At 38.7% G+C, this 139,650-nt stretch overlaps 1 protein-coding gene across 1 annotated transcript; it reads right to left on the minus strand.

The window, feature by feature from the left end:
* Positions 1–15,308: 15,308 nt before the first annotated feature.
* Positions 15,309–73,858, minus strand: RTKN2 (rhotekin 2). The gene is made up of 12 exons (XM_040975823.1): positions 73,665–73,858; positions 67,332–67,528; positions 55,944–56,002; positions 51,975–52,028; positions 50,449–50,566; positions 48,079–48,276; positions 43,882–43,976; positions 35,166–35,272; positions 34,116–34,247; positions 25,283–25,448; positions 20,802–20,909; positions 15,309–19,637 (listed from the first exon to the last, which is right to left on the minus strand). The coding sequence occupies exons 1-12, from the start codon at positions 73,710–73,712 to the stop codon at positions 19,105–19,107; spliced, it is 1,815 nt and encodes a 604-aa protein (XP_040831757.1). The 5' UTR covers positions 73,713–73,858; the 3' UTR covers positions 15,309–19,104.
* Positions 73,859–139,650: the final 65,792 nt, after the last annotated feature.

Genomic DNA, 139,650 nt, shown 5'->3' on the forward strand with positions numbered 1-139,650 from the left:
AAGCTTTGGCTTCTGACAGCATTACATTTTTTAGTAGCAAAAAGAAGCTAATTACATATTAAAAGATAGAGATTTCAAAGAGCATCTGGGTGGCGAGAGAATCACTTATGTATTGGATATATTATATTTGGGTTTAGATAATTCACAGAGAAAGTCAAGTGGCACTATCACCGAGGTCAAGGCTAAGGTTAGAGTGCAAAACACACTAAATGCATTTATTTGTTTCTTGGACACTTTAAACTCTATTTTTAGCTTGATGAAAGCCAGGAAAATTTGTAAATGCATTTGCTTTCTTTTTATGATTATATCAGAGATTTTTTTCTCTCTTTTGTCAAAATAAACTGCAGGATCCAGATTCATTTGAAAATTTATGAACTGAAATCTACACTCATATCACCACGTACTCAATAATACAATGAAAGTAGTTCCAAAATCTTTGCTGCTGGCCTTCAGCCTCTTGATCTTGAGCTTAAAAATACATTTTAAAACAGAAAATGAAGGCAATATCCGTTTGGAATCATCAACTGGAAGGATTATGCATTAGAATGTTGAGAAACATGACTTTGTATTCTGAATCCTCCCATTACTAACTGTTTCCATTTGTAAATTTCATGAGAAAGATAAGTGATATAATGCACGTATATTTGAAGTACTCTGAGCTCCCTAGAACTTAATAATTCAAAGTATTACAGTAAATTCCCATTTATTCTGAATCCAAACTACCAGAAAGCTGAATAATGAGATTTTTTGTGCAATTTATAAAACGATAATGTCCCTGGGGCATCACAAGATTCTAAATTCTTTTGAACAGTCACAAAAAGATTAAATTTTGTTCAGCATAATTTTGTGGTAAGAATATTTTATAGAGTTCTAATTCTTTGAAGATAGTAATTAATCCATGTGTAGCCTATGGTGATTGTTCTTTTTTTTAACTTCAATATAGAAAGAGTATTTCTGCATTTCCTGGAAGTTTTAGCTTTGTATTTCCAGCTTAATCAGACCTTAAAATGTATAGCACATCATAAACCTTGTAAAGCTTGATAACGAATCACACGTGTCCTACTTTACTAACTATAAATGATTCAGTGCGGTTGCAAGCAGGGAGTATACACTCCCGCTGGTTGAAGTAACAGCCCGAGCACTGATGTCTGGCACAATCCTTAGGCATACACTCGAACCAAGAAATGGAAGCCTTTGCTTCTCTCCCCATTAATTGGAGAATTGTACCATTCATGGTGACTGATACCATATATTATGGGGGTAGGTATTGGAGCAATGTCAATATTCATTTGGCCTCAAATGAGAATATGAAATATCTCAAAGTATGTTCCTATAATCTGTCCACCTCTCTAGCCATCAATACACTGACCAGGAGGGAGGGGAAGGATCAGAACCCAGGAAAATCAAATCAATCACCCTTACAGATTGCAGGTGGGGCAGTTATCAGAGAAAGGGGCTCATAAGAACATTTTTGAAACTTCTGAATGTCTTCATGGACTCTGAAATTATTGAGGGGGGCAGGAGTTTGGTGCAGTGACTAAGATGCTGTTTGGGATGCCACATCCTATACCAGAGTGCCTGGGTTTGAGTTGTCACTCCACTTCTGATTCCAGCTTCCCAATAAGATGCACCCTGGAGGGAGCAGGTGATGGCTAACTCCCTGGGTTTCTGCGATCCACAAGGGAGACCAGGATTGGATTCTGACTTCCTGCCTTTAGATTTCTGCAGCCCTGGCTCTCTCAGGCACTTAGCAAGTAAACCAATAGATGGGAGGTTGCTGTCTGTGACTCTTACTCAAATAATAAAAACAAATATATCAGAATTTTACCAAAAAAAAGTTACTAAGGATCCTAAATGCCATTTGTTTATGTCGTTTATAACTGTCAATATTTATCATGAAAGAAAAGCTGTGACTTAAAAACTTTTAAATTTGCAGAAGCAGCTGGGTTCTGCTCTGGTTTTCCATGCAGTCTGTTTTGGTATAAGATTTGCTTGGTTATACGCAGGAAGGTGATATCACAAAGACTCATGTTTAAGAAAGGGAGGAGTGTATTAGCATACTTTTCACATAAACATGGATATTGTGTTTTGAAATTATACTAAAATCTGACCATGTAAAATTTGAAATTATATCAATGAACATTTTTTTTGTATTGTTACAACAGTATTCATCGGTTTATCTTGATCTTGTACTTGTGTGTGATTTTGTAACATCATACATAACCTTTTGGAACATACTGGTTGACTGATTTAAACTGATTTTCCAAATGTTGATACATTTCACTGTGCAAATGTAAAAAAAAAACTTCCCTAATATTTTCAATTCATCCGCATAATTTTTAAGTATTGGGAAGTTGTCATACTCATGTTATAATTTTTAACTTTAAAAGCTTAAAATTTAGCACAGGCAACAAATACTGTCCATTGCAGCGGCAGGCTGATTTTGTTCATCTTTCAGAAAATGCCTGCTAACTATCCAAGCCTAAAGAACCATCATTTGTCTGAGTGTTGTTCTTTCAAGTAAAAGGGACATTGCATTTTAAAAAGGAGGCTGGCTGCACTTGTGCCCCAAGCAAAGGTGGAGGAGTATCTCCTCAAGACAACCCACTCTGGCACCCAGAAGTGCTTGACATGTGACTGCTGTTATCAGGCAGAATCCTAAAGCCACATGCAGTAAAGGCTCCCTGCTTAAGACCTGTTAACTGCTTCATAAAGGACAGTCAATGAAAAAGTACAATGACTGTTAGTATAGCCTGCTGTTTATGCTAAACCCCCAGCAGTTTCATCCATCATACCCTCTTTAAGTCCTAATGTTTTACAACACAAAAGGAAGACTAGAGCACACAATAATTTATTGTCTATAAAGAGCTAGAATAGAGAAGGTTTGAAGATTCTCAACACCAAGAAATGACAAATATCTAAGGAGCTGGAAATGTTTCCCTGATTTTGGTCATCATACACTGTATACAGGTACTGACTTCTCATATTGTACCCCATAAATACACACAATTATTCTATGTTAATAAATAAATACAAATTATAATTTTTTCTTTTTTTTTGTTAATCAGTTCTGGAGAGGACTTTAAAAGGAGGCTGGTGAAGTCAATAAAGGATCTCAAAGATGATGGAGTTCAACATGACAAAGTGGAAGATTTATGCTGACGGATGCTGTGGCTCCTGCTGGCTGACTTACTTCACAGGGGCTGGACAGCCATGTAATGAGCCATGTGGTATGGCAATTTTCCAAATCACATAAAATCAGAAACACAAGGAAATCCTTAATGCTTAAGCTACCACAAATAGTCTTTTGAGTTAAAACAATAAAAATAAAAACAGTAACACAAAAGTAAATGTTTAAGGGCGTCAGGTACCACATAAAACACTGATTCAAGCTGACTGGTAAGGATTTACTAAGACACAGAGATACAGGGATATAGAATGAGCAGTTTGATCCAGAATCACCCATGTACTAGGAGTAGTGTAACTTTGAGGAAAAATTTCCCTACGTGTTTTTCATGTTTTTACACATGTACAATGAGAGTAATAGTCCATACTTCCCAGTACTGTTGTATTAAATGAAATTAACATTAAAACTGCTAGAAATCATCTAGTGTATTCACAAAATGTGATTACTATAAAGGCTTAGAACAAAGAAATCTATTGCTTATCTAACAAATGACTCCCACCAAACACTCTACAAATCACTAAAATAACAAAGAGTTACAGCTAAAAAGCCAACTTAGGGGTTGGCATTGTGGTGTAGTGGGTTTAGCAGTGGATTGTGGCATGCCACATGAGCACCAGCTCCCAGCTTCTACCTGGCTCAGCCCTGGATGTTGGGGGTACTTGGAAAGTGAATCAACACACTTTCTCTCTCTCTCTAATTTTTAACTAAAAATATTAAAAAGGCAGAACTAAAAAGGATTTGACAAATAGAAGATAGATAATAGACGTAAAGCTAATAATATCAATATTCACATTAAACATAAATGAGCTAAACACCCCAGTTAAAAAGAAGGGACTGTCAGGATAGAAAGCAAGATCTTGAATATGTAATGCCTATTTGTTTTTAAAAAAAAAACAAATGAGGTTAACACAAAAACAAAAACAAAACAAAAAACACAAATGAGGTTAAACACAAAAGGTTGAAAAGGAAGATGCCATGCTAATACTCATTAAAAAAATCTGTTAAGACGATGCTGATACCATGTGAAGCAAGTTTCAAAGCAAGGAATAGTGAATCAACTCTCCCAACATAATGACAGGATAATGACCAAGTGGTCATTGGCCTAGGGATGTATGTTTTGTCTAACATTTTAAAAAATTACTGTCTGTAAATCACTCTATTAGCAAGCCAATAGAGAAGCAAAGACATGAATATTTCAGTGGAGTAGAAAAAACGTTTTGTTAAAATCACACATCATTTCAAATAAAAACTCTCAAAAAATGAGGCATGCATGATAATTTTTTTTTATCCTAAGAGGAAGCTTCTGTGAAAGATCTGCAGGTAATACCCCACTTATTGTAGTTAGATGTTCCCCCTTTAAGGTAAAAAATTTAATGCAAGGATATTTGCCATTACCATTTCCATCCAAGATTGTACATAAGATTCTCTTACGACCAACAATGTAAAACAAAAAGGAAGAAAAAGAATTTGAAATTATCAAATTAAACAAAAAAACTATCTTTACTGAAAGATGATATAATCATCTATCTCAAAATGGGTTTTATTTTAAAAAGCTACTGGAAATAATAAGCTTAGGAAGGCCAACATATAAATTATAAAAAAGTCTATTGTATTTACATATGCTAGCAATGATATAAAATACTAAAATTAAAATACAATTTCTAATAGTCTTACAAAAGCAAATTTGTTTGGGATAAGTCTTACCAAAGTCACACAAAACTTGTACACTGAAAACTTCACAACATTTCACAATAAAGTTAAGAAAGATGTAAGTAAATGGAAGAGTGGGTATATTCCTGGGCAGAAAACAGTTAAGATATCAATTTCTTCCAGATTCATCCATAGCTCAAACATGAACCCAATCAAAATGTTGGCAAGAAATTTATAGAAATTAACAAGCTGATTATGGAATTCATATGGAAATGAATTGTTGGTGTCAAACAGCCAAATAATTTTGAATAACACTAAAGTTGTAGAGCTAACAATTTGATTTTAAGATGGAAACCTGGAATAATCAAGAGAGTGCAGCATCGGTATAAAGATAGAACAACAGCGGTGGGCTTTGTGGTGTACCACAGATACACTGATGATAAAAAGTGCATGAGAAGATGTCTTTGATCCTGAATTACTAGGGAAATAGGCATTGAAAACACAGATATTACTATTAACCTAATGCAAGAAAAAAATATTAAAAATGGGACTTGGTTTAGTTTTTAAGTCACCAATGAAGATCCACCCCCTACCCTCCGCCCATCTTATATTCGAATACCTGGGTTTGATACTCAGCTATGGCTCTTGCTGCCAGCATTCTGCTAACACAGACCCCAGGAAGTGGCTGAGATGGCTCACTCACCTGCTTGGATTCCTACTACCCGTATGGAAGACTTGGATTGAGTTCCCTGCTCCTGGTATTGGCTCAGCTCACATCTCATTGTTGTGGGAGTTTGTGGGGTGAACCAGCAGCAAAGAACCCTTTCTTTGTGTCTGTCTCTCAAAAACAAAAACCTACACAGCCATGATTACATGAAATAGAATAGCTCAATAAAATGAATGGTGGATGGCAGGAGTCAGGTTTCTCATGTTTCAGAGTTTACAGATAATCAAGAGAAGGTGGCTAGAATGAGCTACATGGTAATGGTTTACAGTTGGAGACATCAGTTTAAACTTGCGTTTTGCTTAAAATAATTACAGTAGAAATATTTATAGATATGGATATGTACACATATTAGTGTACACACATTTTTTTTCTTTATCCTGTGAGAAGTAATGAAACCCCAACAGCAACAAGTACACTGAGATACAAGATGTTGGTTTTTAATACTATTCTCCAAAGTGAATACCAGGGCTCTTGGAAGAGATGATTGATTCTATTTTAAAATCAAGGATCCAGGCAGGAAACATTTAAGATGGGCCTGGAGCACCTTACTGTACCAAGAAATAAGGAAACGCTCAAACAAACCTCTATAATAGTCTAGCAGAAACACAGTAGCCAGTGGAACGAGCTCCTGTGGCTGATGGAGTGTTTGTCAGGGTTCTCTGAAGTTACCCTTTCCTTCCCCCTTTGCATGCTGTTTTGAAAGGAAACAGCTTCAGCTTACCAAGTGAGGAGCTGTAATGCATCTCCTTGGAAGCAGCTACATAATCTACCTGGGATTCTCCTCCCCCAGCACTTATTTTTTTAATCAATTATGTACAGCACTGGATAATTATTTTAGACTCTTAGAATCCAATACCACTGTTTCTCAGTTGGTTCCAGCTTTGGCTATTGGTGCTATATTCTAACAGGGAAAGTAGAGGAAGGCAGTCAATAATTGAGTTTGACTCAATTTATTTCCAGAGTGTTTATTTGAAGGCCAATTATGCTATCCTTTCAAGCCTCAGCACCCAGACCAGTAAAATGGGAATACCAGTGACACCTAACTTACTGGGCTGTTGTGATGACATGGGGGCTATTTAAGCTTGTTAAATGGTTGGTTGGATACAGAACATGAAAAGTATGAAGATGAGATCAGTGAAACCAGCTCTCCTGAGCAGCGCTGAGTAGAGTTCTCTGCATCTTGGCCAGGTTGGGAGGTGCACACCACAGCACTCTATCCATGGCAACCAATTCTTCTTTCTGCTGCCATCATTCGGTTTGTTCCTGTTTTTCATTGTTCCTCCTTCTCATGCACACATTGAATAGCTGAGGGGAAGAGCCAAAGATGACTTCAAGGTTTTTGTTGCAGTTGGTATTTACTAGATTCAGAAGACTATGAGAAGATCAGGATTGATAAAGCGCAGAAAGTTATGTTCAACTTCAAACGACTATTAGACTTCCAAGGACAGCTATTTAATCAGAGCTGAAACACTCTTATATGCATTGATCTATCTCAAGAGTGCTTACCCCTGCATCATGGAAATCTTTGAAAAGTGGCTTTGGGGTGTGAGGCGAGGGAGTAACATGTATATGTTTGACTTAAGACCCTTTTGTATTATTCCTGTTATCACTATCAACAACTAAAATGTTGTGTGCTTGGAGAAACGAACCAAGTGCAGAAATAAAAGACTTTATTAAGAAAGCCCCTGTTGGACCAGCGGTTCACCAGGCCCTGTGAAGTTCAGACGCTTCATTTCTATTGACTAAAAGCTGCTAATTCTTACCCTTATTTCCTCCATAGGCTCTTGTGAAACTGGCAGTGTGTGAACAGCCTAAGTCACTTGCTTCATCTTGAAAATAGCACCAAGGGTTCTCAGCGCCTCCCTCCCTCGCAGGAAATTTGAGGTCGAATGAGATACAGTGTTAAATGCTCGGCGTTACCACAAGGGCAGTTGCTTGTATAGGTAGAATATGAGTCTGGGAATATCAAAAGACACAGTAAAAAGAAGCTGTTTCTGTCTTTTGATCACGTAAGTATTTTGATACTTTTGAACTATTACTCTTCGTTTAGTCTGATGTGGAATGAATGCTTTTCCCCAAACAGTATTAATTTAACATTTCTGTTCATGCCTTCTGTCAAACAAGATTTCCTCAGCCTTTGATTTTTATCAAGATTTACTTGACTTTTGTCTTCAAAGTACGTCATTCAAAGTTCATTCTATCTGTGGGTGGATTTGTTGAGTAACTGAAATACCAGCATTGAATTGTCATAATAGTTTGTTACATTTCTCTTTACAGATTATTTTTAATGGAGTCACATAGTAATGAACAATGAAGTGGCTGTCAAATAGTGGACAACTTCGAAAGAAATAAGCACTGACAAGCAAATAAAAAATGGCTCTCTGGAAAGTGTTATTTCAACACCTCTTGGATACTCCTCTGAAATCATTATTATGTAGCAGGATTGTCTTGAGTACTGAGAATTCCCTCATGACGCGTATATTCTCCAGAGAAAGGCCACAATGAACTTTAAATTTTACATAAACATTTGAATGAAGTATTTAGAAGTGAAGAGAATTTTGAAGGCTGCTGGCAGTGTGAGTTTAGGGGGATTATGGCATTGATTATTATTACTGTAGAATTCTGAAAAAAACAAAATCGCCTCTCCCACACAGAAAACCAGAAGATCGCCACCAATCAGAATCACAAAAGGTTGCCAACGGAAAAAGATGCAAGATTCAGGAAAATGAATTGTCTGAATTTGTAAGGAAATCTCTCTTATGAGAAACTGGGCTGAAGTTTAGAAAAACAATTTTTCAAGAAAAGTCAATTAGAGGGTGACAATTCATGGATATTACAGGTTGGAGGAGGGGGCGGGTTTTCACCTACAGAACGATATTGGAATAAATGACCTCTGGGGTTCCTCCTTAGTCTGAGGAACTTATAATAAGAACTGCAATTATGAAATTATATTTTCTCTAGAGAAAGATTTCTCAACAACCAAATACACCCAAGATACTACTATGCTATTTATATTTTATAATTATTTAACAATGATCTCAAAAAAGAGATGAATAAAGAAAACAGGCCTTGCTAATTACTGAGCAGAAAATAAAATTATAGCTTTTAGCAGATATTCTTTTGCGTGAAGCTTAATTAGGAATCTCTCCATGTTGTGGTAAAATATCTGACTTCACAGGTAAACCACTCATGGGGAAGTGGTTACTCAAAGCTCTTCACCATCAATTCCCCAACCCCTAATTCCCAATCGTTCTCACTGCTCTTGCCTCCCTGTCCTGTTCTAACGAAACAATAACCCAAGTTTCTGATTTCCATATCTACTTCAGATGATCTCCTCTCATCTTCTGAGAGCTTGTCTTGCCTCTCCTTGCTTCTATAATTGAGCTCAAAATAAGATGTCCATGGTAAAAAAAAAAAAAAAGCAAAACAAAATCCACCCAACTAAATGAAACCCTTACAAGTTTTGACTGGGAGCCTGGGCTGGTACTTGGGCGTTGAGTGAGTCTTAAGCTAATGACCATGTGACTGTATTAGTTCCTCCAGCCTGGATTCAAAGAATGTTTTTGGCAAAGACATGGACTACAGTGAGGCATCAACGCACAAGTTCTTAGTTTGGTTCTTGGGAGTCTTGCAGTGTCAGACAGGCTGAAGCCTAGTCAGTGAAGGTAGGACTCAAACCCAGGGCAGTGTGTTTTCAGCTTTACACAGAAGACTAAAAGCTGTGGTGGACTAAATGGGGACAACTGCTTCCTCCCTCCTTCACCCTTCTTCACTGCCCCACCTCGAGGCTTCTTCTCTTGCTTCGACACTTTGATGTCATCTTGCTTTGCTTTTCATTTAGGCACCCTTGCTATCATTTCATCTAAAGTTTCTAGTTAATGCATTCAGATGGACAGAAGTTCAAACAAAAGTTTTATCTATAGTTACATGTTGCTAAAAAGGACTGGTTGTGCAACAACTTCACTAGAAATGGTATTGATGAGTGAAACTTCTGTTGATTTGAGAGATAAATGAGATGTTGCAATCATTGCAGTAATCAGAGCACAGTGAACATCTTAGACCTAACTGAAGGGAGTTGGAGCAATAGCTGTCAACATCTCAAGGGAAGCGGGTTGTTCAGTTTAAGAAGACATGTTCTCTTCCTAATTTGTGGTCCCAGAAATCAGCAGAGCCAAGACTTTGTGAGACCCTAGGCACCAAAGATTTTGGTGACTTCCTACCATATACCATGATAGCTCAAAAAACAATATAAAACCAACCCACAAAGCATAGTTCTTATATGTGCTTGTTTTCATACAGAAAAATCGAATCTCTTTGTCAAGTATGTGTGTGTGTGTTTTGTTAAATACAACACTGCTTAGTTTTGCCCACTGAATAATACAGTACTAGCAAAGTGTAAAGGTTCTAGGAGGCCAGTTAACTGCAGCAAGGAAGTGAGTTTAAAGCTCATCTGCTTTAAATGGAATAACCAACAATACTTCATGAAAACTAGGCAGGAAAACTAGCCTGGTGGTTTCTGCACTGTTCTGGCCCACGCTTAGGTCCTACAGAGCAGCTGCTGGGAGTTCATGCTGTTCCTGTCTTACAGCAGCTCGGTTCTGACCTGTGCATGAGAGGCCCACCTAAGACTCAGTTTGGAAACATAGTTCTGCTAAAATACAAGAAGATCACATCATCAATAGCCATTTTACTGATGGTTATAGGTCAGGAAAACATTTTTTTCCTGGCATCAGGATTAACCCCATGAATCAATCTGATTGATTTGCAGTCTGTACAAGCATGGAGAAAAGACTTCATCCTCTGCATGCCCAGGCAGCTAGTGACGTAGTCCTACTTATAATGAGATTGGTAAACTGCTAGCTTTCCTTCTTAGTAGTACAAGTTATCTATTCCTTCATAGGAAGTTTGTGGCAGAAAATTAAACATCAGACAATACTCGCTTGGTGTTGATAAGACTTCTGGCATGTTCACTTCAACACACTCTGGGTTCTTTAAACTTATTTTACTTGTTTGTTCGAATTGAAACCAGCATAAAGTGAGATTAGATCTCCAAAGCTTCATTCAGTTTAGTTTTGCTGCATGACACCAGCCCTAAAAGTTGCTGTCATTTAGGAAGTGAATTAATGCTAGATGATCTCTGTCAACCTCTGTTTTTCAGAGACAGAGAAAGACGAGGGAGGAGAGGGAAGAGGACGGCAGAAGGGAGGAAGAGGGGACAAAAAAGACACAATTTTGGCATCACAAATTTCTCTCTCTCTCTCAAACACACATACACACACAGGTGCAGAAGTTCTTGCCAAGGGAAATGGATCCAATGGACTCTATTCCAAGCCCTTGGACACATATGAATAAGGATCGCCCCAGGCCCCTAGAGTGTTCTCTCTTCAATCTGTTCACCTTCTTTCACAATCCTCAGGCCTCTCCTTCCCTCTTGCTTATTGAGGAGAGATTTTTGATAAACTCAGTCATGCTAACATTCACAGGTGGATGTAATCTGATGTGTCACACTCCCCTTCCACCTTGCAAAAAGACTGGAAGGTAAAACAAAAACAAAAACAAAAAACCAATACATCAGAGAACTGGATATAGATAAAAAATGTTTTGAAAAATTTTAACTTACTTACTTGAGAGGCAGAGAGAGACTGAAAGAAAGAGACAGACGGGCAGACAGAGGAAACACATTGGTGTCAGTTGACTCCCTGAAATGCCTGTAACCTAAAGAAATGTAATTAAAGAAGAACAACTCATCCTTTGAGGCCTGGCTCAAATAGCACACCTTTCAGTTCACTCAAATATTCTCAGGTGTCCTACCACTTCTTTATATTCCTACTAATTCCTTCTGCAGCTTGGCAGCAAAATCAAGTTCACCTACCCCAAAGTGCCCTCCACCAAGAGCCAGACATGATGCTCAGAGCAGGCCAATTTAATTGTGAGTGCATTTCCTTTTGGGATGCATTTTAAAAATAGTTCTGTCTTCACTTTTTTTTTTAAAGGCAGAGAGAGAGAGAGAGAGACTGAGACTCTTTTATCAAATGCTTACTACAATCAGGTCTGAGTGGAAATTTCATTCAGGTCTCCCACATGGTTGACAGGGTCCCAAGTGGTTGAGCCATCATTTTCTGCTTCCCACAATGCACATTAGCAGGAAGCCAGATTGGAGGTGGGACAGCTGGAACTTGGGTGTCCCAAGCAAAGGCTGTGCCACAATGTCCACCTCATTTAGAACTTTAATGCAAAGGGATATTCCAACTGACCACAGCATCAAAGACAAAGAGATGGGACTCGACACTGGCAACACCTTCCCTCAATGCTTCCCTGCCACTTCACACTCCATTACAGGGTATTACATCTGATGGAGAAGGACAGAATTCACTCTGGATAATGACTGAATGGATTCAAATCTTGTCTTTGTCACTTACTGTGAGCACTGGGCAAGTTACTTGTTTGTTCTGATTCAAGCTGCTTACCTGTAAAATGAGGACTGTTGTAGTCGTGCTATGATAAAACATAGATGAACTCAGAGCTACTTTAGCAAAATAAGGAGACTGAAGGCCCACCCACTTAGTATCACTATTGGGTGCCTCCTTTAGGGTACCAAACCAGGAGCAGAGAGTTCTCTACCTCACTTTAAGCTACTGATAAAGGAAGTTGCCCAAACCAACAAAACTAAATCATGGTATCCAGGGGCTCGAATCCAGCCTCCCCAATTCATCAACTAAGTGTTCGTTCCACTAACTCTGCCAACTCTAGCTTTGAGGACAACTATTCCAACTTGCCCTACGCTTACTTCCACAGGCTGGCATTCCAAGTCCTGAAAGTGGTCCTCTCTCCTTTCCCCATGTTTGCTGTCCTGACAAGCTGTCTTGCCTCGTGTTAATCCTCACCATTGCAATAAGCTCACCCCATTCCTGCTTAGCCAACTGTCCTATCCAAGCCACTTCCTCCCACAGCTTCCATGACTACTTATCTCCCTTTAGAGTTAAACTCCTCTAGAAACTTCACTGGATAAATTGTCCAATTCGATTTTCATTCTTACATTTGAAAAATCCCATTATAATTAGTACTTACATCTTTGCAAGGCATTTAGAATACACAATATTATAATGTTTAGCTTTCTTGAAAAGGTACAAAGGCCTTTTGCCTTTTGCCTTTTGCATTTATGGAAACATTGCTTTGTAAGAGTTCCCATATTCCTCACTGATCTTTCATAGCACTTGAATGCACTCTTTTAAATTACTCAAAATTATTTTACATATTCTTTAGTCTTTTTTAACATGAATTTCCTAGTGGTGGTGATCATTTAAAATGTATGTCTGCAGACAAACGTGGGCAGGTCAAACAGTAATTCATTTTAACATTTTCTAACAGGGATGGTCCTACCCATTTGAATATGAGCTTCTCAAGAACAGGTATTCTTTTATAGACAGGGCTAAAAATAAATCTTTGGCAAGCTAGAACCCATTATTCAGTATCACTTTTAATACACGTAAAAAGGAATATTAGGATAAAAAAGAACAGGCATTCTTTTGATTTCTAAGCCCCAGCAGGGTCAAATATGGAGTACTAGTCAGAAAGGACAAGAAATATTTAGACACACTCTAGATATTTTCTAGCTTTGTATGCACTGTAAACCCAATATGTTTACACTGAAAAAAAAATTAAAATGGGGAAGGAGTTGTAAGTGATCTTAAGTCACCATAATTAGTCACAAGAATAGAAATATTCTCTCCCCTTTTTCACACATGACATATTGTAAAGATAAGACAAGACTTAAGTGCCAGGCCCTGGAACAAAGGTGTTACATGCTTTATCTTACTTAATAATCACAACTATTCTATTATGTAAGTACCATTTCTATTTTACAAGTTAAAAAAGCAACAAACAAAAACAAAAACAAAAACAAAGGATGTGAGCTTTAAAAAAATTCATAATGCCAGCCCCAACTCATGGCAGAGACAGAATTTAATTCAGATCTAATTACAGAAATCATCCTCAATTATGATACAGCATGACACCAGGCATGCCTTCTGCTTCTCTACAAAAGTTAAATGGGGCTAATCAGAGGTATGACAATGATTAAATAACATGTGACACAATATATTATATATATTATATATCCAAGGATCTGTATTCACTCTTATTACCATATACCATATACTGCGACACCAACCTTTCTGGCCGTACAAATATGATGGGATAATACATCTGTGATTATACTGAATACAAAAGGTTTTTTTTTTTCCACATGCAGTTAAGGCTAGAAATCAATGGACCTCCAAATCAATTGAAATGAAGATTATACTGGGGCATAATCTCATGAGCCCTATAAAAGCAAAACAACAGGTACCAAAGAGAAAAAGCACATTTGCAGCCCTGAGCTTAGATGCACTACTGTTGGCTCTGTAGACTGGAGGGGAGAACACAGACAAGGCCTTGAAGTGCAGTCCCTAGAAGTTAGAATGACCATCAGCCAACAGTTAGTCCTACACGCAGAAGACACCAGCTTCTGCCAACAGCCAGAATCCTCAGCAGCAAACTCAACCAAGCCTGCTCAGACTTCTCATCTGATGAAATGTGTGATGATAAAGAAAGGCAGTTTTAAGTTGCAGAAGTCATTGTGATTTGTGGGGAAAGGGACAAATTCACAAAATTAATATATAAGGGAATCTAAGAATACACAGGCTGAGGATATTCAAAGAGAAATATAGAGAAGGTGCAAAAGATGGAATGTGCTGTGCCTAGGTGGGGAAGGGTTGAGGTCTTGGTGAACTCAGAGATGCTGCGACTAAGAAGCCAACCACAGCCGGCTGCCTGTGGTTCAAAGCAGGAAGTGCAGTGAGGCAGGAAAGGCAGTTGAGGCACAGGGAGCATAACAAGAAAAAACCAAACACCCATTCCCAGCCCAACAATGAATGGCGATGTCCTGAAGCATGCTTGTGACATAGCGTCATTATACATGTGCAAGATCTTTTCAAGCTAGCCTCTCCTTTACATCAAAAGACACCCATATCTCTCAAAAGCAAATGGTTGCAATATAAAACCTAACTTGCAGTACGATTTGAAATGATCCTGCCTTATTATCAAACATGTCAGGATTTGTATTCAGTCCGATACTTGGATAAAGAAAAATGTTTATTAATAGGCCTGCAATAATTTTTTGCTATATCATTAATTAAACCATAAGAACCTTTGATTATCTTAGAAAACTGATTAGTAGACCTCTCAGAGAGGAGACGTCTTTTCCTCAAAGGAAACATTAAGCACTTCTGGCTATATTGTAGATTTAGAAATAAAATACTGAAATAGGCATACTGGAGGCAGAACTGTTCCTCTCCCCTCCCCCAAGGTGCTCCATGGGAATAAAGTAAGTACTAAAGGAGGTGAATTAAAATCAGAAGTCTCCTTACAGCTAACACTGAATATCCTAGGTACCTAATTTATCATCAGAGCAAATTAAACTCGAGGGAAATTCTGGATCACTCAACTAAACATAAAGTTACATCAATGATATTTTTTTTCCAGAGAGCATCTATATATACCTCAAGAAGTAGTACTATATGAAAACATTTTAGTAAATGCTAAATAAATCAGGGCAACCAGAATATTGGTCTTATACTGAGTACCAGTTATGTCTTTCTGATTCAAGCTCCTCTGACTCAACTCATTCAACTACACTATGTACTTCTGTCAGTCTAATGTAGGGAGGAATTGGAACTAAGGAAAATATCAGACAGTGTCTTCAGGAATCACATCTTTTAATAAAGAAGTTTTAATCACATGACTTGAGTTTCCTTAGAAAATATCCTTGATACTTTAAAAAAATGTGTCTGCGGAAAATAATTGATACTTTTTAATCCAGAGTTTTGACCCATATTTAACCAAAAATAAAATTACAAATAATTCCAATTATACAAGCACATCCAAGAAAGTAATACACTCCACTATATTTTTCAGGGTGAAATCAGGTGTTTTTAAAAACTCAAAGCTTACATCTTTCCTGGAGTTTAACTAAGAAACTACATGATTCAGAGAAAAGAGTTGTTATATGACAATCACTAGCAGTGAACCAGGATTATGTGAGCAAGCAAACATTTAAAAACAGTGCTGCTTCTGAACTGGAGGTCTGTAAAGTCACCTCAATCTCTATTACAGCTTAAGACTCCATGGCCAGTGAAGATAACCAGCAGATGACAGACAGGCCTCAAAGTTTAATTCATGTTCAATAATTTAGTTTTCAAAGGCAACAGGTTTTGATAAATTCTGACCTGAGGGACCGATATTTTCCCAGCAAAAGCTTTTCTTTCCTGTTCATAACACAGAGTAGTCTCTCTCTAGCATGGTTGTTCTTCATTTTGAGTAACACAGGTGATTACATTCAAATGGCATTTAACATGAATTGCACCAAACTGCCTTATAACTTGGTTCTGGACTGAATTAATTAACTTCTCAGTAGGTGGCTGAGGTAGCGAATATGAGCCTACAGAAACACTTGACTGCTTAGCCTATCTTATATGAGCTGTCTCTAAGTCAGGGCAGCTTCCATTTCTAACAAATAGGACAAGGTAAAATAAATTTAGTAGGATCCTAAAGGGTGAAGATAAGGCATTTATAATAAATGGATTCGGTTTCCCATGTACATTCACATCCATTTAAAAAGAAGTCAGGGGGCACTGTAGACAGCAAAGGTGGATTTAACAAAACTCAGCAAGAGCTGGCATGTCTGATAGATACTTCTGGAAGACTGTTTACTTTGGGAGGTACACATTTGTAATGAAGGAAATGCTTCTCTGCCCTTCTACCATAAAAAGACCATCTTGTAGCCATGACAAATATTATTATCATAGTGCTGTTATAAGAAATTTATATCCCAGAATTTGATGTGTAACTGCAATTGTCTTTGAATATTATCTTTAGCTCATCAAAATGATAAGATATCTAGACTTTTATGCTATGTATTCCAGTGATCACTATGAAGATCTGACAGTTAATTCTTCAAGTTTTGGTGTCTTAATACAAAAGAAAACAAAAGGGACAAAAGGGAAATGTGAAAAACCAGCTCATGATGAGCTGAAATGCCTTTCACATCACAAGGCATATTTCTGAATTACAAACTTCTGGGTTAGGAACCGAGAAACACTTCCTTTGATGAACTCTTTGACGATGTTTAGCTCGGTATTCTTAGATTATTTTCTCAACCGTGATGGAAGGAATGTAGAGGACAAGGAGAGGGAAGGTAGAAAGGGACTGAAGAAACAAACAAACAAAAACAACAATGCTTATGTCTCTCTATGGGGGATTGTGGAGGGTCAAGCCCAGAAGGAACCACAGGGTCCCAGGAAGCACATCTGAGGACTCCAGATGGACTTGAGGGGTTCCGTAACACACACTGGGACAGGCCTCTGGAAGTCAGGGCAACGGTGTGGTGCGGGAGGATTGGGCTGGTGCCCCCGAAGGCCTCCCCTAAGGGCTCCAGCAAGAAGCCTTCATTCCTCTTCAAAGTCCCCCTCGGAGGGCACAGCTGTTAGGCAGCATCTCTGTGAATATATTCTCTTTCTTGTACAACTTCCATGAAAAGAAATGACAAGAATACAATTTGGAAATGTTAATATTGGTTTGTCACAAAGCAAGGCATCAATTTAGGTGCTGGTGGGGAAGAATGCTTAAATTCCAGCTTCAGGAACAATTTGGCCGGCAGCATCATCTGCGTCCATAATTTAGTGGTAAAGACATCACAAACATTAAAGGTAACAGTGGGATTTAAAAAAATAAATAACTCAAAAATACCCTTTAGATTTTTTTTTTGTATATCATATATTGAAATGGCAAGCCTGACAGAAATGTATGAGTCTTCTATTTAGGAAAAAAAAAAATCAATCTTATTTTGGTTTGTTTTGCTTTGGTGTTGAGGTTTTTGTACACGGGACTGCTTCTAAATTCCATCAGGCGAGCATATAGTGTTTTCTTTTTACCAAACACTATGTCTGTCATGGTGTGGCCAATCACAAGAGACCTTTTGTACTGTTGCTCCCTAGAGTTCCAATTCTTCCTAGGAGCACTGGGCAAGCACAAAAGTAACCTGGCAGTTACATCACTCTCTACAAATGAAAAAAGACTCTGCTATCTAAAAATAACAAAGACTCCATTTAAATGAATGCTTCTTTTTTTTTTTTTTCGGTCGGTCAAGTGTTCATTTTATTTTGTAATAACGTAGGTTCTGATCCAAGTAGAGTTCTCACTAGCTTTTAAAAAGATCTCTGGAGATTAGATTCTGGATAGTAATTTAATTCTTATATTTTTATTTCTTGCAATGAGGTTTGAGGGTACACTGTGATTGGAGATTTTTAATGCTATTACTGACACCTTATGGAAACTGTCTTACGGTTTTATTTGAAAATTCAGCTTTTCTGTTCTCGTTTATAAGAAGCATTATTATTTTTTAAAAAATTGATTTTTTTTAAAAAGAAATTAACTCATTTTGTACTTGATTTCATAATTCTATTTGGGTCACTATGATTAACTGTATGAAAGTTACCTCTTATGGAAATGATTCCAATGTCATTATTGTAAAAATATAACTTTTAATGAGGAATGTCAACAGCAGACATCGACCCTTATTACTAGCAAAAGGAAAACTGATTAAAATTTCTAAAAGGATTAATTCTGAATATTTTTACGGGGCAAATTTTCCGGATATTTTTGAATCTGCCATCTGCTTTTTAAATAAACCTTAGATAAATTTTAAAGTGCTAATGAGCTACTCACTTCCCTGAATTCCAAAGTCATAGTGGAGATTAGCGCCGCATACTGAAAAGTAGATTTTAAGGCCATTTCAATACCGTTTGTCTAAACTAATGGATGTTATGCTTCACTTATGAGAGTTCATGTCAATAGGATTTCAGGGCTCATCAAGGGAACAACTATGAATAGCACATTACAAGTTCCCTTTAAAGATGAAGAATTTAATATTCCAAAATTTATCCCAGGAATTTAAAAGGTCAGGCCTATAAACTAGTGAGTTAAACAATAGAAGAGAGCCAGTGAACCATGAGATGACAAATCCAGAATGCTAAGAAGAAAATTTTCTTGGGCGGATTCTATAATTTGTGGTTTGAATAAAACCTTTGAAACATTCCATTAGTATTAAAATTCTCACAATGAGAATATGGCTCACATTTAACACATTTTAAATTACTAGACAATCTCTTCCCCCAAAGAAATTTTAATGCTTTCTTCTGCCTAGTGCTTATTCACTGCCTGGTACTAATTTAGGAATAAATTAACCCTTCCAACAATTAGATTATTGTCTACAAACTGCCTCTTGCCCTCTGCAGGGAAAATCACTCATATTCTGAAATCAGAAGAAAAGAAAAAGTCTTTTCTTCAATATAAAATGCCTTTCAACACCTAAGAGCTTATTAATTATTTATGTGAATCACTATCATATTTACCTCTACCTTCACACAATACTACGTTTGTAATATCCCTGAATTAAACCTCACAGTTAGAGATGTTTTTAGACGCTATGTGCATGAAAGGTTTTCTATACTGGCAACCATGATCTGGGGTCCAAAATGTCTTTGATGGATTTCTGCCGTGGGGCTGGCACTGGCTTGGCTTCACAGCTGGTCTGAGTGTCTGCTTGCTCACTGTCAGGAAGGCTATTTCTCCCGGCAGGAAGCAGTTTTCGAGGTGCAGCCATGGGTTTCTGTATGTGGTGCATCAGGGTTGACAGTTTGGTATCTAAAGGTGAAGTCCGAGATACGTCTGTTTTTCCCCAGTTGTCCTCCAGTGTTTGTTGCTCTGAATTGCTCTGTGCTTTTAAGCTGAATGGAGGTTTATCAGAAGGAGGAAGAGGAGCTCGTCTCTTTTTCCTTTTCCCGTCAGGTGGCTGTTCGCTTGCAGGAGACAGTATCTTTTTCTCGATGACCATTTTGTGGTCACCATCAAAAAGTGCGGCCCAAGGAGGTGGGGCCGTTTCTACATGTTGACCAATAAGGAATTGTCCATTTGTCTCCTCAATTTTTTTTTGTATTATATCAGTTAAACTTTCAATTTTCATGGGTGAATCAATGCCTGTAATAATTTTTAGAAAAAAATACATAGGGAAAAAATTCTAAAATAATATGCATAAGTTGCTATTTTCCAAACTTATCAAAAACTTAAGATTTCAGCAAGCAATACCTACTTATAAAAATAGCCATACTAACTGATCCAAAAACCAAGATCGTTCTCCACACTACAGGTTATGCACATGCACACACAATACATAAGCTATTATACATATACAAGATACATATATTATAGATATTGTAAAGATACAAACCATATACCTGTGTATAATAGACACACATACAAACATTTATAAGTAAAATGATGCTACAAGAGCACTTATAAAAATTCTATGGATTAAATACTAGAGACCATTTCACTTTCAGGTAAGATTCCTTTCAATAAGCTTTGATACATATATCAGGGTTTCTATAATGGGATCAGAATTCTTTTCCTCAGCCCAGCAAAGTCTGTATTGAAAGGGGAAGGGCAAAAGGGAGAGGGGAAAAACAAAACCAAAAATCCTGGGAAATGAAGTGAAATCTTAATTTCACTCTGGTGATAAAGTTGCTGTGTCAAGCTTTCCTTGAGAAAATGTGTCAACCCAAATGAGCCATTTTTCAAAAATCTAACATCTTACAGCACGTGAAAGTAATGTGATCCCACCAAGATAAATAAACACGGTTCAGAGCGAGAGAAAATGGAATAATACCAAGTACAGAAATCTTGAATTTTCCAAAGTATGAAAACTTAACTAATTTTCTTTGGACCCAAAATGAAGGCTTCCACTCACTAATATTCATCTAAGTAACATTGCTTAAAAGTAAACTTAATAAAACACAGAAAAATTACTGAACACAATTACATTTTAGAATCTGTAGGGTTGTATTTTCAAAAGTTTCATCAGCTACTCAGCTAATATTTATTTTCAGAATACCTTTATTTCATGCGAAGCCTTAAAATCATTTGAGCTTGAACATTTAAACTATGAAATATGCATATTCATCAATTTTGTATTATTTCATCTATTAAGCATGAATTTCGTAGTCTATAATCATAGTCTGTTTTCATTCATTTTGATTAGGCTCTGAAAATTTTAGCATTTTAATGCCAGCAGAATAAGCTGCTTGAGTATGGACAATGTTGTTTTTGTTACCCTGCAGCTTAGAAAACACAAGCCCCACTTACTCATATCATAGTAGACCGAGGTCGCCTCTTTTGTCAAGAACAAAGGTGGTTTCCGTGGTGACATAATCTCAATTTTCATAAGTTCTTCACAACAGTGCTTCCACTGGCCTAAGTAAGACAGGAAAAAAAAAAAAAGAAAGGCTGCCTGGCTTAAAACATAAAATGTAAAGATATATTTGATTTTCAATAGCTATCAACACATTTCTTCTCTTTGAAAAAAAATCGCAGTGAATTAAAGCACTGCCTAGAGGAAGCTTGCACAAAAACCTAGAACTACCCAGAGTCTAATTCCGGACATAAAGCTAACCTATTTAAAAAAATGAAGTCTATATACAGCTTCTAAGTTAAGACTTCTAGGCTACTATATACTGCATTAGTTCAACAAATAGTGATGTGGTACTTGAAAATTTGTAACATGGAAAAAATTTATAGAGGTTCTCTTCTTTTAAACATTAAATGAAATATTCAGTATTCAAGACAGTGCAAAGCAAAACTGATCTCAAGTTTAGTTACCTACAAGGTGGCAGGAGAAGCCATGCACGGAAGGGTGTTTCTTAAAAATGGCTTTAACTCAAAGTTTTATTTGAGAAATCAAGGACTGTTTATTTAACAATTCCATGCCTTTCAAAATCATCTAATTCTAGAAAAAAACACTCATTTTAAGTTAAAAGCAGAAAGGTCAGTAACCATAAAGACACATCACTCAACATGCAGAGTTTAATTTGTCTCAGGTAAGAAACTTTAAAGTCATTACTCATTTGGAGTAAGACAAAAGACTGTTTCGAATAAATTGCTGCAAATGTCGTTAAAATCTAAAAGTATGAACTTGTAATTTTATTACTTAAATATTAAAATAAAATTTTAAGCCCTCTTCTTCCAGTATAGTTTCAAAAAATTTAATCCTTCCATATTTATTGTTCACCAGCATGTCTGCTGTGCTAGACAGTGAGTCAACCAATTAATATTATAAATGTAAGTTGTAGAGGTTCGTCAGTCATAACATCCCATCTCACATCAGCAGACAAGTAACTGTAGTACACCTTTGTGTCTTTCATGGTTGCTTTATGATCCACATACATTCTCAGTGCCCACATTCAATATCCAACCTGGTTGTTTTCCATGGTAAAAAAATTCTGTATTTCATATTTAGTCAAATTATCATTCATTATTACTGTTTCTGATAGAAAGTAATATCATTGTAAAATAGCAATGTATGCATACCTTCTAAATGTATCACTTTAAATGGTTTAGGAACACACATACCTTTTGGTATGCTTTAGTATGCTGCTACACAAAATACAATAAACATTTCAAACTAATCCACATGACAGCTCATTAAGTGGAATGAATTCCCAAGCACAAGGCTTCAAAGGCTACTCTCCAGCTTGTACATCTAGAAGGATCTGACATGAGATAACTTATCCTTCTTTTTTTAAGATAAATGTATAATAGTAAGTTCCCCCCACTGCAACCTCACCCCTTGGAAGCTGAAAATAAAACAATCCTTATCGAATGGAAAAATCATGAAACACTTAAAAATGGCAAACTTTTCCCTGGCATATTCTCAGAAAAATTGCTATGGAGTACAATATTTTCTCTAAATTGATGGATGAAAATAGTTGCTTGTTAAATGAATAGCGGAATTCTAATCATGTTGAAAACTGAAATACAGTGTCACAGTATCTTGTGAGTTACTGAAGGCAGAAGTGCAAATGTGGTATGTTCACTGGTCAAGACTTCATAACTGAGACATTTATTTTGCCACTGAATAAATGATATACATGATGCCCAATATGCTTACATGAACCAATATGAACTACTCTTCTCTATATGCAAAAGAGTATTAAAGATCAAGAAGTCAGACTGCAGAACCATATTGTCATCCCTTTCTTATCTATTTGAAAATAAATTATATTATCATCCTTCAATTCCTCACTATAACTCTATAACATTTCACACAATCTAGAAAATGAAGACACAATAGCATCTAATAGTAGTTGATACACACACTATAAAGTTCTACCATTATTATCTCATTGACCTCTTCTTATTTTTAAGCACATAAGAATTATAAAATACCAAAATAATTTCTAAAAATTAGAAGTCTCTGGGAAGCTGGTATTGTGCTGCGGGTTGTATAGCCACGGCTTGAGGTACCTGTGAGCCCTATGAGGACCAGCTTGAATCCTGGCTGTTCCACTTTGATCCAGCTTCCTGTTAACATAATGGACTGGGAGAGCATCAGAAGATGACCCAAGGGCCCATGTCCCTAGAGCCACACGACAGACATAGATGGAGTTCCAGGCTCCTGTCTTCAGCCCAGCATAGCCCTAGCTCATGCAGCTATTACGGAGAATGAACCAGTGGATGGAAGATCCTTCTCTGGCTGTCTCTTCCATTCTCTTACTTTAACTCTGCTTTTCAAATAAATAAGTCTTAAACACAGTCTGTTGTAAGGAGGAATCAAAACCATAGCATTTAGGAATGCAGTTAAACATAAAGAAAAGGGAAACTGTATGTAAGTGGACATTGTGACCTCAGAAGGTCAGTGAGCACAGGATTACTGATTGGTAGGATAATATTTGTGTGAAAAACAACTGAGTGTATCATTTGTACGAGAACAGCTGAGTGGACAGCATGTGAATGAGAACGTTTGGTGGCATATATGAAACAAAAGAGTTCCAAACAAAAGTCTAGAAACAGTTGATGGGTTTTGTTGATAAGCTCAATACCTCCTCCCTTATTTCATATGACCCTCAGTGTATAAAGTCTGATGCCACTGATAAACTTCGGCTTTCGACCATCAGTCAGAGTCCACGCATGTTATTATCGGCTCTGTGCACCAAGTCCATCTCTGCAGAACAGCGACAACTGCTGTCTTTTAAGTTACACACCTAAATTTTATTTATTTTTCAGGATTTATTTGTTTATTTGAAAGGCATAGTGACAGAAGAGACAGAGACATCCAGAATGAATGGCAGATCCTCCACTTGCTGGTTCATTCTTCAATGCTGCCGATAATCAGATATTCCACTTGCGTTTCCCACACGGGTGCTTGGAACACGACTGCTGCCTCCCAGGCACACCCACAGGAAGCTGGATTGGAAACAGGTCAGTTGGATGATCCACCGTGCCCCAGAGTACGGGATGTGATGGAGTGACAGCTTAACCCTCTGCATCACTAAGCGACCTCCACTGAAAGTTTAAACTAAAGAACTACAACACGTGCTGATAATCATGGGGCAGAGATTTAAACATGTATTGAGTGTGTGGAGATGGCAGTTAAGGAAAACAAGTTCTTACAAAAAAAAAAATACCAGAGGACCATAAAAGGAATCATCTAGTTTAACGCCATAAACCAGAACTTCTTCAAGTCCCAGTTTTCTCATCTGTAGAGCAGAAGGAAATAACTTCTATGTCCAGGGATGTTACGAGGAATCAACAAAGCCATCTGGTACATGAGAAGGAATCAGTACATTTGGCTCCCTTTATGCCTCCTTTCTGACTTTGACTGTAATCCTTGAGGACACGTGGATCTGAGCAGGGCTGTAAAAATTAGCCCGAGCACTGAGGGCATTAATTCTTCATGGTGTTCCAGGAAACAGCATTCTTAAAATATTTTCTAGGATTATTAGTAGGAGATGCAGAAATAACTTTCCATTGTTTAGAAACGGCACTACTTTATAATTCTACACATTGGCATTCTACAGAGAGAAGATACAGGTTAAATGTGACAGTAGGCCTACTTTGATCAGAAATGTCCTTCATCAAACTTCTCCATCATAAAACTGCAGATAGTAAATACAGTGTAAATTTATCACTAATGAAGAAAAAAAAACTGCTACCATTTTTGTATTTTTCAGGCTGATTAAATGCTTTAAATTGAGAATTAAATATTAAAATCCTATGTTTTACACACTGGAATCAAATTGAATTACTATCATACTGTTTTCAGAATCCACATCATTGGACAGTATTATTGAAACAGGAAAATCATATATGTATTTAAAAACAAAAACACCTCTTTGAATGATGTGCAAGTTGATTTTATAACAAATATGATGAAGTTAACAGAAGGCTAAATAAAAATGAGGCTCCTTCTGAATAATTCAGTATTTCTGGAACATCATTATCCTGGAAGTTTTTTGTTCCTCAAATGGCTTCATATCCCTTCAATCAAAGACACTGCCTGAAGCAGCCAAAAATCTATTATTTGAAAGAATGTGGTCTGATTGTTTTAGGGATGAATGGAACTTAAGAGTATGAGGAAGGGAAGCTGGGAATTCAAAGGCACACGATAGGACAGGCAGTGGGAAGGGTGAGAGAACAAAGCACCGGGCACTGATGATTCACAACCATTTTCTCAAGCATATAAAAATTGCTGCTATAAACTGTAAGATTACAGGTTTGATACTGTAGTATTGTGTGCCACCTCTCAGGTTATGTGAATACACAATGAAAAGATCTAAATATCTGCTTACTAAAGTCAAAGAAATGCTGCCAGAAGGCTTCCATCCACTTCTGAAGATCTTCTCTATCGTCAACTGTAAAAATCTGAGTGACAGCTTGTCCAGAAACCGGGTTGATCACAGAGAAACTATGCATTCTTTTCTTGGCATCTTTATCCATGACTCGAATTCTGGTTTCCTAAAAAGTGAGACAAAAAAAATTGGTACGTTTCAAGAGCCTGTTTCTATAATGATCCAGCAATTTCTTTTTGCCTAGCTACTATATTTATACCAAATGTAATTACAATGTTATCCCTGATCATTTGAAAATTTAAAAGATCCAATTCTGAGAATTTTTCAATATTCAAACCCAAGCATAGGTATTTTTAAAAAGTGAAAGCCATATATTAAAAGACCAAATAATATTTCAAAGCATGTAACATTTAGTACTTACACTAAATTACAGGAGATTAAAACATAACCTGTTTTGATTTATCTCAGTTTAAGCGAGTTTGCTATCTTTTATAAGCATCTTAAAATTTGCAATAAAATAAATATGGCATATCATAACCATAATGTTGATCATATGTTAGCTGTATTTTGAAGAGTAATATAACAGGGGAATCAGTAAAGTGATTCTTACTCCAATATTCATGCGTACTATATGATGTTATCAGCTAACACAGTAAAACTATAAGTTAGTGTTTACTGCACTAAAACAGTTAGCTTTTCCTCATTAACATTTATTTCACATGCTATATTCATTTACAAAGCTCACAGCTAAAGATCCATAAAGTAATATAACCCTCACAATGTCAAAATTATTTCATTTTAAATGCTGAATACAGCCCTGTACAGCCAAGACAACGATGCCATTTATACTGACAATCTAACCGTTTTTCTGAGTGGTTGTGGGTGTGACACCTGATGACACACATTGTGCCTGCATGTAGATCAAAAAACAGAAGCAACACACAGCTCCTACCATGCTACGTGGCAAGCTAGCAACTACATGTTTTGTAGACCAAGAAATTTACGCTCGAATTCAAATAATGGCTCGGATAGAACTATTATACAAAGATAGGGATTTGGCTGTCTGTATAACGATTAGTTTCACATTATTTTTAAGCACTACTGCTCAGTAGAAATACAATTTGAGCCACATATGTAATTTACAATTTTTCAGAAACCACATTTCAGAATGTAAAAAAGAAACTGGTGAAATTAATTTTAATAATGTGTTTTATGTAAACCAACATAACCAAGACATCACTTTAGCATATTATTGATGTAAAAAATTGAGATATTTTATATTCTTTTTTCAGATTAGGTCTTGAAATTTCCATTTATGTTTTCTACTATGACATGCTTACATGTCACTTTAAATGAGCCACATTTTAAGTTCTTACTAGCTACTAGGAGCTAGTGGTCACTGTAGTGTACAAATATTTTGGCTAGCAGAAAGCTGGTTAACAGCAGGAGGAGAATTCTTCATTGAGTACAGAGGGAAGACAGTAAAACCTGCAGATAGTATTACAGATATAAACAGGAAGTAGAGCTACATGTTCCTGAAAAATGGGTGAATACAGACAAGTACATAACCAAACAAAGGTATTTAAGAAAAAAACTTCAGAATTAAAGACAGCTTATTTTGGTGCACAATATTTTGAAATACATGGTGTCTTTAAAAAAATGTGCGGAAAATAGTTTGTTGGGACAGAATACTTATGCAAAAGGCACAGAGGAAAACATCTTTGTCACCTGACACAGTAAGTTAGCTAGGAACAACTAGACCACCACTAAGCTCAGGACTGGTAACCTTTTCTTACAGTTTATTCTGTGATTGTAGAAATCTAGAAATGTTGAATGTCTGGAGAATTCTAATGGGACTATGGCCAGCAAATCCATTTATACGTTTTTTTTTTTAAATAAAATTATTAAAAGAAATTATTTAAATATAAAAATAAGCTGTCCTAGATGGCTGAAAGATGCATCTAATGAACCTATTTAAACAAGGAGCTTATTACCACCAGCAGTCAATGATTCAGCTCTCAAAACTCCTGTGTCTGCTGGAGGGAAAGGGGAAAAGGATGGGACCTCTTCATGCTGTCAAACTACATTAGCACATGGAGATGAGCAACAGTCATTGGATGATGCCTTAGAGACACTAACGAGGGGAAGAGTGTTCTGAGGGTGTCACTTGATTGGTTTTGATAGTGCTGAGACATGGCATCAGCTTTGTTGCATCAGAGTTGAGATCTTTCCAAGGTGCACTTCACTGTGCATCCATAGACTCAAACACTTGCTGCAAAGCTTGACTGGGAGAGTGGTCCAACCTGTTCTGCTTTCCATCTTCTTATAAGGCACTCGGATCTACTTTCTTTAATAGATAATTTGCATGTGTGAGAAGAAGAGAGGGAGAGAAGAAAGGGGGGAAGAGAACCTGTGAAAGAGACAGTGAGAGACAAAGCTGTAAATGCCAAAAGATCAATAGTCTGAAAAAAACTTCCAGGCTGAAATGCCTGGCTCTTATTTTGGAACCTAAAAAATGAAGAGACTGAGAACTGTGAACAGGGCTTGGATTTCTGATGATCTACTCATTGCATACAACTACAAATAAGTAAAATCATAATTTTTCTTACGTGACAACTGAAATATTTACAAGTGAAATGAAAATGATCTCCAGGATTTCCTTCAAAATAATTACAGGTGGAAGCAGTGAGGATAGAAACAGGTTCACACTATTGTCTGCATTAATCATCCTGAAAATTTCCTCCCAAACTACATGTATATACAAACAATAAAAAAAGAGACTATGACTACCTCTTTCTTATCTAACACAGATCATTTATTTATACATTCTTCATAATCACAGTGTAAAAATGAATGAGTTCTGAGGCAGGGTTTTAGCCTAATAGCTAGCAGATACCATAATCTCCATCACAGCACTGGGGTAGACACCTGCCTGTGGCTCCTGACCCCAGCTTCCCAGTGATGCTAAAATAACTGCATCCCTTGTTATGCAGACCTGAATTGAGTTTCAGACTCCTTGTTTTAGTCCAGTTCAGTTCTGCCTATTGCTGGTATTTGGATTGGACCAAGATGGGAGCATTTTCTCTCTCTCAAATAAAGAAACTTTAAAGAAGAGTTAAGTGAGTTTGTGGAAAAACACTTGTTCTACAGCTGCTGTTAAAGACTGGCTTTTTTAATGCTTTTCCCGGGCCACAAGCAGGGAAAAGAACCCAAGCTCTCACAATACATGGTATAGGATGTTTGAAATGTATAATGCATACTCACAAATAAGGCCACGCATCAGGAATGATTAGTATCAGTTTGCTATAATTATTTTCCATTTATATCAATGAATGTCAGATATGTCAGATCTAAACTCCAAAAGAAAAAAAAATCTGTTTTAAAAAGTTTAACATAATCAGAAAAAAATTATTTGTGCTTCATAATAATTCTGTTTCCTATGGTCCATGATAAATAATGGTCAAAAGTAACTTTGAGATAATTTAACAAAGGTTTGTCACACCAAGTAGAGTGTGTTGACTTGCTTAGTATAGATTTTATTATTAAAATAATAGAGTGCATATAAATCAAGAAAAGACTACTATTGATCTTAAAAACTCCCATTTCTTTTCTTTCTCCCCCTCCCTGTACTGTCAATACAGAAAGTTTTGGCTAGCAAATTGCCTTCAACAATGTATAGGATATTCTTCTAAGTAGCCCTTATTGAGAATGCGTTGCTCAACAACAATCATAGTGAAGTTTTTTGAAGTTGAAGCAATCACTTTGAAGTAAATTACCCTTTCAAATTTGGATTGAAAAGGGGAGGGCAATAGCTTTTAGGCTTTTCTTTCCTTAATGTGACTACTTCCACAGATGGCTCCCTCTGAAAATTAATGAACTGACTTAGCCTTCCAGGAAATGCCACTTAGAAGGACATGAATTATAGTCAGGGAACAGATCCCATGATCAAAATAACAGTTTATTTATAGACCCTAGCAAAGGTGAAACAAAATTATTATTTTTCTAGGTCAGGAGAGACAAGAGACAATCAAAAGAAGAGGAACTCTGATTTCTATTTAATGTTTGACATTACTGAGCTTAAAAATATCTTGGAGACCTAGCATTGGATAAAAATGGAAAACACTATTCCTTCAAGTTTTACTTGGTCTTACTTGCTGTTACCACAAGATTCCAAACTAGGGTTCACAAAAAACTCTTCTCCTATGTAAAGAACATAATAATAGCAGGTGTCCTTCTGAAAGTTACAAAGCAATCCAGCTTCTATTTAAAAGCCAATTTGAAACATAAAAGAGATGTTAATTCTTTTTACTTATTTATTATAATTTTATTTGAAAACTAGGGACACAAAGAAACCTCTTCCTTCTCCTGGTTAACTTGCAAAGGCTGATAACATCCAAGGTTGGGTCAGGTCAGACCTAAGTCAAAAGCGTGGAACTCAGTGTGGGTCTCCCACACAGGTGGCAGGAACCGAGTTACTTGAGCCATCACTGCAGCTTCCTGTGCAACGGCAGGAAGCTACAACTGAAAGAAGAGCTGAGACCCAAACCCAGACATTCGGATCCAGGATGCAGGTACCCCAAGGGACATCTTCCCACTACAGGAAAGGCACCGGCCTTGAAGAGGTCTTCAAAAGCCTATGAATTTACCATGAAATGAATGAAAGTTTGGGAAGGGAAGAGAGGGAGAGGGTAACACCAACTCAAATACCAATACAGTACTGAATACTGGTTCTTAACCTTAATTTTTTTTTTAATTTGAAAAACTTATAATTAAGAAATTAAGCATTTGTTCTATTTTTTTTTCAGGAGGGGCTTATGTAATTTGTCTCCAGCCAATAAGAAATTGTTCCTTTAAAAATGAACCCCAGACAGTGTAACGATAAAAAAGGACAATAGCAAACAGAAAAAAAAAAATCATGTAGAACCTTTAATTTCATTTTCAATGCATGTGAGGAGAATCAAAGTTTATTAAAACATTTATGTAAAAGATAGACTTTAAAAATACGCACACAGTGGGAAGGTTATCAATTCACTGACCATGGCTAACTGAAGGTAAGAGCTTGCATGCAACACCAACAACCTGACAATCCAATGTCACGTGCCTCCTAACTGTCATAATTCCTGAAATATACTAGCACAATGCATTTAAAATAGATTTTACCAAATCTTCAGGGTTCAGAGCAACAATAGAAGATACATCATCTTGAATAGCTTTAAACTGAAAACACAACTAAAAGAAAATTTAGAGAATGGGGAAATTTGAAAGTGGATTGTATGTTAGATGACAGAGGGGAAATTTTCTTAGTTGTGATAATAATATAATTATGTATATACATTATGTAAATATAAAATATATGATTTCACTTTTGTTAGAGTTAATATGTTGAATTATTTGAGAATGAAATGACATAATTTGGAGTCTTACGTTGAAATGATTAAGCAAAAAAAATTTAGACAAGCTGACAAAGTAAAGCAAAATGACAAAAAGCTAATTCTCGGATTTAGAAGGTATGAGTAATCACAATAACATTTTTTCTATGCCTCTGAATTATTTTATACATTCAGCCAAAAATATTATAACTGGAGAAATAATTACAGCATGCTAATGCTTTAAAAAAAACCAGAGACTGGCATCATGGCACAGCAGGCTCAGTTGCACTAGCAATACCAGCAACCCACATGAATGTTCACTTGAGTCCTGGCTGCTCCACTTCCAGTCCAGCTCCCTGATAATGGCCTGGGAGAGCAGCTGGAAGACAGCCCCTTGCCTGGGTTTTTCCACTCAGGTAGGAGACCCAGATGGAGTTCCTGGTTCCTTCATGATTTTCTACCTGTGCCAGTTTCAGCCACGGTGGCCAGCACAAGAGTAAGTGAGTGAATGGAAGGTCTCTCTATAACTTTACCATTCAAATAGTATTTCTTTTTTTGCAATACCATCTGGCATATATGAATCAGATTAGTGACATTTACTAATAAGCCGGATGTTTTCAGAAGAAGAGAAGTGTTCAAAGGGAACATGAGGTAGAGATAGGAAAGAAAAAATTTCTACTAGGAAAAGGACAGAGGAACTAGAGGTGGAGAAAATTAAGATGGCAAAAGTTCCAACTCTGAAATTAACATCCAAATTGTATTGATTAACTTTAAAATTCTTCTTTGTACTTTAAACAAAAGTCATATGTAACAGAAGAGATACTTAAGTCATCAATCCTTAGGGCAAACATAGCCCACAGTGTTCCCAAGTCTATATGAATAGCAAGATTGGAAACTTTCCTGTGCATATATACTGCTCAGTGATGGAAGCACTGCTGGACTACCTACAGGTGCTGCCTGAGACATCTGAATGATGGCACAGACTTCCTACAAAACCCAACTGCTGCCTCCCAGCCAGCCTTTATGACCACCAGGAAAATAAATCAATCAAAACAGGCCATCTCAGGTCATGGAAACACTGTCGCCAATTGCCTAAAAGAGGATTCTTGTCATCGCACAGGACAACACAGATGCACTGGCTAGCACGACAGAACCAACTGATCATGATTGTCCTCTGGAGGCAGTGCTGTGGCTCCCTGAGCTAAGCTGCTGCTTGTGATGCGGGCATGCTGTACTGGAGCACAGGCTTGCTCCACCTCTGCTGTGGCTCCGTGCAAATGCTTCTGCAAAGGCAGTGGAAAATGATGCAAGTACTTGGACTCCTGCGACCCGCACGGGAGATCTGGGTGGACCTCCTGGCTCCCAACACAGGCTTGCCTCAGGTCAGATTCTGATGGCAGTTTCAGGCTTGAATTAGCAGATGGAAGATGTCTGTCTCCTTCTCCCTCTGTCTCTCTGAAGCTCTGCCTTTCAAATCAACAGACAAATCCCTGGAATTTCCACGGTAAAGAGTCAGCATTTACTATCACCTACAGGTCTACTCTGCCTTCAAATTCAGGAAGTCATTAAGAGCTTTTTATTTCATTTCTTACATTCAAAATGTACTCAGAGCAGTTATGAAACCATACAATTTTCCTTTCTAGTCTGGCAAGTTATACCTGATTGCTGAGCCATTTCTTCACATATAGAACAGAAAGCGTATACTTACAAAACAGGGTTGTGACATCTGTCTTGCCTACCTTAAAGGTTAAGAGAAAAAGTGAGAGCATCTCCAGGATTGTCTTCAAGCAAAAGAAATGATGATGTTTAAAATATCACTTGCTTGAATTGCATTTTAATTGTTTATGATTATCCATATTTTATGCTGTGACATTTAAGGAAAAATAATTGATAGTCCCATTCTAGCTATGTAGTAAAATATACATTAGACAAAATCTTCTATTTGGATCTCTCGTTAAACATATTTATCCTCAAGCTAATGAGAATTATTCATACAGATTTCAGATCCGTCTAAGAAGGGAACTGGTCTGAACTTCTCACAACTGTCAATGAAATGAAAGGCCAAAAGAAAAAAACAAAAAAGAGCAGAGGTTAAAGGGCACATTGTGGTGAAAGCAAACAAAACTCACAATGGCCAAGCACCATTCTGGTACTTGATGGTATCTTGGATCAAACAACAAATAAAAACCAGAACATGTTGGGAATTGTTAGGGCAACCTGGTCTTAATATTATTAGAGCAACAATAAATTTGAGTGTATGAACAACATGGTTATAAATAAAAATGCGATTGGTTTTAAGAAAAACATGCTGAAATATTCAGAGAAGAAATGTTTTGCTGTGTGAAACTGATTTTCAAATGGTTTAGAAAGAGAACGTTCTGAATAAAAAGAAAGCAAATGTGGCATGATGTTAATAACAATGTGTGAGCCTGGAAGAAGGGGATGTGATATTTACTGTTCTACTCCCAACTCCTTCGTGCTTTTAAGATTTTATAATGACTGCTTGAGGTGCAGAAAAGGAGAAGGATAACATTGCATTAGCAGAATATAAAAGAAGATACTTAAAACAGTAATTAACAAAGCTAAGTTAGTTTTTAGAGTTTTTACAATGTTATAAAAGTAATGAAAAAAGTATGTTAGTTTTTAACAAAGTGATAGATTTCATAAACCTAATTTTCTAAACCAAAATAAATTCACTCTGCAATAATATTAAATCCTTATTTGTACATTATTTAAGAGTAATACTAATTTTCTAATTACAAATTCTAGAATGCCATAAAAATTCTAATAAACACTTGATTTTGGTAACAGTTGAAGAGAATTTGACAGTTGGATAAAAGAAGCCATATCTGCCTTATTTCTTATAGAAGTTTAGATGAAAAATTGTAACTAAACGTGAACAATCGCTTTTGATTCAAACCAGTATATAAATCCCCAGGTATACGGCAGGTTCTCAGAGGTGTAAGATTACTTTATTCATGCAGCACAAATACTCAACCACTCCAACCACAGGCAGGTTTTTCTCTCCTGACAGAAGATTGGCCAACGGCCCATAAACACCAAAAGAAACCAGAAAGTATAAACAGGAAAGTCTGTTTATGGGTTCATTTGAATATTAACTAGAAAGACCATCAGTGTAACATGAGCTAACAACTGATGTGTATAAAATCTTATAAATCAATATATTCATGAGAAATTTAAATATCCTGTTAGTGTAGTGACATCCTTTGCTTTAAGTTTTATTCACTGACATAGATTTCCATTCTAATGTCTTCTTAGGAAAGACACAGGCTTTTCCTTAATGGGCAAGCTCTAACAGATTAAATAAATGTCTTTCATACTTACTTCTTTTTAGCAGTCTTTCCCATTTTTTTTTTTAATGATAGGACAACGATATGAATTGTGTGACTAGGAATAAATGTTATAAAATGACATACTTCATTTCAAAATAGCAACTCATTTACCTTGTTAATAGGCACTATCAAAGTTGGTTCCACTTTAGCTTCGATTTCTTCTGGACTGTAAAAGCAGCGCAGCTTTCCACCTCTCAAAACACAATATAACCTTCTCCAACGAGCCAGACCTTCTACCACTTGCTGAAAAACAGACAGACATTTCAACTTCCAATCATAATTTCCCTAACTTTAAATTCACCAAGACACTTAAGTTATCAAAATTAAACTAGACTTTTAGAACCTCTAAAATGCAACAGAATTACATATGAATTTGTTGTACAATAATTCTAACTGTCCCAAATCAAAGAGGAAGTTAATATCAGAAGTTTGGAATTCTAAAAAGCATTAAGCAGAATGAAGGCAATGATTACCACATAACTCTTACACGCATACAATCATAAATCAATGCAGTTTTTAAAAAGCTAGCCTGTTAAAAATTAGTGCTTAGAATCCTGCAGCAATTTATCAAATGACTCAGAAAAACTATAAAAATAACTCAAATGTTCAAAATACAATTTTTCCCTTTACTGTTCTCAGAACATTAGAAACTGTTGACAAGTGTAAGAATGCAAATTTTTCTTTCCTCCTAATGGAATCTCTTAGAAAAAGCTATTGATTCATTGAAGCCACAATTAATTATTTACTGAATATAAATAACTCGGGTTATAAATAAGTCAGGAGTAGGTGGCACAGAGGCAGCTTTGCAAGCCCAGAGGCCTAAGCTGTGCCAGGAGAAGTTCTGGCAGCAGGACCTTGACGTGAGAGGTGCTGGGCAGCCCTCATCGGTTCTACAAGCAGCCTCCCCACTGCTGATCTCCGTCTTCCTGCTATTAACCAAGAGCTGGTTCCAGGGCACAGACATGGCCTGCGACTCCTTCCCTTGCCATCCTTCCCACCCCTGCAACCTCTGCCTCAGCTTATGTCAGATAATAGTCAGGAAAATAACATTTAGAAAAGGACTTCACAAAACTACTTTTCAATATGAGGTCAAACAAGTGCTACTGAGTTAAGATTGAAAGCAGAACTACAGTTGTTGCAGGGTAGTGGCAGTCCTCTAACCTGCTGATTAAGAAATCCTGTAAAGGCATCTTGGGCCATACACGCTGGCTGGGCGACTAATCGGCAGCACATGTTGCCATAGAGCGGAAGCCAGAATGAGGACTCCTCTATGGAAAGGAGAGAAAAAAATCAGTTACAAATACATGTTTATGTAAGTCACCACACATTGTGCATCCCTTTTACAATATTTTTATTTATGCATGAATATACTTTAAAATGTGTACATATATCTTCCAGTATAATATTTAATGACAAAATCAAACACGAGAGCAGTGACAACAACATGATATTAAACTGATAGTTTATAGCATGCTATTACCTGGAATAAACATGGACCTTCTAGTGTCTTGATCTTACTTGAACTTAAAAATAATTACCCAGTGGAGATAATTAAGGTTACTTACATTTTCTGAACTAACACTAAAGCATTCTAATAAAATGATTTATGTCTGTCATATTTCATATCTTGCCCTGATTTTCACTATAATACTTAGCAAGCTAATCCTCTGAATAATGCATTATTTCAGAAAACTTCAGATTATAAAGCAAATTTTTTCATCTCTCTTGTTCACCTCACCTTTCTGAAGAATTCACCCTTAAGCCCCAGGTGTAATCCCCAAAATGTACACCTGTACAGAGCTAGGGAGAGAATCATGCTGTGGTGGGCAGGTGCTGAGGCCACACAGGACAAGGAGAGGTAAGAGTGGGCCTGGAGGACATCTGGCAGAGGCACAGCTGAGCCTGGGGCGTCTGTCCTGGGCAGCTGTAGCAAGGATGGTGTGTGGGTAGGGCAACTTCAGAGCTGGGTATTATAGCCCCAGGGAAGGAGAGCGCTCAGCAAGCTGTCCACACAGGAGGCAACTCGGCAGGGTATTTGAGCCCAAGATTAGGAACGGAATCCAGGCTTCCAGGAAAGAACGGCAGAGTCCATGAGCTGGAATGTCCTGGCATGCTACCCATCAAACAAGCACTCAAAGAATGATGTCAAAACGTCATCTCAAATGGGTTCCCATTGGCCAAGATGGGGAGAAACTGAACCTCAAAACAAGCAATGATATTCATAGATGACTATACACCTCGTAACAGAGGACTGCCGGAATCCACACTGATGTAAACAGATCAGGGAACAGACTGAACGTCCAGGGAAAAACAGCACACTGGCACTGTTTTAAAGTTGACTCCCAATCCCCAGAAATAAGAATTACAAAAACGAAGAATAGAAAGGGCGACTGTGCAGCAGAGAAGTGTGAGCAAATAGCATCTGAATCAAGTGATCAAAGTGAACATCACTAGGATTGGAGCAACTAAACTACACGCCACACGACAGGACACCCTGAGGGTGTGGCACCACTTGTGCGGGATCTCTGCCAGGAACAAGTACTCTGAATCTCACTTGGGGAGAACATCCAACAGGTCTAAAGTAAGGGACTTGTAGACAAAACCATCAAGTATAATCATTAACAATGTGAAGCTCATCCGAGTCAAAGGACAGACACAGGAACTGGTCTGAACAGAGGGAAACTAAGACACACAATGATAGGCAAAGTAAGATTCAACCTTGGGTCCTTCAGCCGCAGGACATCATCGCGACCATGGGTAACATATGAATGGAGTCTGAGGCCCAGATGGTAGTATCACATTAATAGTCATTTCCTAATGTGGATTGTGCAGTGATACAGCCAAAACACACATGAACACATGTGAGGTTAAAGAAGGACCATGTAAGTAACTTGTTCACATGCATTTTTTTTTTGGAGTAGGGTGTTGGCAGGGTGGGCCTTGACATTTAACTTGCAACTCTTCTACAAACAGATGGTTTTGCAAAATTCTTGCAAAAAACACTGAGATACCCCTTTAATGTAATATACATAAATTCCATGTAAGTAGGTATTAACTCCATATTTGCATGGAAAGAAAGTATATGCACCAGGGCATAGTAAAATTCATGAATCAGAAAAATATTACAGTTTTCACTTTACCCCTCTTACTAGTGCCTAATGGTTACCCACTGACTAATAATTGCTTATTTAAAAGCTTTAGTAACTCTGGAAGGAATACTGTTTTGCTTAGAAAAAAAGTCATTTTAGTATGAACATGATGAACATAAACTGTAGCCAAGGACTGGCGTCACAGTCAAAGGAAAAAGAACAGGCTAAATGAAGAGCACAAACAAAAACAAGGGGTATTGTTTGGTTGTAAACACCATAGCACCAAATTCTACTATACGACACTACATAACAAATCCTGGGGGTATTTCCATCTCTTAAATTAATATCGCGTTGAAGCTAGCATTATTGCATAGTGGTTATGGTCCCAGCTATTCCGCCTCTGCTCCAGCTCCCTGCTAACTAACGTGCCTGGGAAAGCAATGAAAGATGGACCAAGCACTTGGGCCCTAGCCATCCACGTGGGAGACCTACATGGAATTCAAGGCTCCTGACTTCATCCTGGCCCAGACCAACTCTTGGAGGCATTTAGGAAATAAATCAACAGATGGAAGCTCTCTCTAATATCTATAAAATCTATCTAATATCTATAAAAATAAATACCTTGTTAAATCTCTTTGAAATAAAAGGGTTGAGCTGATAGAAATAAAGGCATAAAGTCAAGGCATCCAATGATTCCAATGATTCCTGATGCAAAAATACAAATAAACAAAGATGCAAGAAATGCCATTGGTGGATTATGAATGTAAAGCTGGAAATCAAATTTCTTTATGTAGGTCATTCCAGAATGATGAATGGCTTATATTTTAAATATCTGTAAGTTAGTTGCTTTTTAAGTTGGAATGCACTTCTTAAAGAAACAGAATCAGACAATGTTTGGATTCTCAGACAGTACCTATTGTACAATCCAGTAGTGTGTCTGGGACCTAGACATCACATCTAATTGTGCCTCTCTGGTGAAAGAGTTTGGATTACATTGCATGCAAGAGAAAAACAAAATTCCTTTGTGACTATAGTCCTTGAAGAGGGACAGTGAGTGCAGATTCCTTACCACATACCCTACAATCACCAGCTGCCTCTAATCCAGGTTTCTTTCCAGCCTGGGACCACTGTGCAATACAACAGAGTCACAGCTTATCTATACTCCAGAGAAGAAATACGCCATCTAGGCTGGTCATTTAACCTGAGTATCAGTTACCCAGGTTTAAAAAAACAGAATCTCTCTTAGGTAAGCGACTGTTAGAACAGCTTCCCCTATGTCTGGCCAAAGAGCCTCTCCTAACTTCTACCCAAGGCAGTCTCACTCCCCAAAACAAACACCCCCATTTCTCACCACTGCCTCTCAGTGCTTGTACAGTAATCAAAAATATTTCATTCCTTTCTAGCCAAGGGAAGTGTTAGGACAAGATGAAATGAAACAGGAAATGAAACAGTAGTTTGTTTTTTCATTACACTTAAAGATTTCATATAACTCATCCATAGTTTCAAATGGGGGAACAAAAAAGCTGAAAAACGACAACAGAAAACAAAACACGGGCTAGAGGAAGAACACAGATAACATCTCAGTTCCGCTCAAGTCAATCCTCACGTCACTTGACTATCTTCTAAGAAGTGTAAGAATGTCTTGGTGATAAATATAAACCTAAGACACTGTTTTGTTTTTCCTTCAATTAGCAAAAAACAAAAAAACAAACAAACAAACAAAAAAAACCAAAAAAAACCCAAATTGTTACAATTTTGAGAAATCTGGTATTACCTCTTAATTTATAGGAGATACTGGCATAACTTTACTTAGAAAAATGATGCTACCATATGCATTAATTATATTAACATGTTAATGACTGAATTAGAGGATAACTTTTTTTTTCTACACAAAATTTTCTGAAGAGTTCTTTTTCAAACTTAAACATTTAAATGTATGAAGATTTCTAGGAATATAATATTATCTACAAGAGATAAATATTTTCCTGTTGCTTAAATTTGTTCCGTGGAATCTACATGTTCCAATGCCAAGTTTTAGGATGTTACTGCCCTAAACACAGGTCCTTTCCCGATGTTGATACCTACATACTGTCTCTCTCACAGAGAGAGAGCTGTACTCTCAGAGTATTGAGCTGAAGGAGAGACCAGCAATATCTCATGGGACCCTGAGGATGACTGAGGCATCTGTGGCAACACTGACACTTCCTCAGGCAATCGCATTGCTTCCTACTATTTCTCACCTGAGTGGTCAAAAAACAGAGTGGCCGATCCTCAAGCCTATTCTCTTCACACAGTGTAATTTTTGGCTTTGGGTATTATAACGGTGATCATGCTTGACAGTGGAAGTACGGCACACAGACTACAGTCTGTCTGCATTGTTTGAAGTCTCGCTAGGCCACCTGCTAGCTACTTGATCTGGCAGGTTACTTACCATCCATAAAATATGAAGCATAATGAGATGAGGAACTTGTAAGTATCACAGAGCCTGCCGGTGTTAGGGCTACAGTCTGAACACAAGACTGATGACTCCAGAGTCTCCACTGGTGATCACCTGATCCTATTCCTTCCTTACGAGTACATCTCATAGAGATTAGTAGTAAAAACTACTTTAAGGGTGTTTAGGACAGTTCCTGACACATCTCAGACAAGCACAAAGAGTGGAGATCATTAGTAATTCCAGAGAACGCACACAAAGGGAATAGCAACAAACGTTACCAGGTTTCTTGATAAAACTGATAATGCAAATACTGTTGAAGACTTCAGGATTTGGGTGATCGCAGGCTAGACTGTTCATTGTAATCCTCTGACTGAAAAATTATAAAACACCATGAATAAGATATAGTGTAAAAAATTTTCACCAAAAAAACAGAAGTTAACACCTCTAAAAAGAAACTACCAGGGCAGGAGCTGGCACAGTGGCTTTACAGACCAATCCTCCACCTTCAAGAAGTGTCATCCCACACGGGTACTGGTTCATGTCCAGGCTGCTCCATTTCCCATTCAGCTCCCTGCTTGTGACTAGGGAAAGTAGTGGGGGATGGCTCAAGGCCTGAGGACCCTGCACCTGTCTGGGAGACTTAAAAGAAGCTCCTGGTTCCTGGCTTTACGTTAGTTCAGCTCCAGCCATTGTGACCATTTGGGGAGTGAACCAGTGGATGGAAGTTCTTTCTATCTCTCCTTCTCTCTGTTAATCTTTGTTTCCAACAAAAAAATTTCTTTAAAAAAAAAAAAAAACACCCCAAATTCTCAGGACGAACCTGAAGAGAAACAAGCACCAGCAGGTTAAGTGAGCACAGGAGCTGTGTTTGTACCCAGAGTATTTACAAACATCAACAAGCCTGAGTTTATATTTGTTAAACCTTCAAGAAGAGGGAAGCAGGAGAGAATCTGAAACCCAGGAAAGTAAACCACACAAAGAGAGTGGTTTAACTGGACAGCCTTCCTATTAATCTAACATCCTGAAGGGGCCAGCCATAGCACAGTGAACGGGTGATTAAGTAAATCAACGCTGTCACTGGATTGTCCCCGCCTGAGGGTAGGTGGCGAAGGGGCCCGAGCAACAGGCCTGGACTGCCAGACTTCCAGGTCCCTGCCAGGAGCAAACAGAGATACCGCACGTCAACATATCCCTCCACTAACAGGGACAGAAAAAACAACTAGAAATGCAAGAAACCAAGACATTATGAGTGAGGCCTAGTTTAAGAACTAGTAATTTCAGATACCTGAATTATTAGATTCAGACTAAAAACAATTTTGTTTACTCTTGCAAAAAAATAAATAATATCAACAGCATATGCATCTAATAAAAAGCGCTATACAAAGTGAAAAAACACATGAAATAGAACCACATAGAATAAGAAACACAGTAACTGACACGAAGAACGCCGACAGGCAGGTTTAGCAGCATATCAGGCAGACTTGGAGAGAGAATGGAGAAAACGGAAAACAGGTGATAACACACAGAAAAGTACCAAAGACGGAATAAAGGACAGAAAGTACATCATAAGTGTTAGAGCACAGAGGGGAAAAACGAACACAGGAGCACTACACATGCTGGAAGCAACAAGAACACGGGGAGGACGGTTTCTGAAAAGATTCTGTCCTTCCTGAAACACATCAACAACAATTCCAAAAAGCTCAGAGTCCCAAGCACTATAAATAAATTCTATTCCTATTATGTTATAGTGAAACAAACATATCACAGACAAAAAGAAAATAAACAGATGACTTTCACACAGGTGACACACTGACAAAGAATTCTCAACCATCCAAAATAGAAGCCAAAGGACACTGGGATTTAATATTCAAAAATGAAAAAAAAAAAACCTGAATCCTATTTTTAAAATACCTTTGAAAAATAAAGCAAAGCAAACTTACCTCTTGACAAACAAAAAGAACCAAGAAATTTGACACCAGTAAAATATACTAACAGAAATTCTAGGGGTTTTATATTCCTAGCTAGAAGAAAATCATTTGATATAAATTGTAAGGTGCAAGAATTGCACAGAAACTTCTAAAGATGCACTTATCTTGTGGAATTAGAAAACACTGAGAATGACAGCACATAGGTCAGGGACATGGAGAATTACTGTCCTGGCGGCCTTGAGTCCTTTGAGAAAAGATTAAACCATCATTTAATTGTAGATTTTGGTGGGTATGACTAATGAAATGTTTAGAGATAATTCCCAAAAGACGAGAAAAAGAACATGCAGTTTTTTTTAAAAAAAAGATTTTTATTTATTTGAAAGTGAAAACAGAGAGGGAGAGGGAGAAAGGAAGAGAGGGAGAGAGAGAGAGAGACAACAGACAGACAGACAAAGGGATGTCTTCTCTGGTAACTTCCCAAATACTATCAATGGCTTGGACTGCGCATTCAAAGACTCTTTTGGGTTTCCCTTGTGGATGCAGGGGCCCAAGCACTTGTGCCATCCACACCTGCTTTTCAAGGCACATCAGCAAGGAGCTAGATCAGAAGTGGTGCAGCTGGGCCAGGAAAGGGGTACCCATCAGGAATACTGTCTTTGCAGGTGTCAGCTTAACGCACTTATGCCACAACACGAATCCCAAAAATGTGAAAGTCAAATTAGGATAGTGAAAAATTAAAACAAATTAACCACCAATCATGGAATAGGTAGAAAGACAGAAAAAATAGGTATCACAGTAAATTTAAACCAAAATGCACAATTATTTGATATTATATACATAAGGAATATAAAGTGAAGTAAAAAAAAAATACTTAGGAGCCAAAATTAGATAAAAATTATTACCCAATATAATGCTGTTTGAAAAAGAATGCCTCTAACATAAAAAAAAGGACAATTTGAGGTAAAGGTAGAAAGGAACGCATAATTTAAAAAACTATATGCTTCAATAACAAAGGCTCCAATCATGTACAGGAAATGCAGACATAACTATGAGAACTAGAACAATCCACAATCATAGCAGAGAATTTTATTAAACTCTTACACTAATATGGAATATGTAGAGTATTAGCGACATACAGAACATACTAGTCAATGTTAGTCACCGCAGAAAGAAGACCAGAAGACACCAAGGGCCAGTACCAGTAATGGAAAGGTGGGAGCAATGCCACAGAAAATCAATAGAGATGAGCCACTTCAGAGAATCTAATGCTTGCTTACTTCAAATTTCAGATCAAATGGATATACGTCTGTGAACCTATAGCTGAAACTGACTCAGGAACAGAAAAACTGAAGAACTCTAAAACTGTTAAAACAATAGTTGAATCAGTATAACAAGCCAAAGCACAGTTATTGTATTGTTATTGTTACTGAATTGTACAGTTATTGTATCTGGGTTTTGGTTATAACCAAAATAATATAAGCAGTGGAATGTACACATATTAATAAATGAATAAAGAACACATTCTTAAGAAGACATGCTATGATTCCATCCACGTAAGTTTAAACCAGGCAAAACAAAATTACATTATTTAGGGAAGTATAAAGGTAGAAAGTCATAAAGAAAAGCAATGAAACCAGCACCAAGCAATTGAGAAACATTTACAACGTAGGATAAATGAAAGAAAGTAGTGTTGGTAACGTGCTAGATCTTGACAAGGAGGTGATTATACATTTCATTATTTTTTGTTAAACTGTGTATTTAGATCTTATGAACTTCTATCATTGGCATAATTCTATGGTGAAACTTAAATATTGGCATAATTCATGTATTATATAACTAATATTTTGCCTCAGGAAATGGGACAAAGCCAATCATCCAAATCGTTGTTTCAAACTGTTTTATCCTTAGTGCTTTAAACTTTTCATCACGTCTAAAATAAACTGGCGAGTGGAGAGTCCCGAGGCTACCTTTTGCAAACCTTCCTCATCCTTGCTTTCTTGGTTTGCCCCACACATCAATACCATCCAGGTAGGAAAGGGTTAAGATTAATTTACCTCTGTTTCTACCAACAGTAGGCCCCACGTCCTAGATTTCAAATTTAAAAAGAAGACAAGCCTTTGATTTCCAGTTACAAGAGTGGGGAAGTCATCAATTTCAAGTCAAAGATAAGGAGTCAGCATCCTGGAAACCTTCCTGCTCTCAGTCAGCTAACTTCACACACACAACAAAGCAGAGAGAACGCCAAGTGAAGTTCTCTGTTTTAAGGAAAGGGAACAGACAATCGGAAGAACCTCCAAAATCATTTCATTTCTGTATTATTAAAGCCAATATACCCTGCGGGAGACTACAGTCCATTAGAAATTCTATTGTATTATATGTACAGACATAACACATATAATTAGTACAAGAGATAATGTACTTACCGTTGCCATTAATAGACAGATTATGAGTCTTGAAGCTGTGCTCTGCGCTTTCCAATGTTAGAGTAGTATGGGCTAGCAAATTATACTTTGTGCCACTAGGGAGAAGACAAGTTTTGAGTATTTTCATGTTTTCTATTACATAAAATACTTAGGGGCTCAACAACATTTAAAAGTTAGGCAAAGAGTTTGGACACATTTTAGATGCATATAAATTGAAGCAGCAAACCAATAAAAATTGAGTAAAGGGGAGGAAGTATTTAGCCTATCAGTAAAGCTGATCATGCTCCACTCTACATTTAATTCCAGGCCTGGACCCCAGCTTCTGGTAACCTGCTAAAGGTCAGGTTCCTATTCAAAGTTCAGATCTTTGTTTTACTCAATAGTAAACAAGATTCAACACAAAATTCAGATGCAGTCAAGAGGGGAAAAAAATAAGAAGAATAACACAAGTATTGTTGTTTACAAGTTATAATACAACTTTTAAGAAAAAAATCAAAGGAAGTAAGAAAAACGGGATAGATAAACTGGAGAAATTCTCTAAGGAGTAACAGGTGTGTAGTCATACAGCAACGCAGTCAGGCCAAGAACACGGGCACACATTCCAGGCAGAGTGGCAGTACATACAAAGGAAGGATAGAAGACAATGGTGTGGTTGGTACACAGTAAGCAAACAGGAAGCACGGTGCAACACAGGGTTGGACATACGGGCACCAGACCTCCTAACTTTCACAGCACTGCTCTTAAAAACATAAATAATCATGGCCAGGCACGATAGCCTTGCTGCTAAAGTCCTCGCCTTCATGTGCCTGGATCCCATATGGGCACCGGTTCTAATCCAAGTGGCCCCGCTTCCCATCCAGCTCCCTGCTTGTGGCCTGGAAAAACAGTTGAGGATGGCCCAAAGCCTTGGGACCCTGCACCTGCATGGGAGACCCAGAAAAGGCTCTGGGCTCCTGGTTTTGGATTGGCATAGCTCTGGCCATTGCAGCCACTTAAGGAGTGAATCAACAGATGGAAAATCTTCCTCTCTCTCTCTCTTTCTCTTTGTATATCTGACTTTCCAATATAAAATGAAAAACAAATCTTAAAAAAAAAATAATCTACTCTGAGTAAGTGTTAGGACACATGATTTATAATTGCAATCCAATATAAAATGTAGTATGGTATTTTTTTTAAACACATCCCTTTTTTTTAGTATATAATCACTCTCAATTTTGCCAGTTTTTATGAGTGGTTGTTTAAAATCATGTATATTTACACAACAAAGAATAATATACTAAACAGTTATCAAGGAGCATAAAATCAGCTTAGAGGCACAGGCAAATTCCAGCCAAAGGAATTTCAGTAGGCTGACTGCCACAAATAAAATGAATCACATCAAAAAGTGCTCTACATATTACCAAAAATGTTCACTGTCTTCTTTCAGATCCAACAATGCTTTATGATATTTCAAGTTACTTCATTTTTAAACCATGACTAATTACAATGCCAATGCTTCCAAAAGCAACAATGACCTCACTTGTAAAACATTCTTGACAGGGTAACATTTTCTTTCTAAAACATTACACTCATTCCTTTTAGCCAATCTTAATATCGAGTTCCCCAACGTTTAATCAGCTACATTCCTCTATCAAATAGGCTGATTGTTACAACATTTTGGAGGTATTGGTGGTAAAAATTTATGAAAATAAATGACTAGTTAGGGCCCGGCCCAATAATGTAGTGGTTAAAGTCCTCGCCTTGCACGTGCCGACATCCCATATGGTTGCTGGTTCTAACCCAAGTGGCCCTGCTTCCCATCCAGCTCCTTGCTTGTGGCCTGGGAAAGCAGTCGAGGATGGCCCAATGCCTTGGGACCCTGCACCTGCGTGGGAGACCTAGAGGAAGCTGGCTTCTGGCTTCAGATTGGCTCAGCTCCAGCCATTGTGGCCACTTGGGGAATAAACCATTGGATGGAAGATCTTCCTCTCTGTTTCTCCTCCTCTCTGTATATCTGCCTATTCAATAAAAATAAATAAGTCTTGCAAAAAAAATAACTAGTTAAAGAGTTAGTCTGAAAAAAATGCACTGTTGTCAAAAAGGTCTTATTACTGGAGAACATGTGTATTGTTTTATATATGCCTATTTTGACTGAAAACTCAATGCTATGCAAAACCTTCTCATTATTAAAGATGAAATTGATACTCTTATGTACGTGTCCTAGTATTATTTTCAAATTCCAACTACAGCAAAAGAGTGAGTCATAGAGTTATGTTTCAACCTGGAAATAGAATAGTTTACTTAAATACTAAAAACAAAAGGCCACACTACCTTTTGGTTTAATGAAACAACTTTTCAGTATATCTTTCCCATACCCTGAATGTACAGTGGTTTTTCACATGGTCTCATATCTAATGGAGGAAAAATGAAAGGTTCCTTACTTCCTTTTAAAGGACATTCACTAATATTTTGGGAAGTTGTATCTTTCATGGCTATCTTTTAGACTGTAGATTGAGATCTATTCATAAGCCATAAAATCAATTAAATGATTTCCAAACAATCGCTTTAAAGAATGGAAAGCAAAAACTAATTATGCCACAGATAGCAAGGGTTAAGTGTTGCCCGATGAAAGCTATCTGCTCACGTCGCCGTGTACTCACCATGGTGTCAAGCATAATTCCTAGCATGAGTCTCAATCAAAACAAGACGGAAAGCCGCTGCGCTAGAGTGTCAACATGTATTTCACAAATCATGGATCTGACGTGGAAAGTTAATGGCATTCTCATGACTGACACTTCCTGGATCTCTATCTCAAATATTTCCCTTTTTATAATTATAGTAATGACATGCTGAACAGCTAGCACTCCTGAAATGGACAGACATTCTAGGAAAGCAGTCTGATCAAAGGTCTTCTGAAGAAACATACATATAAACTATTTGTGAAGAAACAAACAAAACGTTTGGACAAAGCACCTGGGAGAAACCAGGGCTTCCTAGAGAAACGGTCATTCTAATCGGGGCAGAAAAACAAATACAAGATGAGCAGAGAACAATGTACTGTGTGAAGCAGCAAAGACATTACCAAAGCGCAGATTGGGCCAAACAAAAAGTGCACGTTAGATTAAAGCTAACCCCTGACCACAGACTGGACAATTTGGGCATCACAGGGAGGAACTGACAGACTGAAACACAAACATATCTTGGTTGTATCCAGAGGATTAGTGAGGATAAGTTCTTTTCAAGAATTCTAGTTCATAAGAAACACACAGGACAAATTTAGAAAGTCACCAAGTTATAACTCCTAATGAAAGAAAAAAATGATCAACAACAGCTATTAAAAAAGATAAAAGCTTGACAGGAAAGTTTATAATGGAGAAATCAGGATCGTAACCCCTGAATTCATTAATTTTAACTTTACTAAAAGTGAGGCAAGGCATCCAAATAGGAAATAGCAAGAAAGAAATTCAACAATGGCAGGTGCGATTGTCCTAAGAGAGAACCTGTATCGAACCAGTTTTCTAGATCCAAGCACCAGGCTATGGGAGACACGGGCCAGGAAAGGATGGTTACAACATGACAAAGATGCAGTCAGCTGAATTCAAACTATGGGAAAGTATATAAGATTGGGGTTCTTCAATAAATCATGGTAAGAAAAAACTGTAATAAATCAATAGCTACTTAAAAGTCCCACTTAAATATAATACTGTAGAGCTTGCTTAGATTCTGATTTGAACCAATGAATTGGAAATGAACTATTTCAGAATTGAGGAACTCTCAATATGGTTTGCAGAATAGATGATATCAAATGCATTATTTTTTTATTTTGTCAGGCGTGATAATGTGTTTTTTTAAAAAAATAAAGATTAAATGTTTTTATTTAAAGCTATGAAAATAATGCATAACAGACATACAGAAATCCAATTAGCAGAGCGAGACATAGCAAGTACTTTGCCATTTCCACAGCCCATTGTCCAGAAAAACATTTCATCTTTTGGTAGAAACCAGATTTCCAAATTACTAAAAACACTGCCACCATGCTTTCTATCTTCAAAGAAAGATATCCAGGACATCTCAGCTGGGTTAATGTTAGATGACCCAGTGTTGTTTCTGCTTCAGGGAGCTTTCATTTAAAATGTAAACATATACTCTACACGCACTGCTTCGTCATACCACAGATGTCTGATTAAGTCACCATGAACGTGACATTGGGAAACTTACGAGACAGCAGAGCTGAAGAGCGAGCACTTTTCAGGATCATCCTCTTGGAGCACTGAGCTGATCTTCCTCCCTGTAGCTCTGCTTATGGACGTCTTCAGTTTCTTGGCTAGCTTCCTAGGTGTGTTGGCGATGGAGGAGTCTTCTGCACAGCAGCTGTACACTTGCACCTTTATCTGAAAGTCTGGCCTTGCCTCATTGCTGAAAATACAGAGAAATCAGAACGTCAGAGTGTAACCCTGTAGAACATAAAATCATGACATCCTTTCATGGTTTCATTGCATTGACCATGAGCATTTCCAATAGGCTTGTGCTGACACACGTGGATATCATGGAACCTCTCTATTTATTATCCAGAACTTAAACGTCCTGAGTCGCTGCAGCTTTCAGAGTGTCAGCTTCTGAAGAACTAGGGTAACATTAAAGCAAAGCTCAACCAAAATACATGGGCATATTACGTGAATATTCACTTGCACTGTATTCTCCAATACCAAATGAACTACAAGAAGAATATTAAAGGACCTACTTCTGAGCATGAACCGCTAGAAGAGGGCTGCTATCCTGGTGATCCCTGGACTATTCTCAATGTAGCACTGTGCCTAGAATGTGGAAGGCACTCGGTACATTATTTACTAAACTAGTACACAGGATTTTGCTATTACAGCAAATGCTAAGAGGGCTATATTCTTTTTTCAGACTCAGTAAAGTACCTGAAGCATCAAGGATTGTGGTGGTGTTTCTAACAACAAAATACATCTCAGAGAGTGCGCGTGTGCCTGCGGGGAGATCTTTCAGGCTCAGAGGTTTCTTAAGTGTAGCAGAAAACGGGGAAGACTCAACTGGTCAATCTATAGTTTGGACATCCAAGGAATAACTTCCAGATATTTTTATAGTTTATTATTTGGCAACTTTTAAACACACAATATCCTTGGCAATGACTAACAAATGTCAATATTTAGAGCAAAATCAGAGATTCATAAATATTGAACACTTATTAAAAACAATCACCATAACAAAAAGCACAGTCTTAAACATTGAGAACATTTGTCAGCAGTTATTTTTAGAACAAATTTAAAAAATTTACAAAATGTAAATGAAAATTAAAAATCATGTGCTGCCTTCTCAAGTAACTTATATTGTTCTTTTCTTGGCGGGGGGTGGGGGAAGGAAAGAGGAAAGGCTGATTTTTCTGTCTTTGTGGATAAAAACAAATAATACTGATGAGAGTTATTTGAAGCAAGGAGCCCATTAAAGAGATAATTTAAGCATAAAAGAGAAAAATTTTACTAGCAATAGCTGACAATGGAAATAAATGTATTCAGGGGGGAAAAAGCCTTGAGCTCAACACGCAAACATCCAGGGAGATCATGGGGGCCTTAAACAAATTCCTGTGTTTCATTACAGCTTGCAAGAAGGCCCACATGATTGCTAATAACTCTGAAGAATGCACTTTACTTTTCCGCACTGTACAATTACTATGGGACACTGGACTAGAAGCCACAAAAATACAGTTCGCCTTTTTTTTTTTTTTTAATGATGTGAGTGGTAAAACTAGCCCTCTGAAATTTCAACTTATAGGTTAATAGCTAAAAATGGCACAGAAAAACATGGACCTTGGTATTATCCTAATAGTTCACTAGCTGCTAACATTTACATATGAAGATGGCATCTTGGAAAGCCTGAGAGAAATCCAGACCTCACACTGATTTAAATCAACAGAACCTTTGAAAGAGGCCAGGTAAAACTTATGTTAGTTAAAAATGATTCCTGTGACTGCCTGAGGAGTTCTCTCTGGTTCTGTATTATGACCACTATAAATTGAGCTTGTAAAAGAGCAGGCGCAATAAAAGCAGCCCTGAGAATCACCCATTTTTTTTTATTGTTTTGAAGTACATGAAGGAAGTACACCATAAGAAAAAGCACAGCCTGGAATCTTAGCACATTGCTTCTCCTATGGCGCCACTCAGGACTACCTTACACACAAAGTTGTTACAACATTTTAGGACTTCTGTAACTGAGTCCCCAAATGCACTCTGCGCCAAATCATGCTAAATAACATTCGACTGCATGTAAAGCTTAGTTAATAATAGAACTATAAACATTTGTGCAAAATATACAAACTTTCCATATCCCATGAGTTATATTTACTGCTATTATTCATTATAATATTTCTATTTTATTTTACATCAGATTATTGTCAATGCAGAAATGAGCTTTTTTTTTTAAGCAAAGTAATTTTCAAAATTATTTGAAACAGTTAAGGATCTTAATACTTCAAAAAGGATCAAAAGACTTAATGATTAAATTATATTAAAAATGAAGGCAGGGTTTTTTAGATTATTTTCATTCTCTGAATAAAAAAAAATTACTTACAAAATTGTTACATTTTCAAAACATATATCTGTAATTGTTTTATCCACAATCACCATGTCAGTATCAAAAACTTCAGCTCCCATTTTAAACAAACAAAAAATGGCATATCGTTGTGATCCTGGAGAAGAAAAGCAGCACTGTGAGGAGGAATTCATGTGATAAAACCATGCCTGCACTCCGTTCACACCAACTTGAAAAATGAGAATTATTGGCTTAAGAAACTGTTGATAGGTAATATTTCCATACATTGTATAATGCAACCCTTACCTGTTTAGAGTACCTGTTCTGTATATTGTATGTTGAACCTTTAATGTTTTATAGTGGCCTGTTCTGTAAGCATACAGTAATGCCGTGGCCAAGCAGAACATAACAAATAAACCACACAATGCCAAAAAAAAAAAAAAAAAAGATTTAAATGCACAGGCCTCTCAGCAACCCAGATACTAGCAGATTCATAAATTTTATTCCTAGAAAAACTTGAAGGTTTAATGAACAGCAAATTTATTGTCATTTATATACTACTACCTCTGTCATTTTGATGTCTAAGTCTATTTAAGAAAAAAAAGATGTTTTGTGTTAGAAGAGGTTAAGCGTACACACATTAACAACAGCAAAACATTTTGCACCAAACTAAAAGCAAGGGAGGAAACCACAAAAAAAAAAAAAAAAACAATAGAGAGTAGACATGGGAACACAAAGAAACATAGCTGCTGGGGCTTTTAATTTGGTGATGTTTTAAAAAGTATTAGGTGATTAAAGGGATAAATCTTCATTATTGAGAAAATGTAGCTCTTCAGAAAAACTTATTCTCTCTAGTAATCAGAAAGATTTACTTAATTCCCATATGCATTCCTTTGAAAAGTAAATCATATTTCCTAATTGAATAACAAACACTAACCTGATTTTAAATTCTTCATATAAAACTCATTATGCTCAATATGATTCCGTTTTTAAAGCATGAGGAACAAAGCTATCATAATAGACAAGGAGGATACAGGATTATCCTATCTTTTCTGCTTTTCCTGTAACAGCTAGAAATCATTTGAGGTTAATTTTCATGAGCTAAGCAATACATGGATTTCTGAAGACTACATAAGACCATAAAATGCTGCAGAAAAAAAAATCAGATCAAGCTAAAAATGTTTCCTGTTTAAAAAAAAAAAAAAACCTGAAGTAACAAAACAAGGCATCCCAGATATGGGTCAAAGGAAAACAATGCTGCCTTTATCTTCCCACATAAACACGTTCTTTTGTTCTGTTCTTTCCTCCCCACCTCCTCCCCACCCTGAACCTGCTCCGTTCTGGCTTTGCAAAGCATCCTATCAATAACTACACATAATTAGATAGGCACTATCTCCATTCAACAAAGGGAGAGCAACCTATCTAGACACAAAAAACAATCAAACTACAACAGTTCAGTAATCCTGTCAAATGATTCATTTATTCCGCTGTGGAAGCAATCTCTTTTCTCAAATTTACTACACACTAAAGGAAACATTTCAACTACAAATTAAAATCATACATACCTTCTTTATTGCTGAAGTGATCAGAGTCTTTCCACATTAGTGGTATTCGAATATCTATAAAGGATGGAAAACTAACAAGTAATAATAATTTTGACAATTTCTAATGGTCCTAGTGACATGAACATCAGCATTCTATATTAAACAATGACTATCAAAAGTCAAAAAAATTATTTACCAGTATATTTTCTAGTGGTTTATTGTCTGCACTTTAAAAATAATTTTTTAATATTTATTTAGTTATCTGAAGGGTGGAATTACACAGAGGGAGAGACAGAGATCTAGCTGCTGGTTCAGGGCTGTGCTGGGTCGAAGGCAGGAGCCAGGAAATCCATCCAGGCCTGCCAAGCAGGTGGCGGGGGCCCAAGCCCCAGGGCCTTGCTCCCTCGCTTTCTCAAGCATACCAGCAGGAAGCTGGGTCCGGAGCGGAGCAGCCAGACTTGAACTGACACTGGTGGATGGTGACTGCACCCAGGTAGTGGTTGACATATATGTGAAATCTGTTGATTTTACATAAATGATTTTTTTAAAAGAAATTAAAAAAAAAAAAAGCAAGCTCTTCCTCCCCACCCCCAGTAGTTTTTCAGGTGAGACGGTATAGCATGTGAAGAAGAGACACATTCTAAAAACAACTGTCATAGTGTCACGTACATGCCCTGTTTTTATTGGTTTGTGAGGCCACCTTTGTCATATATATCATTCTGGCCATACACTTCATGGATGTAAGCAAATAATTTATCAACTAATGTCTATTTTAACACCAACATTGTAACTACCATATATACTTTACTATTTGGTAGAAATATTTGCTCTTAAAAGCATCTCACTTTAACCTTGAAATTTCTTTAAATTAAAATTTAAAATCCATTCTCCCACTTCCCAGATTCTTATTATTGTATTACTTAAGTTTATTTGGGACTTAAAACTTATGTCTTTATGGAGACTAGCAAAATATATTTACTGTATTTACCCTTATGTTCTTATTAAAGTCACTCTTAGATATTTAATGGCTTTTTTTCCAATAAAGATCTCTTTTGTTTTGTTCTTGTATAAGGTTCCTCCTTTGCTATTATATTTTCTAGCTTGTCATTGCTGGTTTTGAACAAATGACTACATTTTGTATATTTATCTTAAATTCAGCCACTTTTACTAAAATCTTGATTAATTCAAATACTGTTCCAGTAAATACCCTTAGGTTTTACATGTCTGTAACCCATTATCTTCAAACAGTATTCAATTCGTCTATTTCAATCAGCTTTTATTCTTAATTCCTACTTTAGCTAACATTTCTAAAATGTTAAATTATATTGACACAATCAACATTATTTTTGCTCTCTAATGGCTATGCCTGCCTTGTTTTATGACATGGTTGACACCCCGCCTGAGAGGCCACTTCTTGCTTGACCACAGCTGCTGACTCACTATAGTCCCCAGCTGTTCCCGTTCTAGAAGGGTGGCATTAACTGTTTACCCTGGCACGGGAGGAACCCTGACCCTGACTTTCTTTGCTAGAAACTTGGCCTGTGTAGGAGTCTTTCCTTCCCCATGCCTGACTTGGTCAATTCACCAGGAGCAAGAAGGTGGTAACTCGCCATTTCCCAGGTGGACGTGTACTTTGCAGACAGCAAAACATGGGTAACCCATCAACTACCTGCTTGCTGCTTCAGGTGGCAGAAGCGTCTTCCATATTCCTGCAAAAGGTTGGTTCAGTTTGCTTGTGCCAGGCTCATCTTTTGTCTTTTTCCCAAGGTCTTCGTTGATAATTTAAAGGTATACTAAGATGCCCAACCTGACCTCCTATCAGGTACTCAACATTTATCATTTTCAAAAATTAAAGCAGGCACTAAATGAACTGCTTTGTTTCAATTAGGGAATTAGTAGTCAGCAAAAAAGCTGAGACAGTTACCATGATGTAACTATTTAGTGTTCAGCAGAAATAACTAGGACAAATCTGCTACTCTTATCTAAAAAAAAAAAAAAAAAAAGATTTGGTAATTAAGTGATAAAACTGGACATGAAAATTTACCTATCTTCAGGCCCTCAATGCAAACTTGGAAACATTTTGAAACTTTGTTGCAAATATTCATTTTGGCCAAACTAAAGTCATATTTTCATTCCAGTGTAGTATGAAAATGGATTTATCAAAGTGAATTTGCTTTATTCTCTTTGTTTTAGCAAATACACTGACAAGATATAATTAAATCTAGGCAAAGATGAAAAGAAATTACATATGTATCTCATCTTCTGAGAGTTTCATTTGCTTAATTCAATTTAAAATTATCTTTTGGAAGGGAAGAATACAAGCAGAAACAAGCTCAAGCTTTACATGTAAAAATTTGTGGTCAGAATTTTGTTTTTCTTTTAAGTGCTTTTACTCAAGCCTCCTTATAAATGCACAGTTTATTCTAATAGCATAAGCTGCTATGGCATATAAACCATTACGAAGTGACAATAGATGTTGACTCCAATTGAACATCTGAGTCTTTGACAGCAATTTAACATAGCTCATTTGTTTACCAAGTGGCACCATTTTAGAAGGAAGAAATGGAGAACTAAGTTATTCTTAGAAAACTCCCTTTAAAGATTTTTTAATATTTTATTTACACTAAGATGTAAGCAACTGCTATGTAAAAGTGCTGTTTTTCAGCAAAGGCACACCAGGAGGTTTTATGTCAGTCTTATAATTGGGAAGATTAAAAAATAAATTATAAATAAAAACAAAACAAGCAACATCATTCTACAAGGTTCTATTATTTTTCTAAAGAGTTTTCGGCTTTGGCTGAGGGCAGCTTCTCCGATTTAAGACAAATGATGTCCTATGTAAAACCTAGCACTGTCCTTGCAGGCTAATCTTTCTTGGCCCATAAAAGACGTTACTGAAAACAGCTCGCTGGTGATGAGAGGGCCTGAAGTGTAGCAGCAGGCTCCCTAAATGAAGGTTTCTGGCCAATGAAATAAACTAGACCTCACTCAAGCACTGAGGGAGGTGTACATCGTTGTTTCCGAAAGGAACCGATGAGATAATATTTGCAAAAGTGCACTATCTAAATGTTGAGCACATGAGTCAGCCATGTATTCACCGCAATCTGTGGCACCTCCGAGCCATTGTCTTAGCAGCCTTACTTTGGAGAAACTGAGACCACACGGCATAAGCGCCATCTAGTGGTGAAAGGCCTCCTAACTCTTAGGAAACGTCATCTCTAAGCTGTAATATAACCGGAAAGGTTTCACAGATGAGCAAACCGATCTTAAAGAAAACATAGTTATTTTATGAGTTAACCGGGTGTCAGGAAGCATGAGGTACATTGACGAGACATGGAGAGAAATGCCTACATAAAGCAAATGGCTTACGGGTAGTAGCGATGGAAGAGATGGCCAGAAAAACAGAGTTGGAAAGTAAAACTCAGGGGGCAGAGCCCAGAAAGGGTCAAGAGCTTGGTCTTGACCCCCCACAGGCAACAAAGAACAGAGATCCAACCACTAAAATAACCAAGAAGCAATCACTACATGCTCTGGGCAAGCTTCTGGGTGCACAGCGTTGAACACAATAAACATGGTTCCAATTCCCATGGAACTTTGGGCCTAGCTAAACATTCAAAACGCTATTTAAAAATTCTGAGCAGGGAAAAAAAAAAAAAAAAACAAAACCAAGAGTAAAGAGAGGAGGAGTTCCAGCCCAGTTGCATCATGGATCATGGGCATCCAAACCACTCAATCCCTGAGTCTGTAGGAACTGACTCTACAGGCTTCAGCAGGGCACCGTGCGATGCAGGCGCTGCGCCGGGCAGTGCCCTCCAACCCACGGAGCACAAGGACCCTGCACCGCTCAGAACAAACACTGACTGAGGCACGAAAAATCAGAGGAAGAGAAGGGGAACACAGAAGGAAACAAGACCAATCAACGCTGGTCACCTCGTCAGGTTTGTTGTTTTTTTTCAGCAACGTAACACGGTCCGTCCACACGTGCCATACCTGAAATGGCGATCTTTCCTTTACACGCCGTTCGTTCTTTATTTTGCAAATTGGCATCACTGTCAAAAGAAACAATCTTATGAAAAACACGTCTTCACTCATGCGTGATGATTTTAAGTCTTTTGCTAAGGCCCAAATATTAAAAAACAGACACATGCCTATGAATAATAATGACTTGCAGTTATTGTAAACAATTTGACACAACCTTTAAAATGTTTAGTCAACAGCTAGCTGGCTTTAAGAGAAAATACATAAAGCTGTTCTCTTTGGTTTTTCCATATCAATTGTATATTCCGTAATGCCTGTATTCTGGTTACCCTACAATGAAAACCTTTTGCAATTATTTACATCTCTAAAGGAGATGTAAAATGTTTGGCCAGCTGTCTGGAAGGATAATGCCTAGGGTCAATATTTCGTAAGTAACATTTCTAGCTTACTAGATTTAGCAGCCTGAAAAAGTTCATCTACTTTGCAGTCATGTAATTTGCTGTGTAGGAGTACCGTGTCTTTATCAAACCTGTCAAATATCCAAAAATTACATTTTGATATATATTTTTAGGCATCGAAGAAGTAAATACATACTAAGGCAAACAATGAATAAGCTAAAATGGAAAAGGGCAGAAATGATGCAGGTAGGAAATGAAATAGAAAAAAGCTTCAAAATAAACTCTGGGAATGTAAGACCTTTCCCAAGCTGACTGACTCTCTAACCTACTACCACAAGAGAAAAAAAAAATACATAAAAACCTCTCAAAACGGTCATCTCTTACTAGAAAAAGCCAATTGGGTCCCTCAGTGCCCCCCTTCTTTTCCCTAATCACCTCTGTTTACAGATTAGCCTGCATCTCCATGGCAGTATTTCTAGGAATATTCTCAGTAATTTTTCTGTTCCTATTCAATCTGGCTGGCTAATTAACTGCCAGATAATTTAATTAGGCACTTCAAACATGCAATAAGATGGGAATTTTCCATCTAAATACTGTTTGAGTCTAACAGGCCTTTTGGAGAAAGACTGGGTGGGAGTTTAGAGAGGGAAGTCATCCAACTAATTGTTAGGGAAAAAAATGATACCAAATTCTTGCTTCAAGCAGGCTTGTTAAAAAGACTGCCTAAATATTCATTATCATGCATCCAGATATAAAAAACAAAATATATCTTACGTTTTTTTACTTCTTTACTGGTTAAGTATGTTCCAAATGAGATAAAGCAGGTGACACACTTAAGTTGTTAAGTTTATACGGAGCATTTATACGGTATTTCTAGAATCGCTTATCAGCACATACGCAGAGACACACACAGGCAAGCATCGGAGCATGCTGAAAGTTGCACATTCCCAGCCTTGCGCTGTGACAAGCAGGGCACTCTCTCTCCCAGGTGGAGTCCTGCAACACAAGCTGACAGCGTGATGGTGGTTCCCACAGACAGGGCGGAGGAGGGGGAGGAAGGAGAGGCTGAGTCATCGGGAGGCTGCCACTAGGTAGGAACCGGAAGTACAAAGCTCCAGTGTGGCACGGCGCTCAAGGGTAACCACAGATAACGAACACACACCTGTTCGTGCTCCTTAAGACAATCCAGAAGAAAGCTACAGGAATGCTTCACCGTATGAAATGGTCAATCAAGAGATTCACTCATCCTGACTTGGGTATCGCATAATGTAATATCAAAGCAATGCACGGTAACCCCATAACGGTGTATAATAATTAAAAAAATGAGAGCCCTATCCAATTATGTTCCCATCCAGCATATTCCAAGGCCATTCATTCACCAAAAATCATAAATACTTCTTGATTACTTCATTCAAATTTAGTTGTCATGTTGGAGAACATTATTTGATTACTTGCTCATCCTAGGTGAAAAGTTCAGCATTCTATATTTTGGTTAAATATATACTGAAAGGACAAGTAGAAATCAAACACAAATATCAATTTCTTTAAATTGGCACAAGAAATACTAAATAAATCTACTTGGTTTGTATTTGTAGCCATATTTTTTAAAAATTGTCTTTATATGCAATGTATAAAATTTTCTTTGGTGAAAAAAAGCTCTAATGAAAAATGTAAGTATTATGGAATAGTCATAGGTTGTGTAAAGCTGAGATGCACTAGGTATTACTAAGATTGATTAAATTTGAACCTCTGGCATACAAGTGAAAGTCTAAAATGGGAGAATCATGCAAAATAATGCTGGATGTTGACCTGTCCCTACTCCCAAGTGTGTCCTCTCAAACTATGCAGCCCCCTGGCAGAGAACGGCTTTCTTCCCTGAACTTATAAATCATTTGCTTGGGCATTTCCAGGGCCGGCAGCAAATCTGTGACTTTATCCACAATATAAATACAATTAACCGCACAATCCGATAAAGTAATTAAGTCTGCCTTTGGAAAAAAAAATAGAGAGAAGAACTGAAGTAGGTTAGCCTCACATTTTCTAAAGCTGGAATTATTTTCAATTTAAATAATCCCCAAAACAGTTACTTAGGGTGCTAAAATATGATGTTTTTCTAATTAATCCAAATTGAGAATAAAATTGTTAAACACTATCTGTTTAATAATGTGCTACTGTAGCTAATAGTTTTTGCTGGAGTTAAATAAATGCTTGTTTGGAAATCTGCAATGTGAATGCCAGTTCTGCATGCTACAATTAGAGGGCCAGCCCCAGAAAGAGGCAAATAACCACAAAATTACCAAAACAAAGCACAGCTAAACAAAGGAGCACCTGTCAAAGGGACCCTACGTGGGAGTACACCATTATTTTGTGAGGTTTCCTATGTGCTAATTTAACAGACACTCCTGGGAACAACAGACTCACTTCATTACCTAGGTTTGTGCATGTAGGTAAATAAAACGACCAACAGAGGGTGCCAATTTGCCATTTTGCTGCTCAAAACTATGAAAATTGACGTGAGTAAATACAGATCATCCTACATTACGCTGTTCTGTATGGAAATGTAGAATAGCATTCTTGGCCAAGATTAACAGGCCAAAATGAGAACTAGAACAACCATGGAAATACTTTACATTTTATTAGGGAAATAGTAATTTTAAATGGGATTCTACTATTTGAAAGTGGTTTGTAAAATCTTTCACCTCTTATACAAATAAGTGAAAACGATAATACTGAGAAATGCTTAACATGAAATTTTAAGTCATCCTAAGACTACATGGTATAAAATTAATAGCTTCATAAATACATTAACCTGGGAAGACAGGCTTTTCATTCCAAACACGACATGAGCTTTTTCAAAGACATCACACCACAGTTTCAAAATAAAACGATGTCTTTAAATACATCTTTTATTACAGAACTGCTGAATAAACATTTTCACTTCCAACCTACAGTTTTTTTCTTTCACATTATAGAACATAAAATAATAAAGCAGGACACTTGAGCATAAGAAACTACTTCATGAATTCAGGTTAAAACTAGTTACTTCGATACTGTTAAAATCACAACTATGTTGAAGGACATACAATTACATCTTAAGTAATAAATTATTAGTCTTATTTTTACAAAGCCAAATAGAGCATTTCAGAAGTCACATCAAGAAATGAAATGGGGGCCCAACACGGTGGCTCAAATGGCTAATCCTCCCCTTGCAGGCACTGGGATCCCATATGGCACCAGTTCGTGTCCTGGCTGCTCCACTTCCCATCCAGCTCCCTGCTTGAAGCCTGGGAAAGCAGTAGAGGATGGGCAAGTCTTGGGACTCTGCACTTTCGTGGGAGGCCAGGAAGAAGCTCCTGGCTTTGGATGGGTCCAGCCATTGTGACAATTTGGGGAGTAAACCAGCGAACAGAGAGCTTTCTCTCAGTCTCACCCATTTCTCTGTAAATCTGCCTTTCCAACAAAAATAAATGTAATAAAGGGAGGGAGGGAAGGAGGAAGGGAGGAAAGAAGGAGATGAAATGGTGGGGGGGGGTGAGGTTTGGGTTGAAGACCAATTACTAAAATGTTTTCAGTTCTCTGAGAATGCTTTCGTTGTTGTTGTTGTTTTTACTGGCATCCATCTATTTTGCTCATTGCTGTATTGATACTGCCTGGTATACAACTCAGTACTTTCTGACGCTCTAAAGGATGGATGAGATGCCGAAATGAAGATATGCCCATTTTGACAGGGCACACAATAGATGTGGGCTTTCCTGTTTTAGGTTGGGTTTTACACTGAAGTAATCAGATATTATTGAGTTGCTGTTGATCTAACTCTATCTGCAGAATGGGGACGACAGGGCTCCTGAATTAATAAATAAATGCACTCTCCCTCACCCCTTAAAAGGCTACACAAATACAAAGGTTACTTTAGGAGTGTTTCCATTGTTGGTCTCGGGACTCAGTGTGGGGTCTGTGCAGAAGCACTAAATCACTTGTTCAAGTCATCAGAGAACTTCCCAGCTCCAGTAAAATAACGAATGTCCTCTACGGACTGCCTCGCTATTTCCTGGAAAACTGCTTTTCATTCAACCCAGAAAGCCAATAAAATCACCTATAACCCATCCCTACAGCATGACCATCCCCTTCACCCCAAAACTCCCTTTTCCCTGCCCCTGCACCAAAAATTACTACAAACATCAATTTACACAAACAGGAGAAATTAACATTTGAAACTATGAAAACCAGCTCCTGGGGTTGTTACTGAAATGCAAACTCAAGTGAGCACTGTACAATGTAGGAAATCCTAAGAATCCCCCATGGCAGAGGAAAAGGCTAGACCTAAGATTAGCGCAGACCACAGCACCAAGTTCTAAGGACATGAACGAACATCATCGGTCTTGCAGAAAGGAGAACGCAGTGGGGTAAGAAGGCCATGGGGGAGCGAGGAACAGCTTGTCTACGGAGATTTGAATGACGTTGAAGTCAAAACCCCTAAGAAACAAGATAGCATCATGTATTTAGGGTATGGGCCCTTCCTAGCTTCAAAAATAGAAAACAAGCTTAAAACCAAGGAAGCTCCACTAGCAATCTCCCACTGAAACCCCCGGTCACTTAGCCTAGCCTACAGAAATCCTATGTATTTCATTACAGTCAAAAAAAAAAAAAAAAGGAACCTTCAGCAATTAAAAACGCTATCAACTCCATCTCTAAAAAAATAGCACTGGCTGGTGCTGGCACTGTGGTGCAGCAAATTCAATTAATGCTTGCAGCACGGGCACCACATAGTGGAGTACCAGTTGGGTTCTGATTGCTCTGCTTCTGATCCAGGTCATTTCAGTGCCAACTAGAAAAGCAGTAGAAGGCGACCCAAGTACATGGGCCACTGCTACCCATGTGGCAGACCTGGATGGATGGAGTGCCGGATTCCTGGCCTCACCCAGTCACAGCTGTTGCACCATTTGGAAAATATACCAAAGAAGGGAAGACATTCACTCTTGCTTTCTTCCTTTCTTTCCCTTTCTTTCTCTTTCTATCTCTGCCCTCCCCACCACTCTCCTCCTGCTCTACCTCTCTCCCTTCCTAACAAATAAACAGAGCCTAGCGGCTAAAGTCCTCGCCTTGAACGCACCGGGATCCCATATGGGCGCCAGTTCTAATCCCAGCAGCCCTGCTTCCCATCCAGCTCTCTGCTTGTGCCCAAACCCTTCAGACCCTGCATCTGTGTGGAAGACCGGAGGAGGCTTCTGGGCTCCTGGCTTTGGAATGGCACAGCACCGGCCGTGGCGGTCACTTGCGGAGTGAATCATTGGACAGAAGATACTTCTCTCTGTCTCTCCTCCTCCCTGTATATATCTGACTTAGCAATAAAAAAATAAATATTTTTTAAAAAGCTATTTAATAAATAAATAAATCTTTAAAAATACATAAACGAACAAAATAATGTAATAGAGTACAACAAAAGGAATCAAGTACAATTATAAAGTTATTGCAGGGACCCAGCGCAGTAGACTAGTGGCTAAAGTCCTCTCCTTGCACACCTGGGGATCCCATATGGATGCTGGTTCGTGACCTAGAGGCCCCACTTCCCATCCAGCTCCCTGCCTGCAGCCTGGAAAAGCAGTGAAGGATGGCCCAAAGCTTTGGGACCCTGCACCCGCGTGGGAGATGCAGGAGAAGCTCCTGGCTCCTGCCTTCAGATCAGCTCAGCTCTAGCTTTTGCAACCGCTTGGGGAGTGAGCCAGCAGACCAAAGATCTTTCTCTTTCCAAAAAACAAATCAATCTTTTTTTTAAAAAAAAAAAAAAAGTTACTGCAAATATGAAAGAAAACAAGAACCTAAAATCTAAAGTCTCAAGCTTTGGCACAACAGACAGGCAGCCATTTAAACAGACTAAATAAAAACATGATTCTGAAATGAACATTAAAATAGAGGATGCCAGAGGCAAATATTCTAGGGGACACACATCGTGGATGACAATCTAAAGAATCAAAGCCCAAACTGAAAAATGTTAAAGGCTCAGAAAGTGACAGACAGAGACCAAGAAAATCTAACCTAGAAGTAAATACAGTTATCCGAAAAATAATGAGATAGAATATTTTATTCTAGAATCCAGGAAAACTTTCCGATCATAAAAGAAAGAATTCTTCATACCAAAGGGTCCTAAATGAGGCAAACAGTCAACCACATACATTTCCCAGGAAAAGGATCGGCCTTGAAGATGAAGAAAACTACTTTTATTCTCCAAGAAAAGAGATTACATCATACACAAAAGAAAATTAAACAGTAGATTTTAAAATAACAGCAGTGAAGGAAGAGTGTTGGCCGAGGATTTTCCAGCTCATCAGGTGCCCTTTCAACAGCAACACTCAAGAAGAACACTGCAGACACAAAAGGATGTGAAGTAAACCAATGTATAGGTCTGCCAGCTGAGGGGCTCCACTCTGAAAGAGATAATTTTACATTCTAAAATGAATTCAAGAAACAATTTCAGAGAAGACTTAGGGTCAAAACTCCAACAGACGCCTATAAACAGTAAGAAAGCAGGACATGTGATCTCTTCAGGCAAGGTCGATTTCGGGTCCAAAGTGCTGCATGTCCCAGCAGTAACAACCAAAGGACACTTTCTAATGCTAAATGCTGCAGTGGACAGTGGGTATAGAAGGGCCTAATGTCACTCAGCATCCTCGTAAAACAGAAGGTATGGGAGAGCCAAAGATAAGGACAGCAGAACCAAAAAAATCATAACTGTTTCTGTCAACACAATTCAAATGATCAAAAAACAAGCAGGCTATAGAGGAACTTGAAGTCATAAAAATGTCTTCTGAACATGTGCAGCAAACTTTATATTCCAATAAAAAGAAATGTAGCCTCAAAGCCAATGGAACAGTCCTGAAAAAGGATCTTATTGAGTCATAAAGAAAACCTCAGGGTATTCCATAAAGCAGACCTGATTTGATCGAGATGTAACTAAATGAATTCCTCTTTTTGTGATGGCAGAGTTGTTCATACTGGAGAAATTCTTCCACAGGAAATCTGAAACAACTACTTCAAAAACAAGCAGCTGGGGCCTGGTGCTATAGCCTAGCAGCTAAAGTCCTTGCCTTGCACGCGCCGGATTCTATATGGGAACCAGTTCATGTTCCAGCTGCTCCACTTTCCTTCCTGCTCTCTGCTTGTGGCCTGGGAAAGTAGTAGAGGATAGCCCAAAGCCTTGGGAACCTGTGTCTGTGTGGGAGACCTGGAGGAGGCTCTGGGCTCCCACCCAGTTGTTGCAGCCACTTGGGGAGTGAATCAACAGACAGTGGATCTTTCTCTCTGTATCTCCTTCTCTGTATATCAGACTTTCCGATAAAAATAAATAAACCTTAAAAAAAAAAAAAGTAGCTTGAGGCCAGCATTGCAGTACAGTGGGTTAAGCTGCTGCCTATATTTGCAGCTTCCCAAATGAGTACTGGTTTAAGACCTAGCTACTTAGCTTCCAATCCACCTTCCCTCCCTGATGGTCCAGTGTACTCAAGCCCTCCTATCCAAGTGGAAGAGCTCAATGAAGTTCTGCGAGACTTCAGTCTTGCAATCATTTGGACAGCAACTAGCAAAAGGAAGAGCTCATCCTCTCCCTGCATTTTTTTTTAAAAACTGGAAAGTCAGATATACAGACAGGAAGAGAAACAGAGACAGAAAGATCTTCCGTCTACTGGCTCACTCCCCAAGTGGCCACAACGGCCGGTGCTGAACCAATCCAAAGCCAGGAGCTTCTTTAGGTCTCCCACGCAGGTGCAGGCTTTGGGCCGTCCTCGACTGCTTTCCCAGGCCACAAGCAGGAAGCTGGATGGGAAGCGGGGCTGCCGGGACTAGAGTCGGCACCCATATGGGATCCTAGGTATGTGCAAGGCGAGGACTAGTTTAGCACTAGGCTAAAGCATTGAGTCTTCTCTCTGCATTTCTTAAACAAGTAAATCAATCTTTTGTAAAATTTGAAATTTATTAACTTTTTGACATCATAAATTTTCAGGAAATGAAGACTAATGTTCTTCTCATTAAAATGTTATTCATTAAAGAAGCTCCTGTCTCCTGGCTTCAGATTGGTTTAGCACCAGCCATTGTGGCCACTTGGGGGGTGAATCAGTGGACAAAAGATCTTTCCTTTAACTCTCCTCTCTGTAGATCTGACTTTCCAATTAAAACAAATAAAATCTTTTTTAAAAGGTGCTATTAATTCATAAGTGTTGAACTACCAACATCACTTGAGCAAGACCCTTGGAGCATGCCCCACATCAGGGACCTGGGACGGGTGGGAGATTGGGTGGGGCTTCTCCCTTTATCTCCCCCTTTAACCCAGATACATGAAAAAAAAAATGTGGAAATAACAGTCTTACCCACTTTCCTGTAGCCCTTGAACCTTTTTGCCCTAATTAATTAAAGATTGTCAAAAATAAAGAAAAACATAAAAAAGAAAAAAAAGCCACTATTTATTTTAATTCTACAGGAACACACAAATACAGCAGTTTTCTATACCTTAAAGGCTAACTAACCAAGGGAAGAAAGATCCCTTGGGCTTTTAAAGGTAAATTATTCACTAAGTATACATACATTCCCATGTTTTGATAAATTCTGTTAGCATGGACCAGTACAGTACTCAGTAAGTATTCTGCAAGTAGGAAATAGTCAATAAATATCTGATTGACCAAACAAATGGTATAACTTAGATAGGCTTCTAATAAGAAGTTGGAAAGCTACCGTTAAGACTCCCGTTAATCTGCAAATCATTTTTAGTCATAAGAAAACAAGCAGAGTATACATTTGGTGTGACAATTAAGATGCTGGTTAAATCCTTCATGTCCCATAATAGAAAGGTTTAGTATGTGACTCCTGATTCTAGCTTCTGGATAGCATAGACCCTAGGAGGCGCTAGTAACCGGCACATGTAACTGGGTTCTCGCTACCCAGGAGTGAGGCGCGGATTGAGCCCAGCATGCTGCAACCCCACATGTTACAGGTACCTGGAGAGAGAACCAGCAGATATGTACTCAATCTGCCCCTGTCTTTCTGCCTCTCAAATGAAATTAGTCACAAAATTTAAATGAAATTTTATAAAGGAAGTACAATTATTTCTCATTACATGCTATCAATAACCTCAGTGTATATCTATGCAAATAAAAAGAAGTTATAAACAAAAGAATCTATCCAGAATATTCAAGATGTTTTTAAGTTCCAAAAAGAATTCAATGCTTAATGGAATAAATGCTTGCATATGAATGGTAAGCAAAAACACCGTGTGTGTGTGTGTGTGTGTGTGTGTGTGTGTGTGTGTGTAAAGCAACAAAAATACTTTCATCTCCCAAAGATAATCAATAAAATATTGAAATCACACATTTTCAGTTAACAGTCGTAGGCATTTTTCCCTAGCTTTGCTATATAATTCTACAAGTGATTAGACTCACTTAACATTTCAATAAATCAGTAACTTCAAAAATAGCATACTGACAAATTAAGAAAATGGCCCATTTCATAATTCACTAAAAAAATACTTAAAGAACATTAGATACAGAGGAGATGGTGCCAGAATATCATTCCAAATACTATGACAGATAACATAATATTGAATGCTTAGTTCCACAGTCCCTTAAACCAGCACTTCCCAAATTTATCCCTGAAACAACATGCTTGATAAAGTAACCTTAAAAAGGACTGGGGAGGGGCCAGAGCTGTGGAGTAGTAGGCTAAGCTTTTGCCTGTTGAAGGCAGCCATCATTTATGGGCACTGGTTCCTGCCCCAGCTTCTCCAAAACTTCTAGTTCAAATCCCCCCTTAAGGGCCTGGGAAAGCAGTGGAGGATGGCTCAAGCCCTTGGCCTCTACACACACAGAGGAAACTCAGAAGCAGCTCCTGGCTCCAGATCGGCTTAGCTCCAACCACTGCAGCCATTTAGGGAGTGAACCAGCAGATGGAAGCTCATTTGCTCGTTCAACGCTCTCTCTCTTTCTGTCTCCCCTTCTCACTATATAACTACGTCTTTCGAATAAAAATTAAAATAAACATTTAAAAAAAAGATGAGTTCAAAGAGATGAAAGGGTACCTGCTGGCACTACAGCTAAGCCTGTCTCTTCTGCATTCAGAGCTCAGTGACATCACAACCTCATCAAGATTTTATTCATATAAAATCTCCTTTTCTATACTGTGTTTTTCTTCCCCTCCCACCCCACAGCAAGATTTTGAAGTAAGTACACTGTTACCAGCCCAGGGGCTATTAACGTCTGAGAAGAAACTTCTCACTTGGGCTAGAGTTGTCAAGACTTATTAAACGACAATGAATACACACCAAACACTAGCCTCTAACTACAGTCAATTCTTCAGACAGAACACAATTTCACTCGCAAATCACACATCTAATCTGAAAGGGCAGCTGGTAGTGACAAAGAGAACGCGTGACCAGAAGTTATGGAGCACACCCCTCTCTCATTAGCTTCTGTCACTAGACAGTCCCCTGCTCTGAGGCAAAACAGTCCCCTACTCTGAGGATTTTTGTTTAGCACATGAAGGGATATTTGCAGATTTTGAAGTTCCTTTCCATCCATAAGGATATGTATCTTTATTTTTATGCATCTTGCTACTCGTTCATTTGAACATAGCACAGCATCTACATTCTATTACTCTCGGCTAGGGCCATTTTAGTAGCACATCTCTAAGCAAGCAGTCATCTTTCGATGAGTTCAGATCTACATCCCTCTACACTGGACTGCTGGCCGTGATCCTTTCTTAAAATCTTCCCTAGGTCCTTGCTTTCCGCTTCACATAGGGAACATAACAAATGAACCGAGTGAAGTCACTGCCTGGGGCCGGGTTCCCTCTGAGTTCTACCATTAAAGCGCTTACGACGTCAGCTGCGCTGTCAGGGTGCGTGTGTGCTTTAAAGTCTGGCGATTTGACAATTATTCTTTGAATTTAAAAAAGAAAATGCAGTATCATTTACTGGTAAAGCTTTAAAGTACACTAAAAGCTAGAGGTAAACCGTGCTACCAACCCCCTTGCAGTTCCTTTTGCACTCTGCTCCTCTAGTTTCTGCAGCTCTGAGGTGTAAGCCAATATCCGGGCATTGCACACCATGAGATTCTTCACGGCGAGTAAAAGCTGGTCCTTCTGAGTGCTCAGGGAAAGGAGCTTCAGTATTCCTTCTCGTATTCGGATCTCTAAGTCTATCTTTTCTTGAATGCTGCAGTCCTAAAATTGAAAAAAGAAAAATGAGAAAAACATTTTCAAAAGGAGGTGAGAATCCAAGTTTACATTTCTTTTTACCCTTAACAGGTGGAAAACGAGAAACATGGTAGATATTAAGTTTCCTCTTTTTCCCTCTCATTCTCCCTCTCTGTCTGCTTGTTAAATTTAAAAACAAAACAAGAAAAAAAACTTAAAAAGAAACATACAGTAACTAGTGTGATGACGGTTCCCTACACAGTATTATAGAAACTGTATTATGGCATGGCATGTAATTGACAATTAGTTGATTAAGGGAAACTTGTGAAAAACAACAGGGCTACAGGAAGGAAGCAGCGCCCGGCAGCGAGGAGGTAACTGGCTGTTTGTCACGATAAGCAGAACAATGAGACCTCAAAAGCCAGAATGTAAGCAATGCGCCTAGAAGAGGACAGAAACCGAGCTGCACGGACCAGGAATGCAGAACACAGCTCGGGGCAGACTTCATGTTTCACAGTCACTACGAAACTACTAAATAATTTCAGTTCTGAAAGTTTTATTATCCCATACAATGAACCTGTAGTGGCCTGATTCTATATACATCTTTCATGTAGCATTAGAATTCTACAAGCTGAATGTACAGTTTTGATTTAACTCTGCGACTTTGGTGAACATTGTAAATCATAAGATATTCTTTGCTACGAACATGCACTGATGATTCTGTTACGATTCTTTTTGATGGCAAAGTGAATATTTTGGCTTCTGCGGTTTAAGAAAAAAGAAAGAGCACTGCAGTTTGCCTTCCACTTGTAACAATGCATAAATGAAAAAATTGTGCTGGGGGCCAGCACTGCACGCAATGAGTTAAGCTGCTAACATTGGTGTCAATATCCCACACCGGTCTGTTTGGGTATGGCCTACTCTGTTTCAGATCCAATTCCATGCTAATATGCCCAAGTGCTCCTACCCCTGCCATCCCACATGGGAAAACAGAGCGTTCCAAGTTCCTGGCTTTGGCTTAACCCAATCCCAGATGTTTCAGGCATCTGGGAAATGAACAGCTGGATGGAAGATCTTCGTCTCTCACCCACTCCCTCTGTCACTCTTTCTTTCAAAAAAAAAAAAATCACTACAAAATGAGAAGGGATTCTACTCATAAAATTGATACATTTTAAAAAGATTATCTTTGCAAAAAAAATAAGAATGACTACTGGGAGAGTGAAGAGTTTATGATGACTCCCCAGAAATGGTCATAGATGGTCCAAGCCAATCCACTGAAGCATTCACACGTAGAGAACAACTACTGTCTGCAGTTACATCGTAGAATCACCACATAAAAACCTTCCCGTGTAGTTTTGCCACTCAAAACCAGAGTACGAGGTCCGACACACTAGCCTAGCAGCTAAAGTCCTTGCCTTGCACACAACAGGATCCCATATAGGCACTGGTTTGTGTTCCAGCAATCCCACTTCCCATCCAGCTCCCTGCTTGTGGCCTGGGAAAGCAGTCAAGGATGGCCCAAAGCCTTGGGACCCTGCACTTGCATGGGAGACCTGGGAGAGGCTCTGGGCTCCTGGTTTCAGATCAGCATAGCTCTGGCCATTGTGGCCGCTTAGGGAGTGAATCAGTAGATGGCAGAGCGTTCTCTCTGTCTCTCTTCCTCTCTGTATATCTGACTTTCCAATAAAAATAAATAGATCTTTAAAAAAAAAACTGGTATACATCATACACACAGACATGTGCCAGTTTTCCTTTTTCACATGACTGAATTTCAACTCCATTCCATTTTTTTATGACTTGCAGATCCCCATATAAATTATTTTAATGTAATTAGCAATTAATTATAAGAATTATCTATATGATCCATGTGTCCACAGAAACTCTGGCAGTGACCAGAGGAGGGTGGAGCTTGCTTTGAGCCCGGTCAGTCGCTGTAACCTCAGACCAAGACCCAGATGGACAGAATTCTGGCGTGCCCCCTCCCAGGCAATGGGGTCACCACCAATGCACCAATGATGGACACAAACCAATATTCCCCAACAAGTAGGGAGGAAGCAACTCCTGCTTCAGCTTCTGTGTTAAGAGGGGGTTTAAACCTCCCTTGCACGTGTCTTCCTCTGTAGCTCCCTGCTTCACGTCTGTCTTTCTGCTACACAGGATTGGAAGCCTGAGATCAAAGTTCCCTGGAACAAAAGCAATCTGCATTCTTTTCTAGACACTGATAATGACCTTCTTCCCTGGTGGTCGGCTAATCTTACATCAATATTGGACGGTATATATTGGGAAGAACTTGACGCTAGGATGAATAGCCTTACTCCACAACTCAAATACAGATACCATCTGGTGACACTAAATTCAATTGTATTTTCTAATAAAGCAGCATTTAAACCAGTACTGGGGTCCTTAAAGCAGCTGCCATCAGAATCAGTTGAGGTAGAGGATGGTCCCTATAAACATCAAAGTTCCTAGCGCCTGACACGGTAGTTAAAGTTCTCGCCTTGCATGCACAAGGATCCCCTATGGGTGCTGGTTCGTGTTCCAGCTGCTCCATTTCCTATCTAGCTCCCTGCTTGTGGCAGGATGACCCAAAGCCTTGAGACCCTGCACCCGTATGAGAGACCCAGAAGTTCCTAGCTCCTGACTTCGGATCAGCTCAGCTCCAGCCATTGTGGACACTTGGGGAGAGAACCAGCAGGTGGAAGTTCTTTCTCTCTCCTTCTCTTTTTAAGTCTGACATTCCAATAAAAATAAATAAATCTTTAAAAATAAAATAAGAAACCTATACCTACAACCTTCCCCAAAGTAGGGCCCCAGGCTGTGTGTGTGTGTGTGTGTGTTTAAAGTTCCTCTCATGATTTAATGTCCAGAACCACTGGGGTTTTTTTTTTTTTTTTTTTTTTTTAAATGAAGAGCCATTGTTGGACTGTTTGAAATTCTAACATTTTCAAAGTTGCAACAACCTTAAGCAGCCAGCAGGTGGCCACAGCCACATCAGGGGAAACAACTTGTAGGGCTTCTATCCCAGCACTGCAGACTTCACATCATTCAAGTCAGAGTTCTTGGAAAACTTATGTAGAAGACCAAGTTGCTGCTCCCTATGGAAGTGGAGACTATCTAGCAGAAGGCAGCTTTACAATACTATTTTTGAGAGGAGCGGCAAGCACCTGTTTCTGGAACTAAAGTCACACTGAAGCGCTTGCCACATCCATTTGTATTCTCAACCCATAACAGCAGAGCTGAGTGATCCCGATTAGTTTGTGGCCTGCAAGGCTGACAATACTTACTATCTAGCCCTTTACAGAAGTAATCTATTGAGCCTTGGCCCTGCCCAATTAAATTGCAGCTAGCTCCCTTGCAGAGGCTAACCTCAGGGTTAAGGTGAGTTAAATTGGTCTGTGAGAGCTGATACAAGCAGAATGAACTGGTGTTATGCATGGTTTTGAACACGTGGAGTTTTTGGGTTTTGATACAGGTTCTTCTTTTAGCTAGCTGTGTATTCTCCACACAATTTGTTTTAGTAAACAGCTACACTTCACACACAGAAGTAAACTTTGTTCGACCAATACTAGCTCTAGTAAACAAAGGGCTTGACGGAGTGCAGTGACCCAAGGACATTACGGGCTGCTGGAGAGAGGAATCGGGCTCAGCCTATCCAGAGTGTGCATCTGAGTGGATCAGGGAGGATGGGACCTGACCAGGGTGGGCATCACTGACAGCCTAGGCACCTGGAGGGACCAAAGGGGAAGGTGACTTCCACCTGCCTGGAAAACAAACAAACAAACAAACTGGGAAATGCGCATCCTCCGCCCTTTTGCCGACAGCCAGGCTTTTCAGTACTGAATGGAGAATCCCGTCCAGGGCTTCTCTGCTTCCCAGGCAGTTGGGTTAGACCAAGCCACACTACCAGCACAGGCTCTCTGGCCTGCAGACCATCTGTCCTGGGGCTTCTCAGCTGCTACAACTAGGCAAGCCAGCCTCCTCCCTAATGAATTCTCCTTCCTCTCCTTGTATGTGTAGCTTCATCAATTCTGTATCTCCAGAGAACCCTACCCAATGCAATGGTCTTAGTGTTGCTACTAAGAACTGGTTAGAAAACCTTGAAGGTGGGCGGCTGGTAAGACATGCTATCATTTACCTCATGGATGTAGACCAGCTACGTTGGCAGGAAGAGCAACATGCAGGTGGAGAAAGACAAGACTACAGAAAAGCAGCCCCAGGACTCCGGTAATGTCATGTCTCTGCAAGAAACCTCACAGACTTCAAGAATTATTGATGTACACAGCCAGGTCTGGAGAATGCTAACAGTGGGCCACTCGGGGGGATGGAACTGCAGAAAGAATTCTTAAATTCTTACATCTCTACGTACATTGACTTCTCTGCAGTGGGGGAAATATTAGCTTTCAATTTTTATTAAGATTTCAGAAGCCCAAACATTTACATGAAAAAATAGGTGACTGCCTCCACTGCTCAGAGGAATGAGACTAAAAAGAAATAAAGGAAGAAGTGAGCAGTCTCTCTCAAGTGTTTCCTGAGTCTAGGTGCTGTGCTAAATATTCTATTAAGCTTGTCAAATCCCCACACCCATTCCATACCTGGGGAAAGCAGAACGTGGGTGAGACAGATAAGTTATTAAAGACCGCACGCCACGCACGGTTGAATTGAACTCAAATCTGACCCCTGCCTCAATATGATGTGATGTAAGGGGTTTGCAGAAGACCCTAACAATTCAGTAAGATGTTTGTCTAGTGGGTGACCACCCCAAAATCTTCTATTTGAACCCCTACTAGAGAGTAGCTTCTTCATAACCAAGAAAACAACCCAAATATTCAGCGCTAATCAACTATAAAATTCCCTTCCTGACCTTCAATATTCCTATTAGATTGAAGACTCTCACTAGTTTGGAGCAATTTTCCCCCAAACAAAAGCAGTGATTCAACATTTCGGCTATTTTGATTTCACTGTGCCTAAGGGCGATATCGGTAAGCACTGGTCCAATCCAGCCTAAATAACCAAATCATTATGCATATTTAACATTTTCATCCCAGGCTGTTAAAACTGTTTTCACGACTTTGTCCTCTTGTCTCTTTGTACTATTCCTAAACATTCCTGCAGCATAGAGCTCAGGAAACTCAGATGGCTTACTCAAAATTTTGATATTGGCAAGAATCCCAAATGATTCAGAATTTTTTTTTTAACCATCAGTCAGGCTAGCCAAAGTATGTAAGAGAGGATATAGAAGATGCCTTTACAGCAAAACCTTCGAAATTTTTAGAAATGCTGGCATAAATAATAATAGTAGAGTTAATTTGCATAATCATTCCCAATTCCTTATTTTTCACAGTATCATTGAAAATTTCTTAACAACTTTAGATCTGCTAAGGAAATTCCAGACTTCTAAACAAAAATATTCCGCTGAACCAAAAGAAACTGCAAATACTCTGCCGGTATTGACATGCAAAATTGGCAAGCTGTATATAAGTTAAAGTTAAAATTAGCACGTGATTGAAGCAGAAGTTCCAGCTTAAAGGAGATCCAGCTTAAAGACATCAGCAGTTTCTATTAAGACCCACCCCCCCCAACCAAGGTTAAGATTGGGAAGTGCAATATAAAATTCTAATAGCTGATGTTGCTAACACAATTTTATCAGCTGAACTACAAACGTCTACACTATTTAAAGCGCCCTTCTTCTCCCTTGCAACTGTTTGCAAAATAACACACTATCAAACCTCCTATGTCTTCTAAAGTTCAGAGGTTGCAGTCGCTTCCGCACTCCGCTATCCACTCGCTTCTGCTGGGTGTAGATATCGCTCCAGCTTTCCGTTAAATCCAGTGATAACCCGAGTATCTTCTGGGAAGTCCCCAGGGCATCCATACTCCTGCTTGCAGACACAGGGGTGTCTGAGGTGAGGGCTGCGGACAGGTGCGCCACAAAACGCTGGCAGGAGCGCATCGCTCCACACCTTCCCCGCCATCAGCTTGCTCCCTAACCTGGGGGTTCAGTTGCTCCTGGCCTTTCGGGGACCCACGGTGCAGCCTCCTAGTCCCTCTCCCTGTCTGTGGCCACGGCTGATTTCGAGTGGCCGAGCGCCGTCTTCCCGGACGAGGAAACAAAGCAGCCAGGGCCCCTTCCTAAGTCCGCAGCTGGACCCCCTTCCTCACTCACCTGAGGGGCGCCGAGCCCCGCCACACCGACTCGTGTCTGCTCCTCCATCTCCAGCACCAGAGCCGGGGCCGCCTCCACTCCTCCAAACCGCAGATTTGAAAATCCCGCCCCTGGCCGCGGCCGTGGAGGACGCCAACCGCCCGGCCGTACCAAGTGCCGGCTGCAGGGGGAAGGGGCGCAGGGCTGAGGAGGGGAGCGAGGGAGAGGGGAGGAGACGCGGAGCGCGCGAGCGCACGCGCAGTGGGCAGACCCCGCGTCCGGAGGCGCCAGCTGCCGGAAGTTTGTGGAGACCCGACTTTTGGGTTGCGGGCTGTGGAGGCAGGACTTAAGGCCCAGGTGGGGTTGTGGGCCGGCCTGCGTCGGGAGCGGGCGTGACCTCGAGAAAAGCGTGGGCTGAAAGTATGGTTTTCGGGATCACGGCTTTGCCCTGCGGAGCCCACCTGTCCACGTCTCCTGACGTGACTGAGGCGCACGGACTCGAAGCTGTGGTTCCTGGGCCCAGCACAGAAAACGCTGGGACACTTGGAGTCCCAAGAAGCCCGAGGTGTGATTCCTGATCTGAATGACATCTCTGTCCAAAGTGGAAGGCCTTGTCGCCCAGGGTCCCGCCCAGCCCGGAATCCTATTGGTCAGGCTCATGAGGCACCGACCTTGGCCTGTTGCCTCCAGCATCTCTTCACGGGCGTCCACCCAAGAACTCCGTCCTTTCGCTCCAAGGACCCCTTTCCTTCTACTTTTACGTGGAGTTCCTTCCTCCAAAATGATCCAAGGACATTCTTCCTCTCTCAGGGAGGAGTCTACCAGGTCAGCCCACCCTCACCTTCCCAGGAAGGCCTTAGGCACTTTTGTGTCCACCTGCAGAGTGAAGTAAGGGTGTGTTTTATTTATTTTGGGTGTCTGTTGTCCTGATATCCAACTCTATCTTGTGGCTTTCCCTACGTGGATTTTCTTTTTTAAGAATTGGTTATTTTTATTGGAAAGACAGATACAAACAGAAAGAGAGACACTCCCCAATTGGCTGCAATGGCTGGAGCTGAACTGATCTGAAACCAGGAGCCAACAACCTACTCTTGGTCTCCGACGTGGATGCAAGCTTTGCCAGGCCACAAGCAGGGAGCTGGATAGGAAGCAGAGCAGCCAGGATACGAACCGATGTGCATATGGGATCCCAGAGCTTACAAGGTGAGGATTTAGCCACTGAGGTATCGCACCAGGCACCCAAAGAGGAGTTTGAATTAGGTGTAATCACCTTATTTACAAAGCCCACTTTTAAGCAGTTGAAGATGAAGATGGAAGTATGATGGATACTTCTGTGATTTGAACAAGATTTGGTTCCCAAGCTTCTGTGGGTGTTCAACTCAGGGTCAAAGCTGAAAGTAGTAAGAAGGTGGACACAGTCCCACAGGGTGGTACTTGGAGAGAGGTGGGCCCTTCTGTGGGTCCTCTAGGCTCCTGGCCATGTGCTGTCAGTGGCAGCTCTCACAAGGGGCTCCAGCCCTTCCTTCTGTTTCCAGGAGTACCCTGTTATCCTTGCTCTACAGTGGCACCACCACTGTCTCTGTTGCCAGAGGATCAAACCAGTGGGGTCTGCCAAATCTTGGACTATGCCCCTCCCACACCATGTGCCCAAATAAACCTCCTTTCCTAAGTGGCTTCTCTGAGATACTTTGTGATAGTGATGCAAAGCTGATTCGTGCAGGTGATCTTCCTCTCAAGTGGTAATTTGCATCTCTGGGGTCCTTTTAAGTAGGTGATGCGACCAGCTGCCTAGTTAGGAATGACTCTCCCCTTCTGTTAGGAACGTATTTGTCATTCCTAATGACCTATGTCTTTACACACAACTAAAACATGTAGAGCTCAGAATTACCAACAGAGAGCTCCCCTCTTCTCTCCAAACACAAATCTGGACCCCATGGTCATTAGGTACCACTTTGGCAAGCACACGCCTCTCTTCTATGCTTCTCTCTTTGTGGTGTAATTATCCCCTACTCAACTTGACTCGCATGAGCCTCGTATAGTACCTGACTCATTAAGGAAATACAGATGGCTCATCATCAGACAGACAGCACTTACCATATAACACACAGCTCTCAGGCTCACATGAAAATACATATCAAAGGCAACAATCCAGGAAAACAAGCAGGGCAAACAATTTAAAATTGAATCCTGGTGAAGGAATGTTTGACCAGAGAATACTAGGTACAGAGATGCAGGTGTATTTATTTACAGTGCTTGAAGAATGCAGCCTAAACAAGGCCATGTTTAGTAATTATCTGTAGAACACAGACAGTTGTGATTAAAGACCTTTCTCTTTAGAGAAGATAGATGTGGTCCTATCTGTTATTCATCAAGGGGTGTACCAGGAAATGCTTAACTATTATTTGGTGATTAAAATGCCTCAGAGTAGGACTTCTGTTTTCTTATTTATCCCTACCTCCTTTCTTGTTTCTATTAGTTTCATCAAACATAATTTTCTCTAGTGTAAGTAATATATGCACAAATAGAATCATCCATAGAAACAAAGGGTTGAAGAGAGTTCATGTGCAGTACTTTGATTAGCTTGAGCATCTCAATCTCTCTTTTCCCCTTCTTCTACTTCTCCCTCCCCCCTCTCATCTATTTTGCAGCTCTCAGAATGTTGTTTTCTCTATCTCAAAGAGTTGAAAAACATTTGAACATCACTTAACCCACCTTGGGCTTTCACAGACAGTAGATACCTACCCAGCTGCCAAAAGCACTGCCTTCAGCGGGAGGGTAAGTGATAGAACTACTACCCCACCAATATCCCTTCTCATAAGAAACTGCAGTGTTAATTATAATGATAATCTTAGTAGTTATATCTGACATACCATAGATAATATTTAATAATGAAGTTCAAAGTATTCAACATATAACAGCCAGTTTAGACAATAATAGTAAATGTTGAAGTATGTTTTTCTTCGCTTTATTCTGTTTACTTTTCAGAACTTCTCAGTGGTGAAAGAAAAATACTTAACTTGAAATAATGTCCGTATAGCACTCACAAGTGTGGTTTGTTACTGAACATGTAATTCTGCTGACTTCTGGTATCCTCCTAGCCTCTCAAAAAATGCCATAGAAATTCTCCTGATGCATCCTCACTCAACTGTTCATCTTGTAGATAATGAATTAAAATGAGTTTCATAGACTAGAGCTGTATTTCCAATTATATATACAACACAACGAGATGGATGGGGCGCTAAGCAGAGGTACAACACTTTCTGTAGTGAATAGGTTATAATCAGCAGAAGCATCATATAATCGGAAGGAAATGGAATGAGAAGTCCGAGGACTGACGAGCATTATGATCTTAGGCAAGCCATTCAGTTTCCTTATCTATAAAACAAAAATAATAATACCCATCCTGTGTCTTTAAAGTCATTGGTAGAATCAGATAAAATTTGGAAATGAATGCTTTGTAAAATGGTTATCCCCAGAACATGAGCCAGGAAAGAATGCAGTGGTATCAATAGGAAGTCGTAACTAGAACTGCAGAGCTCAGGACTGAGTCAGAAAAGCTTAGCAAAGTAGGCATACTCAATAGATGTCACTACTAGCATATAATGTATAGGTAAAAATAAAAAACTCATACAAACCAACAAAACCCCTGTTGGAACATGGGTCAGAAAGCTTGGCAGGCATGTTATAGAATAAAAACTCAAGTAGAAAATATGGAAGATTGCTCAAACTTATTATTTTGAGAGGTGTAGATTAAAACTACAGTGAAATGCTATTTCATAGTTGCTAGATTGATTCATATTAGGAAGTCTTACTACTAAGGATTGGTAAGGAGATTAGTTCAAAGGACATTATACTTCTGAAGGAATAGAGATGTCTATTCATTTTGGAAAAGACTTCTAAAACTATCTAGTGAGGATAATTGTATATGCATATATCTGTAGTAGTTCCACTCATGAGTGTATAACCTTTAATAGACTTGTGCAAATTTGCTGTTGATTGTATTAGCAAGAATATTTGAGCATTCGTTTCAGGAGCATGAATCAATAAACTGTGGCATTGTACTCATAGCTTTGAAAATGAATATATTGTAGTTATGTGTAAAAACATTTGAGGTAAATGAGTGAAGAAACTTAGTTGTAGAATACAAAAAACAGGTAATTTCTAAAAATCTCAGTAACAAGAGAATCTAAACTTTACCTCTTTTGGGGATTAATACAGATGAAAATAAGTTTATACTTAACTAGGGAGGGTATGATAGGAAGGCAGGGGGTTGAATGGAGACAGAGCCTGCAGATAGAACACTACTTACTGGTCATATTTCAACTGTTGAGTGATGGATTCACAGATTTTCATTTTAAAGTTCATCTGGTAGTTTTCATGTATATCACATGTATTGCTTTGTATTCATCAAACATCTCATGATAAGAAATCATCTTAATCATATGAAATATCTTTGCATAAGTTCAACAAAAGTGATCATTGCAGTATTTTTTAGAAAAAAGAAACCTTACTTGGAAAAAGTAATAATACAGTCTTTGACTTAGAAAATTTAACTTGACATATGACCTATTCCTAGTACATTCTTAGTGTGTGAAATCTAGGCCATTAGCAGGGAACTGGATCAGAGGAGCAACAGCCAGAACATGTGGGATGCCAGTGCCATGGCTGCTTTACCTGTGCATCACAATGCTTTGAAGTCCCCTTGGCCAGGAGAGGTATAAATAATCCACTTGTCAAGACTGCAGCTTATGTTCCCCTTCCAGGAACTGATCTGCCTGACAACTTGCCCCATGTTTAGGTCTCATATGGGTTCCTTGTTCATAGTCGCCAAAAGAAAGCAATACTTGTATTCATCCTAATTACCTGGTTACAAGCTTAGAAACCATCTGGAGGGGAGGGGGAGGACAAAAGGACAATTAAAATTACTTGAGTTGCTGTTGTTACTAGCAGCGAACCAGAGACTTAGTGCTTATGCTGACACAAGTGAAAACCAGATGTAGAGTTGATGTCAAGCCTGATTTCATTTTAGCGGTAAGTAATAGTCACTCATGGATGCATGAAGCACTTGGAAGAAAAAGGGCTCTTCCATTCTATGAAATGTGAGAATATGTAAAATCTCAATTTACATACATATGTTTGTTGCAAAGAAATAGGATAAGGTAAGTAATAAAGACCTTTTATGCATGAATAAATTATGTATTCGCATAAATTCTGTGATAGAAGTAGAATAAAAATACAGGTTGATGGGGCAAAAGGAACAGTTTGAAATTTCTAGCTTAGAAGTAGTGCTGTTCGTTTATTTTCTAAAAAGTAGTAGTACCTCAGCTGCTTAAAACTGGATTCCCTTGAGAATGTTTAACAAATGTAATATTTAAAAATTTTTAAAGATTCTTTGTCAGAGTGAGGGAGAGAGAGGTAAAGAGAGCTTTTCTTTTTTGCTGATTAAATTGCCACAACAACTAGACCCAACTAAGCCAGGTCAAAGTCAGGAGCCAAGAATTACATCCAGGTTTTTTCAGTGGGAATGTAGGAACTCAAATAGTTGGACCATCATCTGCTGTCTTCCCAGACATAATAGCAAGATGCTAGATCAAAAATGAAGTTGCCAGGACCTAAACTAACACTCTAATATGGGATGTGGTGTTCCAAGTGGGACTTAACCCGCTGAGCCATAATGCCTAAATTCAGATTATTTTTAGTATATTAGCAATGACATTCTTTGTAACCATTTAAATATGTGCTAACACATGATATATATCACTTTAAAAATACAGAAGATGTATAAAGTTTTAGAAACCTTCTGATTTGAGTATCTTATGCAGCACACTATAGTATCTGGATGTATCCTGGCATACCAGAAACTACACTCAGACGTATGCTTCTTTATTCTGTAGCATCTGTTTCCTTGAGCCCTCCTGGTTTCCAGGACTGCCTGGGCTCCTTTCCTTTTGTTGATGGGAAAGGGGATTCATTAATATTATGAGTTAGGCTAAGACAGATTCCACTTTTCCTACTGTGGTTGTGGAAATGTCTTTTTTGTAGATACTCACTGGCTGCTGCTTCTTCTCAAAAGAATTGTAGCTACCATTGGGCTGTTGCTCTTTTATGTAAAATTTTGACCCAGCTTCTCAAGCTCTGGAGGAACAAAACAAAAGCCTGTTGGAATTTTTATCAAAATTGCATTGAATTTGCAGGAAAATAACATATTTTGGATATTTGAGATTCCTACCTATAAATATTATTTGTGTTAGAAATTTTGCTCTTGAAGTGTCTTCCAGATAAAGTTTTATAGCTTTGAATCTCCAGAGGGATGTGTGTGTGTGTGTGTGTGTGTGTGTGTGTGTGTGTGTGTATGTGTGTTTTAATTCGTTTATTCTTGGATTCTTATATCTCCTTTTGCTATTGTAAATCATACCCTAAAAATCTTTGTTTGTGGTTTATATATAGTGGTGAAATTTATTTTTTATCTAGTGGTCATATTCAAGCATCTTTCTAAATTCACTCATTATTTCTAGTAAGTTGTGGGTTTTGGAGTTTCTTTCTAAGGCTTATATATTTATTTGAAAAGCAGAGTTGCAGAAAGAGTGAGGGAGGAGGGAGAAAGAGAGAGAAGGAAAATGAATATCTTCCATCAGGTGGTTCAGTCTCTCAAATAGCTACAATGGCCAGGCCTGGGCCAGGCCGAATCCAGGAATCAGGAACTCCAGCTGGGCTTTTGCCCATAAGTGTGACAGGGCCTTCCCTGGCATGTTAGTCGGGAGCTGGATTGGAAGTAGAGCAGCTGGGACTTGAACCTGCACTCCAGAAGGAATGACAGCATTGCAAGTGCCACCATGCCTCTGGTGGTATTCCATATAGATAACCAAATGTGAGTAATGACATTCTAATTTGGTAGTTCTTTTCACTTTACTTACTGCATTGCATTACAGACCGTCCGTCAACCCAATATGTAATGGGTGTAGAATTCTCATTTTCTTCCTGATTTTAATTGAAATGATTAACCATGTCTTCGTCTTATTAAGTACACTTAACTACACATTGATTACCTTGTAGCTTGGATTTATGTCCTTCATTCTTAAGCAATAACTCCTTGGAAATTGTCCCTTTCCATTATGTTTCTTTGTGAAACTCTAGTTAAACATAGTTTATATCTTTTTCTGTTGTCTTTATCTCCCTATGTTTCTTTTATATTCTCTAGTTTCAAGCCTTTTTGTGCTTTAATTGTGGATACTTTTTCCTATCTTCCTATTTTCTTATCCTTTCTTTGTTTATCTTATTTCTTCCTCAGTCTACTGAGTGTTCTTTATTTCTACAATTACATTTTTTAAGTGTAACAGATATATTTTAGTTTTTAGAATCTTCTAACCATTGGTTGCAATGGTTCAGAGCCTGTGCTTCAAGTCTAGCTGTTTCTGGTCCCAGCTAATGCACACCCTGGGAGTCAGGAAGTCCTTTGTTCAAGTACCTAGGCCTCTGCCATCTACGGGGGAGTCCCAGTTGACTTTCAAGCTCCAAGCTTTGATCTGGATCAGTATTTGCTGTGGTCAACATCTGGGAGTGGAAGATCTCTTTTTGTCTCTCTGATTCTTTGATTTCAAATGAAATTATAGTAGATACGTTTTAAAAATTTAAAAAAAATCCCCCTGTCAATTTGAATAATTTCTTATTCCTTGTTCATTTCTATGATTCTCTTTTTCTAATATCCATGGTTCTGGAGAATATTAATTTAATTTTTCTTCCACTGACATTTATTCACAGTAATTTGTTTCCTGTGGTTTATAGTCATTGCCTTTGTCTTCATGTATCACCAACTTAGATTTTCTTGAGAGAGGATTTGCATATGTTTCTGAGGAAAGCCATACAACTCTCTAGGTGCATGGAACCAGTTCTAAGTCCAGGTTAGTAAGTTAAGATCACCAAGCTTAATATAAGAATCTTAAGTACAAGTACTGCCCCTTGCCACAGACAGAGCAAAGCCACTCATGTGTGTACACATGGCTGTGTACAGTTGTAGCTTTTAGCCACAGTTAACTCAGGGTATTTTTATATAGCTGGGTTTTTTTTTTAATCTGCATTTCCTCAGAGGTTTTTTTATTCTTTCCTGAGATCCCAGAAATGCTGTAAAAGGACTAATATTTTATGCAGAAGTGCATACCATGCAAAATTGTCCATTAGTAAAATGACCCTTTTTTGTGAAGTCTGCCATACTGCCAATATAGAAACCCACAGGAAATAACATTTAACTACAACACTTGTAAGAAATACATATAACATAAAAATTAAAAAAAAAAAAAAACAGTTTCTGCAGCTGCACGCATTTGGTTTCAAGGGAAACGTCTGCACTCTTTTTGGCTTTGTTCTTCCACAGATAAGGCCATCTGAAAAGCTACCTAGTTCCATAACAGGCTCATTCTTGGTAAAGTTCTCATTGAAGAAATGCAAAGGGAAGAACTTCTCAGAAGACAGGAGAAAGTGCCCTGAAGAATAACAGATGGCAGAGTTCCCTCCAGGGTCTAATCAAGGAACATTTTTCTCCCCCTGGGATAATGGAATGCTATAATATATGCTCCCTGAGATGCCACAGCTGGTAGGCACAAGCCCTTTCTGTGTCTCTCATTCTTTTCTAAGTTGGAGTAGTTCTTCAGATTATTCCAAACATGCAGCCCCAGTGCATATTGCACGTACAATTTGCTGTTTTAGTTCCTCGGTTTTTGTTGTTTTGGAAGAGGATCCATTAGCAGACATGAAGTACATATCTGTTTGATTTCATAACCACAGTGTTTTACTAAGATCCTGTACTTAGTGCTCTGTTTGCCCAGTGGGTAGAACTTTTTGTTTTTTCCTTCAGTGAAAACTTGAGTCCCTATTGCTGACAGGAAGGGAATAGACTAAGTATTTTGTGCCTAGATAGACTATTATAATCAGTAAAATTTACAAAATATTTCTGTTTCAGTTCACTTCTTAAGTTTGCTCATTTGAAGGGAGCCTAAACTACGAGACTTGCTTTGGGTGACAAAGCATGAGCAGAGGGGGGTCAGCAGTTTGGAGATCCATGCATGATTCACTGTCATGTTCTTTCCCTCTGTCCCAGTGACAGGTAGAACGGAAGAACTAAAGGCAGCCCCCAGCAATGTTGAGAAAGAAACCATCTTTGTGTCTGGGACTGCTTGATGTAAGAGTATGGTCTAGCCTGCGTGAGTGATACAGGCACCTACCTGAAATGCAGAGGATTTCAGTGGCAACATGAGGCTACCCCACCTAATTGCCATTTGACAAGCCTCTTGACATTACTAAACCTGATTTTCCTATTCTGAAATGTGGAACTAACAATTCTTCTCCTGACTGTTTCTCAAGTTTGTTTTGGGTATCCAAGGTAAATGAAAGTGTTTGAAAAATGTAAAACATGTGGAAACATGTTCCCATAGTACCATTAGCAACATCAAATAGGTTTATTCCTGTGCATGTAATTGCTAATCTCAAGAAGAAAACTCGAGATTTTGATCATAGACATGGAATGGAAGCCTTGATAATTTCAGCATGAAGTAGAAATACTACACATTTTTTCATAAACCTCTTTAAAGAGCCTTTAATGTTTTAAAAATTCCTCCATAGATAAGAGTTGTACAAACAAAAATAAAGCCAAAACTAATTTCAGAAGGAAAAATAAAAACCTCTAATTTGACCTTTAAAATGCTATATTTTCATTTTAAAAAAAGAGATTTATCTATTTATTTGAAAGAGATACAGAGAGAAAGGGTAAAAGAGAGAGAGATCTTGTTTCTGTTGCTTCATTCCCCAAATGATCACAACAGCTGGGGCTGGGCCAGGCTGAAACCAGGATTATAGAGTTTCTTCCAGGTCCCCCTGTGGTTCAGGGACCAAAGCACTTGAGCCATCCTCTGCTGCTCTCCCCAAGCACGTTAGCAGGAAACCAGATCAAAAGTGGAGCAGCTGGATCTGAAACTTTGTTTATATAGGAAGCCGTCAGTGCAGGTACAGGCTTACCTATTATGCCAAAATGCCAGCCACCATGTTATTATTTCTTATGATATTAAAGTAAACATTGACTTGGTTTACTTGCCCCAAATTAGGGTCAAACCTTATTAAGCTGCCTTGTTTTCAAACTCCATCTGCTTTTCTCTCACCTTTGAATTCTGAGACCCTGGGGCTCACTCTCATCTTTCAGTGAACAATAAATAAATTGAGAGTTTTGTGATTTGCCATTTACATGGCAAGAACGCATCCTGTGCCACTGGCCAGAGAGCATGAGCTTTTCTGGTAGTCTTACACGCTTGTTAATAAGGCATATAAACTGATCCGTTAAGTTGTCATTGAGAAAGAACTCTGGGTCCTACACAACTGTTGTTCTTATCTTGTCATTTGCTGTGTTAGGAATGTCGGGACAGGTACAGGCAGGACATATGGTAATTCTATGAAGTTCTATGTTGACTTATGCTATCAAAGTAATGATGATGATGTGTGAGTAATTATACATGAAGCTCCGAGTTCCTTCTCTATTAGACATCTGGAATGGATTACTTATCTTCTCTATCCTTTCTGGCTTTGCACTGAGAAGTATGAAAACATTCAAGCTTCATGTTGAGCCGTGTAGGCTTTGCCAGTTGGTTATGCTCAAATTAGTAGGTGTTAAATAGCTTTTAATGATGATTGAAAACTCACTTTTTCTTAATCCCTGTTCTTATTTCTTTCTCTTAACTTTGGCATGAATACAATTGCCTTTCTCTAAATTGCTTCTCTGTTACAGAAAAGTAGTCATTCATTTTGAGAACAAGTGCCAAATTCTTTAGTTGGAGTAAGTATAAAATAGCATATACTATCAACAGGAAACTTTTTGTCACTTGTAAGTCAAGAAATGGAACTTTGACTTTTTGAAAGGACATTAATGCAGGTTAGAGAATATTGTCATCAAATATATACTTTTATTTTTTGTGTTCTAACAATGTCTTCAGTTTTTGGCATTCCATGTCTTTGCTTTGTGACAATTGGTATCCCAATGTCACTCTTTTTCCCTTAGTGTAGTTTAAATAAAAGGCTACGTTTTACCTGCAGGTTTAATGTGTGTTTCTTAATGCGTACCTCTAAAAGCTTTGAAGATCTCTGTATACTAATAATACACTTGACTCACGGTTGAAAAGCCTTGAACCAAAACATGCTCTTAAATTGCTGTTATGCCTGCAAACAAATGCTAACAGACTCTGTCTCTCTACTAAAATAATTTCTCTTCCCAATGTTCAATATTTTGTTTTTCTGCATAGTTTTTAAAAAATATTTATTTTAAAAGCAGATTTTCAGAGGGAGGAGGTCAGTGATCATCTGTCTGCAGGATCACTCCTGAAATGGCCACTAGAGCCAGGGACGGGCCAGACCAAAGCCAGGGGTCAAGAGCTCCACCCAGTTTTCCCACCTGGACACGGGGGCCCAAAACTTGAGCCATCCTCTGCTGCTTTTCTGGACCATTAGCAGGGAGCTGGGTCAGAAACGAAGCAGACGAGACTCAAACCAGAACATACGCATGGGATGCCACAGGCAAGTCAAATTAGCTTCCCCCCTTGGATATTATTTACTAAAATAAAATGTGCTTCTATTACTCATGTTTTTAATTAATAAATAATGATAAAAATGGGGAAGAAATTGCCATAAATTACTTTTAATATTATGCAATTTTGAGCCTTTGTGATGGCTCAATTGGCTAATCCTTGGCTTAACTCCGGCTGTTGTGGCTATTTGTAGAGTGGACCAGCAGATGGAAAAATCTTGATCTCTGTCTCTCCTCTCTGTAAATCTACCTTTTCATCAAAAATAAATAAATCCCTCTAAAAAAGGTAACATAATAACAAAAAAACTCACTACTTCTTGAGTGCTTTTAATGTACTACTAAGATGTATTGGTAGTCCCTTCATAGAGAATTTCAATAACATGATAGATCATTAGCTTTCAGTTAATATGTATTCATTTAAGTATTTGTAAATATGGCAGCCTGAAGTACAATCTTTGAATATGGTAAAAGAGCATCTCTCAAGGAGACTTTCTGAAGTGGCCTTTTCAATGACAACATTTACTAAAAGACATTAATTGGCTGCTAATAGTGACTATCATACTATTTTTCCTTCTCCTGAAAATGATAGGTTACAGTACTGTCAAAAGCTTCACCCACATACATTATTGTCCTACAGGACTTCTTGGTACATTCATCTCTCAGGTACGATGGCAATAGATGGAAGGCTGCTGCTGTAACTGCCTAAATAGATGGATGGCAGCTTAGACAATTAAAGGAAGAAAGAGTGACAAAGAAGATGCCCAGTACTGAAGATCCTGCTGTGCCCTTGTTCTCCTGCCCCACATTCCCAATTGTCGTAATTTAGCATAAGTTTTATTAATCAACTACTGATTTAGTGTTCATAACCATTGAAGTGACTTTTAAATGAAATGCTTCCTTAGTGATGCTTTGACCATTGACCACAGTATACTACTGTTACACCTGCCACAGGATAAATGTATTTGTCCACACAGAAAACCACCTTTCCTTTCCTCAAAGCAGCTGCAAATTTTTCTGTCAAAAAAAAGGCAAAAATGTTGCCATTAAGATTGAGTTGTTGAACAATAGTCACATCTATCTCAGACACCAAGAGTCAACCTCAAATTGTTGAATCCATTTACAGCCCCAACTGCAGAAAAGTTATCATTAAAAACATAGATATATATAAAGAATAGAATTGTATCTGCTGAATTTTGAGTCTTTAATTTTTCAGTTAAAAAGTGCAGTAAAAACCTTGCCATCCCCAGTTTCCATATCTTTTGTAAAATTCTATATTTTTGTTTGTTTTTGCATTTCATTTCTGTACTTTAGTTATTATACACATCTGTGGGGGGTATGTGGTAACAAATGTATTCACTGTGTGAAGTTTAAATCTATCTGTTAAATTAAATAATTTTCAGGGCCACTATTATTTATTTCTATGATTGCTTTGCAGGCTTTCATATTAGGAAGATTAATGTGAAAAGGTTATACAACAGCAGAGAAAATGTCTGATGCTATCATAATCAATTTTAAAAATGAGAGTACAGCTCTGAATCTGTTATTATGATCATCATATTTATGCTTGTATGAATAAAGTCATTCATTGCAGAATGCTAACAAGATGTCTTTCATGTATCATTAAAATAACTTATGTCAAATTCTTGGCTAAATTATTGAAGTACTTTCAATATTAATAATCTCATACAAATATCTAGCAAGAAAAACCAGTCAAAATTAATTAATGATCAATTAGGATAGATTATATTCTTCTTGGTTCTCATTTGTTTTTGAAATAATCAGCTTGTTATTTTTTTCTAAAATGGCTCAATATGAACTGAATCCCAATCATTTCTTACACCTATTTTTTTTCACAAACTACAGTCACTTAAAGAAACTAGCTATTTTCTTGCAAATTATTCATCCTGTGGATGTTATCAATCATGTTTTCATCTCAAAGTTGATCTGCTCATTTTCTCTTCCATTATTGTATGTTTATATGACAGTACTGCAGTAATTTTGTTAGTTCTAATTCTAAAAATTTTGCAATAAGTAGATTTATTGGGCCCGACGCGGTGGCGCAAGTGATTAAGGTCCTCACCTTGCACGCCTGGGATCCCATATGGGCTCCAGTTCTATCCCAGCGGCCCCACTTCCCATCCAGCTCCCTGCCTGTGGCCCGGGAAAGCAGGCGAGGATGGCCCAATGCTTTGGGACCCTGCACCCGCATGGGAGACCCGGAAAAGGCTCCTGGTTTCGGATCGGCATAGCATCGGTCGTTGCGCTCACCTGGGGAGTGAATCATCGGACAGAAGATCTTCCTCTCTGTCTCTCCTCCTCTCTGTATATCCGCCTTTCCAATAAAAAAATAATAAAAATAAATCTTTAAAAAAATAAGTGGATTTATTCTAAAATTAATCATATTTGACTTTATAGTACAAAAGCCCTTTCATTATACTGCTGATTAAAGGAAATTCATTTTTAAATATTTAGCTAATAAATATAACAAGACATCAATACATTTTCTTATTATTTTTACTCCCTAATTTGAATTTTTGTGATGCAGTAGTTAAGGTATAAATCTATCAATTGAAGTTACAGTCCAAGATATTAAGAGTCAAACTCCTTGATTTTTCTTTAGCAGATACTGTATTAGAAAAAATTATATTTTCTAGTAAGTTACAGTAGAGAATATAGGTTTGAAATGTCAAATAAGAATTAAACCTATGAATGTTTGGAATGGTGATAAGATGCTAAGTTGTTGCCGGCCAGTTAAGCTTCTTCTGTGGTTACTGTACTTAAGAAAGGTCATTCCTTTTATGTATTGGTAGAATTTATGACTTTATTTAGCAATTGTTTAAGTTATATGTGAATGTTAAAATGAGAAAAAAGCAAAAATTACTGCAGAACAAAGATAAGCAGAATCATTACCCGAAAACATGATTCAGTTTTGAAAATTCTACCAACCAATTATTCTTAATGTGATGTTTATCATTTAACTTAATTGAGGTCAATTCTTATTTGATTGACATTACTGAAAAGTTGTATTCTTTTACTAATTTTATTTCAAAGCATATGCACTTACTCTTAAATTATTCCTGTGGACCTTAGTATATCTAAACTAAGAGCATACCATCTTTCCTGGTATTCTATTCATCTTTTAAATGTTCCCTGCATTTTAAACATGGAATGAGAGTTTGCTTAGGTAATAGTCTTTCCAGTTGCTCTTTGTGCACTTTGCATACAGTAATAATGCAAAGGCATATAATACCTATTCAGTATTTTTGTTTTGCTGCCATAGTGTTTTCTGCTTTACATGTTCCATCTCATTTAATCCTCACAGTGCTGAAACAGACAATAGGAAAAAGAATCTACAGAAACTCAGAAGATAAAATATTTGCTCAATTCACACAGCTGCAAGTAACCAATCTGGCTGGGACTTAACCAAAAATCTATTAGATTCTAGAGTTTACTGTATTACTTTTTCAAATAGAATGAAAATATATTCCTTGAGTGAAATTGCAAACATTTTGGTGACCAGAGTTGTGGCACAGCAAGTAAGGCTGCCACCTGCTATGCCAACATATCCTATGTTGGCAAAAGCACTACTTGAAAACCACCACAGTGGGCATCATGATACAGATTTAGTAATACTTCCATAAATTGATAGAGCCAGACCATTTATATTAAAGCAAATGCAGAAATAGTTTTCTTCTGTATAATTAACTTAGCAATTAATTTTCTTTCTAAAAAGTTAATTGCTAAATGTATGGATGCAGAGGTCATCATGTTAAGTGAAATAAATAAGGCACAAAAAAAAAAAACACTAGTACTGCACAGTCATATTCGTTTGTGGAATCTAAGGAAGTTGATATAATAGAGATTAAAGACAGAATGGAGGTTGCCAAAGAATGAAGAGAACAGGGAATTAGAGGGATGAAAGAGGTTGATTAAGGGGTTGTAAGCTATCATTAGAGAGGAGGAAGAAATTGTGGTGTTTTGTTAGCTCTAGGATGCATATAGATGTTATACTGTGCTGAATATTTTTTTCTAAAATTGAAGAGCTAGAATAAAGACTTTTGAGCTCTAGCACCATAAAGAATTGATACATGCAGATGCTTGAGGAAATAAATACATTTACCCAATCTGAATATTATATAATGTGCACATTTTATATTGGGTAAAAATAAGTATACAACAAAATGAAATAAAAAATAAGTTTGAATATGGTACATTCTATGAATCTGAAATTATCAGGAAAAATACACCTCAAGATTTTTTTAAATCTCCATTATGACAATTATTAAGCATGATGGAAAATAGAGTAATTCCATGAAGTCTCACATATCCATGACCTAGTGCCAACACTATCAACTCATGCCCCAGCTTGTTTACCTAACTTGCTCCCTTCCTCACAGCCCCAACTCTGGATCAGTTTGAACCAAATACCAAGTAGTGAGTTATTACTTGTGAAAGTATTTCAGTAGGTACCCTAAAAGCTAAAAAAAAAATTAAATTATAACATAAACACAATATCACAATTTGAATCTCTTGCCATCATCAAGTATCAGATGTTTTGGTTTTTTAAAAAAATATATATTTTTATTTTGAATTTTGAATTGTGGTTCAATTTTGTATAGTCTGGGATTTCCCCCTCCCAAACTCCCACCCCCATCAGATTTTTCCCATTTTGTCACAATAGTGTAGTCCTTCACAAGGAATAGTAATTCCATCAGTCTCCCATTCAAGTATGTCCTCTTAGTGTGTAAATTTTTCTACTTGCTGTGTATAAAACAAGGTCAAAATATGTTTCACACGTTGTAGTTTGTTAATATGCCTCATAAGTCTCTTTTAGCTGTTTTTTTTTCTCCTTTTTTGTGATTTATTGCAAGGAAGAAAAGACTATTTTATCAGTAGTTGTTCCCTTTTTTTTTTAAAAAAAAAAAAATCTTTTTAAATCTTTCATCTGCTGGTTCACTACCCAAATGAACACAATGTCCAGAGCTGAGCCAATGCGAAGCCAGGAATCAGGAGCTTCTTCTGGGTCTCACACATAGGCCCATGCTTTGGGCCATTTTTCTACTGTTTTCCAAGGCCATAAGCAGAGAGCTTGATGAGAAGTGGAGCAGCCAGGACACAAGCCTACACCTGTATGGGATGCTGGCACTTGCAAGGTGAAAATTTAGCCCTTGAGCCTCACACAGGACCCTCTTTTGTTGATTTCATCTCTAGTTCCTTTGATATCTGATTTTTTTTTTTTTAACATTTGTGGTTGAACCTAAATTAGGTATTCTAACATAGGGACAATTTTGTTCATCAGGGACATTTGTCAGTGATTGGATATATTTTTGGTAGCCACAGTGGAGGGAGGTGTTATCAATTTCTCACAAAATAAAACAAAACAAAACAAGGAGGCTGCTAAGCATCATACAATGCACAGGATGGACTCCACAACAGGAATTGTAAGGTTCAAAGTTCAGTAGTTCCAAAGCTGAAAAACCATAGAGGTATAGTCAGATTGAGTTTTAATTTTCCCTCCCCCAGCATTTGCCAGGTGATCTAAATATCTTTATCTTCTTCACATTTTAAGCAAACATTGCTTACAATTAATTTTAATTATTTCTAACATATGATTGTAGAGATAGCATAGGCTAAAAACATTTCCATCATATGGAATCATAATTCTATCAGTCTCTTATTTAAGTGTACCCCGGCATTGTTGGTACAGTCAATGTCAGACACCATTGTAGTATAGTGGGGAAAATCTGATGGGGGAGTGGGAGTTTGGGAGGGAATCCCAGCCTATAAAAAATTGTACTACATAATTCAAAATTCAAAATAAAAATATATTAAAAAAAAATTTCCATGATGTTAAAGAAAGCGCAAGACTACAATTAGGGTTAACATTCACCTCAGTTCCCCAATCAGATTATGGTTTTATTCACTAAACTATATTTACATTCAGAAAGTTTTGCAATATAATTCCAAATGGTGTACTATGCTCATTTTTGTACCACTCGTTCCATACTTGTCCAACTTCTCTGTTGGTATCTATTTTCTGAGCCTATTACAAAGTTGAGAAAATGTAGCTTTTATAAAATTATCTGCAAAATTATAGCAGACTCATGCCAAAGGCAATAATAAGTGCATTTCTCATATGTACAAGTGTAATTAAAATTGAAAATAAAAAACCATCTGTCCTGGATTTTGAAAAGAATTAAGCAACATTATCTAGGAAAAAAAAGAAAGAATAAATTACAATGATTAAAGTCTTTAAAAGTCATTAAAATGCACTAAAGAAGTAATTTTTTTCAACTATGGAAAATCTAGTTTTTGTTTTTCTTTCCTTTTTTCTTCTAGTTGTTGTTGTTTTCTTAAAGAGAAGAAAATGTCTGGGTTCCCCATCTGCAATATAACAAATACAGTTTTTGCTTTTATGTTCTTCCTCTTTAAATTATCTTTTAAAAATTACAGTGAACTATGGAATGATTTGCATTTCGAGAATGCAGGGTACATAAAAGAACATATTCATCTTGAACTCCAAAACTATTTTCATCTCAAAGATTGCAAACCAGATAAAGGGATACTCTGCTCTAGTGGGTTAAGCAGCTGTTTATGCAAGTGATACGGGCACTCCTATCAGAGTGGCTACTGGAGTGCCAACTACGACACTTTGGATGCAGTTTGCTACTAATGCGCCTGGAAAGGCAGGGTGATGGCCCGGGTCCTTGGGCTCCAGATCCCCACATGGAAAACTGGGATAAAGTTCTTGGTTCCTGGCTCCTGACTTTGGCCTGTCCCATATACTTGCTTGTTGCAACTATTTAGGGAGTGAACCAGTTGACACAGTATCTCCCTCTCTCTGCTGCTCTGCCTTCAAATAAATGAATACATTTTTAAAAGTAAAAGAAAACCAGATAAAGGTAGATAATTCCATAAAATATTAATTGATTTTGTGTTGAGATTGTATCAAAGCTCTGTTTGTGAATTAATAGCTCATTTTCTCCGCACTTGCACATGTGACCCCACTTAACATGTATGCATGTTTGGTTCACTCTATATGTAAACTAAATTCATATTGTAAAAATGAATAAATGTTTCTAGTTTTTTGGTAATAGGACATTAATTAATTAATTATTTAAATCCATGGATAGCATTGTGGCAAATACTGATGGGTCTAGTGTTGTGGCATAGAGGATGAAGCCATTATCTGCTGTGCCAGCATCCCATAAGGGTGGTAGTTCATGTGCTGGCTGCTCCACTGCCTATCCAGCTCCCTGCTAGTGTGCCTGGGAAGCACTGGAGGATTACTCATGTGCTTGGCCGCTGCACCCACTTGGGAGACCCAGATGAAGACACTATTCTTCACTCCTGGCTTTTAGACTAGCTCAGCTCTGGCCATCTGGAAAGTAAACCAATGGGTAGAAGATTTTTTCTCTCTCTCCCTCCCTCCATTTCTGTCTATTTCTGTCTATTTCTCTCTCTCTCTTTCTCCCTAGCTCTGCCTCAAAAAGAAAGAAAAAGCCAAAACATGGAGTTTCAAATGTTACTTCTACTTCTCATCAAACTTCCCACTAATGTGTACCTTGGAGGCAGCAGGTGATGGCTCAAGTACTTGGGTCACTTCTGTTAAGTTTCGGTTTCCTGTCTTCAGCCTGACCCTGTCCTGGTTGTTGCAGCCATTTAGGGGAGTTGACTAGTAGATAGAACATTTCTCTCATGTCCCTCTCTCTCTGTCTTTGAAGAAAAGTTGAAATGAATCCTTTTCAATGTTCTTTATATATTAATATTAATTCAGAGAAACATAAAAATTAATGTGTATTTATTTCAGCAGTAACAACAACAACAGAAACTCTTGTTCACTCATTGATTCCCCCAAATATCCACCACAGCCAAAGCTGGGCCACAGAAACCAAAAGCTGAGTATTGAGTCTGTGTCTCTTATGTGAGTGGAAGGAACCCAACGACGTGGGCCATTATTGTTGCCTCCCAGGTTCTACATCAGCAGAAAGCTGAAGTCAAGAGCGGGGGCTGGGTATCAAATCCAAGTACCCCATGTGAACCATGGGCATTCTAATCAGTATCTTAACTACTAAGATGAATGTCTGCCCACATTTACAGATTCAGAATATTACTAGGCCATCAGATTTTATATAAACATCTGCAATTGACGTGACAAAGAGTTTCCAATTGATCAATCATGAAATTGATGACTCACAACTTGGTTTTCTAATTACTACCAGAAAAAAAAATTCAGCCCCTGATCAAAGTCATTTGTTTGGATAATGTTCTCTAAAAGTAACATCTCATTTTCTAGTGATAATATTTTACCGTTTTCCTCTCAATAAATTCACCAGGAAGCATTGCTATTAAAAATTCAACTGGTACTTCCTGAGTCTCTCTGTTTGCTGAGATATATTTTGATAACACTTACATCTTTGTAAAAATAAAATTATCCTTGCTTTCCCTTGGGCTTTGGTATTTCAGACTGTAAGGATTCACAAGTTCACTCACATACTGTAATTATTGTAACAATATTAATTACTCAGTCCAAAGTGCAGCCCTATTTGCAGTCCCATAAAGTTCAGAAAGTGAAAAGGAGGAAGTGAGGATCTAGGAATAATCCAGGGAGGTTAAAGATAACAAGAGAACATTCTTCCTTGGATGGATCTTGAGGTGAGAGATTACCTCATATAGGTTAGTTGGTTTATCATTTGTCCTAAATGTGGCAGCTGTTTATTCTTCATTTTTTTTTTCCAAAAAGGGATGTACAGGAGCAGGTGCAGTGACTCCACCAGCAGCAGTAGCATCCCATATAGGCACTGGTTCAAGTCCCAGCTGTTCCACTTCTCTGCTATAGACCCGGGAAAGCAGCAGAAGATGGCCCAAGACCTTGGGACTTTGCACCCACATGTGAGAACTGGAGAAAGTTCCTGACTTCTAGATTCAGACTGGCCCAGCTCTGGTCATTTGTGGCCAGTTGGGGAGTAAATCAGAAAATACAAGATTCTCTCAGATTTGTTTCTCTCTCTCTCTCTCTCTCTCTCTCTCAACTAAAATAAATAAACCTTGAAAAATGGAATGTATTACATTTTCCCTTAAGATGTTTTCTTCAGTAAAGTATGATTTGGTCCCCATCTTGACTTTTGACTTTGGTCATGCAATCAAAGAACCTTTACAAATTAACCTCCTCCCTTTAAAAAGTTTACATGGTTTTAAAATTTGTCCACAATGTCTAAGTTGTTCTGAATTAGACCAATCCTAATAGACATTTTCTTGATTTCCTTATGAAAAAATCTTTCTATATACAAAAACAAAAAAGAAAATTTTGAAGCTTTTCTTTACTCTAAAATAATATCAACAGCTATGAAATATTCAAAGTCTATTAAAGTCAACATTTGAACATAAAAAGCAGCTATATTTGTTGAATAAACATAGAAAAATTTCAGTCTTGAGGCTTAGCATTTTTTGTGTTCTGTATTTCTGATTAGATTCAACAAATTATACTCAAGAATGGAAGCATTTATTACACTTCTGTTATTCTTCCAGAAATTGGAATGGAAGGAGCAAAATGAGCTTTAAAAATATTTGAAGCTACATAGATTGATTCTGCTACCGTGGGCCTGTTTATTTCAAAATTTGACAGCAAATTTATAAGAAAACAGCAATGTCATGCATATTAACTGTGTGAGACATTAATTTGAAAATATTCATTATGACAAGTAATGGGAGGAACAGAATGTTTGTTTAAATGATTGGAAAACTCATTTAGAGGAGTAATGGGCATTCTCTGGGATTCTGACATAGGAAACCATGTGAGGACACACACAGCTTATTTAATGTGTGCCTTTGTATTTGTTGTGTTGGAAAGTTTCAACCTACTATAGATGATATCATTTAATTATTTGAGAAGACAGAATATTCTTAGGTTGCACTGCATTATTCAGCTTACTGTATTCAGTGAAGTAGAACCCCAAGAACAGGATAAAAAGAAATCCTGCAGGCCAGCATGGTGGTTCAACAAGACCTTCAAGTGCTGGCACATAGGCATCAGTTTGTATCCTGGCTGCTCCACTTTTCATCTAGCTCTCTACCTGTAGCCTAGAAGAGCAGGGGAGAATGGCCCAAAGCATTGGGACCCTGTACCCATGTGGGATACTCAGAAGCTCCTGGCTTCAGATCAGCTTAGCTCTGGTCATTGTAGCCACTTGGGAAGTGATCTTAAGTGGATAAATCTCCCTCTGTCTCTCTTTCTCTCTGTAAATCTGCATTTCCAATAGAAATGCTTTGAGGAGCATTTTGAAAAAGGACTATTTACAAAGGTGTGGGAGAGATTTGAAGAGTTGTTAACCAGAGAAACCACCCAGAAAAGGTGGCTGAATGGAGAGCGCTCTGTGACAGGGGCAGAGGGGTACAACAGAAAGTGAACAGGGAGAATAAGTACACCAACATCCTCTTCCACTCCTCCAGCTTTTACTATCTCTTTGCCCCCTCATCTCCCCAGAGCACAAGGCAAGGGAGCTGGTTAAAGGAGCCGAGGCAGATCAAGCTCCCAGGGCACAAAGCAGGATGGGAGAAGAGCAGATTTCAGAGGAATTGAAAGGCATCCAATAACCTCATGGTGATAAGATTATTTTGAATGATGATTCCTTTTTGAGGCTTATTTTATTTTTATTTGAAAGGCAAAGTTACAGAGAGAAGGAGAAGCAGAGGAAGAGGTCTTCCATCTGTTGGTTCACTCCCCAGATGGTCACTATATGGTCACTATAGCCAGAGTAATCTGAAGCCAGGAGCGTCTTCAGGATCTCCCACAAGGGGGCAGGATCCCAAGGCTTTGCATCGTCCTCCATTGCTTTCCCAGGCCATCAGCAGTATGCCTGATGGTAAGTGGAGCAGCCAGGACACAAACCTTCAGCCACGTGGGGTGCCAGCCCAGAAGGCGGAGACTTAGTTTATTATGCCAGAGCACAGGTCCCAATTTTTTTCTTTATAATTTTTTCTCCAAATTTCAACAAAGGGTATGAATACTTCTTTTTCAGAAGTACTTCATAATGTTTCCTCTTTGTTTTTAGACATTTCATTAATTTGAAAGGCAGAGTTACAGAGGAGAGCCCGAGAGTGAGTCTTTCACCTGTTGCTTCAGTCCCCAGATGACCACAGAAGCCAGAGTTGGATGAAGCCAGAAGCCAAGAGCATCATCTAGGCATTCTGCATGCATGACAAGGGCCCAAGCTCATTGGCCAACTCCCACTGCTTTTCCAGGTACATTACAAGGGGCTGGATTAAAAGTGGAGCAGCCAGAACTGAACCAGCAGCCATATGGAATGGCGGCGTAATAATTGCTGCCTTATCTACTGTAACACAACACTAGTCCCAACATGCAATATTTTTAAAATGGAAAAACTGTGTTATCAAATTTTGTGCATATATTCTTAATGTCTAAACAGTATTTGTTAGGATTAGGAGATGATACACTACTGGCTGGGTGGTACAGAAGGTTGAGTCACAACTTACAATGCTGACATTAAAAATAGTTACCAGTTCAAGTTCCAGCTACTCCAATTTCTAACCAGCACCTGGGAAAGCAGCAGCAGATAACCTGAATGCTTAGCTCTATGAACCAATGTGGGAAACCCTCATGGAATAGCAGGCTTCTAGCTTTGGTGGTTGCAGTCGTTTGAGGAGTGAACCAGTAAAAGGAAGATACTCTCTTTCTTTCTCTGCAACTCTGCCTTTCAAATAAATAAATAATAAATAAATAATAGAAGAGATTGAGAGTCTTTAGGGAGGTGTACATGAACCTCCATCATTGCAGTAATGGAACCAACTGTGTGCCCATCTACAATGAGATTGAAAAAATAAAATGACAGGATATTCCTAAAGTTAATCCTGTATGGAAATAAGTCAAGTCCAGACTCCTTACCAAGCATGCCAAATCCTGGCCCTGCTCACTTCTCCAGCACCATCACCTGCTTTCATTCCATGTTAGCCAACTGTCTGTCCTTCAAGTCCGTGCTATGTTCTTTCTTAGGCTTTGATCTAGGTGTGCCATCTTGAAAAAGAAATGACTTGTCTGATTTTTCTGTGACTGATTACTTCTTGTCATTTAGTTCTTGTCTGAAACTACCTCTGCTTAGAGATGGACTCCTTGACCAGCCAGTGTATAGTAGCTGTGAAATCAACCTGTTTGGATATTCTGATAGGTGACACAGTACTCATTTATATCCGATGCTTTTATCTTACTTGTGTATTGTGTGGTGGTCATTTATTATTGTTTCTAACCAGACTACAAGCTTCCTAAAAGCAGGAGTCCTGCTGGTCTTATGCACCATCATCTTCATCCACAATGACCACTTTGTAAGAGGTGCTGAACTCCTACAGGTGTCAGGAACATGTGTACACAGTCCATATGTCAATACACACATACATACACCCAGCAAACATTGCAGGAGTATGCAGAGTAGAGAGCCGTTTGACTGTTATCTTAAGATCAGATGAGCATAGAACACTTGTGGCATTGTTCTGAGATTTGTTCTGAAATTGTGGCAAGAGGTTATTTAATCTTATATAAAAACTCAAAGGTAATATCCTAGTTGCCAAGAGAAAATAGTTTGTTTTTTGCAGAGCATGCCATTCCTTTTGAACTCTGAGTACCCAATTATAACTGAGAACTTGGTTTTCTATGCTGTGGTGAGACTGATTTCCATTAATGTAAAGGAACAGATGTCCCATGCATGCTGGCAAGAAAGGAACTGTTCTTTCTCTTGCCTCTCATCTGCAACCCACACAGTTCTCCACATTGTGGATATATCTACTTTGCAAATTATGCAACACAAAACAAAAACAGGCAGAAGTCTACCAACCTCCTGACACTTGATTAGTACTTTTTTGAAAACTGAAACAAAGATAAAACACAATTTCAGATTAATAGAAGAGGTGAAGTCCTCATACAAATTCACAACAACTGGGGAGGAGGAAGGCAGTGAGGGATAAAATTTGGAAGCTGAAAGAACTTGTGAGGGTTGAAAGACAAATTTAGAATGTTATTTTTTTAATCTAATTACAGTTCCAATGGCAATTGCCGATTTTAGTCTAAGGACTAAAATCTCGATTGTAACCACCAAGTAAATAGGGTAAGAATTTGTCTTTTGAGAATTGTGCTTAATTTTGAAGTTATATTAAACTACTCAAATATTTTCTTATGTGTAACTTCTAATATGTTTTGTTTCAAGGACCTGATGTAGTCTTAGGGCTTATTAACACTTTGCTTCTTAGGAATTTACGGTTAAGATCACAGGACATGTGTTTCAGTGCCATTTTCCACAGCAGGAGGATTGTTAAGGAGCTGCCCATAAGGTGGCTCTGGAAAGCAGGCTGACATGTAAAAAGTGAATGTACTTGGGCAAGTCATACAACTTAGTGGGGAAGAGGAGAAGGGTGTCCAGCCCTGTCAGAGGAGCGAGACAAACATGAAAAATAGGCAACAATGTTGGCAAGAGAGATTTCTAGATACTATAATTTCTGGTCTTATTCTTTTCAAATTGTATGTAAGGCTTTCAGGATTTGAATTTTACATATAACAACCAACTTGGCAGACACTCGCTGCTATCTACTCAGCAGCCAGTCGTCTTCTTCCCTGCTGAAGGCCACTCTTGATGAGCTGCAGAGGGGAGATCCCTGATCAAGACCAAGGATGAGTAAGGAGACATTAGGCTGGTGCTGTTCATTTGTTCATTCATTCAATGACTGTTCATTGAGCACCTACCTCCATTCCAGGTATACCTCTCTGCCCAGGAGACAGTGAATAAAACAGGTGCTCTTTCTGCCCTCAAAAGGCTTAATATCCTTGGGGGAAGAGATAAGCAATAACTAAATACTCCAGGATAAGTTTTTACAAAATGAAATAAAAAGTATATATGTATATATATATATATATATATATATGTAATTTCTTAATATAAGCTCTCTCAGTTTCAAGACATTTGTGCTATTGATGATGCCAACCATTCAGTCTATTCTTTAGGAACTGAGGGGCCTGGATTTTAGCCATGTCCATGGAAGCATTTTTACATTATTAACTGAGGAAGACTGGAGTCCCTTCAGAAATGTCTTTAAAGTAAGAAGAAGCCAAATCAGGGTTATAAAGTGGATGCCTAACAATTTATCACCAAAATTGTCATAAAATTACTATTGATCAGGAAGTAGTCATGTTGGAGAACTCTGGGCAACTTTCTGAAGTGTTTTTTTGAGTTAAAGCTTTGGATAACATTCTCAAAACGCCCTGAGATTAAGTAGATGTTATTATTCCTTGGCCTTCTAGAAAATCAATAACAAAATGCTTTGAAGTGTCCCAGAAAAACTATTACTGTGACCTTTGTTCTTGACTATTCAGCTTTGGCTTAAATCAGACCAGTCTACCGCCTAGCAGCCATCTCTTCCGTTGTACATTGTTTTCAGGATTGTACTGGCAGAGCCATGTTCCAGCGTCTGTTAAAATTCTTTGAGACATTGAATCAAACTGTTCAGCTCACGTGTTTAAAATTTTCAGGACCAGCAGTTTTGGCACCCACCAAACAAAACGTTTGCTCCACTTTAATTTTTCAGTCAGAATTGTGTAAGTTGAACCAATTGTCATGCCAACAGTGTTGTCTGTTGTTTAGCCAGTTCCTTTTCAATCCTCTTCAATGAAGTACAAGATTAGATTTTTCCTTGTGAATTAATATGGACTTCACCGTAACATTACTGCTTCTGTGTTAAAATAAGTTACCCATTTGTGAACTGCAATTTCTTTGGGGTGTTGTCCCATAAATGTTTTTGTAAAGCATCAGTAATTTCCCCATTTTTCTACATAAGCTTCATCATCAATTTGACATCCTTCCTTTAATTTTAGCAGAATTCATGTTTCAAAGAGGTGTTTTATCCATTTTAGTGCCTGTAATCAAATTAGCATGAGTTTATTTGAAAGATCTTGAAATCCCAGCAAAGTTTTCATTTTTGATAATCTGTATGTTCCATATACTTTTTGAAGACCTCTTACATAAGCAATAGAATATTGCCTGAGTTGGGCCAGAAAGATAAGTAAGAGAAGGAGTGACAGGTCATGAGATGAGGGGTCGGGGCTTATTTTACATGGAAAGGGTCTCTGTAGTAAGGGAGTCTGATGGCTGTAACACAAAAGCCTTGAGCAGAAAGCTGGTTAGATGTGTTAAAAAAGCAGTAATGAAGGTCAGGTGCTGGGACCCCCAAAGGGAGACTAGAAGGAGACAAGATTAGATAGAGACCACAAACAAAGTGAGAAGAGGTCAGATTGTCTAGGACCTGGTTGATTTTGGCTTAGACACTGAACATACTAGGACACCTTAGGCTTATACCATGAGCATTATAGAGCTTGGTCAGAGATCTGACATGAGTTAGAATTTGCTTTCAAAGACCAGTCTAGCTGCCATGATGTCTCTTAGATAGCCATCAGTCAAAGATTGTCATGTAATTCTACCGTATGTTGAAATGTATAGGGGCTTCCAGAGTAGAGGGCTTGGGGCCTGGAGTGGTGGCTCAACTGGCTAATCCTCCAACTGCCAGCATCCCTTTTGGATGCTGGTTTGTGTCCCAGCTGCTCTGCTTTCCATCCAGCTCCCTGCTTGTAGCATGGGAAAGCAGTAGAGAATAGCCCAAAGCCTTGGGACCTTGCACCTGCATGGGAGACCCAGAGGAAGCTCCTGACTCCTGGCTTCGTTTTGCCTCTGTTCTGGCAATTGCCGCCATTCGGGAAGTAAACCAGTGGTGTCTCTCGTTCTTTGTCTCTGTCTCTCCTTCTCTGTGTAAATCTGTCTTTCTAATAATAAATAAATCTTATTAGAAAGTAAAATAGAGGGTTTGTAGTGTCAAATCAGTGACATAGTAGGTCTATTGTTGTGCATAGCTACCTACTGTGCTAGCATCCCATTTGGGTGCCAGTTTATGTCCCAGCTCACTGCTAATAAGCCTGGGAAAGCAATAGAAGATGACTTAAATGCTTTAGGTCCTACACACATGTGGAAAACCTGGATGAAACTCCTGGTTCCTGACTTTGACTTGGTCTAACCAATTTATACATTTACAAATTAAATTTTAAAATTTAGAAATTAATACACAGAAAACCCCCACTTCTTAACACTTCTTTCTCTCTGGAACCTGAATGGAGACCTAGAATTGTAGCATGGTCTTCCTACCATGAGGTGAGGAACCCTGATATTATGGTAGAAGAGCAAAAGTACAGAAGGAGCCTGGGCCTTTGATCACATCACAATACTCTGACCACCTTCTTCTAAATGTCTTATTAGGTCTATTTTAGTAAGTCCTCTGTTCCTTGAAACTGAGTATATTCCCCAGCTCTACCCTTACCTCCACCCTACCCTCAACCCCCAAAAGACAGGCACCTAAGCAAAAAAGAGTGGAAAAGCATAATCTCAGAGCAGAAGATACAAATCTTTACATGAATCAGCTGAGTTTTATAATGATACCACATTTTAAGATTTATTTATTTTTATTGAAAAGGCAGATGTACAGAGAAGAGGAGAGACAGAGCTGAAGATCTTCTGTCTGATGGTTCACTCCCCAAGCGGCCACAATGGCTAGAGCTGAGCCAATCCGAAAACCAGGAGCCAGAAGCCTCCTCTAGGTCTCCCACGAGAGTGCAGGGTCCCAGGGCTTAGGGCAGTTCTTGGCTGCTTTCCCAGGCCACAGGCAGGGACCTGAATAGGAAGTGGAGCTGCTGGGATTAAAACCGGCGCCCATATGGGATTCCAGTAAATTCAAAGCGAGGACTTCAGCCGCTAGGCCACTGCGCTGAGCCCGATACTACCTTCTTTTCTCTTCAGAGATGTCTTAGTCTGAATAATAAACTGTAATAACACCCTATTTAAAGATGTTGCTGCACAATTTTTGTATTTTTGTCATCTAAACATTTTCTTAATTAATGATTGATTAGGACAGAGTAATTTCCCAGAATCCTAGGAGAAATTACACTGTACTTGATGATCCCCAACAAAATTGGAAGACTGCATGTAGTTTTAAGGATACACATTTTAACAAAAAAAATGTGTCCACTAGAAAACAATTTGGCTGAACCTTTCCTAAATGACATCCTGTTAAAGTTACCAGCATTTACATGATATAAATACTAGGACCACGATCTCTGCTGTAGTTTGAATATCCCAGCACCACCTTCTTCTCTGCTAAACTAGGCTTTTAAATTCCTATCTTAATGCAATTAGAAGGATGGAAACTTAATACAGTTATGGCATTTGGGGTGAGACATTTGGGAGTGATTGAATTAAACCGAGTCATTAGACTAGAGCCCTAACGATTAAGTCCTGGTGGTTTTATAAGAGACCACCTAGAACGATAAACACTTCCTCCCTCTCAGGTGATGCCCTGTGCTACCTCAGGGTGCTGCTAACAAGAACACCAGCATCAGACTGAGCCCATGTGGCAATCTGATATTGCATTGTCAACCTCCAGGACGATGAACCAAAAAAAAAAAAAAAAAAAAAAAACAAAGAAAAGCCCATTTCCCTTTATAAGGTTGGGCTACCTCAAACATATGTTTAATACAAGTACATAAACAGGTCTCAGAAATTTCCTGAATACATGTTATATGTTTTGAGTTCAAATATTGTTATCTGAATTTATTTCTGCAACATCTCATGAGATATGGAGGTCAGAAACTCCAACCTAATTTTTTTGTGGAGCTGTTTTTAAGTCTGGTATAGGGTCAGCTCTCACATCTCCACCTTCACTTTTCCCTCCAACATCCCGTACTTTTACATTTATAACTATTTTGAAGGGAAGAATGATAAAATGAAGGAAATACAATTGTAAAATAAAGCAAAGATATGTTTTGTAATGCTTTTCAGGGTTTTTGATCTTCAGACAGTAGAAGCTTTAATTTTTGTGCTGAGTGGTGTAGTTCTTTTACTTAAAATCACCGAAGGAAAAGCTTGGAGGTGGTTCCTAATTAGAGCCTCTTAGATTTCTTGCTCCTTTGTAACTGTATTTCTGAAAAATGACATTAAAAATATTTCTATCTCATTTTTATTTCATGTTTACAACATTTATCTTAAAACATACACAGAGACATACATGTGCAGCATGTGTATGCATGCACAGAGACAGCAGCAGATGAAAAACCTCCTTTCCGAAAGGGTGTGTAAGAACTGAAAGGGACCTGCCTTTGATAATACGTCCAAGTTTGGGGAAGAGCTACACCTCATGTGTTGTTTCAGTTTTAAATCAAATATATGTTTTACCTTCCTAACTTTTCAAACAGTAAAGCAAGCAATCAAAGGAAGCATTACCAAGTAATAGGGATTTCTGAACTAAACTTGATTTTTCCGTTGGGAAAAAAAGTGAACTTTGGAAGAAAATGTCAGATTTTTCTGGCAACACCATCTAAATGGAATACAAAGCTAATATTTGAGGCTAAATGTCAGCTACATGGATTGGAGGCTATGGTCAGTACACAGCGGTGGGATCCTGGTACCTGCTCTAGGGGTTGGCTATGCTATTGATGCAGCAGTACCTTTTCTTAAGGTGAAGCTTCCTGACATTAACACAACTTAGAAAGCAGAGACTGAATGGAAAAAAATCTGTAATGTTCAAAGAATACTCTGAAAATGTTTGCTGAATGCCCGCTGATTAGGAATGCTGTGTTGATCTCTAGATGGTATTCATTGGTAGAGAGACTGAACTACTCCTTGTCTGTTATGGCTTGGACATTAGTCTAGGCATTGAGTGTCCTTCTAACGCACACACTAAGACATGGCCCCATTGTGGTGCTATTAATAGGTGGGCCTATGGAATATACTCAGGCATTAGCAGAATGCCCTCAGAAAGTAGTTCTCTCCAGTGAACATTGTCATAGGAACCTGAGTTGGGTCCCACCAGTCTCTGCTTATTGGCTTCTGCATTCACTGTCCTTGTGGGGAGTCAAGCCAACAGAGCCACCTGACCATGGACTTGAACCTTCCAAACTGTGAGCTAAAGAAATCACTTTATAAACTTGGTTATGTCAGATATTTCACGGTAGTGATGAAAATCTGACTGAAGCATGACCTTTGTGGACTTCCAGACAGACAGCAAACAAATATACACATACATGTGTAAAAACACACTGTAATGAGCATTGGAGCAAATGAAAATGCCAATGAGTAAATCAGCCACACTTGTAGTACACATTCATTTTGTCAGAATAACAAAATGTATCTTACAAGCTTTCATTTTCTCCTCCTACAAGGTGAGGGAGAGAATTCACAAGAGAAAAGAAGACAGGACAGATCAGGATAGTACCACCATATGATAATATTATGGCTGTAGAAATAGATTTTTAAGTGATATATTTAGCTTTAATAGAAAGATTTAGAGAGAAGGAGAAACAGAGGACAAAATCTTCCATCTGCTGATTCACTCCTCAAGTGGCCACAATAGCCAGAGGTAAGCTGATCTGAACCTAGGAGCCTCCTCTGGGTCTCCCATGTTGGTACAGAGTCTCAAGGCTTTGGACCATCTTCGACTCTTTTCCCAGGCCACAAGCAGGAAACTGGATGGGAAGTGGAGTAGTGCTCATATGGGATCCTAGCACTTGGAGGTGGAGGATTAGACAATTGAGCCATCATGCTGACCCTAGAAGTATATTTCTCAACTTCCACCTTGTTTTCTTATTTTTGAAGATGGCTTTCTTCAGTCACAGGGTTGGTATGAAAAGGAAAAAAAAACCACTAATTCTAAGTGAAATCTATAAAATACTACTATTCTTTCCATGAACATTTATTGAGTACTGTCTTTGAGCTAGGCTCCTGTGCGAGGAGCGTGAGATACAAGACTTGAAGACATAAAGCTTTAGGCTGTAGCCACCCAGAAATAATCTTTCATTAAAGGAGATAGGTAAATATATAGCACCATGCAACTTGGTGTTTATGATAAGATTTCATCTTTGTCTTTTTAGGATACATTCTTAGACAGATGGAAATTTAAAAAAAAACTCATATAAATGATTGATTTTCAAAACAAATGCAACATTTTATTCTTGTATTACATGAGACCCAACATGGTATTTGTCATCAAGTATATCTCGTCTTACAGATAATGAGAATAAATGTAATAGTGGTGCTATTGTGACACTTGAAGCAGCAGCAATTAAACAATTATTAATATACACTCTGTGAGATTTTTTGTTTGTATATTGTAGATGTTAAAAACCAGTAATTCATATTTAATAAAAATGAAAACTCTGGAACTTCAGTTGTACACTATTCCATAATGACAGTGCCAGACAAATGAACTTTATTAAAAAAAAGAAAAACACTTTTGTTTTACATTATGGATCGTGAAATGGAAAAAAGCGTTTGGATAAATTAGAGGTGATTTTGCCAAAAGTCCAGTCTTTTAAAAAAAGGAATGAAATGAGAATATTATTCCTAAGGCTGGAATTTCTCGAGTGAAGCAGAGCTTTTATCTATTTAAATTAAAATGAAAATAGAAAGTTTAAAATATCCCTTTTGCACCTTTAAAAATAAAGACTCCACTGTGCTAACTCAGTCATTAAGAGTTATTTGGTTCACAAGTTCTACAATTGCCTTGCCTGAAGGGATTGAGTTTTTATGACTGAATTGATGAGATATTTTGATTTGCTACTTCTCTACCCATTCACAATCAGAAATCACCCACATCCACCTGCCCTTCCCTCTGTCCTGTTTTCTTTTTCAAAGCTATTCTCTCATGCCTATTGATATTTAGTTGGATTTTTATACAAAATGCTACATAAAATGCTAACTGAAAAATGTGATACTTGACATTTTTTCCAAAGTAACTGAGGTGATATTCTCAAACAAAATTGAACAAACACAAGGAAGTGGGTAAACATCTCTAAAATTCATGATAGTAGTTTTATAGCAAAATAAAACTATTGCCTGAGACTACTGTAAGAATGGCTCTAGTCTGCTTAATTGGAACTAAATTATTTACATTGTTATTACTTAGCTTCTGTCCTCAGCAAGAGACTAAGTGGTATGACTTTCAACATTATCTCTATTGTTAGTTACTGTTAGAAATAGGATGGGGACAGACTAGAAATTCTATGACTACAGAAGGAGCTGTTGGCAGGTCATGATTCCCTGTTGAGTTAGAACCTGGTGGAGCTATAGCCGTGCTGCCCAAGCTCAGGGCCACATCTCCAGGACTTTGTGTAGAGACTGACTTCTGAGACAGGTTCCATAAGGACCACTTGGACAAATAAACTTATCTCTCTGTAGGATCTTGCTCATGTGCATAAACCAAAGGATTTTCAGTTACATTTTAAGATCTTCACAGTTAGACTATTCTGCAGTATTTGTCTTATTACTGCCCAAACCAAGGAAAATCTGTAAGAGTAATACATTTCTCTTTGTTATCACAGATAGAGGATACTGCAAGGGAAATTTTTATTTTGAGATTAAATGTAAATTTCAACTCAAGTTCCATGTGTCAGGCAAGCCTCATATCCATGCAACGGAATGCTTTTGGCAGAATTCTTTGCCATCAGCAACATCCAGTATAAAGAAAGCTTGTCTAGCAAGGACATACCAAAACACACAAGCACTGTTTGGATAATGGAAACAAAGCATACGTATGTGGAGGCTGCATTTGGAATTGTGAATCTAACAGATCCTGGCATGTAGGTTTTGTTATGAAGCTAGAACTATTTGGAATTTTTTTTTCTTGCCTCCTAGTTCTACCAGAAACAAATAAGTTAAGATTCTGAAATGTTTGTTGTCTGGGGAAATATATTGAATGCACTTTTGGACACAGCCGACTCTTTTTTTAAAAATGTACTATTATGTGGAAAGAGAAATTGAAAGTGGTTAGGAGGTTAAATTACATATTGGTTTTGATAATGATAAATGGACTTGGCCTGGTTTATTCTCCACAGATGAAAGGTAAAAGGGAGCCTTATTCTACCACCCAAAATGATTTTCTTTTGTGCTGCTGCTAATTCCACAGATTGCCTGGAGAATTCCTCTCCTAGTGTGCAGTATATAGCTTAGGATTTTTAAAAGCACACAAGGGAAAACAACATCAGGAATGAGATTAGTTTGGTGGAGAACTGCTATAGAACTTTTCTCACAACCTAAATATGATGGATTATTTTTCTAGTGTCTTACACAGAGCTACCCTATACCAAGAAAGACTTTGGTCATTGAAGTAATAACCACAAAAAAAAAAATCTTCCTTAACACTACCAGGACAGGTGAAGCCCTTTGTTTAAATTTAGATCAGGTAAATATCAGGTTTTGGTATTCCTCAGAGAGGTAATAATTAATAATGGTCAGCAAGTGTTTCAGAGCTCAGTGCTGTTATCCAGTGGCTTGCCATCTGTGAGGCAAAGGGGTGAGGGCAGAGTCTATGGCCCAGAGAAGACACCTGTGGCTGGATCCAGGAGTGCAGACTTAGGCAAGTGCCACTAGAGCAGTACTGGAGCCCCAGGGAACATCTCCTGGAAGCCCTGAAGCACGAGTGAGGATAAGACCTGAGGGGTCCACCCAGCACTCTTAGGGCAGAAAAAAGACTTAGTCCTGAAATGTTAGACTCTTAACCTCTCTGTTCATCAGTCATGTTTTTGGTAAAAAGTGGACAGAATTGTAAAGATTCAAGGTGGGAGCAGCATTGTAAGTGAAGCCACGGCCTCCTGTGCCAGTGTCTCATATGGGCACATGTGTGGCAAGAACCAAATTACTTGAGCCATCGTTCCTGCCTCCCAAAGGTAGTATTAGCAGGAACCTGGAATCAGGAGTTGTAGGGATTTAGGATTGATCCAGAAGACAGGGTCTTTCTCTCTAACACTTACATTAATAAGTATTTAAGATAAAGAGGCGAGATTATAACACACATCAGTTGCAGAAGAGATGGCCAGCAGGATTTCAAGTTCCCCTCTGTCCACTGGTGTGAGGGGGATTTTTTTTTTTTTTACCCTTCTGTCAGGTAACTGGGCCCAGTTGGAGATGTGGAATAAAGAGAAAGGAGTGAAACAGTGATGAAACATAAAAGGGGTGATTGACCATAGTCTGGCCCGTAGAGATGTGTAGAAAGCTACACCATTGATGTATTCACTGCTATATCTCCACCTGAACTCCTGCCGATTATTACCTCCACTGGGCAGCTTCTGGGAAGAGCTGATGCCAGACAGAGAGAGCCAGTGGGACATTCTTTACCCTTAAGTTTTAAAATGTTAGGGCTTCATCACCAATTGTGTTGAGAAAGCAGTGTTCTGAATTACAAGAGCCTGGATGCTGAAGACTTCAGGACAAAGTAAGGGTTTTCAAAGAAAATGTTCTCCGTTTACACCAGCTTTCCCCAACTCTGGCTGACAGTCTCCTTCAGAAGGAGACTCCTTAAGACCCATTGGAGTGACACCTAGACAGTGGTATTTCTTAGGGAGGGCCCTGTGCTTTGATAGGCACTGCAAGGGAGTATCCTGCAGAAAGCTTTACATGGTTCCTTTTGGCAGTGGGAAGGGACAACAGAGTTGAACTGGCAAAAGGGGATGTCTAAACTGAGGAGACTGAGACCCCACTCATGGCTTCTGGCATGCAGGAGGTCTGAGGGAGCAACAGACCTTGCCTGGGACAGAAATGTGGCTGAAGTCCCTTGACAGGAAGCTGTATCTGAGAGGCTTCATGGTCAAGAATGCAAGGGATCTGCCTGTATTATTACCCTGGATACCATGGGGGGTGCCTTTCTCACTGCATGCCAGCCAGGACAGACAAGCAGTAAAGGTCAGAGTTCTTCCATGAGGTCTACAATGATCTGATGTTGTGACAGAGTGGATGAAACTACCACCTACAACACTGGCATCCCATATGGGTGCTCTTCACTTCCCGGCTGTTCCACTGCCAATCCAGCTCTCTGCCCATGGCCTAGAGAAGTAGGAGAATATGGCCCAAGTATCTGGGCCCCTCACACCCATGTGGGAGACCTGAAACAAGCTCTGAGCTCCTGGCTTCAGCCTGACCCAACCCAGGCCATTGAGGCCATCTGGGGAGTGAAACCAGCAGATGGAAGATCACTGTTATTCAGCTTCTCTCTCTCTCTCTCTCACTTTGTCTTTCAAATAAATAAATATATATTTTGAAAAAAAACATTAACAAAAATCCTCCAAATGTAGGCACAGCCAGTAGCAAGGGCAGGTTACCCTTTAATCTTAGAGATTAAACAATTTAACAGAAATTGTCATTTGTACAAAAAATTTTAATTAAAAAAATTTGTACTGGAGACCTGGGATTCTTACCTACTGCACATATTTTTTATGAGTGTAAATATTTGAGTTCCTAAATCTCCTCAGAGCTTATCAAGCACCTGGACAAAACATAGTACTTAAGAATAAACACTTCTCGGTTCTGCTAAATGTTTTTCCATTTCATTAATATTTGCACTGTCTAGCTCCTGAGATTTTTTTTGATAACCCTCTCAGACATGGGTGTTTTCATACCATGTTCACATTTTTAGAGGTGTGGTTTCCACTCCTGGCAGTGAAAGCCTCCTTTCAAACAACATATGAAAAACCTCACACCAAAGATGGAGAAGTGTGGGCCCAAGGTACCTTCACTGACACACTGACTGCATCTTTCTCCCACCCTTCGGACGCCCCGGAGGTGCACAGACTTTAGAGTTCAGACTGCTCCAGGATTGCTGAGTTCACAAAGAAACCAAAGGGCAATAGATCATGTAGCTAACTGACTGTTCCCACACATGTGAAAGGAGCAGGCTAAACAGTGCCGTCATCATTCACGTGTGGCTTCGAAGGCATCTGTGCCTGCCTTCCTATTCCCCCACAGAGATTAGACTAACATTTCAAAGTGACCCCTTCCCATCCACCCCTGACCATGCTTTAAATATTCAGTGAAGATGAGAGCTTTCTAGGAAGATGAACTTTGAGCACCATAATCAACAATAAAGTACCAAAAGGAGGAATTTGGGAGAAGACACGTCTCACATTTAGCCAAACTTTTGAAGTGGCTGGAATAATTTGCTGGTTTACTTTAATGTTATAATCTGATGGGAACAAAATTTGGAAACTTGAGGAGTATTTGGAGAACTCCTAGAAAGTAGAAATAACAGATTTTCCATTTCAGTGGTATTAAACAGTGAGGCAGAATAAATTCTATTCTCCTAGGAAAGCAAAGGAGTGCTTCAAATAGTTATTTGTCCTCTACTATACAGAAAATGATGGCTTGTTGCCAGGTGGATATAGAAAATGATGATTTTATTCATGTAAATGTCAATATTGCCTTCAGGAGATAGAAACGTTAAAAGCAGTGTTTAAAAATTTTGGAGCCTAGCTACCATATGATTAAATTGAATCTCGACTACAACCTTGTCTTTTCTGAAAAGAGTATTATTCTATTTTTATTAAATATTTAAAAATTAACCTATAGGAAATGAAAATTATCATTTTCATCTCACCTCATATTTGTTTAATACTCTCAAATGATTAATTTTCTAATTAAGGAAATGGAATTGATTTTGGAAAGTTATGTAGTATTCATGGTTGAAGTGTTCAATATTTCATGATGACATTTATCCCAGTTTAATAAAAAAATTTCTGCAGTTTTCTAAAACAGCATTCCCAAAATGTGTCCTATTGCTGTTGCAAGAGGTTAATAGAGGTGACATAGACAAAACACCTCTCTATTTGGATTGAACTTCAAATACTACCATAATTAAAGTTCCTAGAATTTCCCATACAATAGGTGCTTTTACTTCAAGACTTATGTATAGAATAAAAGATGGAGATAATTTTAAATGTTATTTTACCCAACCTCATCTCTATTTACTGAAAATCCACAACTAGGGGTTACTCCTCTATGTGATTCTTGACTCTGTGTATGGAACTTTTGAGACATTATATAATAATTCGTAAGTAGTTCTCTGGGATTAACCCAATCAAAATCTAGGTAATACGGCATTGCTCGGGCTTCTGCAGGAGATACATAGTGTTTTCCACAATTAGAACTTAAGTATTGTCCAAGATGAAAGTGTGTGTGTGTGTGTGTGTGTGTGTGTGTGTGTGTGTGTGCACACGTGCAGGGGGGAGAGGTACTTATGAGCTTAATACAAGTGAGTGAGAATATAAGTTTAAACAACCTTTTATAGAGCATTTGACATTGAGGGGGTACTTCAAACAGCCAATGGAAAATGGAATTTAAAGAAACTTATTTTGGTTTAAAAAATCTGAGATCTATGTATAGTATGCATTTTCATTAACTTTCTGAAACACTTTGTATTTATAAGAAAAATCTGCAGGATGTACAATTTAAGTCAACATTTCCAATTTTGAGAATTCACTCTTATTCCAATAAATACTTAAGGAAATCCCCCCTTTAAAAAAACATATGCCACATATATAATGATTTTTTTTTATTCCATTAGAGAAGAGGAAAAATATCAAATTGTGATTTAACAATTGTTCTTAAGTAAGTCATATCAGAATTCCATTCTCTTTTCTTAAATCAAATTCACATCATTGCCACAGACTGAATGCATAACGGTTATAGAGTTTATGGGAAATGCCTGTTGATTAAACTATCCCACATTCTTTTAAATTAGCAAATTCACAAGAGGATCTTTCCATTGGAACCATTTTTAAAGGGACACCCAAGGAACTTCTACTATAATCAAAAAAGCCAAAACTTGCTCTCCCTCTGAGGATGTCATTAGCTGCCAATCATCCCGGTAAATGTAATGAGTCCGAAGAGCTCAGAGAGGCAATAGAATTCTGTCCGCCAAGAGTGCCTTGAAGCCAATGTCTCAATACCTTAATATTGAACAATGTTGCTCTAAGAACCGGTAGATTATACAATAACTCTTTTTTTAAAAAATTTGTTGCAAGAAATGCTTAGTGCAAAAAGGTAGGTGACAAACAGTATGTAAAACATGTATTCATTTTGGTATACAGAAAATGTTCTTGAATGTAGACTGAAAATTACTACAAATCCCCACAGAAGAAATGTAATGGCAGTCATCTCTGCAAGTGGATAAGATGGGATATGTGGAGTGATATTCGTGTTTGACCTTTGTAAAACACACACACACACACACAGACAAGTAAGCATTATTTTATAATTAAAAGAAGATTTAAAAATAAAGAAATAAAAGATTTGGCAAAGAAAAGGAAAAAAGTTCTAAGTGCGGTTTCTTCTAAAACAATCCCATATGAGTTTAGTTAAATAATCATTTTAAGTTGACACAGGTGTCAATCAATGGCTATAATGCATTAAAAAAAAAAGAATATAGAGTTTGGAGCCACACAGATCTAGAATTAAATTCCAGCTGCACAATACTTCCAGATTTGTCCAGGTAATTTGAGATTTTTTTGAGATGCAGTTTTCACATCTGTCGAAATAGTCATACCTTCGTTACAGGCTCATTGTGAGGATCATTTTGTTGGCCAAAAAAAGGACTTGGTTTTTTGTCTGATGCAAAGCAGATACTTAATATAGAATTGTTGCTATCGTGGTGTTTTGTACAAGCTGTATGCATTTGGGAAAGTCTCAACAACTCTCATCTTGATCTTCTGCATTTGTAAACAGAAAAAAAAATTAGTGCCCGTTGTAATGGCTATAAAGATCTGAACTCAGGAAATTGGCAAATGATATTTTTAATATTACTGCACATATTTCCTAAAGCCATATATGGGAGTAATTTCAAACTCATGGAATACAGGGAAAAATATCAATTTCCATGAACTTCCCTACAAAAAGCAATTCTAGGTGACTGCCATTCTGACAATATTCTTATCTGTCTATGCATGTTGTTTTTTTGGTTGAGTTCTATATTGAAGACTGCTGACCCACTCCATGGGTGGTAACACAGTTTAAAGCCTAGCAAATGTACTTGGATCAGAAGTCTCCCCTTGGTGAGACTATGGTTTAAAAAACAAAAATATTTGAATACTATTTTTCTTGTAAGATTTATGATTTCATTCTAAAAATATCTCCACACATCCACAACTGAATATACTATAATAGATTATTTTGTCTCATAATATTTGTTGGCTCAAGTACAGAAATAGAAATCATCTGTTAATGATAAAAAAAAAAAAGTTTTTTTTTTAGATGGAGTTGTTATTTGACTAAGGCCTCTGACAAAAACCAGGCCAGCTTCCCATATGAAGCCAATGAGCTTGATTTATTTATCAGATTACCTTTGTGAAAAAGAAAAGGTATTTTTTTATAGAAGTCTTTTAAAAATATGTTTCCTAGTATTTTTAATTTATGAACAAATTCTATGGAATATCAAAATTCAACCAATAAGTTGAGGCCAAATAAAATCCACTTGCTGTGTTTGGCTGTGTGTCTCAAATATGTAAAACAATACTGCAGAACTAAAATGAATAACCATGTCCACGATGATAATAGGAGAATTGAAATGCTTTTTTCACTAAGTGATAAAACAAGTAAAACACTATTGAAATCATACAAAATATAAATAAGAGCATCAATTGAATCAACAGACATACACAGAACACTATAGCTACATTGACAGAATCTCTCTCTTTTTATTTTGCGTAGCAACCTTAATGGTTGTTTACAGGATTGTGAAGTAAATCTACAAATTCAACAGCATTAAAAATGTTAGGAGTATGCCCTTTGATCACAGTACGCTTAAATGAGAAATCTGTAATAAAATATACTCCAACTGTTTGGAGATTGAGCAGATATATTTACATAATTTATGAGGTGAAGGAGTTAAAACAGGGGAACCATCTGGAATATAGTACCATGAAGGGACACTTTAATAAATCTGAGTGGTATTTCTTAAAGTTAACACAGCACACACTAATCATAACGGAAGTCTTGGGAAGTTGAACTCTGTCAAAAGTAGAAGCCAATAAAATGATTTCTTTTAAGAGAAGGGTGGAAGTCATAAAAGTGGTGACCTGGAATATAAGAAACTGTCTCCTTGATTTGATTAGCACTTATATGAGGTAGTGTTCTTTCCCACATTCTTGAAATATCTTCTAATTTCCCCCTGTAATTTCATCTTTAACCTATTGCTCGTTAAGGAGCATGTTTTTCAATGTACATTTTGGTGAAATTTATTTGTAACTAGGCAGCACTGGTAAACAGCTGTTGAAGACAAGTAACCAGTCAAAACTGGTCCAAGTACAGTGATATTTACAACAAATATCTAACTCTTGATTCTAAGTAAAATAACTAGACAATGTAAGTGTAGAAATAAAGAATTTGAAAACCAATATAAAGCAGTTACACTTAGGTCACAGATAGGAAGGGCCCCACGCTGTGGCCTAGTGGCTAAAGTCCTCGCCTTGCACGCACCAGGATCCCATAAGGGCACCAGTTCTAATCCCAGCAGCCCTGCTTCCCATCCAGCTCTCTGCTTGTGGCCTAGGAAAGCAGTCAAGGATGGCCCCAAGTCTTGGGACTTTGCACCCCCGTGGGAGACCCGGCGGAGGCTCCAGGATCTTGGCTTCGAATTGGTTCAGCACCTGCCGTTGTGGCCACTTGGGGAGTGAATCAGTGGACCCTCCTCTCTGCATATGTGACTTTGCAATGAAAATAAAATAAATCTTTTTAAAAATATAGGTTTCAACAATAGCAAAATACACTCTCTTTTATACTGAACATATAGCATTCTTCAATATGTTAGGCTACAAGGCTCAGTAAATTTAAAAAGTCTGAAATTGTACAAATTATCTTCTCCAGCCACAATGGGGTAAAGCTATAGACATCAGCAACAAAAGAAACTCGCCAACTAGCTTTTTTTATTTTATCCTGTGATTTTTAATGTTCTTGAGGCAAAAAAAAAAAAAAAAATAGTATATTAAAGCAGTAGCAAACTCAGTTTTTTTCCCCTAGTATTTAATAAGCAACGAGATCTACTTCATGTAGGGTTATACCATGCCTGGAGTAAGAAATGACCTCACACAGTATGTTTTCTTTGCAGAGAATCAGAAATTAGGATAAGGGGAAAAATAAAAAATGTATCAGATAAGTTGCAGACTGGATAATTAAACTCTGGATGACATCTGAACACCTATTCCAAGTAGAGAATAATTTTTTCTCACTTGGAAGTTTTCAACTTGCTTTGCTTATTTTTATCATGCAATTTGCATGGGTTAGTCACTTCCTGTGTGCCTAATGTACTATGTATATAGATGGGCCCTCCAGCAACCAGGAAGTATGCAAATAATGCCTGTGACAGTCTTATTCAGCCTTCTTGAGTGATTTGAATACTAATTGGTGTTTGTAAAGTGGGAGGAGAAACAAGAGTGAAGTGGTGGTTGATTTTCATCACCTGATAGTAATAAACACACCACAATACTGTTGCATGTTCGTCTAGTGTCTTCATCCTGCCAAGTTAATGAAAATGAATCTTTCCCTCAACCGAGGAGGATTCTGAGCAGATAAGAGTAAATGATCAAATAGGATCATTAAGAGAGAATTTAAAATAACTATTTCTCTAGACTGTATATTTTTCCTAATCTGTCCCACAGATGGAGATGGATATCCACAACTCTAACCTGATCAGATGTCAGACATCTTTACCCCAGACTCTAGCGTGAGGCTTTCTGTCCTTCCTGGCAAATTTGTTCTTCTGTATCTCCTGCCTCCATTCTCAGCACTCATGCATCTACTCTTCCATGTAAGTAAGCGGGTAGTCGCCTTGTTCGTACAGTTCCTGCCACATCCATGACAGACATATCTGTATGTGCCATTGATCTTACTTCGTAAAACACGCTTAAATCCAACATCGTCTCCCTGTCTATTACCACTGCTTTAGTTTGGGATTCCATTACAACTTCCCAGATCCTGTTATAGCTTATTAATTTTCTCCTGACTCAATTCTTACTCTTTCCAATTGATTTGCTGTGTATTGCTATAAAAAGTAGATCTTGTCTTTCTTTCCAGTTTGAAAGTCGTTGTTGTATCTTGTGGCATTTTGGATCAAGTTCAAGATTTTCCATTTTGTCCCTACAGTACTTAAGATTCAGCTTTTGCCTGCTTTGCATAAGTACCCGACACAGTAGCCATGCTGTTCATTGTATTTATCTATCTACCACCCATTTTTGCGCATTCTACTAGTTCCTGTCTAAAGAATGTTGCCCCTTTAATTCTACATTCACATTTCCATCATAATTCTCCAAACTAGCCACATTTTACTCAGTAATACTGAGCTAAAATGTCACTTTTCATCAGGAATACTGTTCTTGACCTTCAACCTCACCAAGATTAGTTAAATGCCTTCTTTAGACTACATGATAGTATAGTGTCGGGGAGCTTTTCTATAAAGAGATAAATACTAAATGTTTCAGGATTTGGTTGTACAGTAAACCAGTGATAGCTCTTTGAAGGATGTGTTCACAGCTTAATGCCAGGAAGCTGTGAATACTACTTCATTGTAAAAACAGTCCCAGAAGATGCAATTAAAGATCCCAAGATGAGGAATCATCCCGAACAACCTGGGTCTGACCTAAATTCAATACTAAGTGTCCATATAAGACACACGAAAGGCGGCAGAGGGGGGAGCAGTGTGGCCACAGAGGCCGAGAGTTGAGAGAAGCAGACATTAATTAGGTCATGCCTTCAGCATGCAGAAACCGGGTCCAGTAAAGCAATGAGTTCTTCCCTGAAGATCTAAAGGAAATATGACCCTGCAAATACCTTGATTTTGGATTCCTGCCCCAAAACTGATGATCAATGTTTGTTGTTTTAGATGCCCAATTCATGGTAATTTGTTCCAGTAGCCAGGGTAACTATTCAGGGAACCATACAATCTCAGTTGCGATTACTCAACACTGCCACAGTGGCGTGAAAACAGACATGATCAATATGTCAACACAGGGGGCTTGACTGTGTTCCTATAAAAATTTCATTTATAAAAACAGATGGTACCAATTGATGTTATAGTGTAGAGACCGTCACATCTAGTTGTTACTCTTCACTATTCTTTCTGAAGGAGTTGCCTTGGCCTGCATAGAATCACATGGTACCCTATCACCCAGAATCCCAACCAGGAGAACCAGGGAGATGGGAGAGAGGTGCAGATCCCTTACCTCTGAAGATGTGGCCAGTCGATTGTACACATATTCCCCAGTGGGACTAAAATAGCCACACCTGCCTGTGAAAGACACTGGAGAATACAGAGTTTATTGTGGGCTGCCATGTGCACAGCTAATAGCTTTCTAAGATTTTATCTACTTACTTATTTAAAAGATAGGGTGGCTGAGGGTGAGGGAAGAAACAGAGACAGAAACAGAAACATCCGTCTGCTAGTTCACTCTACATATAGGCCCATAAAAATTGGGAATAGGTCTGGCTGAATCCAGGATCCAGGAACCCTATCCTAGTCACCCATGTGGGTGGCAGGATCCCAGATAAGTAGCCAGCATCAGCTTTCTTCCACACATTTGCGTGAAGTTGAATCAGACACAGAGCAGCCCAGCCTGGAGTTAACAATCCAGTATGGGATGTGACAGTACCAAGTAGCAGCTTAACCTGTTGTACTTCAACACCTGCCTTGGTTGATTGTTTTTTTTAAATTTAGAAAAAGGTGACAGTAGATATTGAGGGGTAACAGTAAGATTTAGGGCACCTAATTAATAATATTTATATTGGGAGAAAAATAAAACTCTGGTTTCAAAGTGTCCACAAATTAGGTCATGATGAGCCTATGTTCCTAAAACAAAAAGTCATGTTTTTAAATGCATCAGAAAACAATATAGATGGTCCTGGTATGCTCAGGTTGCCATAAAAAGATATCATAGACAAGGTACCTTATGGAACAGAAATTTAACTTTTCACAGATAGAGTGGCTGAGAAGTCCAAGACAGACTTCCTGGTGACAGTCCTCTTAGCCTGCAAATTGCCACCTACTCACTGGGGGCTCACATACTGCCTTTTATTTTTCTTTTGGAAAGGCAGATATACAGAGAGAAGGAGATACAGAGAGAAGCATCGTTTGCCTGTTGGTTCCTTCTCCAAGTAGCAGAGCAACTGCTAGAGCTGAGCTGATTCAAAACTAGGAGCCAAAAACCTCCTCCAGGTCTCCCATGCAGGTGCAGGGCCCCAAGGCTTTAGGCCGTCCTCGACTGCTTTCCCAGGCCACACGCAGGGAGCTTGATGGGAAGTGGAACAACCGGGACATGAATTGGTGCCGGTATGGGATCATGGTAGATGAAATTCGAGGATTTAGCCACATTGCTATTGCACCGGGCTCCCTTGTATCTTTCTTATCATGCACTAATTCCATCATAGCAGCCCACCCTCATGGTTTGACCTAAATCTAATTACTTCCCAAGACCCCACCTCCAAAAATCATCACGTTAGGACTTCAATATATGAGTTTTGCGTGAATAGAAACATTCAGTCTGTAACAAAGACAAAGCAAATGAACAGTAAAGAGCTTTTTCCAATAGGCTGTCTGTCTGTCAACTACTACACTTACATAGAAGCATTTGGCCTTCTTGGGTATACAATGAGGATCTGACTTAGCCGATGCTGAAGGGGCCTCTGCTGGAGAAAAAGAGAAACTATTTAACTTCCAGTGGTTGTGTAGCTAAAGAAACCAATTAGGGACTTAGGGACTTAAGGAACCTCAGAGCACAATGAATGCTGGAGCTCTGTGTGGGCTTCTACAATAGCAGGGTGGAATGCCCCGCACTTTCACATACTTAGGGAACAAGGCCAACTAGGAGAGGGATGCTGTCTCAGGCACATGGCTCGGCTTTACATCAAAACACGAGTCAAGCTTGAAGTTGTGCTGCAGTGGGCTCCGGTGTGCATAGAGAGAATGGCAGAGTTCCATTTCCCACAGATGTTTTCCTCTTAAAAGAATTTTATTAAGGTACAATTTACATGTAATGAACCACAATCATTTTAGGCATTCAGTTCAAGCAATGCGTTTTGACAAATATAAACCCACAGGCAACTACCACTACAACTGCGATATAAAATCTTTCCATCACCTGCCACAATTCTCTTGTGTCATTTTTTGCAATCACTGCCTTTGCTACCTACCCCTAGACCCAGGAAATGACTGATCTGTTTTCTGTTGCTACAAATTGGCTTTGCTGTTTCTGGAATTTCATATAAATGAAATTTCATAAAGCAAATACTCTTTCCTGTCTGGTGCCTTCCACTCAGCATAATGCTTTTGAGATTCATGTGTTCTATATGCATAAGTTATTTGTTCCTTTTATTGATGGATAATATTTCATTTTGTGAAATTGCCAGCTTGTTTATGTATTTTCCTGTTGATGAATATTTGGAGTGCTTCCAGTTTTTGGCCATAATGAATAGAGCTGTTTGGAACATTTACGTAAAAGTGTTTTACGGACGTAAGTTTTCATTTCTCTTGGGTGAATACCAAGAAGTGAGACTGCGGCATTATATGCTGAGTATATTTTAACATTCTAAAAAATAAATTATTTTCAGTGGTTGTATTATGTAATTATAATTATATAAAGTGATTGTATTCTTGGTACACCCGACAGCAACTCTAAGAGTTCCAATTTTCCCACATATTCTCCACCACATGGTAACTTTACCCTGATTTTTAGCCATTCTGATGAATGTGTGGTGGCATTATCCAATGGTTAAAAATCGCATTTGTATGTTGGAAAAGAGATGAGAGTTTTGTGAGTTTATTAGTCAATCATGTATCTATATGTACACAGCTAATACTTTCTCTTTTTGTGTCATTTGCCTTTACAACATCTTAAGGCTATCTTTCAAAAATTTGAAGTTTGGAATTTTGATGAAACATAATTTATCAGGTTTTAATGGTAGTGCTCGTACCCTAAGGTTGTGAATATTTTCTCCCTTGAAAGATTTATAGTTGTAGATTTTATATTTAAGTCTATGATATATTTAAGTTAATTTTTTATGTATAATATGCGATAGGTATCAAATTTAATTTTTTATACAAGAATGCAATTGTTATAGCACCATTTCTTGGGGGAGGGAATGCATCCTTTCCTCCATAAACCATTTTGTCACCATTTTTTTTTCTTAACAATCAGTCATTTTTACTGTACACTGTTGACTGCTTCATTCTGTTACAATGATCTTTACGACAGTACCACATTGTATATGGCTGTGTTCGAAAGGGCTCTCTGGATAAAGAGAATCAAAACCCACTAACAGCACTCCCCAACACACAGGCACACAAACTCACATTACATACGTCTGGCTTCATGAGACACATGTGTGCATGTGTCTGTAATTTATATCTGCCAGTGGTGTGTATGTGTGTATACAATGAGATTAATTACACAGAAGTTACTGTTATGTTTTTGAAGGCTAATGAGCCCCAAGACCTGAGGCTGACAAGCTGGGGACTCAGGGGAGCCAGCGGCCTAGTTCCAGAAGACTTGAACTGCAAGAAGAGCTGATGCTTTAGCTTGAATCTGAAGACAAGAGTAAAAAGATGTTCTTATTCAAAGGCAGTCAAGCAGGAGGGATCCCTTCTGATCCATTATGATTTTGTTCCTGTGTATGACATGATGTGTGTCAAATTTCAGTCTTTAAAATATGGGAATACAGTTGTTAAAGCGCTATTTCTGGACAAAAATGCCTTTGCCTAAAAAAAAGTCTTTGCCACTATTTTTGACAATCTATTTTATATGTGATCTATTTTTGAATTTTATATTAATCTTTATTGCAGTATATACCATGTATAACTTTACAGAAAAATCTTAAAATCAAGCAGTTTAAGTCTTTCCACTAAGCTACTTTTAAAAGTTACTTAAATGGTCTAGACTCGTTGCATTTTCACATGAATTTTTCAATAATCCTCTCGATTTTATATGGAATGTGCAAGAAGCACAATTACCTGTCATTGTGGCATAGTAGATAAAACTGCCGACTGCAATGGCCCAGGTCCTTTGTCCTCTGCACCCCCATGGGAGATCCAGATGAAGCTCCTGGCCCTGTTTTTTCTCTGGCTTAGCTCTGGCCATTGTGGCCATTTAGGACTCAAAACAAGAGCCAAGTTTGAAGTTGTGTTGCAGTAGGCTCTGGTGAACTAGCATATAGAAGATTCTTTCTCTCTCCATCTCTTTATTTCCTGTCTATCACCCTGTCTCTATAACACTTTCAAGTAAATAAATCATCTTTTAAAAAAGTCGTAATCTATGTTTTAAAGGGGCAGGGTAAAGAACTCTTAAAATTTGTTACTCCTTAGGAGCAGTAAGAACAGACAGGCCAAAATTGTCAAAATCAACTTCTAAGGATTCTAGGAAAGCTTGCAACTCTGAGGAGTCTGTCAAGAAAGCAGGGGAGTTTCACCAAGAAGGATGTGGCATTGTAACTTGCCGTAATGCCATCATTTTCTCCAGAGCTCTGTGATTGTTTTAAAAATCAACAGCTTGGGATGAATATTTGGCAACCATTGGAGTGCCTTGCTTGAGTCCTTGCTCTACTCCTGACTGAAGCTTCCTGCTGATGTGTACCCAGGGAGGCAGCAGATGATGGACCCTGCCACACACAGGGGAGATGCAAACTGACCTCTGCTCCCCAGTTTCAGTCTCACCAAGCTCTGGCCACTGTGTGTATTTGAGGGAAGAAAAAAAAAAAAAACCCAGCAGATGAGGGTGGCCAACACTACTGCATAATGGGCTAGACCTCCACCTATAGTACCAGCCTCCCATATTTGCACCATTTTGTGTCCCAGCTGCTCCATTTCTGATCCAGCTCTCTGCTTATGGCCAGGGAAGGATGGTTTGAGTTCTTGGGCCTCTGAATCCACATGGAAGACCTGGTAAAGTTTCTGGCTCTTGGTGTTGGATTGGCTCAGCTCAGGTTTTGCAGCAATTTGGGGAGTGTACCAATAGATGGAGGATCTCTCGCTCTCCTTCCATATAAAAAAAAACTTAAAAGTTTTCTCTGTTCAAAAACAGCTTATCCCACTCTTTAAAAAAAAATAAAATAAATCAGCAGATGGGAGATATCTCTGTCTCTCCTTCTTTCTCTGATCTCAGCAACTATAAATAAACAAAGTTAAAGAAAATAAAGGCCAATAGTTTCACAGCTACGGTGTCAGCCACTACAGGGACAGTACAAAGTTTGGGACCCCTTCAGACACCATCTCCAGTTTATTTTCTATATGAACTGTACAAAACCTTGCTAAATTTTTAAAAAATTTTCCGTGCCTGTCTTTATCTGATCCAGTTCAGAGCTCAGTGCCCAGCTGTGGATGAGAGCATATGGTCCCTCAGTGATCTTACAGCTCTGGCAGGGCTCTCGTGATCATTACAGTGGGGGTCCTTCAGTGTGCACAATACACTTATGAGTCAGACTGGGAGCAGCACCCTGACTCCCTCTGCATGTCCAGCCATAAGCCTATTTTCATTTGAATCCCAGAGAGCTGACAGATTGCCCAGGGATTGTGGATCAACTCTGGTCCAGACAGTTCAACCAATTCACCCAGCCAAATGACAGAATTTCCCACCCAAATACATCCTTCATTGGGTATTCCTCCTCATTTCTGTGTTATCTTTTGGTTTTGTTGCATGATCAGTCATGTTTTTCTTGTTGCTTTTAAGATGCGTTCTCTTCTGAAGGATTGACTATGATGTGTCTAAGTGGAGAATTCAGTGAATTAATTCTACTTGGAATATCCTGAGTTCCTGGTATGTGTTGACAAATTTTCATTACCTTGGAGAGTTTTTCTCCTATTAGTTCTTCAGATATTCTTTTTTTCCTTTCCCCCTGCCTGAGCTTCTTACTATGTGAGTGTGGGTTGGTATGCTTGATGGTGCCCCAAATTTCTGAGGCTCTGTTCATTTCCTTAGATTGTTTTATTTTTGATTGTTTCCCAGCCTGTAATTTTAATTGGTCTATCTTCAAGTTTGCCAGTTCTTCTGACAGCTCAAACTTCTTCTTAAGTCTGCCTAGAAAATTTCTCAAATTTTAGTTATGGCTATTTTCAATTTCAGAATTTCTATTTAGTTGTTTTTAATATAATGTCCACCTCTTCTTTAATACTAAATTTGGAGAGACATCATCCTCTATTTCCCTTTATTCTATAATTACTATTTTGCTTATTTCTTTGGTCATATTTATAACAGAAAATTTAAACCTTGTTTAGTAATTCACTCTCCGAATTCTGCAGGGATAGCTTCTCAACTGCTTTTTAATCTGCAAACTTTCTTTTTTCTCTGCATTTGTTATAATTTTTGGTTGAAAACTAGATTTTCTTTTACCCCACATGACCATTGTTGCTGCTGTGTCTGTGGTTGTTATCACTATTGTTTGCTTGTTTAATGAGTTTCCTGTACTGATTCTGTAGTCTGTATGATTTTTTGTTAGCAACCTCTGATTTTTTGAGTGGGTAGATGGGCTGTGCAGCAGCAGTAAGAAACCAATAGCCATTAAAACAGCAGCAGCAACAACAACTGTAACCCAGACCAAGAAGAGAAGTTACTCCTCTCCAATTTCTTTTTTGAACCTGAGATCTCTTCCTGCTCTGGCTACTGATGAAGTTTAACATTGTGCTGGTAGTCTAGGTAAAATCTTATAAAGAGTTCTACCCATTGTTGCTGAGTACATACTGAAGGCACATTTGTTTTTGAGAAGCACTAAATTGATAACTTGTATAATTATAATATGCTGCAATTTTATTTTCTTTGTGTTTCTCCTATCTGGACTAATTATTGTTATCTGATCAGACTCAGAGGTCACCCAGGAAACAGATCTTCAATTTGTGGATTTATACCTTTCATCAAATTTGGAAAAATCCTAACCATTACTATTTCAAGTTTTTGTTTTTTGTTGCTGAGACTCTACAATTATATACATGTCTGCTTGGTTGATATTTTCATACAGAGAGTCTGTTGATTCTTTTTTCCCATTTTCCTCTCTCTGTGCTTGCATGTTTTCTATTGATATGTTTTCAAGTTCATTCATCTCTCTCACTTCAGTATCTAATAGCAAATGAGTTTATTTAGTGAGTTTTAATTTCACATAAAATATTTTTCATGCATTAAAGTTAAATTTTGTTCAATTTTATAACTTTAGTTTCCCTCACCATTTTACTTATGCTTTAGGTTCTTGAGTATATATTTTCAAGATTTTTAAAAGATCTTTCAAAATCTCCGTATTTCCAAGTATGTTTTTACTGATTAAATATTGTCTTAGTTATACACATGTTTCTGTTCCTTTGTTATATGTGGAAATTGTTCATTGAGTGTTGGACAGTGTAGTACTAAATTGTCAAGTGTCTGGATTTTCTTCACTTCTTAAAAAGCATTGTATTTCCTGTGGGCAGTTGGTTGCATTATTTGTAGATCAGCTTCGTCATTTTGGTATGTATTTAAAATAACATTAAGCTAAAGAAGGCTTTGTTCTGGGGCTAGTTTAGGCCTGTCACACATTTATGAACATCCTGAAATCTCTACTGATTTCCCTGCATGTTTGATTGGCTTTTGCAATTTGCACAATTGGCATGAACTATCTTCAAGTCTTATTTAAGCTCTGAGGATTATTCAGTTTCCAACAAATAAGTTTACCTAATTTGAGGGAGTTCTACTCGATATATATATTTAGGTTAATATTGACCGTAAGTCTTTTAGGAAATGGCAGATATTTTAGACTTTTGGGGGGTTTTGTTATTTCCTCTCTGAAACTCTGTTCTGCACATTCTATCAAGCTCAATTTCCCTGAAATCTAATTTCTTCTATCCTCAACTCAGTGAGAATGGAACATTTTATTTGGGTTCCTCTTCTTTTATATGCTGTTTGAAAAGTGCTCCAGGCAGAAATCTGGAAAAATTTAGAGATTACTTAATTTTCTCTCACAGGTCACAGCCCTGAACAGCTTGTTTGCAAAATCTGGAAGCAATGATTTTCCTGTATTTTGTCCAGTTTCTTTGTCATGGCCAGAAGCAGAAGTTCCCTTCCCACAGTTGTTAAAGGCCACAGGGCCTGACGCTTGTCAAATAGACTCCCAACCAAGAATCGTGCTTAAATCAGAGGGACTGATGTTGCTCAGACTACGACACTGCTGCAATCAAACTCTGCCTCACAGAGGAAAGACTTTTATTTTTTGAGAAAATATCTTTTTTTTAGGCTACCACACTGCGTCCCTTCTTTCTTCTCTATAGTTAGTTTGCATACATGCCTGACGAGTAAGAAAATACCACTAGTTATTAAAAGAACTAGAAAGAAAAGTGTCTAATAATCAGGTCAAAGAATTGTAGGCGCAAAGTCACAAATGTTTCCTAGCTTGCAATTAGTAGGCAGGAGCTTTAAAAGTACAAGCTGTAATACATCAAAAGAAAAACAATAAAAGAAAATATAGATAAAAAAATACAGAAACATGAAACTTGCAAAAGAAAAGTGCCTACACTAGATTGAAAAAATGCATTAGATGTAAGTAAAATGGATAAACTTAGTAGCAGGTTGAACACATAAAACTTGAGGATGGTGATCTGAAGACAGACCAATGGGCATTATTTCAACTGAAACAAGCCAAGAAGAAAGAAGAGAAAAAATTATGATTGCAAATGGTGTATCTGAGATATTGTATTTGTTATCATTGCTTCATAATAAACCACTCCAAAATTTCATGGCTAAAGTTGACAATAAGCATTTATATAGTTTCTGTGGAAACCACAGGATTGTTCTAAGACTATTGAGATCTGTAAACTCCAATGTACCAAAAAAAAAAAAAAAACACATCATCAATGAACAGAGAGGGTCTGGGAAGCACGTTGTTTGAATTCTTACAGAACTTTTTCCTCTCACTAAAAAATCAGTGGCTTTGCCTAAGATTTTTATGAACTCTTAACAAAGAATTTTAGTTACACCATCTGCTACATCTTTAAATTATGTTTTTTCCCCCTAAGAATGCCCTAGATTGATACATGCCTGGGAGCTTTTTCTTAATTTTAGCATTGTTGGCCATCTGTGAAGTGTTGAAATGAGAAATGATTTTAATTCCAAACCTAGCACATCTTGGATTTTTAATCCTTCACAGTTCTTCCTTCAACTTGTATTTTACTGTGAGCAGCAAGTAGCAGCGAGGCAATACTTTAACACTTTAAAATTTTCAGATTTCATCCAGCTTATTAGGCATTTTTAAAATTTTCCACACTGTCTCAGGCAGCAATATTGATAAGTTTCTCATCACCCTACGATGTAAACTTTTTTTGCAGTTTTCTATAACCTTCTCTTCATTTTACTTGCTCACCTCATATTCTCACTGAGCACTATCAACTTCCTTTTTACTACTGTCTCAAGTAACATGTAGGTCTCACGAGAAACCTCCTGAAATTATTTTCAATTTTTTTTTACTAGTTTGCACAAAAACTTATACTTTATTTTTAACTTTTTGTTTTAGTTTTTTTTTAATGATGGCACCTCAGTATGAGTTAACACAATCTGTGTTTATTTGTTTACCACTGTGAAATAAATAAATAAATAAATAAATAAATAAATAAATAATCAGCAGATGCCTGCTGGATTAAAACAACAACAATACTTTGCTCAGGAATTACTGACAGCTTGATTGATGCATTCTGATCCAGGCTGTCTCATAGGTTTGTAGTCAACTGGCTAGGACTGTATTCAGCTGTTGGTCAGGTTGTTTGGGGTTGGAGATCTACTTTGAAAGGTTCCCTTACAAACTCTCAAAGTTGAACAGTTTGAGTGTCCTCAGTGTCTGAATAGTCCCTGCTCTCATGGTGAGAAACTCAAGAGCAAAAGAAAAGTGACAACACTGTTAGGCTCTAGTTTCATAAGCTCTACAGCACTATGTCTATAGCAGTCTATTCCTACACAGACCCTCTCTTTCTCCATGTGGAAGGACTGTGCAAAATCACACATGCTAAGCAATGGGTACCAGTGGGGGCAATGCTGGAGATGGTGAGCACAGAAATTTGTACAGAGAACATTTCTTTTGACTTTTCAGGAGACATAACACCTGGGAGGGAAAAAAGAAAGCAACATGGGTAGAGGGAAAGTTGGAGTGTGACACAGGTCGGCAGAGGCCTCAGCTGCAGAAGTCTTGTAGGAGTGTTTTGAATTGAGGACGGAATTCATACATTCACCAAGCAGTCACTGGTTGTGGATGCTCCTTAGAGAGGTACCATAATTTTCAGCAAGGCACTGTTTCATCCAATATGATTCTAAGCTCAAATCTTGAGCTTTCTATACCCACTATTCTGACAAAAGTTAGTACTGGGTTAGTATTGAGGTCACTGGGTCCAAAGGGGAGTCTTGGTGGTAGACCACACCAGTCCTTACAGTATGGCAGCTGGAAGATAATTGGTGAACTCTTCAGAAAGCGAGCATAAAGTAGTTTCCACGCCAGATTTCTGTTTTCAGTGAGAATATCTTATAACAAAGGCAGTGAAATAAGCACATTTACAGATAAATAAAATTAAGAAGTTTTTTCTTTTTCCCATAAAGGGTCTTTACTAAAAGTGAATTAAAAAATAGCTGGGCCAGGTTTCTAGAGTGGCAGTACAGACACACCTCAGTATTCCCACATCTCATGTTGGAGTGCCTGCTTCCGATTTCCACCTGTGCTTCAATCCTAGCTTCTTGTTACCACATACTGAAAGAGCCAGCTGGGTCCTTGACACTCACATAGTAACCTGGATGGAACTGGCTGGGCCCAGTCTTACCTTCTACAGACACGTACAGTTTGAACCAATACAAGAGAGGTCACCATATCTGTTTGCCTTTCAAACAAATAAAATGGGAGAGAAAATGTATCTTCCAGCAAAGGGGAAAAGAACTCAAACAGAAACACACATTTTAAAAAATGCAGGAAAGAATAGGGAACCATAAAAAGAAACTAAATTGATAAATATCTTTATATTAATGATGCAAAACATATCATATGTCTTCTGAGGTTTAAATTAAATGTAGAACAACAATGCAAACGAGTAAAATAGAGTAAAAGCAATAATTTGTATTAGTGTATTACAAGCCAAGATATTTGTGCTGCACCTTTAGGAAAACTGCTATTTGAATAGTTAATGATACCTAATTATAAGGTATTAAGGAGACAAATGAAATAATAATATTAGTAAAAAAGAGAGAGAGAACTAGAAAATGGAGTATAAAACAGAAGATCTGAGGCCAGCATTGTAGCACAGAAGGTTGAGTTGGTGCTTGTGATGCAGCCATCCCATGCGAGTGCTGATCTGTCTTGATTGCTCCACTTTTGACCCAATTCCTTGCTAATGTGTCTGGGACAGCAGTAGAAGATGGTCAAAGGCTTTGGACTCCCATACTTAAGCAGGAAATCCTGATGGAGTTCTGTCAGCCTGGCTCAGCCTCAGCCATTGTGGTCATTTGGGGAATGAACCAACAGATGAAAGATCCCTTTCTCTCTCTCATAGAAAAGTCTTAAAAGTAAAATAAAGTAAAATAAAAGCAGAGCGTCCTGAGACAGCTTGAGGAGCAATATTGACATATATATGGGAAGGAAAGGGAAGGGAAGGAAGGGGAAGGGAAGGGAAGGGAAGGGAAGGGAAAGGAAGGGAAGTCTTATTTGAGAATAAAATGCATCATAAAGCTATAACAATAAAGACACCCTAGTAGTGACACAAGGATAGATAAACTGATCAATTAGCAAGCCCATGCAAAAATGGCCAATTGATTCATGACAAAGGCAATTAAAATAATAGGTAAGGGGCTGGAATTGTGGCACAGGGGCAAGGCTACTTCTATTTTGCCCGCATCACAAATGGGTATCTTTCCGTGTTGCAGTTGCTGCCAAACTCCCAGTTCTTCTCCCTGCCAATGGTCTGTGGATCAGTGGAATATGGCCCCAGGATTTAGACCCCTGTCACCCATGTGAGAAGAGATGGAGATGAAGTTCCTGGTTCATGGTTTTGTCCTGTCCTAGTGTTAGATGATGTGGCCATGTTGGGCTGGGGCAAGACAGAGGATGGGAAGGTGGAATACACAATAGAACTCTCTTTCTCTGTAACTCTGATTTTCAAAATACATGAATAGGGCCCAACATGGTAGCTTAGTGACTAAATCCTCGCATTGCATGAATCAAGATCCCATATGAGCACCATTGTGTCCTGGCTGCTCCATTTCCCATCCAGCTCTCTGCTTGCAGGAGGATGGGCCAAAGTCTTGGGACTCTGAACCTGCATAGGAGACCTTGAGGAAATTCCTGGCTTCTAGCTTCAGATCAGCTCACCTCAGCTCAGCTCTGCCCATTGTGGCTACTAGCGGAGTGAACGAGCAGACTGAAGATATTTCTCTCTGTCTCTCCTCTCTGTAAATCTGACTTGAAAGAACCTCAACTGAACTTGAACTGTGGCAATGTAGCAAGGTGGAGGAATCCACCACGGGGGGAGGGGGAATCCCAGTGCCTAAAAAACTGTGTGACGTAATGCAATGTAATAAATAAATAAATAGGGCCCGGCGCGGTGGCGCAAGTGGTTAAAGGTCCTCGCCTCGCACGCCCGGGATCCCATATGGGCGCCGGTTCTAATCCCGGCAGCCCCGCTTCCCTTCCAGCTCCCTGCCTGTGGCCTGGGAAAGCAGTCGAGGACGGCCCAAAGCTTTGGGAACCTGCACCCGCGTGGGAGACCCAGAAGAGGCTCCTGGCTTCGGATCGGCATAGTATCGGCCCGTTGTGCTCACTTGGGGAGTGAATCATCGGACGGAAGATCTTCCTCTCTGTCTCTCCTCTCTGTATATCCGCCTTTCCAATGAAAAAATAATAAAAAATAAATCTTTAAAAAATAAATAAATAAATAAATAAATCTTTAAAAATACATAAATGGGGAGAATCTAGATGGTGGAATAGGGTAAGGACACATTTAAACAGATAGAGAAACATTAACCAGTATGAAGCAGAGAGAGCACATTCCAGGAAATAGGAGAGGACAGAACAACAGCAGAGGGGTACCTGGAGACTGACAACCAAAGGAAAGCAGTGAAAACAACTGTGTGGTGTTGCAGTGACTGATAACTCCAGCGACATTCAGTAAACAACAATCTGAATTCTGCTGGCAACTGGAACTCCATCAAGACTTTGACTGGGAGCTCAGGAGGTGAACCCAGACAAAGAACTGCCTATCCTGCTGGTCTGTTTGATTTGACTAGGAGCAGAGACAGAGCAGAGATCCCACACAGGCAGTGCAGGAACAGATTGGATTTCACAGCCCAATCTGCCCCACTAGAGTCGAATTGGGTGCCATTTTGTTTAAGGAGGAAATGGCAAAGGAAAGGACTGAGCATATGCTAAGCTGGGAGTGAACTAATTTCTGACTCAGTGAACTGCAACAGCATGGCCTCCTACAGGTTCGAACCAAGACAAGTCCAAGTAGCCCTCAGACCTGATCAAGAACTCTAGTAGTGGCACATCAGGTGCCATTTTGTGCCACGTGGCAAAGGATTTAAGACTGCAGGGGACAACAGTGAGCTGAGCATGTGTTGAGCTCGCAAGAACTCACTACAACCAGAAGTGGGAAAAATGTTGTAGAGACAACGATGCAGCCTCAACACGGAATCACAGGAGGTGGAGAGTGGTGAGCCAGGAGCTGGGGCTACAGAGACCATGGTGGAAATCTAACATAAGAACGCAGCCCTGGAATTTGCTGGAGGGAGTAGCACAATTGGCTGCAAACAAAGAGCCATGTACCAACTACAGTAAGTAAAATCAAATGGTAGACCTGTGGGTGACACAGCTTAGAAACATGCCCCAAGGAGAAGACTCTGATAACCAGAAGTACAATGACCAAGAGCAAAAGAAGAGACAAAGGCAAAATGAATATTACTGAAGACTCTCCAGCAAAGGAGCAAAACTCAATGTCAACCTCAGAGTTAACTGAGGAATACATTGAGAAAATGGGAGATACAGAATTCAAAACACTTGTTATAAAGCTTCTTATCACAACAAGAAGCATATAAAGCAGGCATTCAAGGAATTTAAGGAATATATCACACTACAAATGAATCAAATAAAACCTGATACAGCCAGGCGTGGTGGCACGTGCCTGTAGTCCCAGCTACTTGGGAGGCTGAGGCCAGAGGATCACTTGAGTCCAGGAGTTCTGGGCTGTAGTGCGCTGTGCCGATCGTACTAAGTTCGGCATCAATATGGTGACCTCCCGGGAGTGGGGGACCACCAGGTTGCCTAAGAAGGGGTGAACTGGACCAGGTCAGAAACCTGACACATACAGAAATAAAGAATACAGTGGAGCAAATTAAAAGTGTAGTGGAGAATCTCCAAAATAAAATAAAGGAGGTAGAAGAAAGAATCTCAGAATTGGAAGACATTTCCTGTCACCAGGGGGAAACAAACAAAAAGCTGGAAGCAGAGTTGAATCAGGCCAAAAAAAGTATTCAAGAATTGAAAGACACTATTAAGAAGCCTTCCATAAAAGTAATGAAAGTCCCAGAAGGTGCAGAAAGAGAAACTGGGATTAAAGGTGTATTCAGTGAAATAATAATGGAAAATCTCCTGAATCTGGAGAAAGAATTGGGAAACAACATCCAGGAGGGGAACAGAATTTTCAACAGGGTTGATCAAACGTGATCTATCAAGATCTCTTCTGTTGAACATAAAGAAAAGATCCTTAAGTGTGAAAAAAATCAATTGACATGTAAAGGAATGTCAATTAAATTCACAGAAGACCTCTCAAAGGAAACTCTACAGGCAGAAGAGAATGGAGTGACATATTCCAGATTCTAAAAGACAAAAATTGTTGGCCCAGGATGACATTTCCAGCAAAGCTTTCTTTTGTCTTCGAAAATGAAATAAAATTCTTCCATAGTAAAGAAAAATTAAAATAATTTGCCTCTTCCAAACCTGCCCTACAAAGGATACTTCAAAATGTTCTCTTGACAGAGAAGAGAAATAGCACCAAACAAAACCAAAGGCAAATGGGAAGAACATCCCAGTAAAATGACAACAGAAAACTAAATCAATGAACAACCCATTGCTAAAATGACAGGACCAAATTACCACCCATACTTATTAAACCTGAATGTAAATGGCTTAAGCCCAATCAAATGCCATAAATTAGTAGACTGCATTAAAAAACAAAACCGATTTATTTGTTGCCTACAGATGACACATCTCACCAACAAAAATCAGCAGAAACTATATTTCATATATTTTGATTTTTTTGTTGTTCGTTTCAGCTCTTCAAAACACCTTTTTCTGATTAAATTCTTCAATGATTCATAGATCATACAGTAGCATCATTTTCTTCATAAAGGTTCTTGATTTTCTTTTACATTTCTTCAGTGACATGTTAGTCATTCAGTAGCATGTTATTTAACTTCATGGTGTTGTTAATTTCTTTTTTCTTCCTGTTGTTGATTTTGTATTGTGGCTTTTCATTTAAGGGGATGTATAGTAACTGTGTAAGGAGACTATCACATCTAGTAACATGTTATTTAACTTCACGGCATTGTAAATTTCTATTTTTCTTCCTATTGTTGATTTTGTATTGTGGCTTTTCACTTAAGGGGATGTACAGTAACTGTGAAATGGAGACTAACATATCCAGATATGAGGATACAATGCAGTATGCATCTCCAGACTAAAGATGGACTCCAATGAAACTATTTACTATATGACAATAGGATGCTGGACTCTCTGCCATTGTCTATGCCCACATTGTGGACATATGACTGTGTATGAAGAACTATGCTTTAGTAAAGATATAGGGAACTCAGTGTGGGGGGTAGCAATTAGGGAGGGGATAAGGGAAATCCCAGGGGCCTAAGGAACTGTGTCATAAAATGATGGTAATAATAATAATAAAATATTAAAATTTTTAAAAGAAAAATACATGAACGAATAAATCTTCAAAGGAAAATTGTAGGTGAAGGAATGGTATGTTCATTTAATGAAGCTAAATTTGTTGGATTTATTGGGAAAAAAATACATCTGGACGCACTCCTGTCCAACTGCTCAAAAATTATTTCCAAATGAATGGTAGCTCTAACTGGAAAATAAAACAAGGAAATTTTTATAAGAGAATTTAGAAAGACAACGGTTTCATGGCATTAGACCATCTAAAGAATTCTTAAGACATAGAGGAAAAATTCTCTCCTATGTAAATAATGACAGACTTAATATGGAATATATGCAAACTTTTATCAACTATTAGGAATAAGATAACCTAAGAACAATGAAGAAAATTTAAGTAGATACTTTACAAGAAGATGTCCAAACATTTAAAACACATATGAAGAGGAGTTTTAGCCTCATTAGTAGGGACATGCAAACTACATGCCAGTGAGGTACTGCTGCTCACCTACCAGAGTGCTACATTAAAGAAAGGAAATTCCAACAGCTAGAAAGATTGTCCAGAAGTTGGAATTCTTACACACTTCTAGTAAGTTTATAGATTGGCATAATGTTCTTTTCTATTTCATTAGGCAGTATCTACTAAGATTAAAAATACTCATAGTCTATGGCCTAGCTATTTTATTCCTCAGTGTAAACATTGAAATCTGTATGTCTTCTCCTCAACAGACATATAACAGTATCAAAATAAGTGAAGAACGTGCAAATGAGACAAGCTAAGCCTGTTTAATCAAAACTTTGGGCAGCCAGGGAGCAGTCACTTTACTTGCATTTGGCATTGACTTAACTATAGGTGGAGAGGTGAAAAAATGTCATAATGAAAAAAAAAATTTGGTAAAGCAGGAGATCATACAGCATCCTGTATGATTGGTTAAAAGACCATATTTGGTTTTCTCTGGTTGGTTATGAATTGGAATTAGGGCCAAAAATTAGGGGGAGTAATAGTTATGACCAAGTTCTGGACACTCAGAGGCCAGTTGCCACAGTGGCCATTGTTTAAATTCCTGTACTGATTGCTACAGATACTGTAGGTCAGAGTTTTGTGTATGGTCTGGTCATTGTCTATATATTTAGTGTTTCATTAACATGTTCATTTCAGTTTTTCACAATAATCTGAAACTGCAAATTGCTCATCATTGGTAGGACATACATAAAAATGAGTATGTGTATATAATAAAATGGTACACCATAATAATATCATGATCAAACTACAACCCCACACAAAACCTTAGACAGAACTTACTAGCATAGTGGTAAGCAAAAGTCAGACACAGAAGGCTGCAGTGCGATTCTGTTGTATTCTGATGTATTCTGTAAAATACATCTCTTAGTATAACCTAGGAAACCAGTCCTGTAATGATGGGTGTGGGGGAGGAGCTTCTTATTCAGATGAAATATCTCTGTAGGTAATAAAGGATGATTAATCAGTCAATGGTTGGCATTTGGGTGTAACACTAAAAAATGGTTCACATTATGTTTTTGGTCCGAGTTTACTCAGTATAACGTTTCCTTCATATTCAAGAGAAAAGTCTGTGTGTATATTATATTCAAGTTTAGTTCTCTCTCTGCTTTTTCATCTTTGCTCCTAAAAACAAATGTAAATCTCACCTAAAATAGCAGAATAAAATTGCCTATGAATTTTGAGCTCTAGAAAACAGACTCTGTTTTGACAGAACATCAGTTTCATAATCCATTCTTCACATAATTACATAATTTAATTTCATTATTTAACAATTCTCATATTTTAACCATATCTTTTTTTCTGAGTATGTATTGCATAACAACATGCTTTATAGCTCTCTCACAACCATTTGTTTAGGGACTATGTCTCAAAGATTTCTATCCATATTATAAATCACCCAGAAAGGGAAGGACTGGAAGATTTATGAATAAGAGGTATGGAGAGCTTTCCGTCAAAGCAGGTTTATTGCCTGTTCAAAATTAGTTTTTGAGGCCTCCCTAAGCACTGGATTTTAAGTGAAATAATGATGAAACAGTAGATTCTTAATTTAGGTATACTGGGCTCAAATTCTAGCTATTTTATTTACTGTCTCTACAAAAATGATCTGTTTATCTCAGTAAGACTCAGATTACTCATGATGGACCAGGAATGCCAGTGAATCTGATCCTTGTTGGAGGATTCGGTGGCATGCTGTATGAAAAGCTTTTGGAACGCCCCTTGCACACAATAAAGACTCAATTCAGGTCAGCTGATTGCAACTAGACATGACATCTAATGTTTTTTTGCCAAATTGCCCATTGATACAAATTATTGTAACTTCTTCAGAGCTACCCATGATATTTCTCTTCTCTCTAACCAAATCCACATCACCAAGTGAGTTACCAGTTCACTAACTGCACTGGCTGCTGGAATGTAGCCCTGAAGAGACTCCTCCAGCTTTAGCCTTTTACAAAGGAAGACACTGAATCACCAGAAGCATGGTCTAGCTGGAACTGCAACACACATGGCTAATTGGAGGTGAAGCTAGCACGTATGGGATCTTGGATTTGCACTTTTTTTTTTTTTTTGTCCAAATACTGGGATAAAGAGCACAAAGTAGAGAATTTACCCATGCATTTCTTTGGTTCATGTTTCAGCACACCAAGGGGAGCCAGCAAAGTTCCTTTTCCTGCATGATGGGGTTAGGGCAGGAACCTGCCTCAAATCGCCTATTTTTAGCCTCTGAACATGGCCCACTCCCTGCAGATTCACTCTGGCTAACACTTCGATGGGATTGGAAGGCACTCTCTCCGTGGTGTTGCTTGGTGGTTGCCATATCAACAAAATGTAATTGAAATAGTTTTCTGCTAGATTATTCTGGTAGAAGCTTGCAAGTGAGATTACAGTTCCTGTTCTGAGGCTTAAATGAGGCCAATAATTTGTATGGCATATAATAGACATCCCATAATACTGAAGGAATGAGTACCTGAATGCAATTAATTACACCCAGGCCTGGAACACAGAAGCAGATAACAGATTGCTCCTTAAGGTTAGGATGGTATACAGAAGTTTCTCATGCCCTCCTTGGGAAGTGGTGTAGTTTTGCTGTTTCCTAGTCCATCCTAGGCCACTCTGACTCACGCTGCCCAGGGCATTCCTGGCTCACACATCGATGTTTGCTGCACATATGGGGAAAGCGGCTGGACTTTTAACTCTGGGTTCTCACTCCAGCATTCTTTTGCAGGCTTCTTGCTCATTTCTTACAGTTGTTTTGGTCAAGTATAGTTAACACATTTAATAAATGATTCTTTCAACATTTAAACGACCTCTGACACAGTGAATGCTTATTATTCCATAAACACAAAAGGATGTCTCATAGTTGATAAGGCATAAAACATCAAGTGCTATAGGAAAGTGGGTGAGTCTATTGTTTCCACATTATTGCTTTGTTTTTCTTTCTGTATCTGGGGTAAAGGGAGAGATAAAAGGAGAAGCCCCAACCAGTCTCCTACCCATCCCAGGCCCCCAATGTGGGGCATGCTCTGAGGGTACTGCTCAAGTGGTTTTGATAATTCAACAGTTATGAGTTGCTGCCAATCTCACCATTCCAAGCACAATGAAATCACTGCAGAATCCACTGGTTGACATAGCCCACCTTAGAGTCTCAGTTTGCTCAGATTTTCACTGCCAACACATGGCTGGGGTAGTTGATGGACTTGTTCTGTCCTCTGTTGTGTTGCCAGGTATCCTCTGCAGGTTCTGATGGACTACCATATTCTCCATGTGCACCTGGTCATGCTCTCTACTGCTCTCCACTGCTCCATCTGAGCCTCTGAGGAGGCTCAGCTTTCACACTTGCACTCCATGGCAGACCATGGAACCTGCACTTCTCTTCATGGTTGGGGTTCTGAGTCCAGCAGTTCGATTAGGGAGATCCCCAAACAAACTTTGTCTGAAGTGATCTCAGACCAGATTCTTGTGTGTACTTGCCAGTACAGGGCCTGGCAGAGTCCGTCACCCCCAGTCAGCTGGTGGTTGCAATTGCTGGGTCAGTTTTGTTTCCAGCTCTGTCTTCCACTGGAACCAATGGGTGTTGCAATCCAGTCTGATTCTGCCCAGCACACACTTGGCCCTCACATAAACCAGTGGGAGCTGCAGACTAGTTGGAGCGACCCCCCATAACCCCCACCAGGCCCACCCCCTGCCCTGGTTCCCATGCTTGCCTGTATGTTCCACAGACTTACTCAGTCTGTCCCACACCCCATTCAGCTCTTCTACATGTCAGTGGGCATTGAAGCCTGGTCCAACCCAAATGGGCCAACTATCCAGGCCATGTACATGCTGGCAGATGTTGTTCTGTCCAGCCAGGTCTGCCCCATTCCTGGTTTTCATGCTCTCCAGTGGGAGTGATAACTCCACAGGGAGGTGTCCACTATTTCTCTCCTGGGCCCACTCCTGGATCACGCACTTTCCAGGTGGTGCTGCAGTTTAGCTTGGCAGAATTAGCCACCAGTGCCAGCATCTGCCAGCTGATGCTGCGGTAAAGCCCAACCAATTCTCACCCATTCTGATTTATTCTTGCACCAGTAGGGACAATGAACCAAGCCTGGCTCTTCCCTGATCTGGCTCACATGAGACCCAAAGCTGTTGTAGCCCTGCCTAGTGTGTTTTGCCCCCATCCCAACTCACACTCTCCAGTGGGTGAAGTGTTCCAACAGGGGGGCCCTCCACATTCCCCTTATCAGCTTCACCCCCTCCCTCACTGGTTCCTACGTGTGCTGGTTGGGCACTGCAGCCCAGTCTGGCGTGGCCTGCCTCACCTCAGTATTTACCAGTGGCCCAGCCAGGCCCAACCCCAATTCCAGCTGGTGAGGATTACAGTCTAACTCAGCCCAGCATGTACCCAATCCCAGCTGTAATGTGTACTGATATGTGTTGCAGCTATACCTGGCTGACCTCACTGTTCTGGTGCTCAGATTTGCCAGCAGGTGATATGAACTGGTTCAGCCTGATCTGCCCCCGACCTATGCCAAATGTATACAGCGGGGGTTACCCTTTCCTGGCCTGGTCTGGGCTACTCCCTATCATGGTTCTTGCACCCTGTCCTGGTTCTCAGATCTGCCAGAGGGTGTTATGAACTGGCACAGACTGGTCTGTCCCCAGACCTGACCCACATGTATGCTGTGGGTACTGTAACCTGGCATGATCTGGGCTGCATCCTGATGAAAGAATTTCCCAAGTTCCTCCATTGAGCCTCTTCCCAGTGGCAGTTCTTATGCACAGCAGTGGGCCCTTGGCCCAGGTTGACTTTGTCCACTTCCTGTCCTTGCAAGAACAGTGGCCTTGCTCAATCAGTCCACACCCATACTGGTTCTTGCTGTTGGGTATTGCAGCCCAGTGATACCTGGTCCATACTCAGACAGCTTTCACATGGTTCAGCAGCAGTCAAGTCCTGGCCTAGTCCATTTTACACCCAACCTTCCTCTCATGAGTACCAGCAGGGGTTGGAGTTTAGCCCAATCTGTCACTCCCCAGACCCTGTACACACCGGAGCCAGTGGAGGCTGTATCCATGTCCAGCCCAGCTTGCTGCTCCAATCCTCTCATCCTCACCAGTGAAGAGACCAGCTCCCCAGCCAGGCCTGTTCCCATCCTCAGTTTTTGATCGAGTCAGCAGAGGTCGCAGTTCCACAGGGGTGAGCCCACATTTCCCCCACAGATTTTTCTATCAGACCCACTTCCCTCACTCTTGTTCTCCCCTCCAAACCAATTTGATGTCAGCCTCCTAGTTACATACACATGTCATGGACTTATCCATAGAAATCCCTTAGCTATAATTTCTAACCTGGGCATAAAACCACAGATAATTGCCCACTACTACCTGTGTAATCCTGTCATTCCCTGCAAATCTAGACCCCTCAAAGTGCCAGGGCATGCTGCGAGGAGACCTGAGGGGTTTCACCCAGTGCCTTTGGCACCTAGACTGCCTGAGCCCTTCCAGAGAGAGCCACATGGCCTGGCTGCATTACACCTGTGTGGGTCAAAAAAAAAAAAAAAACAGGATGGGGTGGTCCTGAAGCCCGCTGCAGAAGGAAATCTATTCTTTCAACATTCACTTCTTCAAAAAATACCGAGCACTGTTTATATACCAAGAATTTGTTAAGGTAATGATAGTGGACACAAATATTAAACACAGTACTCCACCAGTAACCCATCCATTTTGTTGGGATCAACTTGACTAGTGGGAGCTAAGCCAGTGCAGGAGTGTCAGGAATGCCTTCACTGGGGAAGGAAAATCAGAGCTGAGCTATGAAGGATTAGTAGGTAATTGCCCTGTAGAGAAGCTCTACTGATGGGAGAACCTAGGGTCCTAAGTAGAAGGAAGCCACATGGCTGAAACAAGTCAGTCGCATCCCCACCCCCGGCGTGGCCTAGTGGCTAAAGTCCTCACCTTGAAAGCGCCGGGAGCCCATATGGGTGCCAGTTATAATCCTGGAGGCCCCACTTCCATCCAGCTCCCTGCTTGTGGCCTGGGGAAGCAGTCGAGGATGGCCCAAAGCCATGGGACCCTGCACCCATGTGGGAGACCTAGAAGAAGTTCCTGGCTCCTGACTTTGGATCGGCACAGCACCGACCATTGTGGTCACTTGGGGAGTGAATCATCAGACGGGAGATCTTCTTCTCTGTCTTACCTCCTCTC

Source organism: Ochotona curzoniae, unplaced genomic scaffold (genome assembly GCF_017591425.1).
Source record: "Ochotona curzoniae isolate NIBS_2020 unplaced genomic scaffold, NIBS_Ocur_1.0 contig_2692, whole genome shotgun sequence".
In the NCBI taxonomy this organism is placed as follows: Eukaryota; Metazoa; Chordata; class Mammalia; order Lagomorpha; family Ochotonidae; genus Ochotona; species Ochotona curzoniae.

Excerpts from the sequence above, each read along its gene's own strand:
- RTKN2 (XM_040975823.1), bottom strand. The coding sequence starts at position 73,712 with ATGGAGGAGCAGACACGAGTCGGTGTGGCGGGGCTCGGCGCCCCTCAG. Across the intron at positions 35,273-43,881 it reads TCTGTCTATTAATGGCAACG|AGGAGTCCTCATTCTGGCTT; the intron begins GTAAGTACATTA and ends TCCTTTCCATAG. Across the intron at positions 25,449-34,115 it reads TGATAGTGCCTATTAACAAG|GAAACCAGAATTCGAGTCAT; the intron begins GTAAATGAGTTG and ends CTCACTTTTTAG.